Consider the following 138,790-nt stretch of genomic DNA (forward strand, 5'->3'; position numbering starts at 1 on the left):
GTCTTACGTCCCAATACTATTGTGAAAATACGTTTGGTTTTCTGGGTCCCCTGAAAGGGTCCTGGGGAAACTATTGACCATATTTTCAGAACCACTGTTTTAGGCGCCCCCCTTTACGATTTCAATTGGCCACCCTCCCTACCATGTATAGTTTTGGAGCAGGAGTTCTTGACCCGGAGTATATGAACTTTAAAAAACTCTTTTGACAATTCAATATAATTTTTTTTTTTGCAATCCTCTATTTTATGCATTTAAAAGCGACTTTTTTCATAGAAAAGGTACAGAGCAAAAAAAAAAAAAAAAAGATCCAGAGCTTTCACTAAACTGTCAAAGGGGCGGAGCCTGCTCAGACATGGCCTGTGAGAGGAGATTATTACCTTTTCTGAATGAGTATTACATCTAGGAAATGGACAAACCCAACAAATCAGGGATTGGTTTATTGTTTTGTTGCTTGTCTAGACTTAAGAAAGTGATGGAGAAAATATTAACATGAAAAAGTATTGTCTAGAGAGTCCATCGTTAAACATCCACAGACACACCCTTGGGGCCATGACACACACAAAGTCTAAGGATTTTTTAGGAGAATTGCCTAAAACCATAAGAGATTTAGTGACTGGCAACGGCTCACAGCACAGGTTCATGTCAGAGGCACACAATAGGTGCTTAATAAATTTTGCGATTATTATTATGGAAGTAACTGAAGCAGGATTCAAACTCAGACCTCTGGATTTCAGCTCCAGGGTCCTTCCCTGCCTGTAAAGCTATATTTCTGGAAGTCCTCTATTCTTGGGGGTGTTACTGGGGAAGAGTAGAAAAGGGGGATGATTGAGGTTAACAATGATGGCTTTCAAAATGGAGAAGAAAAGAATAAAAGCATAAAAGACAAGTCCACGTTAGGAACTTACATGGCTAGAGAAGATGGCCAGAGGGTTCAAACGGCCTTCCGACCCCCAAGATAATAAAAAGAAATAGAGGGAGGCCTCCAGTTTGGTGGGTAGACACTCTGGGGAGAATATAATGTATGACATGAGCAAGATTGATACTGGATAAAAAGGCCTAATGGGAAGAGAGGACTGTGCTGATGAAGATACACACTAAGGAGTTCCTAGATTCACCCCACTCTCTAAATGGGCACAGAGTGAGAGGAGAGCAACTTCTCTCACCCACTCTCCCCCGACATCTCACCCTACTTTTACTATATTACGTTTTTAGCCTAAGCCATTCTTATTAGGTACCTGAAAGTGTGGAAACCCAAAGTTTCCCTTTCCATTCCAGCTGCTGATTCTGCTCTTCTGCCACCAGGTAGTGATGTGTGTATATGTATAGAGTGAGGGAATATGTATTTGTATAACCTCTGGCTATGTAGACCAAAACTTCAGGGCTCCAGTTAGTAATTAAAGGCCTGAAGCACCGAATGACACATTTCCCAGCCTTCCCTGTTTGCCACCTCCCTTCCTGGGTTCCAAGACACCATGGCTACATCACATTTTCACGTCAGAAACTCTTATCTGTCCATTAACCAAACCCTTCAGCACTTTGGGTATCAGAATCCCCATCTGAAATGAAGAGGCTACGTCTCCTACCAGAGAGGTAAGATGTTTTTGGACATGGCCAATGTGGGAATTTCTTTTGCTTAACTTTTCGTGTTTTTTTTTTTTAACAAGAATTTTGTTTAAAAAAGGAAGAAAGAAAGAAAAGAAAAAAGAAAGAGAGAGAGGGAAGAAAGGAGGAAGGGAGGGAGCAAGGGAGAGAGATAGAGGAGAGAAAGAAAGACAGAGAGAGAAAAGAAGAAAAAGAAGAGAAGAGGAGAGGATGGAGGGAAGGAGAAAGGAAGGAAGGAAGGAAGAAAGAAAAGAAAAGAAAAAAAGAAACTTGGACAATCTATAAGTGCCATGACAGAAAACTGAACCATTTTCACTTGAATTGTTTCAGAAAGATCCTGAAGATTATCTGGTCTTTTCTTAAGTTGAACTGCCAAGCTTTCAAACTCTACTTCAGAGAGCTCAACTCCAATGGGTTCACCCACATAGTCTGAATGTCAAATGCAACCTTACTTAAAAAACAGAGAATTTGCACAAGGCAAACACTCACACGCTAGTCAGAAGTGGTACAAAGACACTCTCAAGGTCTTGCTGATGAATTTTAGTATCGACTGTGAGATAAAAGAGATGGGCACAGGACTGTCCAGCATGCCACGCTCACATCAAAGAAGGTACTGTACTCCATGAGCAAAGCAGAATCAAAGTAGCAAAAAGGAAATGTGAGCTGCATAAATCTAGAGACATTTTCATCCCAAATGTTCTAATGGATACTTGTTCTTGACCTATAGTAAAGCCTTCTGAACTCATATTATAGGACTGCCAGTCACACCCAAACACATTGTATCCTGATCCCTTCATTGTGATGTTATCAGCCCTTTTTGAAAATGAAGGATGAACAACAATATGTACACACACACACATGCACACCCAAAAGCCATTCCCAATAAATAAGTGATCAAAAGATATGAATAAATAGTTCTTAAAAGAACTGCTAAATATTCAAAACCACATGAAAAAAAAAAGCATTTCTAATAATAAGAGAAGTGTAAATGAAAACAATCCTGGATTTTACCTAATATCCTGAAAAATGGGAAAGATGTTAAAATGTGGGAAATAATGTTGGTAGGATTGTGGGAAGACAGGCACACATGCATTGGAAAGCAATCTGGGTTTGTTTAAATAAAGCGATCAAAATACTCATAAAATAAACAACTTGGGTCTTTCTCTTTTTTCCATTACGGGGGTGGGAGAGAGAGAAAAATAAATGTTTGTGAGGTAAAATGAAATAAAAAAATAAAAAAAACTCCTAAAAATGAAGGCATTGGACCCAGAAGTGTCTAAGGTCCTTTCTGGTGTGAGCATTCAAGGATTCTGTCATTTAGGTGTGAGATTTTGAGCCTCAAAGAAATGAGAGGTTTAGCTGCCTGCCTCACCTGTTTATGCTGCCTTCTCCTTCATTTCTTTTGAGTCCACCATGCTCAAGGCTTTCTATTATGCTTGTTTTCTCCTGCCTGTTCGCTCCCTCAACAGACAATTCACAATAACTCACATTTTAAATTATAAGAACATTACTAAGCGTTTACGCAGCCCTTTAAAGTTTTGCATCTCATTTGAGCCTCCCAGCAGTCCTATGAAATAAGTACTATCATCATCCCCATTTTATAGATGAAGAAATAGAGGTGCAGAAAAATTAAGCGAGGTTGATGTTATTATTCTCATTTTACAGTTGAGGAAACTGAGGCAGAGAGTAATTGTGACTTGCCCAGGGATAGACGGACAGTTAAATTATAAAGCAGGATTTGGATTCAGATCTTCCTGTCTCCAGTTCCCATATTCTATTCAATGTCTTGCCTGGCTGCTCATTTGAAAAAAACATACATATCTTTTTTCAATACAATCCTTGGAAATAAATAATGGCTTTTTTTTTCTTCTCCCAGTTTCTAAGGTAGCACTTAGAATTCAGTTACATAGCTATCACCCGTACTTGTATTGTGATCATTTTCATGTCCCAAAGGAAAGGATCCCGCAAACTCTGTAAGTAAGCCAATCCCCGACATGCACATATCAGGAAACTTTGTGTATAAGCAGCCATCATACCAAACAGCACCGAGCAAAGTCCTGGAGCAGATGATCTTTCTTCCTTGAACTACTTATTCAGCTTCTTTTATTCAATTGACAGATTTTTGGAGGGTTTTATTAATAGTCAGATTTTTGCTCTGATCACAATCAGGAACTATTTGGGGAGGGAGCCAGAGGTAGTAATCTTAGCCTAGAACAGGAAGGGTGATTAGAGAGATCTGATCCAATCTCTTTATAGATAATGAAACAGCTGTGAAAAAAAATGGCTTGAATTTGGAAGAATTCAGAGAAACATTGGAAAGTTTCTATGAATTCTACCATACAAAGAAAGCAGTACCAGATGAACTATAAATACAGGAAAGGGAAGTAATACAGATAGATTATCTAGTTCTAACCCAAGAACATAGAGAGTACCTAAAAGAACTAGGATTTGAACTCAGGTCTTGTGACCCTCAGAACCCATTCACTCCAGGTGACAGAAAAATGACAGTTAAAGAGAGAGAGAGGCAAAAGACCTGGAAGCATTTGAAGGGGTAAAAACTTTTTCTTTTTCTTTTTTTTTTTTAAATAGCAATGGGGACAATAGACTTGGTTCACATGTTAATTCTGCCAATTTTTCCCCTCCTTTTTATTCTTTGATTCCTGGTTTATTAGGAGGGAAATTATGAAAGAATATATTGGGAAATAAAGATAATATAAAAACAAAAGCTATCAATTTTTTTTTGAGAAAAAGATTATAAAGATTTTTCTCAAAAGCAAATAGAATTGTGAAATAGGAGATACAAAACTCTTCATATCCTTTGAGTTTTTGGAAGGCAAGGATTTGTCTATTTTTTATTTTTGTATCCTGATTCTTAGCACCTTGTAGATATCAAACTACATTATAAAGCAGTAAGCATTCAAAACATTTGGCATTGGTTAAAAAAATTAGAAAAGTTGATCTATGGGATGGATTAGATGAGAGAGAATCCGAAAAATGGAACTCAATAATCCTGTATTCAATGAACCAGAAAACACAATTACTTAATGAAAAAAATTCCCTACTTAAGAATAATTGCTGGGAAAATTGGAAAGCAGTTTGGCAGAAATTAGGCTTAGACTAAGACCTTATATCCTAGTTCCCAATACATCTAGAACAGTTAGATGATCTGCATATTAGCGATCAACTCATGAAAAATTTAGAGAAGAAACGAATCACGTTTCATTCAAGATCTAGGTAGAACATGAAGTCTCAGCCAAAGAATAGAAGCAATAGTTACAAAAGAAAGTAGATAGTTTTCATTATAGGAAATTGAAAAGCTTTGACTCCAACAAAATTTATGCCCCTAATATAGAAAGGGAAATGACTTATTAGAAACAAATATGTTTATTAAATTTCTTAGAGAAGGATTTTATTTCTAAGATATATAGACAACTAAAAGAAATATAAAACCAAAAGCTATTCCTCAATAGATAAATGTCAGATGACTAAAAAGGGAAACAAAACAAACCCCAATACTGAGGTTTTACTAGTAAACTGGCAAAAATGACAAAAGATGATAGTCAATATTATAGAATATATAATATAAATAATTGTATAATAATAATTAATAAAATAATAATTATGTAATAATTATTATATATAAACATAAAATAATTGTATAATAAATAATCTTGTGGAAAGATGGGGACCAGAAATGCAGAGATGGTTCAATCTTAGGCAAAGTATCAGCAGAATTGCCAATATCAATAACAAAATAAACAAAAATCATATAATATCTCAACTGTTGCAGAAAAAGCTTTTGAAAAAATACAATATTCATTTCTATTTAAAAAACTCTAGAAAATATAAGAATGAAGATTTTCTTAAAATAATAAGTTGTGTTTACCTAAAATGAACAGCAAGTATTATCTACGATGGAAATAACTAAGAAGACTTCCTAATAAGATTAAGGGTAAAGCAAGGATATTTATTGTCACCACTATTATTCAATATTTTGTAATAGAAATGCTCATTATAACAATAAGAGAAGAAAAAAGAAATGGAAGGAATTAGAATAGGCAAGGAGATAATAAAGCTTTCATTCTTTGCAGATAATATGATGTAATTAGAGAATCCCAGAGAAGCAACTAAAAAAAATTAGTTGAAATAATTAACAACTTTAGCAAAATTACAGGATAGAAAATAAATCCACACAAATCACTAGTATTTCTACATATTATCAACAAAACCCAGCAGCAAATATATATATGTATATAAATTCCATTTAAAATAACTGCAAGGAACAGGAAATTGAGAGGTGGCCATCAGTTGGGGAATGGCTGAATAAGTTATGGTGTATTAGTGTAATAGAATAAAATATGAATGTCATGGAATATTATTGTCCTATAAGAAATGATGAGCAGGCTGGCTTCAGAAAAGTCTGGAAAGTTTTATGTAAACTAAGGCTAAATGAAGTGAGTAGAACCAGGAGAACAAGATCAATAAGAAGATTATGTAGTGATCAAATGTGATGGAAGTGGCTCTTTTCAACAATGAGGAGATTCAAGGCAATTCCAATAGATTTGTGATGAAAAGAGCCATTGGAATCCAGAGAGAGAACTATGGGGATTTTATGTGGATCAAAGTGTACTATTTTCACCTTTTTTTGTGGTGGTTCTTGTTGTTTGCTTGTTGTCTTTTTTTCTGTTTTTTTTTTTTTCCTTTCACCTTTTGATCTGATTTTTCTTGCACAGAATGACAAATATGGAAATACGTTTAGAAGACCTACACATGTTTAATCTATATTGGATTACTTACCATCTAAGGGTAAAGGAAAAGGGAGGGAGAAAAATTTGGAATACAAAGTTTTGTAAAAGTAAATGCTAAAAATCATCTTTACATGTATTGGAAAAATAAAAAACTATTGGAAATAACTGCAGACTATAGAAAATATTTGGGAATCTATCTGCCAAGGCAAACTCAGAGGCTACATGAACACAATTACAAAACGCTTTCATGGAATATCAAAGTTAGATGGGGCTTCTGAGACCATCTAATCCTACCCATTTGTTTTACAGATGAGAAAACTGAGTGAAATGATTCTGTCCCAGAGCACACAAGGAGTACTAAGGAAGAATCAGAATTGGGATTCTGGTCTTTTCACTACAAAGTTGGTACTCTTTTTTTTTTTTTTTAATACTATATTTCTCATGCTGCTGACTGGTACTTCAGGGGAAACAATAGGGGAAAAGGGAAAATGGGAAAAAGAAGCATAATTGAAGAAAGAAATTTGATAACTGAGGCAACCAGCATGAAATGGATCCTCAGGTAAACAATCTAGAGTCTAAATTTCAATAGATGGATCCCAGTGGAGAAACCATCTGCACCCAGAGAGAGAACTATGAAAACTATGGATGGAAGCATAGTATTTTCACTTTTTATTTGTTTTCTTTTTCTTTTTTTTTCTTTTTGGACTGATTTTTCCTGCACAACATAACAAATATGGAAATATGTTGAAAGGAATTACACATATTTAATCTATATCAGATACTTGATATCTTGGGGAGGAGGAAGTAAGGGAGGGAGGGAGGAAAATTTAGAACACAAAGTCTTATAAAAACAAATGTTGAAAACTATCTTTACATGTATTTGCAAAATAAAATACTATTGAAAATTTAAAAAAAGACAAGAATCCAGTAATACCACTTCATAGGGGCAGAGACTTGATCCTGTGAAAGTAGAAGATCCAGAGTCTCTGGGACACTGTGAGACTAATGATCAGGAAGGAGTAGAGTGGATCAGCTGGAGGAGGAATCTATTTGCTTTGTTACCATGGGGCAAGAGTACCCTATTTGGTAGCATTCTAATTTAATTATCCTTGCTAACAATTTTCTATTAGTTAATTCAGCTAACTTAATTAGATGAAAACTTGAGAATGATGTCAGAATGTATATATAACAAATTTTAAGATTACATAGCTTGCAAAATCATTATTTTAAGTATCTTCACCCTTTGAATATTATCACCCTGAATCAGAGCTTCATTGTGCAACCTTAGTTTTAGCTCTTGTAGGAAGTCTAGCCACTTTCTCAGAAAAAAGAGCCTCCTTCTCTCCCCTCCCCCAAATTTTTGGGCATTTTAGTTCTTTTTCCTAGGTTATACTGATCTTTTTCTCTTCACTTCAGGTCTCTTTATATGCCATGCTATGGCATATACTCTCTATGAGTATCAGGAAGAAAGCAAAATCTACTTTGTAATTCCACTAAATTAAACAGACACTTATTAAGCACCTGACACTCTGGAGGGCTCCAGAGATGCTGAGAAAAAAAAAAGAATCATTTCCTGCTCTATGGAACTTAAATTATATTATGGTATTTATTAATTCATTTGGCAACTATTGGTTCAACGCCAAGGTGCCGTGGAATCAAGAATGGTGACCTCAGTGTCCTAACCTGGTTCAAGACGTGTCCCAGATATATCTAGGCTCTGTGTCTATCTAACCTGTGTCTCAGGAATAATTCACTAGGGCTATCTGATCTACATCAGTGGAGGAAACTTTGTTGCTGGGAGCTTCCTGACCTAATAACATGAACAACAAGATAGTGACCAGGACATCTTCCCCAAACCCCATGACTTCTCAAACATTTTCAGAACGGAAATTATGTGCCAGAGATAAAGCAACTTCATCTTTTCCTGGAATCTAAAGGAAGCTGAACAAAAATGAGTTCTAAAATACAAATGAGAGAAATTTTCAAGCGGTTTATTGGCTTGGAGAGGAGTGGACTCCAAAGTGGGGGCAGGTTCTTGAACCCAAAGCATATAGGATCAACCAATCAGAGGGTAGAATGGTGGTTTTTATCTCACTCTCCATTGACAGGCAATCATGGAGTCTGTCTCCAATATAATCATACTTACTCTTAGTCCCCAACTTTTCTTATTCCTCTATGGAAAGTCCTAACTGCCACCCTGCTGCCCCAGCCATATAGCCCTTAGAACAGGTACTTAGAGTGGCAGATGCTATGAGGAAATTCATTCCCATCTCTTCCTTCTATGCAGGTTATTTCAACTCTCTCTCCCCAGGTTATTTGTGGCTAAAGCAGATACCCTTGGCAGGACAGGCTCTGGATTCCAGGTACCTCAAAGAATCTAAGCAGGTACTCTGGCATGTACCCTTGGCATGACAGGCTCTGAGAAGCCCTAGAGACACCTAATACCAGCCCTAGGTACCCCTGATATGACAAGCTCTGAGCCCCAGGTACCCCAGATACCTCAAAGTGTCTAAGCAGGTACTGCTGACAGGTATCCTTGCTATGACAGACTCTGAGTATCAGGTACCCCTAAAACTTGCCCCAGGTAACTTCCCCAGGTCAGAGCTTCCCCCCTTCTTGGTTTTCCCGGAAACCCTGAGCCCTACAGGAAGGGGCAGACATCAGGGGTTTGTGCTCTGCATTGCAGATCATTCCTCCTCCCCAACCCCAAACTAATCACTCTCACAAACTTTCCCATTGTTGCTGAGGGCACCACCTCTATCCCAGGTTGCAACCTTGGGGTCATCCTCAATTGCCATTCTCCTCCCCCTCCATATGCAATCACTTAGCAAGTCTGGATTCTACCTCCACACCACCTTTCCCATCTGTCCCTTCTCTGTGAATACCCCCTAGTTCAGGTCCTCATTACCTGTTACCTGGATTGTTATAACAGCCTCCTAATTTGTCTCCCTGCCTCAAACCCCTACCTGTTCCAGGCACCTTCCACACATTAGCCATGATGGTTTTTCCAAAATGCGCAGGTCTGACTGTGTATACCTCCCTCCTCAATAAACTCTAGTGGTTTCCTATGGTTTCTAGGATCAGATGTTATTTTATCTTGAGTACATCCATTTCTAATTTCTCTCTATACCTATAACTATATATAGGGGTAGCTAAGAGGTGCAGTGAGTCTAGTGAATGGCCTGAAATCAGTAAAACTCATCTTTCTGAGTTCATATCTGGCCTCAGATATTTACTAGCTATGTGACCCTGGCCAAGTCATTTTACCCTGTTTGCCTCAGTTTCATCACCTATAAAATGAGTTGGAGAAGGAAATGGCCAACCGCTCCAGTGTCTTTGCCAAGAAAACTCCAAGTGGAGTCACAAAGAGTAAGAAAGGACTGAATTGAATCTGAATTGACTGAAATAATTCTATGTAAGTTATAAATATATACGTTATAAAGTTATAAATAAGTTTGTAAATAAATATAAACATATACAAATATAATATATATTATAAAGTTATAAATAAGTTTATAAATAAATATAAATATTTATATACATATATAAAGTATCTTTACTTATATTTCCTATAAGTATTTACATTTCTATTTACTTATGAAATAAGTAAATATAGGTATTTCTATTTACTTATGAATAAAAGAGGTATTTTGGTGATTGTTGGTACATGAAGATTGTTGTTATTCTATCTTCTAAAGATGATCATGACATTAGGGAGATGACACCATGACATGCAAGTGAATTGAATTTAAGTGAGAGAGGGCTGTGCAAGGTCACTACCCTCACTTTCTCCTCCAGATCCTTCTGGGTCCAGATGTAGCTCAAAATAAATGGACATGGCCCAGTGGGAGATTTTGGTCTTTTAAAATTTAGGTCTTTAATAAATCTTAGTTTGACTGAGGCAATACCCAATCAGTAGGTAAGGCTAGTTAAGAAATGAGACAGAAAACGGCCCTTTTTACTTAGTCAAAAAAAAAAAAAATCAACCTGGGAGGAAAACCCTCACAGTTTCTGGCCATAAGGAGACAATTGCTATTTACACTTACTCTGAATTGAATGTTAACAGCCTAAGAAACAATGACAGAAACCTTGGAAGACTTTTATGAACTGATAACAACTGAAAGAAGCACAATCTGGAAAACAGTATGTACACAGTAATTACAACAATGTAATTGGGAAGAATGTTAAATTAGATAATGAAAATAATAAAAATTCAATGTAATGGTGTTGACCATTCCAGACTTTGGAGAAGAGATGAGAAAATGGATCTCCTTCTTTTCATTAGAGAGATGGAGAATTGTGGATGTGAAATGGGGGATATTTAGTTAGACTCAGCTGATGCCTTGGTTGGTTTTTCTGAGTTGTTTAATTATTTAATTTTAGATATGTTTCAAGGAAAGGCTTAGTGGGAAGGAAAAGGAATGTTTTTTTTGACTATAGAACAATAAATGTATCTTGAAACTTCTGCTTAATTTTTTTGGGGAAAAAGAGAAGGCAGAGCTGATAGAAGGAAGGACAGATTGAGGGAGGAAGAAGTCAAAAGCAAAACATTGGTGAGGAGGAACAGGGTGAAAGGAGAAAAGTATAAACAGAAAAATAGAATGGAGGAAAATATACAGTAATCATAATTGTGAATGTGGATGGGATAAATTCTCACATAAAACAGAAGTGAATAGCAAAGTGGATTAAAAACCAGAATTGTACAATATGTTCTTTACAAGAAACATATTTAAAGTAGAGAGATATACACAGAATAAAATTAAAAGGCTGGAGCAGAATATATTATGTTTCAGCTGAAGTAAAAAAAAAACACAGACTTTTAAGCAAAAGCAAAAATAGATTTAATTAAAAGCAGTAACAAAGGAAACTACACCTTGCTAAAGATACCATAAACAATATCAATACTAAACATATGTGCACTGTGGTATAGCATCTAAATTTTTAAAGGAGAAATTAATTCCAGGAAGAAATAGACAGCAAAATTAGACTAGTGGGGGACCTCAACCTCCCTCTTTCAGGACTAGATAAAGCAAACCACAGAACAAGAAAAAAAGTTAAAAAGGTGAATGGAATTCTAGAAAAGTTAGATATGATATGATAAATCTCTGGAGACAATTGAATGAAGATAAAAAGAAATATATCTTTTTTCCCCCAGTGGTATGTAGCATCTACACAAAAAGTGACCATATATATTAGGGCATAAAACCTCATAATAAAAAAAAACAGAAAGGCAGAAATAATAAATTTATCCTTTTCAGATCATGATGCAATAAAAATTATGATAAAGAGTCATGGAAAATAAATAGACTAAAATTTTATTGGAAATTAAATAATCTAATCCTAAGAATGAGTAGGTCAAACCACAAATCCTATAAACAATCAATAATTTCATCAAAGAGAATAGCAATAATGAGACAATATACCAAAACTTATAGGATGCAACCAAAGCAGTTCTTAGGGGAAATTTTATATCTCTAAATGCTTGTATGAATAAAAATAGAGAAAGAGAAAATCAATGAATGAACATGCAACTAAGAAAAGTAGAAAAAGAACAAATTAAAAATTCCTAATTGAATACCAAATTAGAAATTTTGAAAAATCAAATGAAAGATTAATAAAATAGAAAGTAAGAAAACTTTTGAATTAATAAATAAAACTAAGGATTGGTTTTATGGGAAAAAACAACAAAATAGGCAAACTCTTAGTTAAATTTCATTAAGAAAAAGAAAGGTAAAAACCAAATTACCAATATTAAAAATGAAAAGGGTAAAGTTGAAATTAAGATGAAATTAAAGCAATAATTCAGTTATTTTGCCTAATTGTATGCCAATAAATCTGCCAATATAAGTGAAATGAATGAGTACTTATGAAAATATAAACTGCCCAGATTAACAGAAGAGGAAATTAAATACTTAAATAATCCCATTTAAGAAAAAGAAATTCAACAAGCCAGCAATGAACTTCCTAAGAAAAAATCTCCAGAGCCAGATAGATTTATAAGTGAATTCTACCAAACATTTAAAGAGCAATTAATTCCTATATATTATTTGGGAGTTATTATTATTATTATTATTATTATTATTATTATTATTATTATGTTCTATTAATTCTAAGCAATCAATTAAATTATTATTATTTTATATATAAATTATTTAGAAAAATAGAAGGATTCCCCCCCCCCCTTTTTTATGACATAGATATGGTGCCGATACCTAAACCATGAAGAACCAAAACAGAAAAAGAACATTATAGACCAATTTCCCTAAGGAATGTTGTTGTAAAATTTTAAAATAAAATATTAGCAAAGATATTTCAACAATTTATCACCAGTATAATACATTATGACCAGATGGGATTTATTCCATAGTTAGGCTGGTTCAATATTAGGAAAATTATCAGTATAATCAACCATATCAACAACAAAAATTCTATTTTTATCTCAAAAGATGCAGAAAAAACTTTTGAAAAAAATACAGCACCCATTCCTATTAAAAACACTAAAAAGAGTATAGGAATAAATGGTGTTTCCCTTAAAATGTCAAGCAGTATATATCTAAAACTATCAGCAAGTATTATAGGTAATGGGGATAAACTAGATGCATTCCCAATAAGATCAGGGGTTAAACAAGTTTGCCCATCATCACCACTGTTATTCAGTATCGTACTAGAAATGTTAACTTCAGCAATAAGAGAAGAAAAAGAAATTGAAGTAATTAGAATAGGCACTGAGGAAATAAAACTATCACTCTTTGAAGCTGCTTTGGTAGTATATTTAGAGAATTCTAGAAAATCAACTAAAAAATCTATTTAAAGTAGTAATTTTGAAGAAGTAACAACTTTAGCAAAGTTGTAGGATATAAAACAAACCCACACAAATTATCAGCATTTCTATATATTACCAATAAAGTTTAGCAGCAAGACACAGAAAGAAAAATTCCATTTAAAATAACTGTAGATAATATAAAATATTTGGGAGTCTACCTGCCAAAACAAATCCAGGAACAATATAAATACATTTACAAAACACTTTTCATACTAATAAAGTCAGATCTAGACAACTGAAAAAATATCTATAGCTCATGGATAACCCAAACTAATATGATAAGAATTATAGTTCTACTTAAGTTAATTTAACTATTCAGTGCCATAACAAATTATCAAAAAATTTATTTTATAGATTTAGGAAAAAAAACCAAAATTCATCTTGAAGAACAAAAAGTCAAGAATATCAAGGGAATTAATGAAAAACTTCAAAGGAAGATGATTTAGCTGAACCAGATTTAAAACTGTATTATAAAGTGGTAATCATCAAAACAATTTGTTACTGGCTAAGAAATGAGTGGTAAATCAAAGAAATAGGTTAGGTATATAAGACATAGTAGTAAATAACTGAAGTAATCAACTATTTGATAAACCCAAATACTCCAGCTTCTGGGATAAGAACTCATTATTTGAAAAAACTTCTGGGAAAACTGGAAAACAGTATGGCAAAGATTAGGTATAGATTAACTTATCATACCCTATACTAAGATAAGGTCAAAATAAGTACACGATTTATACATGAAAGGTGACAGTAGAAGCAAATTAGGAGAGCAAAGAATAGTTTAGCTGTCAGATTTTTGGAGAAGAGAAGAATTTATGACCAAACAAGAAATAGGGAACATTATGAAATACAAAATGGACAATTTTGATTACATTAAATTAAAATAGTTTTGCACAAACTATACTAATGCAACCAAAATTAAAAGGGAAGCAGAAAGCAAGGAAACAATTTTTATAGACAGTGTTTTTGATAAAGCTCTCATTTCTAAAATATATAGAGAACTGAGTCAGATTTTTAAGAATACAAAGTATTCCTCAATTAATAAATAGATAAATGGTATGAACAGGCAATTTTCAGATGAAGAAATTAAAGCTATCTAGAGTCAAATTTAAAAAATCCTCTGAATCACTATTAGAGAAATGCAAATTAAAACAATTCTGAGGTTTCCCCCTACCTAGAGACTGGCTAATATGACCAAAAAAGAAAATGATAAATATTGGAGGAGATGTGGGAAAACCAGAACATTAATGTGTACTTGGTAATTTGGTATAGTTGTGAACTGAACCTACCATGCTGGACTATAATTTGGAAATATGCTCAAATGGCTATAAAACTATGCATTGTAATCCAGTAATACCATGAATACCCACAGAGAGCATAAGAAAGGGAAAAGAACCCATATGCACAAAAAATATGTATAGCAGTTCTTTTTGTGGAGTAAAAAATTAGAAATTGAGGGAATGCCCATAAATTGAGGAATGGTTAAACAGGCTATAGTATATAATTTTAATAAAATACTATGGAGCTATAAGAAATGGTGAGTAGGATGATTTTAGAAAAACCTGGAAAGAATTACATGAATTGGTGCAAAGTGATCAGTCATGATAGACTTAACTCTTCCCAAGCAATCCAACAATCCAAGACAGTTCCAAAAGACTTGTGATAGAAAATGCCATCCACATTGAGAAGAGAACTATGGAGTCTGAATGCAGATCAAAGCATTCTATTTTCATTTAAATTTTCTTATCATGTTTTTTTTTTTTCCTTTTGTTCTGATTTTTCTTTCACAATGAGACTAATATGAAAATATGTTTAACATGATGGTACATTTATAGCCTATGTTGGATTGGGGAAGGGGGAATAAAAGGAAGGAGGGAGAAAAATTTGGAACTCAGAATCTTATAGAAATTAATGTTGAAAACTATCTTTACATATGATTGGGAAAAAATGCTGTTAAGTGAAAAAATAAGGGGGAGGGAGAATAGGAAATAGTGTAGGAAGAAAGATGGAGAATCACAGAATTTAAAACCGAAATGTCAGGTACGAAAGAGGGCTAATTCAACCCTAATGTTACATCATTTTTTTCTTTACAATCTCCCTGATAAGAGATAGTTCTGGGTGTAATTGAAAACTTCTAGTGATAGGAAACTCAACTATTGCCAAGATAGCCCATAGTTCATATAAGTTAGGAAGTATCACCCTTTGCCCTTGAAGTCCAAATGGAGGAAATGATTCTCAAAAAGATTAGTAGATTAATTAGTTAGCAAGAGCTAAGAGCACATATTCCATAGGAAGGGGCCAGAGAACCTCATAGAAGCTAGCAAGAGCTAAGAGCATATGCTATACAAATGGACCAGAGAACCCCAGAAGTTTTACAAAGAGTCAGAAATTTCTTTCTCAGAAACTTGTTCCCATTGTTTCTACCTCTGCCCATTAATTCCTAGAAAAACAAGTTGAATCTCTTTCTCATGGCAGTCCTTCAAAATATTGAGGATATGAGGGTGATTTAATATCAGCCCAAACTCTTTTTCTTGAAGCTAAACATTCCCATATCCTTCAGATGAAGCTCATAGAATATAATCTACATGCCCCTTATCATATTGGTCTTTCTTCTCTGACACTTTCAAATGTGCCTCCAAAAATGTGACCTCCAGAACCCCATTGTGCTTTGATGTATTCTGACCAGAGTTCTAGACAGCAGAATCACAATTTCCTCAATCCAACCTCTGTCTTAATGTAATCTAAGATTGCATAGTTTTCTAAGTTTTCAGAAAACACTGTTTAATTCAAAAGATTAAATTTAGCATATGTTTCCTGGTAAGATTAAATTATCCAATTCTAGCATTCAGTGATACTATGCTGTCTCCCACATAATTGCCTAATTTTGAGTTTGTAATCCAGTAAAACCCTCAGATCTTTTTAACACAAACGAGTCATATTTTTCCCATTTTGAATTTATGAAATTAATTTTTTGAACCCACAAGGAGTATTTTTACATTTATCTTTACTTAGACATTCAAAAAAGTAGATTAATTTTTTTCAATGAGCAGAAATTTAATTTTTTGTTATTCCTACCTCCTAATCCCCAATTTAAAAAAAACCCTCAAACTCTTGCAACAAATATGTAGAGTAAAGTAAAACAGATGCCTGAATTGGCCATGTCTTCATAATACACATCACAGGGCCATCACTTCTCTGTCAAGAAGTAGCATGCTTCATGATTAGTCCTTTGGAATCTTATTGGATTTTCAAGGATTGTTGAGTCTTTCAAAATTGTCTTATTCAGTACCTTCTGATTACATAGATCTCATAATTTTAACCTGCAAGGATCCCTTTGGATCCAGATTCTACCCATCAGCATGTTAGCCATCTCTCCAAGTTTTGTGTCATCTGCATAACTGACAATAAGAGAGGTAGGACCTCCTGAGAGAGAAGTGACAGACTAAGGATGCAAGCTGAAGCATATTGTTTGGTCATGGGCAGGATAGTAATATATATTGTTAAATTACACATATTTATTGCAAAGATTTTGTTTTCTTTCTTTTTTCAATAAGGGAGGAGATAAGAAACAAAAAATTTTGCATTTTATTTTTTCCCCAGTTACATGTCAAGAAAAATTTTTAAACATTCATTTTTACAAGATATTCAGCCCTGAATTTTTTTCCTCCTTCCCTTCCCTGTTTTTGAAGATGGTAGCTACGCATTTTGATATAGTTTATACATGTAATTTTTGCCAATTTTAAAAATAAGAGAGAATAGAGGAAGGAGGAAGAGATATGGAAAGAGAATAGGAAAAGAAATAGAGAAATAGTGAGGAAGGAGGTAAAAAAGTACTTGAAATATGTAAGCAGGCAATTCAGTGTAAGTGCAAGTCAGAATGGGCCAGTGTTGGGAGGGGATTGGAAGACATAGTGGGAAACAGAGTGAGGGGCAGGAACTTGAAGAAGGTTCAAGATGCCTCCCACATCTTGACTAAGAGGAGATGGACTTGAAGACTGAGACATTTTCAGATAAGACCAATGTTTGGGTTTGCGCTGAACAAAACTTATCTGTTATTAGAAAGGGTTTTTATTTTTATTGGGGAAGGGTTGAAGCTATGGGGGGACCCTAGTAATAGAGATCCCCTCAAAGAAAATAATTTCAAAGAGGAAAAAAATTCAAAAGAGAGCAAAGAGGAAGTCAAAAAGGCAAGAAGAGCAGTGTAGTTAAAGTTATCATATATCTTCTTAAAACTCTGTTATAAATATTAGAGACTCAGAGTTTCATATACAACCTTAATTTTCTGTTCTTTGTACATAGAAATATTCATATTGATTAAATTCATAATAGAAAAGAGAAGGTTGGTGACAGTCATATAGATAGAGAGGCTGACTGGAATGGCCACTTGAGTTTATTGGATATCTTGGACCAAACCCTTTCAGACAATCCTTTAGAGCAATCCTTTGCTCTTTTCCAAATCCTAGCTATGGGGATCAATTACTGTGATTAATTAATGGAATTAATTAATCAATTAAAGGATATTTCCAGAGCTAGAAAGGCCCTTAACAATCATCTGCTATCTACATTTAAGTTAAATTCAGAATATGATCATATTGTAAACATGCTGATTTGACTTGCAGCTCCCAGATGCTACAGTGAGAATTACTGCTGCTCAGGTGGCTTGCACTCTGGTCTGGGAGGCAATCAATCAATCAATCAGTTAAGTATTTGAGAAGTGCCTCCTTTCATCTTCACTCTAGTTCCTAGCTATTTTCTGTCCAGCTGCTGTTGCTATATCATACAACCTGCTCATTGGAGGACATGGCCCCATCCATTCCATCCCTTGTTTTAGAACGCTAATCCATACATGGAACCATTGTCTCTGGAAAATGTGAGACTCCATTTATCATCCCTAGAACTTCCCAGACCCAAATAATTTCCCTGACCACTCCCTCCTCCTCTTAGATATGTTGTCTCCTCTATTCAACTCGAAGTCCTTGAAGGACAATGACTTTCATCTTGTATTTTTGTCTCTGGCTTTTAGCGTGTAATGAATAATTAGCAAATGCTTTTTTCTTTCATTCATTCATTGATTCATTCATTCACCTCCTACAATATTTATAGCAGTTCTTTTCATGGTAGCTAAGAACTGGAAACCATTAATTGGGGAATGGTTAAACAAGCTGTGGTATATGATTGTGATGGAATATTATTGTGTAATGATTTTGCATAATTCTGCCTCACTTAAATCAAATTCAGTTTCAAGTCAAGGCATCACTTCCCTGCTGTCATTGATCCTCTTTGAGAATGAAGGACAAATAACATCTAGTTCTATGCTGGGTGCACAAGACAAATGCACTTAAAGGGCTTTTATCCTATCAATTGGAAACTCCGTTTCTCCATCCCACTTCCTTCAGTGACAAGCTTTATGTATTATCTTGTTTGGGTTATTTCTACCATGGGATCTCAGTTTTCCTACTTTCCACTGGGGAGAAAAGTGTTTGTTTCATAGTGATGTGGTGAATATGGGATTAATGTTAGTCAGGATAAAAGTAGAATCATAGAATTAAAAAAAGGAGATGGGATCCAAACCCCTCCTTTTAGATAAGAAGAAACTGAGTCACATAAGGGTTAAAATGACTTGCCTGGGGTCACAAAGTAAGGGGCTGAATTGGGATTTGAACCTCAGACTTTCTGAGAGCTCTTCTGTGCCTGGGTTTTTGATCCACATTGTGCAAAGTGTCTTCATTGTAAATCTCCACATTTAGGAAACCACTGGTGGATCAACCTTTCTCTTTTCCTATTTTCTTAGGCAACTAGGTGGCCCAGTAAGTAGAGCACCCACCCTATAGCCAGAAGATGTGGATTCAAACCCAGGCTCAGAGCCTTCCTAGTTGTGTGATGTTGGGCAAATCAATTAAACCTTTCTGTGCCTCAGTTTCCTTACCTGTAAAATAGGAAGAATAGCAGTGCCTATTTCATGGGATTGTGAGGATCAAGTGAGATTTTTTTAAAGTCTTAAACACAATTCCTGACAGTAGCAGCCCCTAAAACATAGAAATGGAGAGATGATTTTGTGGCAAAGTTGCCTGTTCTCCTAATTTCTTTTTTGAAATTATTATTATTATAGCTTTTTATTGACAAAACATATGCACAGGTAATTTTTCAACATTGACCCTTGCAAAACCTTCTGTTCCAACTTTTCCCCTCCTTTCCCCCACCCTCTCCCCTAGATGACAGGTAGTCCCATACATGTTAAATATGTTAAAGTATATGTTAAATCCAACATATGTATACATATTTATACAGTTCTCTTGCTGTGCAAGAAAAATTGGATGTAGAAAGAAAAAAAAATCTGAGAAGGAAAACAAAATGCAAGCAAATAACAACAGAGAGAGTGAGAATGCTATGTTGTGGTCCACACTCAGCTCCCATGGTCTTCTCTTTGGGTGTAGATGGCTCTCTTCATCACTGAATAAGTGGAACTGGTTTGAATCATCTCAGTGTTGAAGAGCTGCTCTCCTAACATCAAGGGGAATGGATAGGACAACTCTGTGCAGGTGTTAAGATGGAGACTAGTGCAGATGGGGGAAACTGAGACCTAGAGATCAATTGTGAATTTATCTAACCATTCTGGAGAGCAATTTGGAGCTGTGTCCAAATTGCTATAAAACTGTGCATAACCTTGATCCAGTAATTTCACTGCTAGGTCTGTATCCTAAAGGCATCCAAAAAAACTGGAAAAGGACCTATTTGTATCAAAATATTTATAGCAGCTTATAGTAGCTAAGAATTGGAAACCATTAATTGGGGAATGGTTAAACAAACTGTGGTATATGATTGTGATGGAATATTATTGTGTAAAAAATAACAAGCAAAATGATTTCAGAAAAACCTGGAAAAACTTATACGAACCGATGCATAGTGAAGTGAATAGAATCAGAAGAGTGTTGTACGTGGTAGAACAATATTTTTCTATGAAGAATTGTGAATGACTTAGTTGTTCTCAGCAATGCAATGATCCAGTTGAATTCAAAAAAACTCCTGATAAAGCATACTATCCATCTCCAGAACTGATAGTATTTCAATACAGATTGAAACATGCTATTTTCCCACTTTCTTTCTTTTTTCCTTTTTATTTGAGTCTTCTTGTGCAGAATAATTAATATAGAAATGTTTCACATAATTGCACATGTATAACTTATGCCTGATTGCTTACCATCTCAAGGAGGAGGGAGGGAAGGATACAATTTGGAACTGAAAACTTTATATAAAAATGTTAACAAATAAAAAAAAATTCTTGGCAACTTCCTGCTTACATAAGTTCAAACCTGGTCTCAGACACTTAACGGTGTGACCTTGCTTCCTCAGTTTCCTCATCTGTAAAATGAACTGGAAAAGGAAATGGCAAACCACTCCGGTATTTTTGCCAAGAAAACCCCAAATGGGGTCACAAAGAGTCAGACATGACTGAAATAATCCCAGTTTTACATCTTTTGCCTGTCCTACACCATCTTAGTTCATCACTGTTTCTCTTCCCCACAGGAGGGCCCTCCACCCCGACTCTTGAATTGGAAAATACAAGTGTTTGCACATAGAAGTTGTATTGATGTTATGGAAAAAAAACAACAGGGATGAGGAGCTCCAGTTTGGCACACAAACTTGTGTGAGGCTTGTTCTGCAGCCTGGCACAGTAGAAAGAGCCTTGGGCTAGAGGACCTTGACTTTTTTTTTTTTTTTTTGGCCTGGCTCCATTACTTGCTGAATGACCTTAGGCAAGTGACTTAGGGGCCTTAGTTTCCCCAAGTGTCAAATGAAGACACCATTGCTGGCCCTGCTGTTTTAAAAGGGGATGTATTGAAAGTCTAACAGGACAATGGATGAAATCTTGTTATGCAGATGATGGGGGTCATTACTGTGAGTGTCCCCACCATGGTTTGGTGGGAGGCAGGCAGATGCCTCATCTGAGAATGGTTTCTTCCCTCTCTAGCTCATTTGTCTTTGAGGTTGGCTCAGGGAAAGATGTCACTTATTTATTCCATTCTTATCAGTGCTATCTATTCAGGGAATGTTCTCTTCTGGGGCCAGGACCCTATTCCAAGGGGTTCCCTAGTACAAAAGTGAGGATTGAGGAGGGATTCAAAGCTGGGCTTAAGCTTTGCCTCTGAAACACGTAGGCTATATGATCTTGGGTAAGTCACTGACCTTAGCATTCCCTGCAACTGTCTAAAACTCTGGCAAATGACAATCAGCATCCCATGATGTTTTTGTCACTTATTCCATGTATGATGGGTTCCTCCTTCCTTCACATTCACAGATAGTTAATACCCTCATAGAATTGTAGACCCAGGTCAGGATAGGACATCAGAGGTCATCTAGATCCATCCCTTCATTTTATAGATGAGGAAAGGGAAGCCCAGGACAGGTTAAATAATTTACCCAAGATCACACAGACAGGAAATGGGAGAATTAAGATTTGAACTCATCTCCTATAACTTCAAGTTTCTTACTATTTCCAATGAATCACAAACAATAATCCCTCCCTGCTGTGCTGAGAAATACTATGGAAATCATGGGTAAAATTGGAGGGGAAAGTGATTTGGAAAAATATTAAATGCAATTTAGGTGTGTTATCAATGATAATGATTAACCTTGAATTATCGGTAAGCCATGTATGTTTCTTGGCTGAAGATACAGGAATGAGAAATTGCAGCTTACAGGACTATATATAGGCCATTTTATGACCCTCAATATCTTCCTACTTTCTACCAGCTTAAGCCTTGGTCACTCCAGATTTCTTGGGCCAGACAGTTTCTAGTTATTCTTTTTTATTCTCATCATCTTGGGGAGGTCTTTGAGTCAGCAGCTGAGGTTAATATCTCTGAATAGGGCAACATACCCTTTCTCATTCTGGCTTCAGGCAATACATAGAAGATGGGAGAAGTTTTTTGGATGGTTTTGTAGGTTGGCTATGGACAAGTTGAGTTAGGATAGAGGCAATAGAATGATCCAGGTGAAAGAGAGAAAAACCTGAATGGTTTTTCCTGCATGTCTCTGGATTGTACTGTGTTATGTATGTCCCTGGAGAAGTCTTGTATTCTGGATTATGCGAGGAGCCAGTTGCCCAAAGTTGGAGCACAAAGACCCTTGAAAGGTTTGTTTGTGATAAATCTGAGTCATAAAATTAGCAATAATTTCATCCTTGACACAACCCCTGAGTCCGTCTCTATTTTCTTAGGTGTGCCTATTTCAGAGGTCATAGACTTTGGCAGTCAGAGATCAAGGGACCCCGGCGGTCAAGAGTAATAGTACTCTTGAGATCAAAGAGGATCACAGCCTTAGAATTGAAAGAGATCTTAGAGGCCATATAGTCCAATCCTCTCATTTTACAGATGAGGAGAATGAAGTTCAGAGTAGCCAAGCAATTTACCTAAAGTCACATAAGCAGTAATTATGGGAGTATTATTAACTCTGAACCCAGTTGAGCCTAAACCTCTAGTTTTATTAGGTTCCAGAGAAGTAGGGGTACATGTCTCACCCTCACACTTGTGCATGTGCATTTGATGGGGGGATTGGACCATATACATACTTCTTCAGCCTGGCTTTGAATTTCAAGTTTCTGACCTCTTAGAACAAATGTCGGGATGGATCCAAGATAGTAGAGAATAGACAGGACTTTGTCTGAATTCTTGCTAGCTTCCTTCAGAATCAACACTAGATCAAATCTCAGAATGCATTTTGGAGTGATAGAATCCACAAATATTTGAAGTGTAACAAACTTCCAGCAAAAGATATCTTAGAAGGACTTCAGGAAAAGGCTGTCCCAATTGGGTAGGGAGGGGAGGGGAACCTGGCCCAATGAAGGTACAGGGAGGGGAAGCCCAGGCCAGAGAGTGGCCCTGTGCAGGGGATATGGTGGGAGGCTCTTAGCCAAAATATAGCAACATTGGTTACTCTATCCTGATTCAGAAGGCCAATGGATCGGCAGACTAGCTGTGAGACCTTCATTGCAACTACAGAAGGCAAATAGTGAGCCATGAATCCCAACATAACGAGAGGAGCTTGGCCAGGCTTAACTAACCCAGTGGGGAAGCCTGTAGCACTGGCTCCGGTTTAGCAAAGGAAACTCAGGACAATCTCTCCTGTGCCTTAGGAGCAGACCCCAACCTTTAAAAATGAACAAAAAGCAAAAAGAGCTCTGATCATAGATAACTATTATGGAGACAGGGAGATCAGAACCTAAATCCTAAAGGCAAAATATTTCCAAATGAAGCCTCAAACTGGAATATAAACTGGTCTCCAACTCAAAAGATTCTTTTGGAAGAATTCTAAATGGATCTTAAAAGCATTAGGAGAAAAATGAAGAAAGGAAATAAGAGCTTTGCAGGAGTTTGGAAAAGGAAACACAGAAAATGATTGAAGAAAACAACTCCTTGAAAAATAGAATTGATGAAATTGGAAAAAAATAACTAACAAATAAAATAATTCCTTTAAAAGTACAATTGTTCAAATGCAAAAGGATGTTTTTAAAAAAGCTAACTGAAAAAAATAATTCACTAAAAATTAGAATTGGACAATTGGAAGTGAATGACTCAACAAAACTTCAAGAATAAGTTAACCAAAGAAAAAAAGGAAAAAGAAAATTGGAAAGATAAATGACCTGGAAAATAGATCCAGGAGCGACAATCTAAGAATTATTGGACTATCTGAAAACACAATGAAGAAAAGAGCATGGACAACATCATTCAAAAAATCCTCAAGTAAAATTGCCCTGATAATCTAGAACCAGAGGGTAAAATAGCCTTTGAAAGAATCAAATGATCGCTACCTGAAAGAGACCCCAAAATGGAAACTCCAAGGAATATTGTAGCTAAATTCCAGAATTATCAGCTCAAGAACAAATGAGATCATATTCTATGGAGTCCTGTTCTGGTTCTAAAGCTGGAAGGAACTTGAAAGGGCATTGAGGTCAAACTCTTCATTTTCCAAATGCAAAAACAGCCCCAGAGAAGTTAAGTGACACTAGGATTATAGGACTCACCCCTAGACCTGGGCACAGATTCTCCTTTTTCCAGTGACTGATCCCTGATCATGGTTATAGGCTGAACCATTATCCTGAATCTGATCAATCTCTTTTGCTGGCCACAAAGTGCCTCTGATTTTAAGCTGTTCACTAATTCTGTTCACTACTGTTCACTACTGAGCCTTCAATTTAATTTAATTTGTAAGCATTTATTAAATCCATACCATAGGTAGCTAGGTGCCATAGCACCAAACTATCCTCAGACACTATCTAGCTCTGGGACCTTAACTTCTGTTTGCCTCAGTTTCCCCAACTTAAAAGGGTGATAATAATATAATTATTATAATACTAGAAATTGTAAAATGGGGATAGAGTTGTGATAGTAGCACCTGGGGTGATGGCAAGGCTCAAACAAGATGACATTTATAAAGCACTTAGCAGAGTGTTCTGGCACATAGTAGGTATTCTATAAATGCTAGCCATTATTATTAGTTATTGTGTTCTGGGTATTGTGCACAATGCTGAGAATAAGAAAGGAAAAAATGAAATTATCCTTGCTTTAAGAAGCTCATTTTCTACTTGAAAATAACAATAACATAATAATAATGACAATCGACATGTATATAGTTCTTTAAGTTTTGCAAAATTCTTTTGATGGAGGTTAAGGCACGAGCTCTGTATAAAGCTAGTAATTGACTGCCCTCCAAATCTAGGGTGCTATTTACTATGCCCCTTCCTCCCTCATATGTACACCTTTTGGGGTCTGCATAAAGTCATGGAGGCTAGAAATAAAATGTCATGTGCAGGAAATAAGGGGACAGTTTATCTAAAGCCTGAGTGAGATTTTAATTAGTCTTAACCCTAGACACAGACTAACCCCTCCATTGACAATAACCTTAACTGTAGTCACAGACTAACCTATATCACCTGTGATCTACTGATTCTTAACAGTCATAGACCATAGAGGGTAATTGAGATTATGGATGGTTCGATGCACCCCAGACCCACCAAGGAAAAACACCTGCTCTAAACCCACTTGTGGCTCCTTAGGGGGCAGGAATGCTCTCTTTCTGCCCAAGAGAAATTCAAATGTTTCATATATGGCAATGTGAAGATATCCCAGCTAAATGAACAAGAGCATTAGAACTAAAGGGCAAGGGAGAAATGGTCCCCCCTGAATAAGAGTTTCACTTAATAGTCTTTTGGATCTTTTCTCTTCAGGACCCTGATCTGAGCCCCAATCCTCTCCATATGTGGAAGTAAAAAAAGGTCTTTTGAAAGTCAGAAATCTGGGTTGAGGGAGGAAGGGGAAGCAAAGAAAACGTTTCAGGTCAGTCACGGAAGGATCTGAATCACCAGCTCCACCCAGTCTCATCTACACGTAGCACTACTGACTTACTACTTACTACTTACTACTAAGTTACTGACTTAGTAACTCCTACTTCTTCCTTCTATGATCAAACTGATGCTGGTCATGCCCTCTGTCTGACCCTCTTCCACAGGATTCTGAAACTCATGAAGGGACTGTAGTATAAAGAAGAACCTGTAGTTAGAGTGGAAAGGGAACTTGGAGGTCACCCAATGCAATTCCCTTATTTTATTACTTTTAAATTTAATTTTAAAAAAATCTGAACTTAAATACCAAAAGAGATCATTTCCATACATACAATAAAACATAAAAAGAGGATTCTCCATGAAACCAGATGTCCCCATTTCAGAACAATTGCTTTTAAAGAAGGTAACGTATACATTCTACAATGTGCTTTCAAAACTATCCTGCTTGTCTAGACTTCCTTATGAATTTCCTTCTATTTTCTGTGCATTTAAAAAAATGTTTCATTGGCTCTTTTTTAAAAATCACTATTGTCAATTCCCTTTCCTCCTCTGATAGCCTTTCCTTGAATTAACAGAGAGAAAGGAAAAAATTCAAATCAAATCCTTATAACAATAAACATGGTCAAAGCAAAAACAAACGCTCACAGTGGCTGTGTCCAGAAATGTCTCTCTTTGCATTTTGTGTCTATTATCTCCCTGTCAGGAGGTGGGTAACATCTCACCAGAGACTCTCCAGGAACATCAATTTCTCATTTTACAAATGAGCAAAGTGGAACCAGGAGGAAATGGGAAGTGATTTGTTTAAGATAGCTTAAACAAGTCACCTACTCAGTTGAGAACTCTGAGACTGCTAAATCTTAACCCAGACCCAGCCTTGAAGTTCTCTCTAAAAGGTAAGACAAGAGTAATCTTTTAGAGGAGGGAGAGGGATAAGGAGAACTCGGATTCCACTTCCCAGACAATAAGAATAACCCGGGTTAGTCTATTGACCAATAAGAAAGCTTCCATTACTTTCACTTATCCCAGGTGAAAAAGGGCTGGACTTCTTGAGGTCAGTTTCCCTCCTCCCTTCCTTCTCCTTTCCCACCAACTTGGCTGGACACCTGGTGGTTGTGCTGTTTGGGTAAATCAAAGCCCAGGATCCCCCATCCCCAAAATTCTATCCCCCTAGAAAAAGAATCTTGACCTCCTCTAACTTAGCCATGTGGGAGCTGGGGAACTCTGTTCTCCATTGCCAGAGCTCATACCTAACATTAGTCACTTGGAAGCTGATATTTCTCATGGAAAGGAAAATCTTAAAAGTGGGGGGCCTCTCTTGGTTTCCCAGAGCTCCCTCCCTCCAACCCACAGAACCCTTTAACTCCATAAGCCTTTTCTGTGATCCCAATTCTTAGATTTCTGTCTCAGTTTGACTTCTGAGAATTTAGTTAGCAAATTTAATAATGGACAAATGTAGATGTCTCCCACTGTCATCACCCCTCACACACACAAATATACAGACAAATAAATATGAATGTATATGTAGATATAGTAGATAAGGTCCTGGGGGCTCAAGTGCTTGGATCATTTCTTCTGTGCTCTCTCCCAAGGGCCTAAACTCATCTTTCCTAGGGGAGTTGAAGCTGAGTGTGCCCCATTGGCACTATAGGGGCCAGAAATTTCTGGCTCTTGGCTCCTACTGGGACTGGAGAACCACTCCTCCATACCTATTTAACAGACGGCAAGACTGAGGTCCAAGAGGCAGCTCCTTGTTTCTGACAACTCCTGGGCTCAATTATAGACTAGATAACCAGTGAGGAGATCATCTTGTGCTGAGCCCCCTGCTCCCTCCTTCATTAGCTCCCTCCCTCTCTCTACCACTTTTTCTTCCCTTTCCCAAATCAAAGGTTCCTCACCTGGTTTCCTTGAGAGATGTGGGTTGTAGCAGTGGCTACTCCTTCACTTGCCCCTTCTGGGGGAGCCCCAGGGGTGGCTCTGGATGCTCTGTCTCTCCTCCCTGCCCAGGCTGCCCAGGTCACTCTGCTCTGCTCAGGCACCAGAGGGCTCTGTGTGCTGCTCTGCCTGAGGCTCCGAGCCTTCTAGCATTTCCCCACACTCTGTCCCCTAGCTGCCTGTTGCCAGCCTCTCGAAGGTGTCCTTTGACCCTCTCTCTGGTGCCTCCTTCTCTCCTTAGCACGTGGGAGGCAGCCGATCAGCGGGCGAACAGCCTGTGGGGTAGCCATGCCCGGGAGCAGGAGCTGGGTGCTCCTGCCAATCGCAGCCCTGGGTTCTTCTCGTGCCTGCTTACCTTTCACCTCACTCCACCGCCTGAGTTTCTGGGTGCCCAGCCCCTAAGCTTTGGAGCCCAGGGAGGAGGAAGGAACCATTTGGGGTATCCTACCAACCAGTGGGAGGGAGGTGCTTCTATCCTCTCTCAGATTGCTTATAGCCTGGATTCTTGAGGTTCTAGCCCCTATGCCAGGACACAGAGCCATTCTCCTTTACCCTGAGCCCATGCCCCTCGAAGTTGGCTCCAGTACTAAAGTGCTATCACCACACTGAGCCTTTATTCCTAATCTTGGTCTCCCATCCTCGACAATGAACATCCATCCATCCGACCATCCATCCATCAGCTGAGACTTCTGTCCCCAGAAATGATCCTGCCATTCTCATCAATTAATAAACCAACCAATATTTATTAAGAGCTTGCTTTGTGCCAGCACCAGGCCACTATTCTTTTAAATATATTTTCATTTATAAGTTTTGTTTTTCTGTCACATCCATTATCCAGTATATTCCTTCTCTCTTCCACCCGCAGGGGCATTCTTTATGCCAAAGAATACAAAATAAAGAGGAAAGAAAAACAGCTCAGCAAGACCAACCAGCATATCACTCACATCTGACAGAATGAAGGATCATGGGAACATAGCTTTAAAACTCAAAAGCCCTTAGGGGCCAGTTTGTCATAACCTTTCACCTTACATAGGTGGGAACTGAAGTCTACCTAGAGAGACTAATTCACTTGCCCAAGGGGTGTAGTGTTCACACCCATAGTCCTTCACTTCTGCAAATAAGGGAGGAAAGTTAAATCCCTAATCGGTACAGTTTCATTGACTGATGATTTCATTACTGAGTCCCATCCCTGACAGGATCCAGCTTTCTCCCCAGCACTGGCCCTTCCTTGGTCAGCTCTTCCCTCCAGCATTGACCTCTCATCCTCATCTGACCCTAAATTCATTTACCCAATAGTAAATCCTTGTTTCCAACATGTTCCTCACACCCATCCCTGATACCGAACTACCATCCTCCCTACTAAGGCTGACCTTTCATCCTGCATATTGAGGGGATTTTGCTGCCTAACATCCAGGGACTTCCCACCTTTTCTGAACACCTATGGAGAGCTCAGGAGAAATCATATAATCTTGCAAATTATTGGCTCCATAACTAGTTCCTCCTACCTATTCTTGCATGCAGTTCTTGGCCATACTGGCCCAAATCCCAACTGAGCTTTGTCCCTTTTTCTCTCTCCTAATTGGGATCCAACATTGGGTCAATGGCCAGTTAATATAGGAGTTTGGGTTGGTCTATTCTGCAGGTGGATTCAGGACTTTCATAGAACCAGGGAGTCTTCTAGTTGACTGAAGAGACAAGACGGGGGCCAGTCTTGTGAGGTTTTCTAAGAGTCCATTCGTAGATCAGGAACTAGAAGGGAACTAGAAGATCATCTAGCTTAACTCTAAAGGTGAAGAAACATACTCAGAGAGATCGAGATCCTCTAACTCCAGTGTCCTACCATTCTGTTGTGACCTGCTCTCTCCTCTCTATACCATAGCTCATTTATTTCATATTAACAAACTTTTTTTAAAAAGCACCTACTGTGAGCAGAACGAATTCTGGGCTTGGGATCTCCGGGAGAACTACAAAGCTTCAATGGGACATAATCCCTGCTCTTATTGGACTCTTAAGACTCTTATTGGTCTAAGAGGGGAAAATAAGACACACACATATATGTAATTTTTAACACATGTTAATTACATGACAAGTACATTAGAAAGGCCCAAGGGCCAGATGTGAAGTCTGAAGAGTAAAGCCTTCCTGTGAGCTCTTCTCTGAACTGGGGAGAGTACTGACTTAGCCTGAAGGAGCATGGGTTTGCAGTTGGTCAAGGGGGCTCCTTTCCCCTGAAGAGGAAGCTGAGGGTCCCAGAGTGAAAGGACATACAGTTCTGAGGTTCCCTTAGGTTCCCTAGGGAGTATCCACTGGCCCTGAAGAACTTTCTGGAAATGATTCAGTTTAATTCAATCAACAAGCAGATATGAACCATTTTCTGTGCTCAAAGCATTGTGTTGGGCACACCGAGAGGGGCTTGAGATTCTTACAAACTAAAGGGCTGCACAGTTGCTCATTTTTCATTTCAAAGAGGACCAGTGACATTACAAGGTGAGGTCTTGATTCGCTTGGAAATGGGATTTAAATGAGACAGAATTGGCCAAAGTCATCAGTTTCACTCTCTCTTCCAGAATCACTGAAGTTGAGTGGCGAGACAAAAGTCAGGATACTGCAGGATGCAGTGGACTGGCATCTTCCACATCTGACCAGGTGCTAAGTCTTCCTTCCTCGGCCACCTTTGTGTCTCATCCGCTGATTCTGCTGGGGAAACTCTCCCCATGCTTGAAGCAGACATCATGGGGACCATTATATAGGAAGTGATCCATGAAAGAAAAGTTAGATGGGAACCTGACAAAGCAGAGTTTAGACTATGAGGTTTAGTCTAAACCTCAAGGAAGGAAGAAAAAAACTTAGTCTGAGGGAATATCATCCTTCTTCTAGCCTAGAATTAGTCAGGCAAGGACAGGGTTTGGGAGAGGAAAAAGAACAAAGAGGCAGAGCCAAGATGGCGGGGTGACGGTAGGGACTTGCCCAAGTTCTCCCCCAAACACTTAAAAAAAAATGGAAGAAGGGAGAGAGACATAGGAGTAACTGTTGGGCTCTTAGAGCCCTTTCCCATTGGGCTCCAGCCTCTCCTTCCAAGGCAATCAGCAGTGTTATTTCCCTCAGCACCCTTATGTTCCCAGCAAACTAACCACAACGATTCATGTCCCATCGCTGTCCCTGTGCACAATGCACCTTGTGCCTGTAGTGACCCCTCCCCCTTATTCTGCTTCCCAGAAACCTCAGCTTCCTTCAAGGCTTCACTCAAGCCATCTTCAGCAAGATGCTCTCCCCAATTTTCCCAGTTGTTAATAACTACCTCTCTTAATCCTGATTTTGACTCTCTTCTGGATGTGGTTAACTGTGAATTGTATTCACCTGGGAGAAAAAATAAGCGGCTTGAAGGCAGGGAGACTCTGTGTCTCTGGTGCCAAATCCAGTGTCTGACACACAGGAAATGTTGACTGATTGCTCTAGAAGGAGAAACAGCAGTAAGAACCCGAGGTGGGAACAGGGAAGGGGACAGAGACACAGAGGGATGGACAAGGACGTGGAGGTTGGGGGTATGGGTGGTGGGGTTGGAGACATGGAAGAAGGGACTGACAAACATGGAAAGGGAGGAATAAGGACAAGAGAGGTGGGGAAGGACAGACAGGGGCATGGGGACAGAACCACACCCACAAAAGGCATGGAAAGCCCACACCACTGTTTCCTGCCCTAACCAGAGATTTCCTTCTCTTTCCTCCTTTTCATCAATCTGACCTGAGAGCCACGGTTGTGTTCTGGACTGGATATTCTTTCCAGAAGATGACAGACACAGGCAGAGACTGGCCAGCCATAGAGATGAACGATGGCTGGAAGGGCAGCCCTTTGGGGATGGGGACGTGTTTCCATTACTTCCAAATTTAGGGGTGAGAGTGAGACTAAGAGTGGGTACTAACCCAAAATAAGCCAAGGAAGGAACACAGGGGCGAAGTAGCAGAGCCTTCCTTCTCCTAAACAATCCTCTTCCTACTGGCTTCCTGAAAGGGGAGCGTTACCTTGGAGGTTTTTTAGGGGGTGTCTCTGCTTTGATTTATCTTTTAGGCAGCTGGGTAGCCCAGTGGATAAAGTGCTAGGCCTGGAGTCAGGGAGATCTAAGTTCAAATCACACCACAGACATTGTGATTCTGGGCAAGTCACTTCATCTCTTTGTTTCAGTTTCCTCAACTGGAAAATCGTGAAGATCAAATAAAACATTTGTAAAATGCCTGGTACACAATAGGTGGTCAATAAGTACCTGTTTCCTTCCTGGTTTCTGACTTGGTATTTTGGTAGTTCGTATTTCTTTCAGGACATTCCCCTACCTGGGCTCAAGAGTCTGCTCTCTCTCCTCGGCAGATTGGGCTCCCAAGGGACAAGAGCTTTCCTTTTCTCCCCTCCCCCACTGTCTCTGAGCGCAGAGTTCTTGGAGCAGAGCGCTTAGCACAGTGTCTGGCATACAGGAGGTGCTCGATAAATGCTTATTGACTAACTGGGACTGACTCAAGTTCCCTTGATCAAAGGCTTCTGGGAGGCAGGCTTTTCGGCCATCAGAGCAGGAGCAGGGGCTCCCCAGGGAAAGGCGCTGGGCCGGATCTCTCCCCACTCTCTTCCTTGTCTCCCCCTCCCCCTCCCATCCCCCAGCTCCATTCCTGCCCTTCAGGCAGAGGGGCGTGTCCAGAAGCTCAGACCATCCTGGGGCGAAAATCTGCCACTCAGTTCAGGGACTCTCCGAGTGCAGGGTCGGGTCTCAGCTACTAGCCGGAGGTTTCCTCAGGGCCAGGGCAGTGCCTCCCCTAACAGACCAGAACTGGGTCTATCCCAGCTGACCAGACTAAGAGCTCCTTCCTCAGTTTCCCTTTCAGTCTTCAGGCCAGGGATTTGGTTGACGAAGGCAGGAAGTTGTGAAGCGGGATCAGGGTTGGATGCCGCTCGCCTGGCAGAGGCGACGCTTGCCGGGGACCACTGGGCCTCCGCGATTCGGGCCGTGGAGTGGGGGCTTCTAGGCCCCCGGGGTCGGGGCGGCCGGGGCGGCGGCTCCTTTAAGAGCGGCGGCAGCGCCCTCTGGCGGCCAGCCTGGGCTGCGGCCGATCCCGCGGCCGATCCCGGAGCCGGAGCCGAAGCCGGGGCCGGGCCTGGGGGCGGCGGCGGCGGTGGCGGCGGCATGTACCGGGCCCGGGCGGTGCGCGCGGGGCCGGACCCCGGGAGCCCCGGGGGCCGCTTCGGGATCCTCAGCACGGGCCAACTCCGCGACCTGCTGCAGGACGAGCCCAAGCTGGACCGGATTGTGAGGCTCAGCAGGAAGGTAGGTAGGAGCGGTGTAGACGGGGCGGGCCGTGTAGACGCGGCCGGCCCCGCCCCGCCCCGCCCTGCTCCGCCTCTGGGCCCGGGGCGGGGAGGGAGGCGCCCTGGGACCTGCCCCTGCTGGGGGGTCCCCCCGGGGCTTGGGGCTGGGGGGCCGGGACCAGGCCGGAGCTCGGGACTGGGGGAGGGGGCGCCGAGGACGGAGGCGCTGTGTCTGGGGGGACCCCCGGGGGGCGGCGGGCGGTGTGGTCGCGCCTAGTCGGGGCTCCCAGGCCGTGGGGGAGAGGACAGGTGTGCATCCATTCTCCCCGGGCTCGGGGGAGGGGCTGCTGGGCACTCGGCGGGGGGCGGGAGGGGGCCGACCGGGAAGGCCCCAGGAGTCTGTGGGGACCAGACGGGAGGGGCGGGTGGGGGCATTCTGTAGGTGACAGAGGGGGAGGGGCCGGGGGCTCTATACGGCAGCGCACGGAGGGGTGGGCTTGCCCTATAGAGGACAGAGGGGAAGGGGCGTGTGTGTGTGTGTGTGTGTGTGTGTGTGTGTGTGTGTGTTTTCTATAGGGGCCCAAGGAGGAGGCGGTGTGTACATTCACGGGGGACAAAAGGGGAGGGGTGGGTAGGTGGGTGTGCATTCTGAAGGGGACAGGCAGGGAGAATCTGTCTTATAGAGGACAGAAGGGAAGGTGTGTGTTCTATAGGAGGCTGGAGGAGGAGAGGGTCCAATCTGTAAGGAATAAGAGAGGGGTGGGTGTGCATTCTGCAGGGGGCAAAGGGAGGGCGCATCCTTGCAGGACTGGGGGGAAAGTGTATTGAGGGAGCTCCGAGAGGAAGAGGGGTGTGCTTTCTCTGAGGGACCCAAGGCTTATATCTTTCCATGGTTCAGAGAGAATATATAGTCCATAGGGGCCAGAAGGGAAGGTATGTGACCAGAGACAGAAGGATGATGTGTAGAAGGAATAGAAGGCAGGAGGGGAGGGAGGGCTGTGTGCATTTTACAGAGGGTAAAGGGCAGGATTGTTTTGCATCCTAAGGGAGAAGATATAAGTTGTCTATAGAAGTTAGAAGGAGAGGATGGGTGCATTCTGTTGGGATAGAAGGGGAGGCTATATAGCCTATAAAAGACAATGATATGAGAGGATATCTCTTCTGTAGGAGACAGACCTTTAGGGGGAAAGCTGGAGAAATGCATGCATGTTTATTCTAAAGAGGATAGAAGAGGGGTTATATGGTCTGTGGGGAACAGAAGGAATACATACATTACCTCACATGTTTTTTAGGGTAATGTTCAGGGCTGATGTATTCTACAGGGCATAGAGGGGAAGGGGGTGTGCATTTTTATGGACTAAAAGAGAAGGCTATGTATGGGGAATAGAAGGAAAAGGCATAGAATTAAAGCATTATATCCTAATAGGCTACAGAAAGGCATTTGAGAACAGAGGGAGAGGGTATGTATATTACAGGAGAGAAAGCACAGAAGAGATACATTGTATCAAGGCTTGATACTTACTAACAATATAGTCATGGGCCAGTCACTTAAACATTCGATTTCCTCACCTGTAATAATACTTGGGCTCTTGAGAGGGGTATGTATATTACAGGAGAGAAAGTACAAAAGAGATACATTGTATCAAGGCTCGATACTTACTAACAATGTAGTCATGGGCCAGTCATTTAAACTTTCGATTTCTTCACCTGTAACAGGGAAATAATAATACTTGGGCTCCTTGTATCACAGGGTTGCTAGGAGAAAAATCATTGTAAACCTCAGGGAAGCAAGTGTTTGTTATTAGGGGTTGAGAGAAAAGAGGTATATGTGCATTCTAGAAGGGACTTTAGAGTCCAAACCCTTTATTTGACAAATGAGGAAACTGAGGTTAAAGGAAGGTAAGAAGAGATTTGCTCAATATCATGCAGGAAGTGAGATTTGAACCCAGGTCCTCTGACCTTTTTTTTTTATGATATCATGTTGCCCCCTCATATATAGGGACAGCAAAAGGTGGGTGAATGTGGGCCCTGAGTGAATGTACAGATACTTCAGCTCTGAGTGGATGAAATTTTATAGAAGATAGAGAGGAGTGTCCTTCAGCATAAATAAAACCAAGCTGGTATCTTCAACCCTCCTGGTCCAAAAAATCTCTGTGATCAGAGACATCCCCTCCTGCTCTGGGATTGGGAGTCAAAAGATTTCTGTTCAATTCCAGTCTTTTGGGCAAGTGACTTTATCTGTGGCTGGTGCTTCTTCATCTGCAAGATGAAGGAGCTTGACTAGAATTTTTCCTAGGCCCCTTGCAATTGTAATGACAGAAGCAGAGGTGGGGGTCTCTGGGTGTGTAATGTGGTACCCTGTAGTTTCTGCCTAGTGATTTTTATTTTATTTTTGTTACAAGGAAAAGATCACCTCGGGAGCAGAGTTGGGAAAGGGTATATCTGGAAATGACTCCAGTAAGAGTACAGAAGGCACCAATAAAACAAACAAAATCCCCAAACAAACAATTCTGTGGTGCAAGTTTTAATTCAGAGGCCCACTGAACTAGGACTCACTCTCCCTAGCAAACTGTAAAATCTCTCAAAGCTCCTCCATTGTCCCATGGATAAAGGGAAGGACATGTATGTCAGAGGTCCTATGGAAAGTTGGGCATTGCTCCCTCTGACCTTTGACTCCTGCCCAGGCAGTTTCCCAGCATCCAGTTGGACACCCTTTATCAGTTTTCCCTTCCCATGTATTTGCTTTGTTGTTTAGGTTCTCATTGCTTTGGGGTTGAACCTTCCAGATCAGGTATTTTGAAAAGCCTTAGAAAACGCAGTGTCCTGCTTATAGTGCTTAAGGAATCAAACTCTGCTAACCACATGACCTTTTTCTAGTCTTCTATGAGTGGAGAACACTGGGTTCCATCTCTGAGATCTGTCTCAGCTTGACTGCTCCTTGGTGCTGATTGCTGTCCTGCCTGTGACTTAGTGACAAGACTCTAACTGGAGGCAGACTGTGTTGGGAGATGTGCCTGTTGGGGGCTGGGGCTCTAAAGGACCTTCCCCACCGTCTGCCCATCCCCCTCTTAGACATCTGTCAGGGCTGGCACTTCTAGAAAGAGTGTTCCTTTCTCCCAACTAGAGTGGGTGCACATGTAAAACAAGATGAATTCTGGGAGTATGGAATTGGCTAATTTCTGACCTCAGAGGTCATTTAGTTCAGCCCCCTCTCCCCCTTTTTTTTTTAAATAGAGGAGGAAGCTAGGGTCTGGAGAAGTAAAGTGTCTTGTGTGAAGTCCCATAGCAAATGAAAGACACAGCTTAGGTTTATATTGTGCTTTAAGGCTTACAAAGCCCTCTTACAATCATCCTGTGTCACCCACATCTTAACCCTGTGTAATTCTCCCCATTTGGAGGTAATTCCCCCCAAATTTGGGTATAATTTACCCCATTTAGTATACTGTTTCCCACATTTCTCCCCACTTGGGGTACAATTCTCCATTTGGAGGGTACCATTCCCCATATTTTAGGTATAATTCTCCCCCTTTGGAGTACAATTCTCCCATTTTGGGGGTGCAGTTCCCTAAATTTTGGCTGTAATTCTCCCCATTTTGGGGGGGAAAGAGAAGTTGAGAGCAGGGTCACAGAATACATAAATGTGGTGGGATTTGAACCCATCTTCCTGACTCCAAGTTAGGTGCCTTGCCCACTACATTGTATCTTTTTGTTTTGTTTTGTTTTTTGTTTTTGGTTTTTCCCCCCCCCCCCTCACTACATTGTACTTTAAACTGTGTCTTAGACTCCTAGATTTATAATAGAAAGAAACTTCCAAAATACTCCGGCTTCAAACCCAGTGCTCTTTTCCCTGTGCCACATTTGGGGGTCTCTGGTGCTCAGCCTGGTGTCTGGCACAGAGTGAAAGCGAAGAAATGTTTTTTGACTGATTGATTGCATAGTGGCCAAAGCAGTGAGGATGTCATTTGTCCGCTGACACCTGGGAGTACAGGTGCTTGGGTTTGTCCAGGCAAGGAAAGCCTCATCAGGGCAGGGACTGTGGCTTCTCCTCCCTTCTCTGAAGTATGTTGGGATACGGGTCTGGGCATACAGGAGAGGGGTACTTAATAAAAAAAGGGGCTGGATGGGTGGAGGGATAGATGAATGGATAGTTGAACAGATGGCTGGATAGACAGATAAATAAGCAGATGGACGATTATGAATGTATGTATATATGTATGGGCAGATCAATGGCTGGCTGGACAGATGGATGGATGGCTGGACAGACCACTTCTTTCTCTCTAGTTCCAGGGCCTGCAGCTGGAGCGGGAGGCTTGTTTGGCCTCTAACTACACCTTGGCCAAGGAGAACCTGGCCCTTCGGCCTCGGCTGGAGATGGGCAAAGCTGCTTTGGCCATTAAGTACCAAGAGCTCCGGGAGCTGGTGGAGAGCTGTTGGGACAAACAGCAGAGGCTGGGTAAGTGCAAGGAGCCTTCCCAAGCTGCTCTTCTGCAAAGATCCCCACGGTTTGCTCTCAGAAGCATCCCCTCCTGCCTCATTAAAGTTATCGATGGACCTGACCGTGAAGGCGGGAGCTTGGTCTGGTAACACACTGGCCCCCCGTGAGCGAAGGAGGGATTCGCTCAGTGTCATTTTAGAAAGGTTGGAACAAGGCCCTGAGAGGTCGGGCAGAATATGGGGGTGGGTAAAGATAAATATTGAAGGGAGGCAGATGAAGGTGAGTCCAGAGTTTTGAGTCCCAGAGGAAAGGGAAGGGCTTTATGGGGGATCCTGCATTTCCGGTGGGAAGAGGCAAGGTGCCTAGAGATACCTTTTTGGCTTTGGGTTGACCCTGGGCCACTGGCACTCTGCCCCCCTTCATTCTGGCCTGAGGCCGAGTAGGTGATCAGGAGGATGAGGGAGGGCAACCCCTAAAGGGAAGGGCTTTGGGAATGAAGTCACTCAGATTCTCAGCCCTGGCTCTTCGACACCCTCAAAATCCCCAAGTCATGCCACAGAACAACAGCCCTCCCCTTATTCTTTACTTTACAAGAAATGGGGTGGTACTGTATGGGCCTTGTAAGCAGGAAAAACTGCATCCAAGTCTTAACTCTGACCTATCCTGGCTCCATGATTCTCCCTTGGTAAGTTACCTCACCTTTCGGTGTCCCTGGGAAGTTCTCTGAGGTGCAAAAAAAGTTGCTACCTGCACTGGTGAAGGGAGTTTCTTTTTCTGGGGGATCTTATACCAGTCAAATCATACTCCCAGTCCCCATCCTTATCCCTAACTTAGGGACTAGGTGTTTGCCTTCTGATACTTATTAGAAGGGTTTGCAAAGGCAAAGAAACACTAAATAATAACTAACATTTATATATCATTTACTATGTGCTAGGCAGCGTGCTAAACAATCATTGTCTCATCTGATTTTTACAACTCAGGAAGATAGGTGTCATTATTATCCCCATTTTACAGATGAGGAAACTGAGGCAAACTGAGGTGAAAGGATTTGCCCAGTGTCACATAGCTAGTAAGTGTCTGAGGATTTAAATTTGGATCACTTCAATCCCAGAGGTCAGTGTACTTTGAGCCACCCTGGTTTCCCACTAGGAAGGGTGAAGTGACTCCAGGAAGATAAATTCCTGGGCTTAGGGGGCCTTGGTTCCATCCAGGAGAAGGAAGTGAGGCTAGTTTTATTTTGTTCCTGTGGTCCCCAGAGGTGAATGTGCAACGCTGGAACCCCCAGTGTGCCCTGAACGGGCTCCGGGCAGAACTGGAGGAAGCCGAGCAGGAGGCTGAGGTGAGGATGGAGAGGGATTGCTTTTCTTTTTCTTGTGATTATTATAAAATTTCTCTTCTTTTTACTACTGTTTTTCATTTTCACATCACATCCATTTCCAAATTATCTCCCCTTTCCTTCCCTGTTAGCCAATCCAGTCCTTGTACTGAAGATTAAAACATGAGGAGGGGAAAGAAGTTTATCAAAATTAAAACAAATGGTGATGTTTGACAGTGAAGGTTGTATTCCATCCCCATAGTCCACTCCTACAAGGAAGGAGGGAGATATATTTTTTTAAACACTTTTTCAGGCAAAACTTGCTCCTTATAATTACACAATTTTTCTGGACTTTTGGCTTAGGTCGTTACAGTCATTGTATTATAGCTATAATATTCTTTTATTGATTCTATTTACTTCACTCTGAATCCCTTTTGAAAAATCTTCCCATGCTTCTCTGAGATACTTTATTTCTTAGGTGCCGCTCTTGCTTTTGTTCATGCGCCATAATTTGTTTAGCCTTTTAGGGGGCTGTTTTGATGGGACTTAGGGGAGAGGAGAAGGGGAGGGAGACTTTGCTTGACTGCTCCAGTTATTCTAGAGCTCTCTCCCTGTCCCCGCAGATATGACTGCTCATTCTGCCAACAACCTGGCTGTTGGGGCGGCTCTGTTCTCCACTGCCATCTCTGGGTCTCTTCCCTTCCTCTTCTTTTTATCCAAATGCTTCCAAGCCCTTCTCATAGCTTTCCTCCTCCGAGGAGCCTTCCTTGACCACCGCAGATCTCTCTCCAATCTGTTAGTGGCTACATTTACAGGGGGCCCCTTTGAGCTAATCTTTAGCTGTTTATGCCCTAACTCCTCATGGGATCCCAAAGACCCCCTTGTCCAAGCTGCAGAGGCCCCTCAGTGGGGGACAGTGGCAGAAGCTAGGGTTGGTACCCTGGTATTGTGACTGCCTTCCAGCCCCGTGCTCTCCCTCCCAGGTAGCCAGGCTCTTCTGAGTGTTGAGGGGACACAGTGGTGGAGGGTACGAGATGGGCCCTGCGTTGAGGGGCTGAGGTCCCCAATCTCGATTTTTGTCTCTTGATTCTTCATCCTCCTTCCTCTCTCCCACAAAGCTCTTCTCTTGTTCCCTTGTGCCCCAGGAGCAGATGGAACAGCTGCTACTCGGAGAGCAGAGTCTAGAGGCCTTCCTGCCGGCCTTCCAGAGGGGCCGGGCCCTGGCCCATCTTCGCCGGACCCAGGCTGAGAAGCTTCAGGAACTGCTGCTGAAGCAGGGGCGGCCCCAGCCCCCCACCCCTCCCCCTCCCCCCTCGCCCCCTCCTGCCGCAGCACCCACCAAACTCTTCCAGCTGCGCTATGCCTTGGCCCCTGCCACAGCAGCTCTGCTGCCCTCAGGGGTTGCCCGGGGCCTGCCCGCAGCCCCCCGAAACCTCCCGCCTCTGGACTCCCGCCCTGTCCTCCCGCCAGGCCAGGGTTCCCCCCTGCGCCTGCTCGGCCAGGCCTCCTTGCTGAGCCCCCGGCCCCCGCAGTCCGAACCCCCCCATCGGTAGGGCTTAGGATGTGGCCCCCGCTAGGAGGGCCCCCAGACAGACTTGACACCAGGCTCCTACCACCACCATCCTTGAGGAGTGAGGTGTTGGAGGGGCAGGCTCCCCTTCCCCCAGGACTCCAGCAAGGTCCCTGCCCCTGGAGGCAGAGCCCAGGAAAAGGGGCTCCAGGAAGATGAGACAGTGGGTAGAACTGGGGGGGGCAGGGGATTTGGCCCCCCAGCTTTGAGGGAACTGCTATTTCTCTCTCCCTGGCTGGGGTGGGGGGAGGGTTTCCGGGCTGGCCAGAGCTTGCTTTTTCCTATGCCCCAAGAAGGGAGCATTCCCACATCTAGGCTTGCAGGGTGGGGGTGGGGGCATTTTCCATGATCCACCAGTAACCTGGGAAGGGGCCTCTCGCCGGGCATGACGCCAAGGCAGCTGGAGATGTCCTCAGATTTCTACCTGGTCTCTTCCTCTCCTCCAACCCCTGGTTCCATTCTTGTGGCTACCGGGAGGGCCTTCACCCAGGATGGCCAGGTAGCCCTTGGGACCACACACCGTCCCCCTCCCCCCATCAACCCATCCATACGCTCCAAGCCCTGGGCACCCCCGGCATGAAGGGGTGAGGGCACTGTGGCATCGGGGGGGAGGGGGCGCTTCTGTCCAGCAACAAGAGCGGGCGAACCAGAATGCCCGGCAACGAGAACACTCTGTCCTTTTCTGTCTTGTCTCTTTAGAATGGGACCTCCCAGAGGGCAGGGTCCTTGTCTTTGTGTGTTCTGTCTAGTGCCCTGCCCACCAGGCCCCTCAATAAATGTGATGGTGAAGATGATGATGAGACCGGCCTACTGAACACTGCATGCTCAGCTCATTCCCACCTTCTCTGCTTGCACTGTCCTTCCCCTTCCTCTGTGCCTCGCCAACTCCCGCCCGCCCGCCCGCCCGCCCTCCAGAGTCCTACCTCTGCCATGAAGCCCACCAGGCAATAAAGTCTTTTTTTGTGTGCACTGCTTGCCCAGTTGGAAACACAACAGAGAGGGGGTGTGTGCCAGCCGGCCCCGGGGCCCCTCGGACCTCATCGCCTTGTTCCCTGGGGGCCGCTGCCCCTCCATCTGTTCCAGGCCGGATCTCTGGCCACTCGGACTATCCTCTGCTGGGAGTGTGGAGGTCGGCCCGCAGACGGGGCCTTTCCCCCATGGGGAGACATGGCATAGAATCTGAAGCTTTAGAGCAGGAAGAGGTCCAAGAGACCATTTAGTCCAATCCCTTTAATTTACAGATGAGGAAACTGAGGCTGACAGAAGTGAGGGGGCTTTCCAGGGTCACACAGGTGTAAGGGACAGAGCTGGGGCTTGAATTCCCAATCCAGGATCACTCTCTTCACGGGATACCTTACTGGTATGGCCCTTCCTCCAATCAGCATCAAAGCCTGAGGCAGGCGGGGAGACCCCGCCTGGAGACCCAGCCTGGAGACCTGGTCCAGACCTCAGGCTAGCCCATACAACTGAATATGAGGATCGCTTCCCCCCCTTTTTTTGAGACAGGGTCTTCTAGGCAGGGTCCAGCTCTCCTCAGCACCCGACCTTTGACCCGAGCCTTCCTCAGACCATCTTAGACCCCATTCCCAAGGGCCAAACTTGGAGTAGGTCCCCAAATCAACATAGCTCCTTACAGCTCGGAACCTCGCTTCCCCAGCAATAGGGAGCATGAGCATGACCACATGCCCAACTGGGAGCATTAGAAACATTTTTGGATTACTTTATTTTGACGAAATTGGCTTCTTTCTAATGCTCTGGATTTTATGCATTTCTGAGAAGGGGTAGGGCACTTCACCAGGCAGACAAGGGGGCCGATGGCACAAAAGAGTTAATAACCCTTATTTTGCAAAGAAGTGAATTGCTTGAGGTCCTCGGGCACAAAGGGGCTAGAGCTGGGGTTTGAACCCAGGTCTTCTGACCCCTAAGCCCAGCGATCTAACCCCATTGGGGTTAAGAGACCGGGGCTGGGTTATTCTCCAGGAAGCCAAGTATCCTCCAGGACTTGGGGCATGAGCCTGGAGGCAGGTAATTGAGCCTACAGGGTCCTGAGTCAGCCTCCTTTCCCCCAGGACCTGGGAGGACCATCTGGTGGGCTGGAACAGGTTGGGGGAGGAGGCGGGATGTTCTCACCACAGGGATGGGCCCTTGGGAGGGGCCGATGGGCCTGCTAGGGAGAAGTGTTGCCATGGCAACTGGAAGGCCCTTGAAAAGCTTCATCATAGAAGGGCTCTGTGTGTGTGTGTGTGTGTGTGTGTGTGTGTGTGTGTGTGTGTGTATGGTGGGGGGCACTCTGTAGATCCCTCAGTGATCCCATTGTACTAAAGGGACTCTGCAGTTTCCTCGGGAGATGGTGGTGGCGGGAGGGGCGGGGCTTACCACCCAGTAGGCTTGCCTCCAGGGAAGAAGGGAGAGAACATTAGAGTTGGCTGGTTAATGAGAAACTTCATTAACCGAAGGCTTCAGGATGTGGCCCTGACTGGGCAGCAGAGGGGGAGGGGTAGCAGGTGACTGGCAGGCAGGAGGCAAGCTGGGCTAGGAAAATGGCTCTAGAGCTGGGAACAAAGGGAATGCTGGGGATGTGCTAGCCAGCAGACACCACACACACACACACACACACACACACACACACACACACACACACACACGCAGGTACCCATGCATAATGAGGCATAATAAGGAAGTGTTTGGTTATTGCAGACCGAACCACTTCCACTGGAACAAACCATTTCAGAAGGGGCTCGCTAGCACTTGCAGGATTAGGAGGTGGCCCACCCCAGCTAATTCTGATTTCTCATAAAGAATCACATGGTGGAGCCATCAACCTGCTTCGGCTCCTGCTGCAGACCCGGTTAGAGATCTGACCTTGTTCCATGAGGCTCCCTGGACCCCTTACAGATTTTAAGAAAACTCTTTCCAAACCCAAAGGTGCCAGTTATTTTCTAGGACTCTGCTTTACCTGAGTTCTAACCAATGGATTTCTTTAATAAGCATTTTCCTCCCCAGGACTATTCCTTTAAAATAATACTAACATCAGCCTTTTGGGAGTCCCTTTCTTGCATAAAACGAGGTGTGCTAATGGCACTGAAAAAGAAAGATCACAAGTAGGTTCCCAGCTTCTACAAGAGGCTAAATTTTAACTATTCCACAGCCTTGAAATGGGAGTCCTGTCTGAGTAGAGCTGGGAAGGGGATGTGGCTCCCCTCCCAGTTGGTGATGGAAAAGATAGCAGGGCAGCTTCAACTAAGTGACTTGGAGAGACTGGAGCTATTCAGGGTCCTGGCCAAGGACCCTTCCCAGAAAGCATTAGAGGATGCCGTCCTTAGGTGATCTGTGACATTAAGCATTAGTTCAGATATTGGGGTTGGCACACTTGCACACAGGCAGGGCAGGGCAAAAAAAGAGGCATTGTGACTGAGTCAGGATGGCAATGAATGCCCCATATTCAGCCAGGATGTGGCTGCTTGGTCTGGCTAGGCCAGACGGGAAGTTTCTGGACATCTTCCACTTTTCTGGACTCCAGAAGGAATTTTGGAGCTCCTGAATATTGTCATTCTCCGAGATCAGAAGGAATTTCCTGGGCCAAACCTTGGTTAGACCTCTCGTGGTTAGGGGTGAGGCAGCTTGGGAAGCTGCTTTTTTTTTTTTTTTTTTTTCAGGTCTAGGTTCTACCCTACTCAGTGGTACCCACTCAAAGAGGGTGAAGAGGATGGGGGGGAACAAGAATGAGTATGCTGGCCCTCCCCACCAAAACCAATCAATTCAGCTGTACGCTTCTACTCAGTTAATAGATATTTATTATGTGTCTAAGTATCAGGAACTATGCAAGACACCATGGCTACAAATACAGAAATAAGGCTATCTCCATAAGAAATATATATATCATGGGAAATAGACAGGAAGAACAGAACCTATCTTTCCGGGCTTTAAGCTCCATCACCCAACCCTTCTTTCTCCAATCTTTTCATATTAGTTTATCAGCACTTTCAATGACAGGTCACATTTATATAACACTTTATGGTTTAGAATTTTATTTCATTGCCACTTTAAGAAGTATCGTTGGCAATATTATCCCCATTGGATGAGGTTGGCTGAGCTGTCCAAGGCAGCTGGGACCCAACCTGGGGCTTATGCCCCTTGTCAGTAGGTGACTGAAGACCCCGGCATCTTCTGGCCGACACGAATGACTCTCTCTGAACTTGGTGTTCAAGCTATACTTGAAGCCTTTCTCACTTGGGAGGCAGAAGTCACCGGCTGTTTATGGTCGTCTCCTCCATGCCAAGCTGAGATACTGAGGAGAGCATTGGGAGAGAAGAGTACAGTGTCTGGAACACATTGAACTGAATTGAAATGTATTATTGGTCAGTGACATGGAAAGAAGAGCAAGGAGCTGAAATCTGATCTGCGGTAGGAAGGATGTTAGAGGGATGAACCATCAATCTTTAAAACTACAGGAAAGAATGTGGGGAATGAGCTCAGACTGGCTAGTCCTGAGGGCACAAAGTGGGAGGATTCAGCCAAAGATACCTAGTGAATCAGAGCGGAGCTTCCAAAGGAAATGGGAATCGGGCTTCCTTCTGACTCAGCCAGCTCCAAATACTCTGATCCTAATCAGGGGATGAGGTGGGAGGCAGGCTCCCCCAGAACACATACTCTCCTTGGGTGCTTGCCACCATGCTCCCCACTGCCCCCACCCATCCTTCCTTCTCTGCTCACGCCTCTTCCATGCACCACCACAATGGCCTCCCAAAGGGTCTCTGTGGACTCAGTCTCTCTCCCCACTCCGCTTGCCATCTGAACAGCTGCCAAAGTGACATCCCTAATTAGTGCACATCTGTCACTTCTTCACTCAAGAAACCTCAGTGTCTTCCCATTGCTTCTGGTATAAAATACAGACTCCTCGTTGGCATCTATGACCAGGTCTGGCACATCTGGCTCCCTCACACACTACCGCCAGCCAAATGAATCAACTGCCTGGTCTCACAACATTCTGCCTCCCACCTTGGCACTTTTACCCGGTGACGCCCCATCCCATGCTCCAAGCCAGGGCCCTTCGCTGATCTGTGCAAACATCACTTCCCTTGAGGTGCTCCCCAGTTGTCTCATCCCTCCCATCACTGCATTTCTTTTGCTTCCAGTCTGCACTGGCTTCCCTACATATGTATTATACGCGAGAGAATGGAAACTCTGAGGTCAGAGTACATCTACCACTTTTAGCCTTCATGGAACTATTGAATGACTGCAATTTTAACTAGGATGACAACACAAAGATTGCTGCTTCCCTCTTCCAAAATCTGTGTTCTGATTATGCAGCAGCCCAGGACCCTGTGAGGGAATGCACTTTTAGCTTCTGGCCTTCTTCCCAAGCCAATTGTTTCCTCCTATTGGGTAGAATTTGAGGCTAAAAGGGGCAGGGAGACACCCTGCTCTTCTTGGGAATGTTCAGTCTGCCGAGGCTGCTCTTAGGATCCTAGGGACAGGAAGGGCCCAGGCAACATCACTTAGAAACAGCGCCTGGATGGTGGCTTTGGGAAACGAGTCCATGGCTACAGCACTTTGGCAAAGGCCTCTGGGCTTCACAGAACAGAAAAGCAGAGAAGTGCTGTGCTCCCATTCTTAGGGGCACTCCTCTCTCACTCCATCAGTCCCAGGGAGTATTGGGAAGAACACCAGGAAATCTTTGGCTCACAAACTGTGATTCTGACACGTGTTGCTTGGGTGACTTCCTTTAGCCAGTCCAGCCCTTTACCTTCTGACTCTTATTTCTTTAGCTGTAAAATAAGGCAACTGTACTTCTGCTGCTCACTCCAGCGGGTTGTAGTGAAAGTGCTTCATAAACCTTAAGGTGAACGTTCTATGAACACCAGCTGCTGCTGTTACAAGTGACAATGAGCATTTAACAGAAGAAGCTGTTGATGTCACACCACACTCTTGATTTTAGGGTGGGAATCCAGTTTGAGAGAGCCAAGGTAAATGAGGGAGGGCAGCACCAAGGGATAGGGAAAACAGACTAGGTCAAGATGGACCTTATTTTTTCAAGTGTAGAGATTAGAGGAATGATCCTATCCTGGAGAAATGTTTAAAGCATTAAGATAATCCTTCTGGACTCAGAAATGCCTTCTAGAGGTGCCAGATATTCAAGTCCCACCTTGTCTCTGTCAGCTGAGTGACCCTGGCTGCCGAAGCTGATTCTAATGCCAGTTTTAACCTTCGCCATTCCAAATCTCAAGCTGTTTTAAGTGACTGTCATGTTCTCCCCAATCTCTACCACTCCACAGGACTGGAAAAGATGATGCTTATTTGCCTGGTCCTTGGGCTGGGGGACAGGCACATGACATAGGAAGGACTCATTCAAAGACACCCAGGAAAGGTAAGGCCAAAAACGAAGCAGTCTTGTCTGAGACACCTGGGATATTTAAAGGGACAGAGAAGTCTGACACACGAGAAAGGGCCCAAGGACACAGATTTGAACAGGGAATTGAAATACAACTACAAGGGAGCTAATCTCCTGACCAGGCAAACAGCTGTTTTGGATGAAGCCCTGCTGATTTTGGACCGACTCCATCTTTTCAGTGACAGATACTCCTTAACTCTTAACAGATACTGCCTTAACTCAGCTGCATTTGAGATCTGTCTCTCCCCCAAACCAGGCTGGAACAGGCTGGCTTAAGTAAGATCAGCAAAGGCCTCCATTTCCTTTTCCTAGGGGACAAAGAAGACTTCCTTCTGAATACTTCTTCCTTCTATCACACTTATCAATTTCAGGAGAGGTGGTCCTGGACCTCCAGCTTTTGGTGATTTTGCAGGGCTTCAATCACATGGTTAAGCAGATGGTTTCTAAATCTTTCTCTTGACCTTTCTCCCAAGTTCCAAACCCATCACTTAAGCTACCCTCATCCCCCACTGAATGCCCAAACTCAGTTAAGTCTAAAACAGAGCTGCCTACTCATCATTCCCCTTAAACTTGCTTCTTTTGACTCCACAATTTGTCAGGGGCATAAACGCCATTCAGTCCTCCCTGTTGATAAACTTGGTTTATCTGAGTTTCTTTTCCTTCTCCAGCACCATTACTGAACAGACGGCACTCACCTGCTTGGGCTGATGCAGTAATTTCCCTACCTTTTCAGTGTCCCACTTAAACCCAAACACCACATCTCACAATGTCTGAGGTACCTTTGCAGGGAACTGTGGAGCCTGACATTTGAGCCACCATTTACAGAAGAGGTGCTTTGGGTGTTTAATACCTGGCTCATCCTTTGCCCGTCCCATCCCCCTGTTCCCCATCCCTTCTGCATTTTAGTGGGACCCGAATTTTGTGCCATTTCTCCAGCCGTGGGCACTGCCTGCACAGCATCAAACCTGCATAGTCAACTAGTGAGCAGTACAGTCGGTGCTCGAGAATACTTTTTTATTGTGTAAAGTGGCTAGGAGAGAAAGCACCCACGGCTTCCTTGGCACCATCCGCTCCAATAAAATCTCAGAAACACAAAGGGCCCCAGAGGGTCTTCCGATTCAGCCACTGCTTCCGTGCAGGCGCTGGGCAAAGACATCTACAACTGGTGCGAGGCCACACAGACCCAGGGATGGCAGCAGAGGCCGCTGCCATTTCTTATGGTGACGGACCGGCCGGAGGCTGCAGCCAGTGACTGATAACAAAGACAGAAGCTCGAGGATGCATTGAGACATGGTTCATTTGGCTTTGGGGACCCCGCCCCCCACGTCCTGCTCCAGGCCGCAGGGCTGGACTGAAGCCCCGGGTCACGTCCAGCTACTTGAGGTGCGACAAGCCCACGAAGCCCAGCAGCACTATCAGGCCTAGGAGCATGCTCTCATCCCAGCGCAGGCCCGAGCGTTCGCGCAGTTCGCGGGCTTTACGCATGGCCTCGCGCCGCGCCCGCAGCCGCTGCTCGCGCTCCAGCTGCTCCCCGTAGTGCGCACGGTAGAAGGCGTCGAAATCAAACATGTGCTGGCCGCCGGGGGCGGGCCGTGCGCGCTGGGGGCCGTAGGCGGAGTGCACAGACGCGGGACGCTGGGCCCGAGGCGATGGGGGCGCGTGCGTGACGACTTGCGCGTGCTCGGCGCCCAGCAGGCCGCGGTCGTACTGGCGACGCAGCGCGATGCTGCTCAGCACCATGTAGGCCTGGCCGATGCGCGTGAAACGCTCCGCCGCCTCCGCGCTGCCCGAGTTGCGGTCAGGGTGATAGAGGAAGCTCTGCCGGTAGTAGGCTGCCTTGATCTGCGCCTGCGTAGCCGTGACCGGGACGTCCAGCAGGTCGTACAACGCCGTGCGAGAGTACCGGGAGGAGCCAGCGCTTACTTGTTCCTTCCCGGTCCATGAGCCGCCTCTACCAGCGGAGCTGGCCCGGACCGCCTTCCGCCCAGCGGGCCACCACAGCGAGGGACACCGCCGGCCCACTAGGGCCGCCATCTTGCGCGGGGCGGGGTGGAGGCGGAAGGGTCGGCCAATCAGACGGGGCGGGTTACCTGACGAGCTCTTCTAAGGGCCAATCGCGTAGAGGAGGAAGACGGTTCAGGAAGGGGCGGTGCTAGGAGGGCTCCAGTGCGCTTGCGCTTGCGTGGAGAGATGACGCAATTCATGGCCCCAAGGCGGCGGTTGGGTCCTAAAGGCGACGCTGGGAGATGACGCGAATGCCGCGCTGAAGGGAGTCGTGGAGTGTAGCCATGGCGTGCGGCGGCCGAAGGCCGGAGCACCGCGGGCCCCCTGAACTGGTGAGCCCCTCCCGTTCCCGCGAACCCCGGCCCGCTGCCTCCGACCCCCCTCTTACTGCCGCTCTCTCTCTCTCTGTCTCCCCCGCAGTTTTACAACGAGGACGAAGCCCGGAAGTACACTCACAAGTAAGAGCCCGGCCTGGCGGAAGTTTGGGGAGCCGGGAGGGGGCGGGGCCTGGAGTCTGCTCGTTCCCCGCGACCTGCCTTAGTTTCCTTAGCTGTAAAATGGGAATAACAGCAGCACACCCCCTCCGGGTGGATGTGAGGTCGGCAGAATCCCAGCGATTAAGTTCTCGTTAGTAGCGATGAGCGTGGGGAGAGGTTCGTGGAGATCTCCCGATGGCCCGTGGGATGTCTGGGGCATAAGGAATTGGAGGCGGGGGCCCCTGGCCTGGGGCTTTTCGGGATCTCCAAGCTCTGTGCAGGACTTGATGAGCTGCTCCGGGCCTGGGGGGGGGGGGGGAGAAGGGATACGGCCTGGTGACTTCGGAGGCCCCGCCCACGCTCACGCCGGCCTGGGGGGGGGGGGGAGGGATGCGGCCTGGTGACTTCGGAGGCCCCGCCCACGCTCACGCCGGGCCTCAGAGGGGGGGGGATGCGGCCTGGTGACTTTGGAGGCCCCGCCCACGCTCACGCCGGGCCTGGGGGGGGGGAATGCGGCCCGGTGACTTCGGAGGCCCCGCCCACGCTCACGCCGGGCCTCAGAGGGGGGGGGATGCGGCCTGGTGACTTCGGAGGCCCCGCGCACGCTCACGCCGGGCCTCTTAGCCTCGGGTTCTGAGGATGAACGTGGACTCGGCCTGGGGGCCCGGGGTCCGTGACCTCGCTGTTTGTGCGCCCCACCGAGGGCTGGGAGATCCTGTGACAAGGGAATGGCGGCCTTTGTGTAGCACGAGGGCACTGATGGACCCCTCGGCTGAGGGCGCCTGACCCTGGCAAGGGGCTCCCTGCTCAGGAGTGGGAGCCGGTGGGGGAGCGTGGGGGATGGGCGCGGGCCCGCGTAGGAGTATCTGGGGGGAGGGGCACAGGCAGAGCCGCCAGGGGGCGGGAGGCTCCTGGGGAGGGACTAGACTAAGTACGAGGTGATGACCTCGGATCACCTAGAAGGTCTGTTAGGGGGTGACCAGGGTGGTCTGGCCCGGCCTTCTTTGCTTCTTGACTTTGCTGCAGCCGGAGCCAGGAGCCGTGGTTAGCCCGGCTGGGGTCCCTTATCCCCCTCCTTCCTCTCCAGCTCACGCATGATTGAGATCCAGACCCAGATGTCCGAGCGGGCAGTGGAGCTGCTGAGTCTGCCCGAGGACCAGCCCTGCTTCCTGTTGGACGTTGGGTAAGATGGCGGCTTTCTTGGGAGGGCTCAGGGCGCCCTCATCATGGCTCTTGGTTCCCTGACCTCTGGTCCCATCTTGCCTTCCAGCTGTGGCTCGGGGCTCAGCGGCGACTTCATCTCGGAGCAGGGGCACTACTGGGTGGGCATTGACATCAGCTCCGCCATGCTGGGTGAGTGCGGCCTTCCGGTGTGGTGGGGGCTGGGCAGCCGCAGGTGCCGCGCGAACCCCTGATGGGATGGTCTCTCCTGCAGACGTGGCTGTGGATCGAGAAGTGGAGGGAGACCTGCTGAAGGGGGACATGGGGCAGGGCATTCCCTTCCGGCCAGGCTCATTCGATGGCTGCATTAGGTAAGGGGGGAGTGCCCACGGTGAGCACTGTGGGGAGAGCTCCGGGCCCAGAGGCAGGAAGGCCTGGGGCTCGCAGTAGCTTCTGGATCTCCGGCCGGAGACTCCTTGATCCTCGAGGGATTTGGAAAGATCTCACACCTGCCTGTGGTTGGAGGCAATGTGTATGGTGTCTGTGGTGCCGTGTTAGCAGAACTTCAAGGCCGACCATCTTAGCTTCTAGAAAAGGACCAGTGAAGGTCATCCTGCCATGGGGGAGGGGGTGGGGGGAAGGAGGGGAAAAATTGGAACAAAAGGTTTGACAATTGTCAGTGCTGTAAAATTACCCATACATATGACTTGTAAATAAAAAGCTATTAAAAAAAAGAAGAAAAGAGAAGGACCAGTGAATAGATGCTCTGTGTCCTATTTAGTATTTCAGCAGCGGGATTTTGGGGAGATGAGTGTGGAGGGAGGGACAAAAATCGTTACAAGATGAGCATGAGCTGAATGGGTAACCGCATTCTTTCACCGTGGATTGGGACGAGAGATGGGGAGAAAGCTGAGGGGGAAGTTCAGAGGGGACTTGTCAGGGATGCTGAGCCCTCCTCCCCGCTAGGGATGACTTCTTGGAGAAGGAGATTAGACGAGATGAGGGGATGCTTGTTTAAAAGTTCAAGTGTATCCTTATCTAATCATGAGTTTCTGAGTTAATTGGAGAAACAATCCAGGCAAAGACCCGTAGAGAGCCTCGAGCAAAAAGCAGCTTGCAAAAGCAGTTGGAAAGTTGGCTAGAATGGGGGCTGAGAAAAAGCATCTTGTTGTGCCTTCAGGGATTAACCTTTGGGGACATTCTTGGGTTAAATGGTAGGAACTGAACAGGTCCAAGGAGAGGTGGCAGGAGCACTGAGCCAGGCTCAGATTCTAGGAGAAGGTCATTGAATGGGAGCAGGGGATGGAGAGGCCACGCCCTCTTGGAGCCAGGGGGTGAGCTGAGGGGGGGAGGGGGCTGGCGTGCTGGGCTTGGCCGTGCTCCCAAAGACGCCTTTTGTCCTTCCGGCAGCATCTCCGCTGTGCAGTGGCTCTGCAACGCCGACCAGAGAACACACAACCCCGCCAAGCGCCTGCACCGCTTCTTTTCGTCCCTTTATTCTGTGCTGGTGAGTAGACGCTCCCCTGGCTTTTTGGCGCGGCCCCAGGGCTCTCCGCTGTCCTCGGCAGCCTCTTGGCTGGCCAGAAACCCATCATGTCCATTCTCCCGCAGGCCCGAGGAGCTCGAGCGGTCTTGCAGCTGTATCCGGAGAATGCCGAGCAGGTGAGTCCGCTGGCGTGGAACGAGCTAGGGAGCCGGGGTCCAAACTGCGAGGGGATGGCCGGCATTGGAGAGGTGGAAGAGGACCTTAGAGGCTGTCTTGTCCATTTATACCTGAAAGGAATATTCTCCATCTCGCACCTCTTTATTTTAACTAAGCCTATGGATTTTATTTCATGAACTTAAAAATCTCATTATTCTAAGGAACCCATAGACTTCTTTGGTTCCTGACATTGAAAAGGCTGAAAACCTTTTTCTAAGACTTAGCGAATTTTCCCTTTCCTTCATGCCTCAGTTTTGAGTGTTGGTGAAAGGCTTAGGGTTGGGGACCTGGAGACACTTCTGTCCACCAGTGATTGGTTAGAAAGGTGGAGAGCGCTTCTTTTGTTAGTCCCGGATCTCTGCATATTCCGAGTCTGATGAGAAGACAGTGCCCCCTTTCCTAGTCCAGACGGGGGCCTGAACACTTGTTGACCCTAATTTTGTAAGAGTTTCCTTGCCTAGAGGGGACGTGGATCCCAAAGGCCTTCAGAGGAAGGCAGCAACTCCAGGGGACTTTGGGACTTTTCCCCTATGCGGGGCCATGGACCTGACTTCTTGTGGGGTGGGGAAGTTTGGTCTTACTGTGAGGTCCGAGCCTGAACCTCAGGCTGGGGACGGCTCCCATGGAGCTCAGGGGCAGCTTGTGGGAAGTTGAGGTTCTTTTTGTGGTCTGGACACAGGATGTCCTGGGGAGACTCGGCTCCTGCGCAGCTCGGTGAATCCCGAGAGCCTTGGGAGGCGCCCGGGTCATCTTCCCGCAGGGGAAGCAAGCACACCTTTGTTATACACCTTTGTTATGTGTTTCCTATGTGGTGGACGTGGTCCTTAGTGCGGAGAGTACGAGACAGGCAAGGAAACTGCCCCATTGTGAAAGGCTCACTCCCGTCTGCGGCTCCTCCAGCGCTCCGGGCTGGGGCGGCTCAGGGAAGGGACCTTTCTCTCTGTTCCTACTACTCGGGTTCGGCGAGGGCCAGCTGGGGCCAGGGCAGTTGGGCCCTTCCTGAAACCTGCTCCCGGGGGGCTTTCTCTGCCCGCAGCTGGAGCTGATCACAACCCAGGCGATGAAGGCCGGCTTCACTGGAGGAATGGTGGTGGACTTCCCCAACAGCACGAAAGCTAAGAAGTGAGTCTGGGGCCATCATCCTGTCTCTGGGGAGGTGGGGGTGGAGAGAGAGGCCATCCAGGGGGTGGAGAGAGAGGCCATCCAGATGGGCACGCGCTGCTGGTCTGTTTGATGCAGTGGGGGCGGCGCCAGCTTAAGGGAGCATCGGGGGAAATGAGGGCACTTACTTCATCAAGACTGGCTCCTTGATGTGCTTTTTCTTCAGGTTCTTCCTCTGTCTGTTTGTTGGGCCTTCGGGTGTGCTGCCCACGGTAAGGAAGAGCTTCTTGTTCAGAGAACATGGCGTCTGAGGAAAGGGGACAGGGCGGGCGGGAAGTCGGGGAATGCTCACTGGGCGCCCACGACGTCCAGCATGGCCAGAGCCGGGTCCTTTGGGTCACTCATGAGGAGGTTTTATACTTTGTTTTGTCAGACTTGTCTCTGGGTACCCTAGAGGGGCCCAAATCTGTAAAGTTCAGGTGATTTAGCTCTGAGAAACTCCTGGATATGTGTGTATGGGGGGGTGGGGGTTGCTTTCTTCACACCCTCAGAAGTAGAGGCCCACCCACAGAGGGGGATGACTTGCCTGGGGCTGGACAGTTGGCAGAGGCCGGCCTCAAACCCAGGGCTGGGGCAGTGTTGGTGTGCTTGGTGCCCTTCCCACCACCAGGCAGTCCCTGCCTTCTGACCTTGACTCTTTGCAGGGCCTGGGCACTGAGTGTGGAGATGAACAAGAGAGGAAAGAGACCAAGTTCTCCAAGGAAAGGTAGACTTCTGATGCAGCCTCTTTCCTGGCTGATTTGGGCAATACCCAGGGAGGAGGGAGATGGGGTTTGAATGACTGTATGGTCAGGTAGAGGAAGTCCCCTTGGGGCAGGAAGCTTGGAGAGACAGTCGGCTTTCCCTGTCCTCCCCATGTTTTACTTTAAACAGTGAGATCATGTTGGGAAAAGTCAGTGGACTCTGGTCTCCCCTCATGCCCTTTATGGCCGGGAGTAGCTGAAAACAATTAGGAATCACTAATTGTAACAGTTGGGCCTAAAGAAGGCCCAAAGAGAAGAGACTTGGAACAAGTGAAGGGAGTGAAACTGGATTGTGCGGCTCATTCCCCAAAACATTCTGACCCTGTCTTGATGGGCGGCCACCCAGACCCAGGCTGCCCGTCATCTTGAGTGTCTTGAGCCATGGGGCTGCTGGGATGCTTGCCCCCGGCAGCCAGGGCAAGGGACCAAGAGCATCCCTGGAGGACTCTCGTCGGGGCCGCCCTTAGTCACGGCGGCCGCGTTTTCCTGCCTCAGACACTCAAGTGCCTGCGTGCTGTTCAGTGGGTACTGCCTGGCCCATCTGGGGGTTTTGGGGGTGCCGTGGCCCTGGCCTGAGGGCAAGAGCTCCACCAGCCCTCCTGTCTGTCCTAGGTTGTCAGAACAGAGCCCTGTCATGTTACAGGTGGTGAAACTGAGGCCCAAGGAGGGTGGGGCGTGCTCAGGTGACAGGTCTGGGGCAGTTCAGACCGAGCCTGGCCTCTTGGCTCCTATTCAGGTATAACTTTCTCTTGCTCCCAACTTTTAACAGCTTTTCTAGAGTCTAGGGTATTTTCTTAAAATTTAAAAAACAGCCTTTTCTGGATAATTATTTTAACTTCACTTGAAGTGAATCGCTGGCCGCCTGCTGGAGTGCTGCCTTGGACTTTTTTGGGGTGGGGGGTCCCAGCACTTGGCCCCTTTTTGCCCTTCTGGGACTCCCTCCACCCCAGACTGCTTTACTGGAACAAGTAGTTGCCTACTAGTCACTGATGTCCATGGGTCCAGAGTGGCTGGAACGCTGGACGACTGTCTGATGACACTGAACAAGGACACAGTAGCTAATGAACGAGGGTCTGAGGAGACAGTAAGACGTGGCTCCTGCTCTCAGACTTAAAATTTTGCAGTGGAGATAAGACTGGGTAAAGATAAATAGAATAAAATTGAAAATAGCGAGTCACAGATCTCTGAGGTCAGAGGAGAGGGAAGAATCATTCCTGGCTGAGAGACAAAGGCAGCTTCATGGAGAGGCGGCCTTGGAGTTGGGAAGCTAGGAGAGGGGCAGGAGGCAGCTTGGGGATCGAGGAGGGCTGGCAGGGGAGCAGGCCCTTCCCAGGAGAGGACGCCTTGGGGGAGTGGGGCTCCTCCTGGCCCACGATGCATTGTGTGCTGTTCGCCGCTGGCACCTAGAGAAGAGAGAAGGAATGATCATTGCCGAGGTGGTAGCTCACAAGTCCTCCTCCCTCCAGGATGCGGTATAAGACGGCGAAGGGGAAGTCGCTGAAGAAGAGCCGGGACTGGATACTGGAGAAGAAGGAGCGGCGGCGGCGGCAGGGCAAGTGAGTGTGCGGAAGGTCTGGCTGTGCGTTCAGGGCCGAAGGCAGAGAGGCAGGACAGCCCCCTTTAGTGAGTCTTGGAGTACGCCGAGGCCAGGTGGGGAGTTCAGGGACGCCGTCCATGTCCTCCCCCAGCCTTGGAGGGAGCAGGATGTGGGCAACAGAGATGCCCAGGGACGTTCTCCATCTGGCTCAGGAGACGGCCTCCCCCATCCTGGACCTTGGATCTCCCCCTGGGTCTCGTATTCTCAGTGGGTTAGGGTGTAAGCCGTGGTCTCCCGTGGGTTCCTCTCTTCATTTCCCTTCTAAGGCCCTGTTCCCTTGTAGGGAGGTGCGAGCTGACACACGTTACACGGGCCGCAAGCGGAGGCCCCACTTCTGAGCAGCTGCTCTCGTCCTCTGGACCCGGCCCCGAGCTCGGCCCCGTTGCCCTTTGGGACGCTCGTCTGCTGCTTGTCTGCCACGGTCCGGCGGCTGTGGCCCCCAGGAGCCCCCCATTGGTTCCCCAAGGCTTGTGGCTCTCCATTTGTGCCTTAACTTTGCTGACCCAGGAGATGGTGACTGGCTCTACCTTCTGTCAAGGGGCGCGTGGGGCTGGAGGCCTGGGACAGGCCGGCTCCTGGTCCGAGGCTTGTGTTTGCAAGAGCCTGCCCCGCCCTGAAATGGCATCCTGGGCACGGGGTGGGGGGCTTGGGGAGAGCAAGGTTCCTGCAAGAAAAGACTCAGATCGTTTCATCTTATTTTTGAATAAAATACAGCTTTGCAAAAGTGAGACATTCTTGAAAGTGGACGTCGTGTTTCCTGTCCGCGCTGGGGCAGCTGTAGGAGACTGACCACTTCCCATGTCACTGACCTGACTTCCAGCTCATGGAGCCCGGAGACAGTCACTTTGGGTCAGTGGGGGAGTGGGAGCATTGACCCAGCTTCCCAGCTCTTCCCACTGAGCCATCCTTCTTGGTAAGCAGTGAGGGCCGAGGAAACCAGGGAGAAAAGGGAAGAGGCCGTGGCAGGAGGCCCACAGGAGGAGCGAAAATGCCGGCCCGCCTGGAGCAGTTGTTTTGGCCTGTGCCTGCTGCTGGTGGGTAGCTTGGGAGTTTGGATGGGTGGACCCCTTGAGGGGAGTGGGGCGCAGAGAGCCCAGCTTGCTGCCCCGGAGGGGCTAACGACACCAAGGGAGCAGTGGACTGTTCTAGTGAGGGACCAGGATTCCAAGTTGTGCCATTTATCAGGCCTTGTGCTAGGTCCGGGGATAAGGAAGCAAAAACGAGACTGGTGCTGGAGTCATTCTTTGGAGTGTTTGGGGGAGAATCACAGGAGAGGAGAGTTCTCCCCATTGCTTTTGGAATGAGGGTGCAGTGAGGTGGAGAAATTTAGAAATGAGACGGGCGCTGATTGGTTTCTTGCCCCTTTCATTCCTCATTTGGGGAAGGTCCCGTGTCTGATGTCACCCACGCTCTTTCCTTTTCAGGGGTCCCGGAAAGCAAAAACCAGGGGAAAATCAATCCCGGGTAAATGTCAGTTAATTGGCGAGTGTCAGGAGATGGGCCGGGGTTTATTCGCCAGTGAGGAGCCAAAGACTCCATTTCTCCCCACCCTTTGCTCCCCGCCCCACACCTCCCCGCCTCCACTGGGGAGGGGCATAAACTTCCAAACAGTCTGGTAAGGGTCTTTGCTGTCAGTGAGTGCGCGTGTGTGGACATATTTCACGGGAGCTGGAGTTCTTAGATTTGATCCAGACTCCAGAGCGCCCGCATTTACAGGATCCTAAAAAGCAAAACCGAATCCTTGGGATACAGAACTGCAGGGACCAGAAGTTAGAACATGTGAGTAATAACTGGGCGAGGGGGGCAGTGACAGGAGTCCCTCGGAGGAGCCCAGCATCCTGCACGGCAGCTCGGGGAGGGGCGGCCTTCCAGACCGGAGCCGGGAGGTGGTGTGAGAACTGGGGAAGTCGGTCTGGCTAGAACGGGGCCGAGGGACAGGGTGGGGCCAGATGGCGAGCCGGGAGCTAGCGAAGGTTCTTGGGCAGAGTGCTCCCAGAATGTCAGCGTAGCAGGCATGGGGCAGCTGGGCCGGTGCAGGCCGGAGATGATGGTTAGGGAGGCGCTGCCAGAGTTAAGGTGAACCCAGGGGGGGGGGGGGGAGGAACCACAGCCGAAGAAGCTCCCTCCGCCTCCCGCCATGGTTTGCCAGTTCTGCTCTCAACAAAGGGTCGGTGGCTTCCCCCCGACGTCAGAGCCTAGGATTTGGAGCAGGAAGGAGCTGGGGAGCCCCTGCCCCGGTGCCCGGGCCCCTTCCAGGCCATCGCCAGCCCCTTGCCCAGGCCCCGTTCCCCCAGGCAGCCGCCGGTCTGCCAGGGCAGTGTGGGGAGCCCAGCTCTCCCAGCACCTCGACGCCCATCGGCGAGCTCCCTCAGCCGCCCTAGGCCGGAGGGGACGCAGGCCACGGACTCGGGGGGCCCGAGGGGCCAGCGCCCAGCAACGGAATAAAGGCGCCGGAGCCTTCCGCCCGGTACAGATACAAATGTTTATTCTACATAAAAATTTCACAAAATGGGCAGCTGGTTGCACCAAGAGCTTTGGTGAGAAGGGAGGGGGAGGGGCAGCGCAGGACAGTGGTCAGTCACTGGGCTGGAGCGAAGCCTTGGGGGGCAGGGGCGCGGGGAGCCTGGGCGGGCCCTGGCGAGGGCACCGGACACACGGACAACACACGGACACACTCACACCCACACGCGGCTGCCCCCGAGAGCCCGCGCCCGCCCGGGCACCCACAGGAAGGAGGAGGAATGGGGCAGGGGCAGCTCCGAGTGGGGATTTTGTTTCTGGACTCCCCCAAAGTCCCAAGCAGCGGGAGGAGGGCCCCCTGCTGGCTGATGAATACTGCGACGACGTCACCCCCGTCAGACCTGGCACAAGGCACATCAAGCGAGGGAGAAGGCAGAGGACGGGTGCGGGAGGGCACAGTGAAGCTCAGGGAGCATGCCCTGTACATGCAACATCCACGGGCGCAGGGACCCCATCCCGGAGCCGGGAGCGAGGGCCGGACGGGCGGCCGGGGGCGACTGGGGGCTCCATCCCCGAGGGCCAGGCCGGCTGCCCACGGCCTCCCCGGCACAGGAACTCAAGGGAGGGGAGGCCCCGGGGAGGGGGGTAGGGGGGTTTGCCCTGCAGGCCTGGGGGCTGGACGGGGATGTTCTCCGTCTTTCTCTGGGGTCTCACGGACATGGGCGAGAGGCTGGGAGAGCTGGAAAGGGTCGGAGGTCGAACCCTGGGCAGTGCCAGCCTGGCAGTGATCAGCAGTGTCACCTCGCTGGTCCCTCCCTGAGAAGTGGGCAGCAGCACCAAGGGGCCCCGGCCCGGTTCCGGCCGTCGCGGGACTCGATCCGGGCGGGGGCGGTCCGAGGTCAGGGGCCTGGGGCTTGTGGGAGGGGGGCACACGGGCCTGGCTAAGGGTGCCTGGGCGGGGTCAGAGCGGGGCCCTGGGCGTTCTGGGAGGCCTCGGGGGCCTGGGCCCGCTGGCCGCCCCTTCCCTTTTCCACTTCCCCCGGCTGGTTTTCCTCCCGCAGCCCCTTCCACCCCAGGATCCCGGCCCGCCCCCACACAGACACACACAGGGTACAATGAGATCATGCACATGACATGGCTCAGCTGCTCCGGGAGGGGCCGGCCCTTGTGGCCTGGTGGGGGAGGGGCGCACGAGCACGAGGGGGGCCCCGGGCCCGGTGAGGGGGGCGTCCCAGGGGCCCGTGTTAGCAGCAGCCGTTGGCACCTCCTTGTCGCGGGTGGTCCGAAGGGGGGCGGGGAGGGGCGGGGTCTACCCGAAGATGCCCCCGAACGTGGAGGCGATGATGATGCCCAGGATCACGCAGCAGATGATGATCATGATCTTCTTCTACAGAGGAAGGGAGATGGTGGGTGAGGGGCGGGGGGCAGGGGAGGAGGCTCAGGGGCGGGGGAGGAGGGGGAGCAGGGGGAGGAGGCTCAGGGGTGGGGGAGGAGGGGGAGCAGGAGGAGGAGCCTCAGGGGCAGGGGAGGGGGAGCAGGGGGAGGAGGCCCGGGGGGCTGAGTGCTTGGGAGGGAGGAAAGGGCTGGCCTGGCTCCCCGGGCCAAGGTTCTGAGCCTGCAGGGGCTTCCGGAAGAAGCCAGGGCTCCCGAGGGCCCCCTCACCCTTCGGGCCCCCTCACCCTTCGGGCCCCCTCACCCTTCGGGCCTTGCTCTGGTACTTGACGGCCTTCTTGGTGTCCGACACGGCGCGCTCCACGTAGTCCACGGAGTGCTCCACGTTGTACTCGATGCGGTCGATCATTTCACCCTAGGAGGCCAAGGGCCGGGCTGGAGGGGCGCCCCCTTCCCGGCTCGGCCCCGAGCCCACGGCGCCCTGGGGCAGAGGGAGAGAGGCCGTGAGGGGAGAGCCGGGGCCGGGCTTCGGGCCCACAAGCGGCCGGGGCGGGTCCGGCTCCTGCTCAGGGAGGCCGGGAGCGGACACTGCCCCTCCTCCCCCCCCCCCCCCCCCCCGACAGTTTGTGCAGAAGCGGCCCCAGCGGGAGCGGGAGGAGGAAGCGGAGGCAGGAGGACCGCGCCTGGAGGAGTGAGGGGAGGACTGGGACCAGTCAGTCAGTCAACAAGCAGCTGCTGAAGGCGCCCCTCGCGGCCCCGGGATACAAAGCGAAGCTAAAAAGGCCACTCCCTGCCCCGAGAGCGGCCTCTGGGAGTCTTTGGTTGCAAGAAGGCGGGAGACCGAGGCCCAAAGTCCCCAGGTCACTTTTCTCATCTGGAAAATGGGCATAAAGCCCTCGCCCCCTTCTCTGCCCCGGTTACTGTGGGAGGTTGTAAACCCAAACTGCCGCGGGGCTTGTTCTCCCCTTGCCCTGTCCGCGCTGCCTCAGTTTCCCCATCTGTACAAAGGGGTGGCGGGGACGGTCCGAGCTGCTGCCTTGGGGAGTGAGCACGTGACCGGGGGAGCCGCTCCTGGGGGCGGGGCTGGGGAAGCCCCCGCGGGGGGGGGGGTCCGGCCGTGCAGGGTCATGCAGAGGACTGGGGGGGCGGCCATGCGGGGGGCACATGCAGCACTTGTTACCTGAGGGCTCCATCCAGGGCAGCGTGTTGGACAGAAAGGGCGGGGGAGGTTAGAGACCCCCTCCCACAGTGCAGGGGCTCGCTGAGCCCCCCCAGCCACAGAGCCACCCCTGGTCTCAGCCCTAACGGAGGCCGGCGAGGAGACGAGCCCCTGGAGGCCCGGGGCGGGGCGGGGAGAGTGCGGGGGCTCGGCCCCACCCCCGCCGCAGGGCGGAGCTCACCTGGCTCTCCACCAGCATGGCCATGTCCGTGAACATGTCGTGCAGCTCCCGGATGCTGTTCTCCAGCTTGATGATCTCGCTGTGCCTGGTCTCAATCTCGCTCAGGGCCTGCTTGGTGATGTTGGAGTCCATGATGATCTGTGGGAGGCAGGAAGGCAGCGGGGTGGAGACCGGCCCGGCACTGGGCCCTCCCGGAGGGGTCAATACACAGGGCGGAGGCCGGGGGGAGGCCGGCCTCCCTGCTCCCTCCTCCCTCCTCCCTCTCTGTGGCTACTTTCCTCCTGTTATTTTTATTTTGAACCTAATGAAGTCAAGGAAGGCTGTGTACACACTCACACACACTCACAAACTCACACTTACACACTCACACACACTCACAAACTCACACTCACACACATACACACACATTCACACACACACATACACACACTCACACACTTACACACACTCACACACTCACACACTTACACTCACACTCACACTCACAAACACACACTCAAACACACTCACACACATACACACTTACACACACACACATACACACTCACACACTCACACTCACTCACACACATACTCACACTTACACACACACTCACACTCACAAACACACACACACACACACACACACAATGCATATTGTACACAAAAGTGCAAACATTGCATCATTTGTTTTTCCTTTTAAACATAGACCTCATTTGTCTTAATAATCAAATAAAAAGGTTGTCCGCACGTAACATGAAACACAGTGACTATTACATGGTTTGCTTTTCCTTTTAAACACATGATAAATCCAAAATGGAACCTTAAAAATTGTGTCTCTCTGGTCTCTCTCTTGTTTTTGTCTCTACAACTATTTTCTCTACAACTGTCTCTACAACACCGAGACTATTTTCTTTCTTTCTCCCTTTCCCTTTTCCCCTTCTCTCTTCTCCCTCTTCATTTCCCTTCCTTTTCTCCCTTTGCTTCCCTTCTCTCTCCTTTTCTCCCTTCCTTCCTTTGTTCCTTCCCCCCTTCTCTACCTCTTCCTCCTCCTCTTCCTCTCGGCTCTTTCTCCCAACCCCTCTCTTCCTTTCCATCTCTTTCCTTGTCTTCCTTTAGGGAGCCCTCTCCACAGTTCTCTCTCCTTGAAGAGAGTCCTCACGGCCCGATTTTCTTTCTGTTAAGTATCCTTGTTCCTTCCCCTGAGCTTCGCGCACTGAGATCCGGGGGGCCGCTCGCCCCCGATGGCTTTCCTACAGGGGCCCGCTACCTGCTCGATGTCCTTCCCGAGCTCGCGGGCCCAGCGCTGAAGGAGGCGCCCCCCGGGACGCCCTCTGGAGACTGGGCCCGAATCGGGTTAGCCCAGGCTCGGAATCTCTTTCTTGGCTGTTTTATCGGACTTGGGGGCTTGTGGTCCACTAAAGTCTCTTCCCTTTTCCAGAGGAACTCCTTTTCGCACCCAAATCTAAGATTTCCGTTGGTCTTGCTGGAAAGTCCCAGAATCCCAGGCTGGGGATCCCGTGGGGTCCCCCCGGGAGTCACCGACCTCTCCCCCCAGCTTTGGGCCATCTGCGGATCTGACTGGCCCGGCCCTCCCCGGACATCAGGGCTTGGATTGCCATCGAAGCCCCCTGCCTGCTGGTGCCCCCGTGGGAGACCGGGCTTCGGGCTCCCAGGAAGGGCTTGAGGGGTGTCAGAGGGACCGAGCCCCTCCTTGAAGGAAGAGGAAGAAGCGAAGGTGACACGGCCGAGTCGAGAACCGAACCCGGCCCTCGGCCCCCAAATCCACTGCTTTACTGCCTGTTTGTGACTTACCCCTGAAGCAAAGATGGCGGGGTTCCCGCTCTCCAACATGTTCTCCAGCTCCTCGCTCGTGGTGGTTCTGCCAGCTGCAGGGAGGACGGAACCCAGAGCAGGTGAGCCGGCCCTTCCCAGCGCCAGCCCCCGGGCCTGCCCGCCCCCGGCCCCCGGCCTGGCTCCCACGGCACTCACTGATCTCCAGCTGCCTTTGGATTCGGCCCTTGCAGCGCTCCCTGTAGTCAGACTGGGTGGCGTTGTATTCGGACATGACCTCCACGAACTTTCGGGACAATGTGGAGTGCTGGGAGGGAGCAGGCGGGCGTCAGCCGGGCCCTGCGGGGTGGCCGCCCTCAGCCCCCGGGCACGCCCCCCGCCCAGGGCCACTCACCTGGGTCTTCCGAATCCTCAGGTCCGCCGATGACCTGTTCAGTCCCTCCTCCTGCTCAATACTCTGCTCGATACCTGTGGAGGAGCAAGGCTGGCAGCTCCCACCCCGAGGTCTGCTCTGACCCCCTCCCAGGCAGCAGGGGGGGTCCCCCACCATCCCCCGCTTCTGGAAGGGATGCGGACTCACGGCTTAGAGACAAGGGACCCTAGCTTTACACATGAGGGGAGGGCACAGCTTAGTCAATAAATTAAAAAGGCAGGGAAGCTCCGAAGTCAGAGGAGCTGGGTTCAACTCATTCCAGAGAGAAAGAATTACCACTTGTGTGCCCTTGGCAACTCAACTTCTTGGGGTCTCAGTTACCTCATCTGTAAAATGGAAGGTTGGTCTAGATGACCTTTGAAGCCCCTCCCAGCTGTAGATCTGTGACCTTACAATCTAAACCTTCAAATCTCTGGGCCTGAACTAGCTGGCCTCTGAGGTGCACTTCTGGGCCTAGGTTGGACCGAGCCCAGGGGCCCACGGCTCCAAGACTGGTGCTCCTGTGACCCCAACAAAATCAGGATATCAGCGAGAATTTGTTGTTCGGCCATTTCGATCGTGTCCAATTCTCATTTGGGGTTTTCTTGGCAGAGATACTGCAGGCTGGCCATTTCCTTCTCCAGTTCATCTGACAGATGAGGAAACCGAGGCAAGCAGGGTGAGTGACTTGCTCAGAGTCACGGAGCCAATAAGTGTCTGAGGCTGGATTTGAATTGAGGTCTTTTTGACTCCAAGGCTGGTGTTCTATGGCACCTAGTTGTCCCAAGTCAATTGGAAAAGGGCCCTAAAATCTCACCTGACCTGAGCCCCTCATCTTATAGGTGAGGACACCGAGGGGGACATACCTAGGAGTCAGTGATGGACCCAGGACTCGAATTCAGGTCTCAAGCTCTTCCCATTCATTTGACCGACATGAAGAGGAATCGGAGCACAAAACCAAACAATAACATCCCCATTTGTACCACGCTTTAGGATTTTAAAAGCACTTTCTTACATTATTGGTTCTTGGGTCTAGAACCCGAAGGGACCTCTGAGGTCACGGAGTCCAGGCCTTCATTTTTCAGATGAGGAAACTGAGGCTCACAGAAGTTGAGCGTTTCCCCGGTTACCTTCCTCTACTCTCTCGGTATCTTAGGGGCAGTGAGGTGGGAGCGGCGAGAGCTCTGACCGTTGTCAGGAAAGCCTGAGTTCAAAGGTGGTTTCAGACATTTCCTAGCTGTGTGACCCTGGGTCACCCTGTCTGCCTCAGTTTTCCCGTCTGCTAAATGAGCTGGAGAAAGAAAATGGCGAACCGCTCTAGTATCTTTGCCAAGAAAACCCCAAATGGGGTCACGAAGAGTTGGACGTGACTAAACAATCTATTAACAGATAATCTCCCTTATTAATATTTAAGCCCATTTTTGTCTTTTTTTTTAATCTCCAGCACTTTGCACAGGGCTTGAGGTACAGAAAACAACTAATAAATGTTTACTGATTGTGCAAAACCACACAAGGAGTGATGGGGGGATTCAAATCCAGGACCCCTGCTTCCAAATCCAAGGGCCTTTCTATTAAGCCGTACTGCCTCCTCTCCTCACCCACTGTGCCAACCTGCCCCAAGTTTGGGAAAGATTTCCCAAAAGGTTTCTATTTGCCAAACTGTGGAAAGGGAACAGAAGCTGAGGCTGCATCCAGAGAGCCTGAGAGGCTCGTCTCTGTGGGGTGGGTCCAACCTCGAAACTTAAAAAGGGGTGAGAAGGGGTAAAATTTATAAAAGCAAAGCTTTTTTTTTACACAAGGGGCTTCCCCCCTGGCCTTTCCTCCCCACAGTAAAAATAGAATCGGATCCTCTCAGGTTCCGGGGCATAAAATGAGGTAGCCCTCCCCGGAAGCTGCCCAGGGCTCCCCAGCCCCCCCCCCCCCCCGCGCCCACACACTTACTCTTGAGTTTGGATCGGACTTTGTTGGCAGTCTTTTTTATATCTGACATGAGTTCTTCCAGCTCCTCTTTTGTCTCTGGTGGGGGGGGGGGGAAGAAGAGGAGATATAATCCTTAGGGCCCTCCCAGCCGGTGGGGCGAGGGGGGGGGCGGGAAGCAGAGCTCTGGAATGCCCTCCAGTGCTCCCCCTCCCCCATTCACCCTGCCAGCCGGAGGGATTTGGTTGGGGAGCGATTTAAATGGCTCTTAACCAAAAAGTGAATCCTCCACCCAGGTTTGTGAGGCTCCAGCCCCTTCAGCACCAGGGACAGGGACCCAGGCCGCTGGCTGGGCTAGCCTTTCAGAGAGCAGGAGACTCCTTAAGAGAGGGGAGGGGCTGACGCTTCCACTCCAGTCTCCCCCACCTCACTCCCCCCAGTTTCTATCCTCTCAGAAACACTCACCCCTTCCTCCCCCGGCCCTTCAAGTAACAAATGAGTGGGGTCTAAATTTAAGGCAGGAACAATTGCAGAGCAGCTGGCTTTGTAGTGAATGGAACATTTAATGGAGGCCTGGGGAAGAGAGGGGTGGGACAGGTGGGGTGGAGCGGGCCCCCTGTGGCCCCTGGATAGGAGGGGTCCCCTTTTCACCTCTCTGTGTCTCAGAAGTTCCAGCAGAGGGTACAAGGGGGGGTCTGCTCACGGTGGTGGGGGAGTATTTTCCGTGTGTGTGTGTGTGTGTGTGTGTGTGTGTGTGTGTGTGTGTGTGTGTAAGGAACATGGAGGGCAATAGAGCAGTTCCAGAGATGGGATTTAGGGAGTCAGGGAGCAGAAGCTTCCCAAACACAGAGCCACGGAGAAGGAAGTTTCCAGGAGGACGGGGGAAGTGGAAAACTGTCCATAGAGGTTGGGATAAGGATCAAAGAGGAGGAAAAAATAGCTAAGCAAGATCCTCATTAGCCCTTACTGAGGTAATAAGGGGAAAATTCATTTATTAGCTACACTGTCAACTAGGTCTTCCTGTTCAAATTAAAAAAAAAATACCGGCTGACGTCCCAGTCCCTAGAGAAAGGGGATGAGTTCATTTTGCAGAGGAGGGAACTGAGGCCCAGAGAGATGAAGTGATTTCTCCCAGGTGTTGCCATAGCACATTATCAAATGTGGGCTTCAGCTCCCCTCCCTGTCCCCACTGGTCCTTCTCCTCTCCCACTTTCTTCCCTCTTCCTGCTCCTTACACCAGCGCGGGCTCCTTCCTCTCAGCTTTGCTAAGTCCCCAAACGCTTAGCTCTTTCTCCTTTACTAGTGAGTGGGGGAAACTGAGGCATGAAGCCCCCTCAAAGGCTGGAAGGCTTTTGCTCTTGGCTGCATTTTCCCCAGCCCTCCCCCTGCAGGACCCTTCCACCTTGGTGACAGGGGGAGGGAGACTGGCTTCTGTTCCCACAGGATCAGCAGTTTCTGTTCTGAGACCTGCTCACACTTTGTCTGGGGAAGGGGAGGTCTGTGCCTGTGAGGGTGAGGGGGTGTCGGGGATGGGCTCCTCCCTCCCCCTCGAGATGCTTCCGAGAGGAAGGAGAGTTAGAATATTCCTCTAAGCCACAGACTCACACTTCTAACTGAATCCTGCTCTTCCTTCTCCTCCGGGAGTGTCTGTGGCACACGTGCACTTGTGAGCTCTTACTGTAGCCCTCCCCCTGCCCCGGAGACACACGCGCATGTGCGCACACAGAATACACCGTACGGGGGCGCAGCCCTCTCCGGCCTGGCCCTGTGATAAAGCTCTCTGAGGAGCCTCTGAACGGGAGCTGGACGGCTCCCCCCCTCCCACTTTCCCAAGGTCACGTCTGAGGAATCTTCGTTCACTTCAGACCAATCCCTCCTCTCTCCATCCCTCTCCTTGTCCCGCCATCGACGGGACGCCAGTGACACTCCTCGCTTGCTGGAAGGATTGTCCTCCCTCCTCCTCCCAGGAAAAGGTTTCCCAATCATTAGTTACCCCAAAGCTTTAAATAATATTTAGAGGAACCAGGTAATCAATGAAATATTGCAGAAGGGCTGAAGGCTGGAAATGGAGGCTGTTGTTCGTGCCCCTAACACACACACACACACACACACACACACACACACACACACACACGCCCCTCTACAAGCTGGCCAATGGACACCATCCTGGTCCCCTCTCGGAGCTGACCCGGCTGATGGCGGTGGCAGCAGAAGCACAGGGAGCTCTGGCCTCCACTGCCATCTGCTCCTCTTGGGAAAGAGCATGTGTGTGTGTGTGTGTGTGTGTGTAGCTACCTCATCAGCCTCCTCCCAGACAACCCAGCTGCTCCCCTGACTCCCGGACAGGCAGACAGGGCGCTGCCTGCCAACAGGGCAGGAAGGGCGGGCAGGCTGGGAGTTTGGTTGCCAGGAGAGAAGGGGCACAGGTCGGGGAGCTTGCTTCTCTGGGGCAAGAGATCCAGCAAAGGGGAAGAGGGCCTGAGCACAGGGACATCTGAGTCTTCTTCCACCTCCCAACCCTGCTCAAGGAAGCTCAAGGAAGGCAAAGGAAAGAAACTGACTTCGGAGTAGGAGGATCTGAGTTCAAATCCTATCTTTGACACTGCCCGTGTGCCTCAGGTTGCTTGAGCTTTTCAGGTCTCAGCTTTCTTATCTGTAAATGAGGGGTCCTCTGAGCCCCCTCCCAGCTTTGCTTCTTCACCCTCAGCCCTGGGCCCCCTCACCCCTTCTCCAGAGCCAGAGACCTTGACGTCTGCTCTCTCAGGAGAGGGAGAGACTCTCACCCTCATGTCCCAAGGGCCCATCCCACTCACTCTCATCGGGGTTGGGGGCGGCGAGGATGGCGCTGTGCTTCCTCTTCACCTCTTCCACGTTCTCTGAGATCTTGTCAATGAAACCCCGGATCTCTTCCACCTGGGGAGGTAATTATCAAGAAATCTGGGGAGGGGACAAGTCAGGGCGGGAAGCATAGCTGGGCCCAGTGCCCGTTCTGGATGGATCCAGGGGGAAGCATTAGTCGGGAACGACGCAGCAAGCTGGGCCTGGCCCCTTCCACGGGCCAAAGGGACGATGGGCACACTGGCTCACAAGTCCAGAGACCTGGAACCTCGTCCATCTCATGCTGTGGGACTTTGGGAGAACCATTTCTCTGGGACGCAGAAAAGTCTCTGCTAGATAAGCAGCTGTCAATCTATCCCACTTGTCGGGGTTGTTATAAGGATCCCAATGGATCACAGATTTAGAAGCAGAAGTGACTTCAGAGCACAAATCCAGGCCAGAGGGAATGGGTGACTTGCCCCGTGTCACACAGAAAGTAAGCATCAGAGGGGAGAAGCCTCCCTCACTCCCAAATACAAAACAGTATTTAAAGTGCTTTTAAATTAGAAAGCAGTAGCCAGATTTCAGGGGGGATTTTGATTCCTTTTCCCTTCAGGATCCCCTTTGATGTCTCACCGAGGATCTCCGGATAGACCTTAGCTCAGCAATTTCTCCCAACATTTGCATACATGTGAGCCCTCAGCTCTGTGGCCCCCCTCCTCACCCCGTCTTCAGAGCCAGAGGCCTTGAAGGCCTCAAGAGGAATTTTCATGCAGATTTTCCCAATCACCCTTTACTCTCATCACTTGGGAGCAGTGAGGAGGAAAGCTGTTTCCTCTTCATCTCTTCCATGTTCTCTGAGATCTCGTTAGGATGTGTAGACATACAGGGCACACGTGTTTATGCACATATATGTATCTTCACATAATATCTACATATATCGATACATACATGTACTGCCTTCCCCGGGAAAATGTAAAGCCCTATAAGGGTACAGGGTTGTTTTGTTATGTCATTTTCTTCCCCATGTGCACTGTACCTGGTACATAGTAGGTACCTAATAATTGCTGGTTGCCTTAATGATGTAAAGGAAAGGAAGGGTGTCAGAACTAGGGTACTGCTGTGCAGGAGCTGACTTGGGATCCCTTGGTGGGGCTGAGGGACAACACACTGGGCTCCCACCTGCTCGAAGAACTCATCCATGAAACGGTCCCGGTCCACGGTAACGGTGACCTCATCGTCGTCGTCACTGTCCTTTGCCTGTACACAAACACACGTGGATGTTCATGGATGTGAAAGCATAAAAAGCCCCTACCAATAGACCCAAGGCAGGTCTACCCTTGAGTCCCGTGGCGCCATCTATTGGGAGATTCAGCTTGGTGCTCTCAGTGTCAGGCCATGGGAAGATTACTTGAGTTTTCTAAAGGCTGTGTGTAGATGGGGGACGGGTGGCTCGGCTGCTCCGAGCTTGACCCTCTCTGGACTTCCCTCACCCTCCAGTGCTAATGAGCCCTGCAAAGCAGGGTCGTCTGCAGCATGAGGGTCCATTCCTACCTCTTAGGGTTTCTTGGCAAAGATCCTGGAGCAGCTCATTATTTCCATCTCCAGCTCATTTTACAGATGAGGAAACTGAGGCAGCAAGCAGGGCGAAGTGACTTGGCCAGGGTCACACAGCTAATAAATGTCTGTAGCCAGATTTGAACTCAGGAAAATGAGTGTTCTTGACTCCAGACCTGGTGCTCTTTCCACTGTGCCACCTCGCTGCACAGTCTATCAGTTATCATCTATTATTTGATAGAGTAGAAACCCTTGGAAGGCAGAGACTGTCTTTGTATTGAATATTTATAGAATTTAGTGTAAGTGCTTAGTACACAGTAGGCACTTAATAAATCTGTTTTCCCCTTCTCTCGTCTTATATCCCTAGCACCTTGGATAGTGCCTGACATACAGAAGGCGCTTAATAATAACATTTCCATAACATTTTAAGGTTTGCAAAGTACTTTACATATATGATTTTACTTACTCTTCAAAATAACTCTGGAAGGTAGGTACAATTATTATCCCCATTTTATAGATGAGAAACTGAAGCCCAGAGGAGCTTAATAAATGCTAGTTGATTTGTCTTTACTTATATATACATACCTATTAATATACTTGATAGAATATAAATTCCTGAAGGGCACAGACTGTTTTATTATTGTCTTTGTATTCCTGGGGTTTAAGACGGTACCAGGCACATATCAGGTGCTTAATAAATGCTTGCTGATTGATCATTGTCATCATTAAAGTTACGACAGTGTCACAACAACGTGGTCGGAGCCACGTAAAGTTTGCAAGGCACTCGACATCCATTATCATACCTGGGCCTCGGAAACAAGCCTGGGAAGGAGGAATCGTGGGGGTTTTCATCTCATCTTCCACATGAGCAAACTGAGACTGATAAATGGCCTCCCCGAGGGACTATTGCAAAGATCGCATCAGAGAGGATCCTAACCCAGCTTTCCTTGACTCCAACTTTTAACACTCTCCCCTCACCTTTCTCCTCCAATAATCCTTCACTGGTTCTATCATCCCATGGCTCCATCTTTGTAGGCCCTATTTTGTGTCATGGACCCAGACTCCAGCAGGCTGGTGAACCCTTCGGACCCCTTGGGGAAATGTTTTTAAATGCATGAAATAAAATACATAGCAATCTAAATGTATAGTTTTTCCCCATTCAGTTTCGAGTCCTTCAACTATCCATGGGGCCCAGTGCTTGTAGAGATCCAGTTCTACATAAGGATTCTTGCAGGCGGCACACGGACTGTTTTAAAATGTAAGGTTGTGTATTTTCAATTATTTTTATATGTAATTTAAGTGTAATTTCTTTATTATATCTGAATCTGGCTCAGGCTCCATTATGATCAGTGGGCTGGGTGCTTGACCTTCTCTAGGAAAGGTGGCCACAGTCATGGATTTGTCCTCCTAGGATTGCTGCCACCCAGCTGTTTGAAAGCACAAGGGTATGGAGAGAGGTGACCTGGGAGTCACAAGGACCTGGCAGTGGGACCATTCACCTTCTATTGCAGAGAGGACTCAGATCTGCCAGAGAGGAGAGAGAGAGAGAGAGAGAGAGAGAGAGAGAGAGAGAGAGAGAGAGAGAGAGAGAGAGATGGAGAGACAAAGAGAGAGACAGAAACAGAGAGAGAGAGAGAGGAGAGAGAGAGAGAGACAGAGAGAGAGAGACAGAGAGAGACAGAGAGAGACAGAGACAGACAGACAGACAGAAACAGGAAGGCAGAGAAACACAGAGAAAGGCAGAGAGAACAAGAGTCAAAGAGAGACAGAGACAAAGACCAAGCTAGAGGCAGATGCAGAGACAGAGAGACAGAGAGACAGAGAGACAGAGAGACAGAGAGACAGAAAGAGAGAGAGAGAGAGAGACAGACAGACAGACAGAAAGAGAGAGAGACAGAGAGAGACAATCAGAGAAAGAGAAACAGTCAGAGAGAGAGACCTCCTTTCCAGAAAGAAGTAAGCAGTAATTGGGTTTAAAAAATGGTAAAAAAGAAAAAAAATAAAACCTGAGGGGTTGGGTGTGGGTGGGTGGAGTACTGGAGAAGGTAGAAGAAGCCCAGGGCGTGGGGGTCCCTTCCTACTCTGCCCAGGCAGGGCCCCTTAGCTGGGCCTATTTCAGGCAGCTGCCCTGGGAAGTCACATGCTCTGGGGCTCCAGGCACTGGTGCTTTAATTAAGGCTGATTCCAGGCTCCCTTTCCGGGGAGGTCCCTCCGGGAGGAGGCCGACAGCTGGCCCTGCTCTTCTGGATTTCTCTGGCTGGGGCTGGGTGGGGCCGCCATGAAAGGCCTGGCTGAGGCCGAGGAGAGGGGGAGGTGGGGAAGGAGAGGGGCCAGGGCTGCCTCCTCGCCCTGGGGACGAGCTGGGGAAATAAACATTGGGGCAAGCTCCCCGTAAGACTGCTAGTCTGGGGCAACCCTGCCCCTGCCCGATGTCTGAGCCGGCACAGAGGGAAGCGGGCCGCCAGAGGGGAGAAAGGAAGTCAGAGGGCACTTGGAGGGAGAAGCCACAGCTGCTTCCCCTCCCTCATATTCTGCGAGCGTGCCTGTGTGTGTGTGTGTGTGTAAGTGTGTGAGTGTGTATGTGAGAGTGAGTGTGAGTGTGTGAGAATGTGAATATGAGTGTGATAGTGTGTGTATGTGTGAGTGTGTGAGAGGGTGTGTATGTGTGTGAGAGAGTGTGCATGTGTGAGAGTGTGTGTGAGTGTGAGAATGTGAATATGAGTGTGTGTGTGTGAGTGTGTGTGTAAGTGTGTATATGAGAGTGAGTGTGTGAGAGTGTGAGTGTGTGAGAATGTGAATATGAGTGTGAGAGTGTGTGTATGTGTGAGTGTGTGTATGTGTGTGAGAGTGTGTGTGAGTGTGTGAGAGTGTGTATGCGTGAGTGTGTGTGTGTATTGTGAGTGTGTGAGTGTGTGTGTGAGTGTGTATGTGAGTGTGAGAGAGAGTGTGTGAGTGTGAGTGTGTGTGTATTGTGAATGTGAGTGTGTGTGAGTGTGTATGTGAGTGTGAGAGAGAGTGTGTGAGTGTGAGTGTGTGTGAGTGTGAGAGTGTGTGTAAGTGTGTGTGAGTGTGTGAATGTGTGTGTGTGTGTAAGTGTGTATGTGAGAGTGAGTGTGTGTGAGTGTGTGAGAGAGTGTGAGTGTGTGCACACACGCGCTTGCACGGCCCCGGGGACAGCAGGAAAGCATCTTTCTCAGGCAGGTGCCCGGGAGCTCCCCTCCCCCAGCCTCCCAGACTAGGAGAGGGAGCAGGTGCTGTGCCCGCCCAGAAGCGGCGGAACAACAGTCGCCCCATCAGGAGTAATTACATCTTTGGCTTCCCTGTCTCCAGACGATGCAGCCCACCCACCCAGAACTGTCATTCCCGGGCCCTTCCTCAGTCTTGGGCTTTGTTACCGGCTGCCCTCCTGTTCCTCCCATGGCAGCGCGCCTGCCCACCCTGCGGATGGACAAAGTGAGGTGGGCTTGGGGGGAGGAGCTGCCCACAGAGGCCTGAGATGGGGATGGCCCCCTCCCCCCTCTGGTTAACAGCTCCAGGGGATGGGGACTGTGGCTTCCCTTCCCTTAGCTGTCTCTCCCTCCAGCCAGCCCAAGGTTCCCCACACGGCACGGCTAAGTCTGGGGTAGGGGGGGAGAGACCACACAGATGGGCTTCTGGCTAGGGAAGGCTATAGCAAGAAAACAAAGCCCTGGATCTGACTCTCGGCTCTTCACCTATAACGCGTGGCCTTGGACAAGCCCCTTTTCTGAGCATCACCTTCCCCATCCAGGAAATGGGAAGTTTGAGGCCTCTTTCTTGCTTCTTACCTGCACAGTGACCGTGAAGGTCAAGGATATCTCAGTCTTAGGCCTAGTGAGGGGTGGGCACAGCTGGCACGGGGAAGCATCAGACCCTGGCACTGGAGGCCCCTGCCCATGACTGGCTGTTCAAGGGTCCCACTGGGTCCCTTGAGTTTGAGGAGACTTTGAACTTCCACTCTTTCCACCCTCCCCATGAGGGTCATGGGGAGTCATCCCAGTTTTCAGAAGACAGGGAGCAATGACCGGGGGAGGGACTCGTTCTGTAAGGATCCCTGACAGTTGCCCCTTCATCTTCCAGCAGGATCTTGAGCCACTCCCTCGCTCGAAGGGATGGAGCTGAGGGGCTGAAACCCCATTTTCTTTTCTCTTGGGCCAGGCCCAAGTGTCAGGGGAGGCAGAAGGGAATATATCCCAGACCCCACCGGATTTCTAATTGTATCATTCATCGTTCTGAATGGGGTCGTTTCTGATTGGCAGGTGAGTCACAGGAATCATAGGGAGGATTCTGCTCTGGAGCTGCAGAATAGGGAAACTGAATCCTGCCTCTGACACTGTGACCTTAGCAGTCGCCTCATCCGTTAAGTGGAGGTAATAATGCCTGTGGACTGGCATGAGACTCAGGAGAGAACACTGGCAGTGCTCTTGCTCGTTCTTGGGTTCGGCGGAGGAAGGGGGAGGCAGCGATGGCTCTCTCACAGTCCAGGGTATCTCTGCCCCTCCCCGCAAGGGATGGCTGCCAGACTCCTCTGGCAGGGGCCAGGGCTAACTGGAACTCCTGGTCCAAGCTGCTGAGGAGGAGGGCTGAGGGATGAGGGAGGTGGGAGGTGGGAAGTTGAAGTTGGTGAAGGAAGCGGGTGTGAAACAACTCCAAGCCTTCTGCTGCTGGGCTGTCACGGCTCCTCCCACGGCAGCTAAAATAAACCCCTCACTCAGCCCTGCTGCTGCTATGTGGCACCCCACAGACTGAGAAGCTGGGGGGATCTCCAAGCACTGAACCTAGTTCTCCCGGGGCTGATCTGGCCCAATAGAGGTCAGCTAATCTCTTCCTGGGGAAACTGAGGCAAGAAGGTAAGAGCAGACCCTCCTTGGTCAGGATCAAAGAGAGGCCCAGAGAGGACCCGGCCTGGTCTCCTCTGTACCTACTTTTCCTTTCTCTGTTCCAAGGGAGGGAGAGAGCGACTAGATCAGGACAAAGGAGTGGCGAGGACCTTTGACAGGAAACAGGCAGCTCTGTTCTCCAGAATGAATAATGATAGTCTGGGGCCGAGGTAGACAAAGCAGGGCTGGGCAGCTGCGTCACAGGGGACAATGGGACCCCTACGCAGCTGGCCCTGGTCCTGCCACAGGAATAGATCAGGCATCGGGGTGGCGGGCAGGTTTTCCTTCCCATGGTGCTTCCCTAAGGCTGCCCAGCTGAATCCCAGCCTCCCAAAGAGGGAAAGAGCACAGGTGTGTCGGATTCTTCCCATCTCCTCCTCCCTCCTCCACACCGTTGGGAAGACGTGAGCTGAATTGTTTCTCGAGCAGTGGGAGGGGTTTCACTGAGCTGTTCACACCTTCTGGTTTCTCCCTCCTGCCTCATGCTTAGGAGATAACTGGGGAGGTGAGCAAGGTTTGGGAGAGGATTAGTGCTCAGTCTGGGATCAGGATTTGGGATTAGGATTGGGAAGGCAGGGCTAAGGAGTCTGGGCTCAATCTGTGGTCAGTGTCTGGGATCGCTGGCCAATTTGTTAGGTAAAAGTAACTGACTCACAGAAGGACTGACCCACGACTTACATCCTTCTTGACTCTGTTTCTCTAACTCCTGAAATTTAATGAGAAAGATGGCCTTGCCTCTTTCTTCTGCCCCAAATAAAGCAAGTTCCTCAAGATCACTGGATCATCCATTCAAAGAAGGGATATGAGTCACCATGCTGCCCAACTCCCTTGTTTTACAGATGAGCAAACTGAGGCTCAGAAAAATGAGTGACTTGTCCAAAGTCACATGGATAGTAAGTGAAAGTGCTAGATTTAAGTTGAGTTCTGTGACTAAATTTGGCTCTTTCTCTCATTTCAAGGAGTTAGAAGCTCATGTTTTTTTTTTTTAAATCTTCCAATAAAAATTTATAGAAAAGAAACATTATTGAGAAAGTATAAAAAATTGAAAATGTCATATAACTGGGGAAGGATTGATCAAATTAGGGAAATCAATGCAGCTGACTTGAGGATGTAGCTAAGAGGCACAAAGCCAAGGAGGAGAAAAAGATGGTGCTACTTATAAAGGGATGGTGCCCAATGGAAGAAAAGTTTCTTATGCCCCCAGGGACCCTGACTCTATGAGAGGAAAACAGACATGAGTTGTGGTGGGTGGGGAAATGGAGCTAAGAGATGGGGGATATAAAGGAGGAATTCATAGCCAAGCTAATGGCTCTAGATGGGAAGGAGAGACAGCATGGAGTGATGGGCAGAAGGCTGATCTGGTGTTAGAAAGCCAGATTTTAGCCCTGGATCTGCCCCTTACAAATCATTTGCCCTCATGAGGTCTCATTTGTAGAAGGGGAAGTTTGGCTGAGATGAAATCTAAGGTCCCTTTTAGCTATGAATCTCTGCTCCAAAATATGTATTGGATACTTATCCTGAAGGTCATTTAAAACATTTATGAATATATATTCAATTGGTTCCGTCATTGTTTAAGATGCTTCAAGTGGCATTCGTGATAAATGACTTATTTTAAAAAGATGTCTGCTGGGAGCAAAGGATCTGGCCCAGGAGCGTTCTATTCTAGAAGTCTGGAGCCTCCCTCTGCACCCTTGGCAATTAGTCCTCTGTCCGTGGTACTGAACTCTCATCCAGAATGTTTAGTGCTCTGTACCAGCTGCTAAGCTCCCATCTCTGAAGCTGGTCTCTTGTCCCTGACTCTGAGCCCCTGTCTCTGGTGCTGAGCCCCTGAATCCGGGGCTGAGCCCCTGTCTCTGGCACTGAGCCCCTGACTCTGGTGCTGAGCCCCTGCATCTGGTGCTGAGCCTCTGCATCTGGTGCTGAGCCCCTGTCTCTCGTGCTGAGCCTCTGTCTCTCGTGCTGAGCCCCTGAATCTCGTGCTGAGTCCCCTGTCTCTGGTGCTGAGCTCCTGCATCTGGTGCTGAGCCCCTGTCTCTGGTGCTGAGCCTCTGTTTCTGGTATAAAGCCATACTCTGCTCCCCGAGTCTTACATTAAACCAGTAAAGGCTCTAGAAAAACTATCACACACAATTAGCCCCAGATGTCAGCACCAAGGGCTTCTGCCATGTCTTGGTCTCCCATGCCTTTCGGATGATGTTTGAGAAGATCTGCTCCTACATCTCCCGGGGAAGACTGATTTGCCCAGTGGCTCTAGTATTCCTTGGGTCCTGCTGGGGCAGGGCTGGTGGGGGAGGGAACCCCACTGTTGCCCTAAGCAGAGCCCCCAGCCCTAGACTGACCTCTAGACCTGCTCACAAATTGAGCTCTAATTAACCCCCCACACACACATGACCTATGACCACAGTCCTCTGCTTAATTTGTACCCTCTCTACAGAATCACCCCCAGAGAAGCCTCTGGCCTTTGGTTCATTCTAGGTAGAGAGCTTCAGTCTAACATTGCAGGCAGGCTGCCCGGGAGTGCTGTTGACTGGTGCCAAAATTAATCTAACCCCATGCCTGCTGCTCTTCCTCTCTGTACCATGGCTATTTTGGGACCACACGACACAGACAGAGAAGATGGAGATGGCGAGGGGTTGAGGGGAGGAATGACATACCGAGAGCAACAAGACAGGACAGTTCCATGTGTAGGCAGAGTAGGCGGCCACCCACATGTGAAGCTGTGAGAGGCCTGAGAAAAGCTTCCCCTGTCCTCAAAATATCTACCCCACCATCTGCCACGAGCCCGAAATTCCACCATTAGAAAGTCACTCCTTTGGGAATGCTGCCCCCAGACTCCCCTTTTAGAATGCATGAGGAAAACAATATTTTGTGGCCGCCTGATATAATCAGAAAGGAAATAATTGGGAGTCAGGAGCCCTGGCTCCTAGCCTTAGCTCTAGCTCTCAGTGTGGACTTGGGTAAGCCCCTTCCTTTCTCCAGACTTGAGCTGACTCTTCTGTAGGGGGAAGAAGTTGACCTAGATTCTATTTCCTGTCTTTTTCAGATCTAGACAGTCTAGAATGCCACCCCCCCACCCCCTCCACACTCCTGTTGGAATATGTTTATCAGCTCACTGGAGAGATGGCCAGTGAGATCATGGGACACTTGGGGGAAACGAAGCGCTGCATGGAGGGACGGGACCCAGAAAGGAGGGGGGGTGGGCACTGGACAATGAAAAGAACACTGACTTGCCCAAGTTCCTTCAGTCAGGATGAGACTGAGGTGAGACCCAGGATAGCTTTAGATCTATCCCAAATCCAAAGATGGCTCTCTGTCCATCAAACCAGGCTGTCTCTCATATGTTTTATACACACATAATGCTTTAGGGATTTCAGTTTTGATCATGACACTTAAAAAAGGAGCACAAAAGCTGGACATGGGGAGGCAAGGGAAGTGCTGGTGCTCACAGATAAGATCAGAAGCAAAGAGGCTAGAAAATCAGCTCAAGAAGACAGGGTGAAAGGGTCTGAGAGTTCTTTAGAGAAGACCTGGAGCCAGAGCACATCTTGGAAAGGGGAGTTTAGGAGGGAGAGTCAGACAAAGGATCAGGATCACAACTTTAGAGTGGGAAAGGAATATTAGAGGCCAGCTAGTACCCATTTTATAGATGAGAAAACTGAGGCACAGAGAAATTAAGTGACTTGCCAAAGCTAATGAGTGTCTTAGGTGAAATCTGAATCCAGGTCTTCATATTCCAATCTCACTATCCTTAATCAAATCCCTTCATTTTATAGATGAGGAAACTGATATTCAGAGAGGCTCATGAAACCAAGATCACACGGGTAAAAATGGCAGTGCTTGGATTTGAATCCAGTCCTTTAACTCCAAAGCCAGCCCTTTTTTCTTTCTGCCTCCTTAGAGAGGGTCGAGAGATGACCCAATTATGGTTTTGAGGCATTTTTGAGGAAGATGCTTAGCTATCATTTTCGCTGTGAAAGAAACAGGCCCCGGAATATTTGGGTCAGACATACGGAGGGGCTTTTTGACCACCGGGGTCCAAACTCCAGAATGGGGGATGGCTGGAGAAAAAAAAAGAGGCCCATTCCTTGTGGGCGGGACTCGGCAGCTAGGGAGCGGTCCCGGTGACTGCTGTGATTCCTTCCGGCTCTGGGCATGGAGGATTCTAAGAATCCGGGCTCAGAGAGGCTGTGATTCTTGCAGGAGGCAGGAAGGAAGTTGCCAGCACTCCAGGGATGATTCCCTTTGGGTGATGTCAGTCCTGGACAGATTGATTCATCCCAGCTGATGGTGCTGAGCCCAGAGCTTCTGTCACCAGGCAGTCCTCCCCCACCCTTTTTAATGACTAATCAAAGTCCCAATTAAAAAAAGCACAGAAGGCAAATAGATGGGTCAGGACTGTGGGAAGGTGGAGCTGAGCTCAAAGAGAAGGTGCCGAGGGATTCCAGAACGTTCGCTCACACTTTTTTGACCTCCCCCTCAAAACCCCAGGGCTAGGAGTAGTTCATACTGACTTCCTGGATGGGGGGAGGGCTCCAGAGAAATCAGGAGGCAGTGGGTGTGGTGATATGGTGTAAAGACAGCTGAGATGGGGGCAGCTAAATGTGTACAGTGGATAGAGTGCTAGCCCTGAAGTCAGGAGGAGATGAGTTCAAATCTGGCCTCAGACACTTAACACTTCCTAGCTGTGTGACCCCAGGCGAGTCACTTAGCCCCAATTGCAAAAAAAAAAGCTGACTTTGGTGTTAAAGACATGTTTGAATCCTGATTTTGATGCTACCTGTGTGACTTTGGACAAGTTACATCATCTTTGTGGGCCTCAATTTCCTCATCTGTAAAATGAAGAAATTGGGCTGGATGATCTCTAAGGTCCCTTCTAGCTCTAGAGTCTCTCTGAGCCTAAAGTCCAATCTTAGATCTATGATCCCATGACTAATTCCATTTCCAACGACCATCCCTCCCAATGGAGACCTATCTTTGCTTGCTTGTTTCTCAATCTTGCTCATTTGAAGTCCTGGTGACAGAAGACACCAGGGAACTATCAATAAATCAATCAACAAGCATTTATTGAGAGCTTTCTGGGTACTAGACTTCCCAGCCCCTGCCTAATCCACAAGGAGCCACCATCTAGTTGGGAGACAGAACATGGAAATATATCTTTCCACAAGGGATACAAAGCAAATTTGAGAAGGTGCTGGTAGGGCTGGGCAAGGCTTCAGCTGGAAGGAAAAACTAGAACTGAGCTTAAAAAAAAGTCTAATTTCAGTTCTAAAAAGGGGGAAACTGAGGCTCAGAGAAGGGAATACAGATGGTTAAGTACCAGAGCCAGGATTTGAATTCAAATCTCCTGAGTCATTGGAGGAGAAGGCATGAGGGAAGGAAATGAGGATATCATGGAGGAACAGCATCTACTCTTCTCTCTCACTGATGGCCAACCTGGGCATCCCAGCTCAGATCTCCCATCCCATAGGTGAGTCTTCTCTTTGTTCTGGTAAATCCCTTGCAGTGACAGAAGCCTTAGCCTCTCTACTCCCTCCTAATTTTATGGAGAAGCATCATGGTCTGGGACCAAAGGCTGAGAAGACCTGGGGGGAAGTCCCACCCTCTCGCCTGTCAGCTGGGCAAAGGTACTTCATCTCTCAGCACTATAGGCCGCTCAGCAAGGTGCCAACCTGCATTAATGGAGGGCATTGCCTCAGAGGTGACTCCGATGAAATCTCAAGTTCTATTCTTAGCCTGTCTCATTTCTGAGGTTCATGGAAGTCTGGGACCACACACCTGAGGAGATACAGTAATAGAACAGATGGGAAACCCAACAGGTTTTGTCTCTCTCGCTCTGTCTCTCTTTCTCTCTCTCTCTGTCTCTCTCTCTCCCTCTTTCTCCTCTCTCTCTCTCTCTCTCTCTCTCTCCTCTCTCTCTCTCTCTCTCTCTCTGTTTCTCTGTCTCTCTCTGTTTCTCTCTGTCTCTCTCTGTTTCTCTCTCTCTCTCTCTCTCTCTCTCTCTCTCTCTCTCCATCTTTCTCTGTCTTTCCATCTTTCTGTCTCCCTCTAAGAGATGGGACCATGCTGAGGAAGGAAACTGGATAAAGACTATCTGAAGACAAATAATGGGTCTCCGACTTTTTTTATTTTATTTTGTTTTAAAATTCTTGAATCCTAGAGTTGGACGGGACCTCGGAGGCTGTTGGGACCCACCTGCTCCTCTTCCTGCATCTCCCTAAGTGACAAGCACTTTGGAGACCTCTAGTGAGGGGGACTTCCTCCTTCCCCAGGCAAACCATTTCCCATTTGGGGCAGCTCTAATTATTAGGAAGTTTTCCCTATATGAAATCTAAATTTGCTTCCTCATAACTTTCACTCACTGTCCTTAGTTCTGGCCCTTGGGGCCAAGCAGAGAGCATCCCATGACTCTTCCATAAGACAATGGTGCATGTTTGAAAGCAGAAATCTCATCTGTCCTTTCCCCTCCCCCATTCCACCTGCAGGCTAAACATCCCCAGTTCTTTCAATGAAAGGAAGCCGGTTCTCCAGGTCTTTTTCTATTGTGACCACTGAATGGTCTTGTCTATGGGCTTCCCAAACATGGCACCCAGGATAGTCAGGAAAGCTAACGTTTAGAAAACTGTGGTGAAGGTTACTCTGCACTATTATCTCATTTTATTCTGTCACCAAAGTTGGGAAGTAGGTTCTATTGCTATCCCCATTTTACACAGAAGGAAAACGAGGCAGACGAGCTATATGACTCATCCAGGAGCACGGAGCTGACAGGTGTCTGAGATAGGATTCCAATCCAGGTCTTCCTGACTCCACATCCAGAACTCTATCCACTAGACTACCTAGATACCTCTAGATTTGAATATAATACTCCAGATGTGTTCTGATCAGGGCAAAAACAATTCAGCCACCCTATTTTGCAGATGGGAAAACTGAGGCCCAGAGAGGGGAAGTCAATTTCCACAGCAAGGCCATAAGTGGACTATAAATTGAACTCTATTTTCGATGCACTGGGGAGCTGATTATGTAGGGTTTAATCAACATGGAAATGTGAGTCAAGAAACACTTCTTAAACACTTCTTTTGCCAGGCACTATGCTAGGGATACAAAAAGAGGCAAAAGACAGTCCCTGGTTTCAAGGAATTTGCAATCTAAAAGAGGGAGAATAAGGGGAGAATCCAGAGAGGGTATGTTGGGGAAGAGGTAGCAGGATGGAACACCCCATTCTAGACTCTAAGGAGGGGGAACTGAGCCATCTTTTCACTCCCATTTGTTTTCTAAATCTGGCTAAAAAGTAGGAGCCAATCCTATCAGGTCAGCCTTGGCCAGACCCTGACCACAGGCCACTGATGCAATCATGGAAGTCTAGGTTAAGCCCTGTTTGGAAGCAGATTTCTCAGCTCCCCTTCACACATCTCCTCCTCCTCCTCTTCCAAAATTCTAGGAACCACTAAGAGTTGGGGGATCACAGCCATACTCTCTGCATGGCGCTCGAGGGTACCCTGCATGCAATAACATGGGGTGAAGGGGAGAGAGACAAGGGCTCGGGGAGCCCTTCACTGCCTTCTTTATTTAGGACCACTCATTTTGATCACTTAGTGGGGGAGCAGATTTGTTTTAGGGCCAGTACTAGGTTGGGGGCCACCAGAGAGCCTCTGTTTAAAACATGGCATAGAGTTCATTCCTTCAATCATATTAATAAAAATCAGAAAAGTGGAAAGAAAATGGCGCCAAAGGGACCTCGCCTCTGACACATCCTGGCTGTGTGACTTGAATTGCTTAGGACTCCAGGCATCTCTTAAGAGCACAAAATGCATCAAAAATGCTGATCTGCTTTGGGATCAAATTTCATTAAGAAATTTCATTAAGAAAAACTCAGTCTAGCCCCTATCTCCTCATAAGAGAGGCTGCATACTTACTAGCTGTACAGCAAAACCTCTCTGAGCCTCAATTTCTCGATTTGTAAACTTAGGATAAATTCACCTGTGCCGTGAAGTTCCAGTAAGATAACAGAAATAAAGCATTTTGCTAATTTCAAAATATGAACTAAATGTCAAATAAGGGCCGAAAGAGAGCTTAGAGGCCAGCGAGTCTATCCTCCTTATGTTGGTAGGACTTGCTCTCCTGCCTTTTTGCCTTCCCTCATGAAGTGACCTCCTACTCTTTCCCATCAATCATATCAATTATGAAGCACCTAAACTCATAGGATCCTAGATCTAGAGCTGGAAAGGACTTCAAAGGTTGCCCAGCTCAACCCCGCATTTTACTGAAAGGAAAACTGAACTACAAAAAAATTAAATGACTGCTTAAGATCTTACAAGAATAAGTGGCAAAAAGAGGACAAAAATTCCTATATTCTGGCTCCAAAATGCGCGTCTCTTTTCATTATTTGTGATTGCTCAGCCATTCTGATTCGTTGTGACCTTAATTGAGGTTTTCTTGTCAAAGATACTGGAGGGGTTTGCCATTTCCTTTTCCAGCTTATTTTATAACTCTTCAGATGAGGGTTAAGGCACACAGCTACTAGGTATCCAAGGTCAGATTTAAACTCAGGAATATGAGTCTTCCCGCTTTCAGATCTGGTCCTCTGTGCACTATCGTGTCACTTAGACTCCATCTTTTCATCACCTTACATCGCCTATCTAAAAGGTAGAAAGTGCTAAGTGCTGGGAATATGAAGACAAAAATGACACAGTCCTTGTTCTGTTGGAGCTGACCTTCTCTCAGAAGTCCCAGCCACTGGTCAGATTTTGTCCTGATTGGCTGTTCCTAAAATTTTAGGATATACCCCACACTTTGTGGATCACTTATGTGGCATTTCAGATGTACCTAATTTCATAATTTTGAAAAAAAATTCTGTTTAAGGTACCTGTTTACATCAGAAAATAAGAAAATGTAATTGTGTAATGCTCAGATATACACAAAAAATGTAAATAAATTGACTAAATCTGGAAAAACAAAACAAAACAAACAAACAAAAAGAAGTCCCATGCTCTACATCCTCAAGCACCTGTTCAAATTTGACCTTTTATTCAATATTGAGTTGTCTCATCTTGTCCAGGCAGCCTTTCTTGGATGCCCTGGCCCTCTCCTTTGTCTGACCTTCACAATGCTCCTTTAGCCCTTAGCTCTTTACTTCTCTATTGCACGTGTGTGTGTGTGTGTGTGTGTGTGTGTGTGTGTGTGTATGTGTGTGTGTGCGTGCGTGCGCACCTCATCTTATGCCAAGGGCCCTAGTCCCTCAAGGATTTATCCTTATCTCTGGTGGTGACGATGGAAAGTTACTTTTGTGGCAGCTGAATGGCCCGGAAATTTTCTATCTGGGGAGGTGCCCTGGCTGAGTTCTGCTAGAGAATCGGTCTAATTGGCTTTGAGTTGGGGTGGGGAAGAGCTATGATTTCAACTCCTCCTAAATAAGTGTTCTGGTGTTATTGAAATGCTGAATTTGGAGTCAGAGGACCTGGGTTCAAATCCTAGCTCTTTCTCTTACTTTCTTGGCTAAATCACATCTTGTTGACTCCCATTTTCCTCTTGTGTAAAAAGAGGAGGTTGACAGCTACACCCAGAGAAAGAACACTGGGAAATGAGTATGGACCACAACATAACATTTGCACTCTTTCTGTTATTGTTTGCCTGAATTTTTGGTTTTTTCTTCCCAGGTTATTTTTACCTTCTTTCTAAATCCCATTTTTCCTGTGTAGCAAGACAACTATATAAATATGTATACGTATATTGTATTTAACAGATACTTTAACATGTTTAACATGTATGGGACTACCTGCCATCTAGGGGAGGGGGGAGGGGGAAGGAGGAAAAAAGTTGAAACAGAAAAGTTGAAAGGTCAACGCTGAAAAATTACCCATACATATGTTTTGTATATAAAAAGCTATAATAAAAATTGTAAAAAAAAAAAAAGAAAAAAAAGAGGGGTTTGAAATAGATGGCCTTTAAGGTCTACTCTCACCCTAAGTCTATAAACATGTACTCCCCTATATTATGGGCTTCTTCTATTGGATAGGATGTACTGCTACACGAGCCTTAGCTTCCACTCAACCTAGGGTCCAATGGGAAGCCTTCTTGCCTCACCTGTAAAACAGGAAAAGTAACCTTTGCTCTCAAGTCTCTAGCTGAGGATAGTGTAGGAGGAAGAAAAGGGTGAAAAAGAAGGAATTTGTGACAAAAGAACGAAACTGGGTCCATGGCTGTGGAACACTGAGAGAATGTGCCAGCTCCTTCTCAAAGTGTGACTTTTATAAATAAGCTTTCCATCTCCTTCCAAATCTGGCAAAGGAAAAGGGGGTGGCGGAAGAGAGGGAAAAGGAGATGAGCGAACTGCACATCCAAGCCTTCCTCGGGCTGCTGCATTCAGTGCTTGTCCTCAAACAGGATCTGTCTGTCATGGAAGGAACTCAAGTCCTTCCATTCTCTCCATCCAGATCAAGTACTTCCTTCTGAGAACATGACACTCCTCAGCTCTGAACTGTTTCTAGATCTAGAATTGGGGGATCTGAGCTCACCATGGGATGATAAATTGGAACTAGGAAAGAGCTTGCGGAGCATCATGGGATCAGAGATTTGCAATCATAATCAAATCAATATGTCTTTCTTTGCTATGTTATATTAATTCCATTCACCATCCCTGTAACTTTTCAAACTAAAAAAGTCTTTTTTAGTCACCGCTTCCCTTTGTGTGTTGTGGATAATCTATGTTCATTCTTAGCTAGAAAGGACCTTACATGTCATTCAATCCATTTTCCTCAATTTACCAAAGAAGAAACTGAGGTCAAGTTAAGTGGCTTGTTCAAGACCAGATAGATGGGAAGAATTTAGGTTGGAGGAAAAATTTTGAACTCAGGTCCTCAGGTCCTTCAGGGATGGCTTGCCATCCATTAGTGGTGTTAAACTCAAATATAAACAGATGGCTCCCCTGCTACTGACTTAGAAAACCACACATTAACATTATCTATGTTTTGTTGTATTTTTGTTTATTCCCAATTACATTTTAATCTGGCTCAGGCTGCATTGAGTTTTGCAGAGTTTGACACCTCTCCATTACATCATACTGTCTTTCTCGCTCTTTTTTTCATTTCTAAAACAGGGAGAATATTAATCTCATTACCTTCTTCATAGCAATATTTCCAGGATAGCGGCTCTAGAAAACTGAAAGGGTTAAATGAACCGGTATATTTTTAATATTGTATTCCTCACAATACTGAGCATGATCAATAACTACTTATTGATTGATTGACTAAGTAATGGCGGCTGGAGACTGGCTCCTTGTCAGGAAACAAACTACAAGTGGGAGAGTAGAGATGGCTCCCGCCTTTGGCCCAGAACCAACGGTCCCTCATTATGATGAAGGATGTAGCTTCTCTATCGTGTTTTCTTTTTCAAAGAACTACCACTATTTCTAGTCATTCTTTAATTTATTCATCCATTCATTCAACATTTATTAGCGCACATTATGCACAGCCTCTTATATAACTCAAGGGAGGGAAGTATGGCGGGGATTATTCTCCCTGAGGTATAGTAGTATGGTTTTATTCATTGATTCCAACTCTTGTCAGCAACACAGCATTGGAAGGGCTGTTAGAGAAAGTTGAGTCCAACCCAGATCCAAACAAAAATAGCCTCTCTTGAATTCTCCCCAAGAGGTCCTCTAGCTTTTGGGCTCAAAGGCTTCCATGAAGGGAAACCCATCTCCCTAGTGTTCATTTCATTTTAGATAGAGCTAATTGTTAGAGAGTTCTTTACATTAGGCCCAAATCCACTGTTCCCAGTTCTACCTCTTGGGACCAAATCAAATATTTCTTCCCTATGATAATCCTTCAAATACTTGACGACAGCTCTCACATCCTTCCCCCAAGACTACTCTTTTCCAGGCTAAACACCCTCATTTCCTAAAACCGATTTCCAGGTCATTCACCATCCTGGTAGCTCTCATTTGTATATTCTTCCACTTAACCACCTAGAACTGAATGTGGTGATCAAGATGTAGTCTGACCAAGGCAGAATATGAGAGCATCACTTCCCTAGGCCCCTGAATACTCAGCCTTCTGTGATCAACCATATTATTTTTATTTTTTTCTGCCATTATATCCCAAACTGATTCATACTAGATTTGATGCCTACTAAAACCCCAATATTTTTCAGATAAACTGCCGCCTAAACCACGTCTTCCTCCTCTTGTGATTGTGACATTGATTTTTTGAACCAAAGTATGAGATTTTACATTTATCACTGTAAAATTCCATTTCAAAGAACTATCACTATTTCTAGACATTTGCTTTTCTTGTGTGTGTGGGGGGGAGGGGAGGTCCTGCTCCTGTTTCCTTAATCAATCCTGGCAAGTTCTTTCAGGGTACTTCCTGAGGATGAAGATCTGGATTCATCTTAGACAGCTGGTCCTTCTTTTCCTATCTCCTTATTTATCTTGGTTTCATCTCCTTATTAATCATTTTCCAGTTCAAAGGCCATTCTTCCTGGTAGAGAAAATGGATGCAATGTAAGAGTTAGCCTTTCTACGTTCTCTCCTTTGTGGGTTATCATCTCTCCATCCACCCTGGTCTAGATTTTCTCAGATCCTTCCCCACTCCAATTTCCTGTTGCTTCTGAGATTCCCCCGCTCTGGGGAACGAGAAGAGGATGTTTAATCTATCTTGTTCACAACAATCCTTCTAATACTTGTAGACAGACATCACGACTTGCCTTCCCCTTCATCGTATGCTCATATTTTGTGAAATGGGGGAAAAAACTATAAAATACCAGATTAATATGCTCTGGGAAGTCATAATCTTGTGAGGAGATAAAATATACCCACAAACAATTAATTTGTTACGTAAGGCAATCTATACTAAGTGTTAAATGTGAAGATCAGACAGTAATTGCTGAAGAGGTCATTGTAGGAAGAGATCATTGATCACTGGAAGTAATCAATGAAGGCTTCATGGTGGTGGTGGGACTTGAATGGTGAGTGGGATGTGGATTGGTGCATAAAAAGAGATGTAGGTCTTTTCTATTAGAGTGAGGTATAATAAAAAGAAAAGGCAAGAGTTCTGGGAGTAAGAAGAATGGAGTACAGCAAGAGATAAGGTTGACAGAATTCAGCTTATGGAGGGTCAAGTACTTGTGAAAGGATTTTGAACTTTATTCATTACCCGTTAGAGATGGTGGAACCTCATAGGTAATCTAGTCCAACATTTTTCCTGTCCCCCATTTTACAGATGAAGAAACTGAGGCTTAGACAGATTAATTATGTTGTTCAAGGTTGCTACATTTTATAGTTTATAGTTTTATAGTTCCAGAATTAGATCTGGAAGGGACTTTAGAGGTCATTTTGTTCTAACTTCTTATTTTACAGACAAGGCAACTGAGACCCAGATAGGTTCATTATCTTGTTCAAAACTTACATTTTATGAATCACAGGTAACAGATTTTACATCTAGAATCAGAAGGGACTTTAGAGGGCATTTAGTTTCCCCCTCGGATTTTACAGATGAGAAAACTGAGGCCCAAAGAAGTTCTCAGAAGAAAAGTTTCAGAGCTGGGATTCAAATCCAGGTCCTCTAAATCCACATGTAGTTCTGCCTCCCCTAGATCTAGAGTTGGAAGGAACTTCAGAGGCCTCTGAGTCCAGAACCTCATTTACAGATTAGGAAATTGTGGCCCACAAAGATTAAGAATTTTGTCCAAGGTTACAGAAGTAAGATTTGAATCCAGATTACCAGCCTCCAAAGTCGCCCTCTTCTCACCCTTTAGACAACAGACAGAAAGGTGGCTTGCTGGAGGTTACTCAGAAAATCTGTGGCCGGCCAGCTTGGAACCTCTGCCTCTTGGCAGCAGCTACTCAGAGGCTCTTTTTCCCCGAATAAGCTCCCATTGCTTTTGACCCCTTGGTTTCTGGCTCTTGGCTTCCCAGGCTGAGGATGGCAATACTCGGCATAAACCACTGAGGATGCTGGAAGAAGGCAGGGACCAGAGAAGATTCTGCATGACCCAAATGAACTAGAAAGCCAAGATGGCAAGATGGCCAGGGGCTCCTGCCCATAGCCAGGGCTCTGGGATCTCAGCTATTCAGGCCCGTGTCCCTTAAATGAGGCCTTAGGATTCCTGAGTCCACTTAGTAACAGTAAGATAAGGCCAGGGAGAGAGAGGTGTTGGTCATGGTGAGGGGCAGGATTTGAGGCTGGAAGGGACTCTGTAGTCCAACCCAGAAAGATAGACAGTAAGTAGCTGAGCTGAGATCTGAACCTGGGGCCTCTGCTTGTAAACCTATTGTTCTTCCCACTGTACCACATTTAGTTATTTTTTGTTGATTTTATTTATTTTTCAATTAACAAACATTTTCTCCCATTCCTTCTTTCCTTTGAAAAGAGGGATTATCTGCATGTTTTCTATGATTTTGCCAAAACCAAGGATTACACACCAAGAAAATAAAAAATGAACAAGTGGAGACTTTCCATGGGAAGATGATGCTCCAAACTCCTGCTCAGACTCTCCCTCTTCCCCTCTCCTAAATCATTTCTCCAGCAGCAGTGATGGGCTGCCCTAAAACATTCACCTTCTATGATCAACAGGGAACACAACACACAAGGTACAATGCTACCAAACAAATCCCCAAATTGTCCTTGTCCAAAAAGTATGTCTCATCCTGTCCCTTGAATCTCATAATGCCTTCTTTTTAAAAAAAAAATTATCCATTTATTTATTTTTTATTGTTATAGCTTTTTATTTACAAGATATATGCATGAGTAATTTTTCAGCATTGACAATTGCAAAACCTTTTGTTCCAATTTTTCCTCTCCTTTCCCCCATCCCCTCCCCGAGATGGCAGGTAAACCAATACCTCACAATGCCTTCTCAAGGACTCTGGCAAATGATTTGGACCACTGAGTCAGAATGGAGCATAGTGGTAACTGAATCCTACCCCTTTGTTTTCATTTTTTGTCCTTGCATACTCACTGACTAGCATAATGTCGGGCACATAGTAGGTGCTTAATAAATGCCAGTTGCTTGCTTAGTTGATTTCACAGAGCTCCAATCTGTCTAGGACTTAGTGGGTGTGCTTAGGAAGAACAACCAGGGAAGGTTCTGTTACCTCTCTCTGTTGACTTCACTGTATAATCCTGGGCAACTCACTTAACCTCTGTGCCCCAGTTTTTCAGTCACAAATAAGAGGTTCTTTGTTTTCTCTGACCTACCTATGTCACCCATAGGGACGTACAAAATAATGGATGTGAAAGGTATTGGGAGGCTGGAGAGTGCAGAATGGATGCCCATCATCTAGCCATGGATTCTGGGGCACAGAGATATAGAGGCTGGTTATTATTATGTCCAAGAATTCTTCCTCTTAACTTCTCCATTGACTTTTTTTTCCTCCTCCCCCTCAATGTGTAAGCTGTGTAAGCACAATCTCTTTCTGTGAAGGGTCAAAGGACTTGCCTAAAAATAAGCCCATTATACATTTACTCATCCATGAGCTAATGCTGTCTACCTCCTCTCAGGAATTACCACTGAACAGACAAATAGGAAACTCCTGGACAACCACAAACCCAGGCTGGGGAAGTATTTAGAGAATTAACAACATAAGAGACCACATCTTTTTCCTCTGAAATCCCAAGCCACTTAGAACAGGCCCCTGGCACAGATAAAGGGCCAATGCTTGAGGGCGGCTTCTCCATCCCTTCCCAGACACGGGTACTACCATTTAGAGAGCCCTGAGCCGGGCAAGGGGTACCAGAGGGAAGAGCCAGGTTCCTCGACTTTGGGAGTCCTGGATTTGATAGCAGAGAGTCCTTAGTTGATTTCGGATGAAGGGAGGCAAAGTCCTTATACTCAAAGCTAATGGAGAAGACATATTCCTTTGTATTCTCTAGGATCTTGTCAAGACCAGGAATTACACCAAAAAAATAAAAACATGGACAAATGAAGATTTCCTGGGGTTCCTAATAACACTCCCCCTCTTCTCCATCAGCTAAATGTGAAAACTAAGTTGTTCCTACAGCAGCAGTGATGGACTGGACTGGAACATCCACACTCTTGACTAATCTCACCTGTTGTCAATGGGGAAGGATTGGTGAGATTATTTGGGAGACAGCAGGTAAGCCTGTGGTCAATGATAGGGGGTCGATCAATTCCCAGGATTAAGAGTCAGTCTGTGCCCAGGGTTTAATGGGGGTTCTGGGGTTAGGGGTTAATCTGTGGCTTAAACGATGGCTTAATCTATAGATCGGGTCAGAGATACAGTTTACAAGATATCAGGGTTTATTTTTTCTTTCTTTACCATAAGGATAGGACTTTAACAGGATATTCTATGAGAAGCCATTCCTAAAGCCAATGTCAAGATGAAGGATAAAGAGCTCCACTTCTCCCTAAATCCTTGGCTTTCAGAGTTGAGAGTACAATCTTCTAGCCATGAGCTTCCTTCTGGCCTGAACTGGTATTAAGCAGAGTGACTCTGAGGTAGGGTGGAGGAGGGGAAGCACTTAGACTCTCAAATCAGTACAAATAAAATCTCTTTGGACGCAGAAAAATGAATGTCTCCAACTTGGTTCATGATTCCAAGCTGCAAGCTAGCAGCCTCTGAAAGAAAGGGGATGGAGGCAATAGAGCTAGAAACCAATTACGGCAGAAGCCTGAATCCTCAACAATGCCTTCTGGTCTGGTTTTCTGGGCATGAGTCTACTCTTAAGGGTAAAGGCTTCCTGTCCTAATTATGGCTTCAAGGGCTTGAAATTGGGAGTGGCAATACATGCATGATGATTCCCATACCATATTTCAGTACAATGTGCTAACTGCCAGAGACAGATGAACAGAGAAGTTTCATTATTCTGGATTTATTGCTAGGATGCCTTCCCTGAAGACCCAAATTCAGAGAAATTGAGTCCCATCTAACCCCCATATTCAGGCAAGTCATTCAACACAATGTGAACAGACATTACCATGTGAATAGACATTCCTTTCTACATTTCTTTGGTATCCCCAGTACATCCATCTCTGTCTTCCTTCCCCCTTCTCTCTCTCTCTTTCCCTCCCTCCCTCTTTTCTTCCTTCCCTTCTTCCATCTCTTTCTCTTTCTCCCTCTCATTCTCTCTCTCTCTCTCTCTCTCTCTCTCTCTCTCTCTCTCTCTCTCTCTCTCTCTCACACACACACACACACACACACACACACACACACACACACACACACACACACACAGAGTTACGAACACTCAAAGAAATGAACAAAAAGGCCAAGAGGCCGGAGGTGGGGAAAACAAGGGGGTACAATTAACCAGGCCCTGGATAATGGAGCACCGGGTGATTATTTCTCCAATGTGGTTCAGGTGCACACCTCCCTGACTCTCCCTGCTCTAGAGCTTTGAGCAGTTGGGGTTGCTCTGAAGGCAGAAGCCCTGTCTTAGTCATCCTTTTATTTTCCTCAGCACCTGGTCCAGGGCCTGGCACACAGTAGGCATGCCATAAATATTTGCCAAATTGAATTAGGGATTGAAGGGCTGCACTCTGGAAAATTTCCCAACCTACAAAGCTTTTCCTTCCACCCTCTTCTGATTTCGAGAGAGCCAGAAGCCTTGGAATAGGGCAAGATGTCACTACCAGGACCTGGACAAATGTACTAGGGAACCTCAGAGCCCCAGAAACACAGCTTGGAAATCAGATTGAATTTGGGGGAAAAAGAAAAAAAGAATCTGCCCAGGGACAATGAAATAAGACGAATGTTAGTACAGAGGGGGAAAGATTGGGCAGGTGGCTGTCCCTGTCCCCTATTAATGGCAGCGATGAGGGAATTTCTCTTTCCTTTTCCCTCCACCCCCTCAGGATGGGGCCTGCTCAGAAGAAGGCTCAAGACCCCAGGCACTGCTGCAGGAGAGAAGAGGCTGTGGGAACTGGTGACAATCAGGGGGTGGTGGGGCGGAGAGGCACGTATAATCGCTAATCAGAAGTAGGGGGAGGTCCCAGGAGCCCCTGCACACGGTGGTGGGAGGTGACCAAGGGGGAAGACAGTAAGGGACGTGTCCCCCTTTACTGCAAGGGGGCGAGAATCCAATTCACAGAAAGCAGGCAGAGGATGTGAGGGAGAAGGAACCAGCAGCCACAAGTGTCTCAGCCCGAGTGAGATCCAAGCCGAAGAGAACGGAAGCAAGGGGTCTGCGAGGAGGGGGTCTGCTCTCCCCGAGTTTTTCCTCCCCCTTCTCTTTTAATGATACAAAGTAGCAAGACCGATGAGGGAGTCCAGGTGGTTCCCCCTCTCTCCCCCTCCCCCTCCTCCTCAATCCAGGGACAGTCGCTCCCTGCAGACAGCCCCGTTTCCGGAGCTCGCCCTGGGCTGGCACATACATCTTGTCTGCCCTCCCCCAGGCCCGAAGAGCTGAGTCTGGTCCTCCCTTCTCCCAATCCCTCCCCCATCCCCCAGCCCCAGAGGGCAGCACCTCGGACAGCTCCGGGAGCCTGAACTCGGCAGGGAAGTGGGGGAAGAGGAAGGCTCGAGGAGAACACCCCTCTTTAGGCAATCTAAGAAGACTGGGCGCCCTCGGAGTCTGGGGGCTAAAGTCCTAGGCGTCACTCCCAGAATCCTCTCCCCGCAATAAAAAGAGAAAAGAAAAGTTTCTTCGGGTCTCTAGGGAGGTTGAGGCAGCCACCCCCCGTTCGAGGGTAAATGGGGAGCGAAGACCAAAGTCTCGGGAAGGTCAGCAGGGGCTGGGGGGGCTTCCCGGAGCTCCCCCACCCTTTCGGGGGAAAGGCAGGGGGGCGCGTCCGCCCTCGGAGCTCCCGCCCTGGGCGTGTCCCGCAGCGAAGCCCCGGCGGCTGGGCTTCCGCGCTCCGCCCCGTCTGGGCTCGAGGAGCCGGGCTCGGGGAGCGTACTCACCGTGCGGAGCTCCTGGGTCCGGTCCTTCATGCTCCCGGGAGTGGAGGCGGCAGCTTCGGCGGCAGGGGCGGCAGCAGCGGCGGCAGCGGTGGCGGCGGCTCCAGCCGTCTGGGCTTCGTTCGCATGCGCGACCGCGGCCCTGCAGATGCGCAGCGCCTCCCCCGGCCCCGCCCCGGCCCCCGGGACCCTCTCTCGGGGACCCAGGCCCCGAGCACCCCGCCCTGGCCCCGCCCCTCCCGGGAGCGGCCCAGAGCTTGGGCCCGCCCACGCCCCCTCCGAGAGCCGTTCTGCTCCCGGGAATCCCCGCCCGGGCACTCCCTTCGCGGGGCCCCTGCGCCCGGGGGCTCCAGCCTAGCTCCCACCCCTTATTTTGCCGGCCTCGACCCCGCCCCATCTCCTGTTCCGTCCACCTTCCCCAGCCCCAGTGCCCAGCAGCCTCTCCTTGGGACCCATCTCACTTTACTCGTGTCCGCCCTGGGGACCCTTGCCTTACTTTCCCCCCTTCAAGTCCTCCCTGTCCCACGGACCCCACCTCGTCCCTTCACCTTTCCTACAACCGGACCCCACAGACAGGATACAGTACCTGCCTTCTCCTTGTATTGGGCTGGGTCCTGGAAAGAGCTATTCAGGGGCTGGGGTTCAGCTGACCTGGAATCCACATGACCTTGAGCAAATTACTTGGACGTCTCCGAACCTCAGTTTCCCCACCTGTAAAACTAAGTGATGCTTTCGATGACTCTACAGGTCCTTTCTGGGGCTTAGATCCTATGGTTCGTCCCTTCCCGGCGACGTTTCCTTCTCCAGGCTCCCTGGTCCTGGTAGCAGGGAGTCTAGAGGCCCCATCCCGGTGGTGAGGCTGCCCCAGGCGCCGGCGACATTTTGGACCAACCCCGGAGTCTTCTTCAGCTCTTTCAATCAGTCTATTTCTTGAGAAAGCACTACGGGACAAACATTATACAGAGAGTTTTAAAAGCTCTGTCCGCGGTACCAGTTCTTCCCCTTTCCCTGCTTACGGAATGGAGTCGAGACCATCTGTTTTCAGGGCCAGCTCCTCATTCAGGCCTTACCCTCCCCAGGGGCGTGAGCTTTTAGCTTTGTTCTCTGGACCCAGTCTCGACTTCAAGCCCCAAAGACATTTATTCCCCGGCCAAATGGCCTCCCTCACCCAGGGCAGACAAGGTGTTGCTTTGGCTCTGTGCCCCTTCCCTGTATCCCTACGTGTCCGGTCCTGGCTCTCTTCCCAGAGGCCGATGGCAGCCTTGGGGCCGTGCCCATTTTTTCTCGTCCTCCCTCTAAGCCCTGGCATGAGGCACACAAAGACGTCTCATCATTTGTTTAAGCAGAGAGGCGCATTAAAACAATTCATGGCATTGGGCATTCTGGCCCTTCTCCGTCCCAGCCTCCGGTTCCCTGCCCAGCATTGCCCGGGCAGGCAGAGAGGAATAGGGGACCCACTTCCCACCCTCCTAAAATCTTCTGGTCAGAGAAGGACGTGGCCCTTACCCAAGAGATCCTCCCACCTAATGGGAGTAGGCAGACTAATGATCAATAGACTTTAGAATCAGACAGATTAATATTCCACACAAAATGTGTGTGCAGTATTGGAGGGAAGTAAGTCTTTCCTGCTGCATCTTGCGGTCTAGATGTGGCCTAGCAGGTAGGAAATTCAGGTGGCCCAGAAATGTATCAAATGGTCAATCCCAAAGAGCAGCTGGATTGTACGATGGCTAGAGAGCCGGGCCTGGAGTCCCAAAGACCTCGTTGGGTTCAAATTCTTCCTCAGACGCTTGGCAGCTGTGTAGTTACTATTGTTATTATTGCAATTTTATTAATGACTGATTCTTCATGACCTCACCAGTGGTTTTCTTGGCAAAGACACTAGAATGATTTCCTTCTTTATTTCATTTTTACAGATGAAGAAACTGAGGCAAACAGGATTAAGTGACTTGCACAACTAGTATCTGAGGCTGGATTTGAACTCAGATCATCCTGGCTACAGGTTCAGTGCTCTATCTATTGTGCCACCTAAGCTGCCCAGTCTAACTCTGGGCAAGTCATTTAATTTCTCAGCCTCAGCTTCTTCATCTGTAAAAAATGGACATAATAAAAAGCAGCTTCCTTACAGCTTTGTTATAAGGACCAACTTTTATTTTAATATGGTCCACAAACCTTAACATGCCTTATAGATATGAGCTATTATTAATGCTCTATTATTAATTTAATTAATAAATATTATTATCAACGATTGCTATTATTAACCACATTGGAGAGGTTATTTATTATTAACTATTTGTTAACTTCCACATTGGAAGAAGGTCTCTAGGGGAGTCGCTCTAAGATCTCTGCTTGAGTTTATGCTGCTCAGCATTTTCACTTGAATAAAGGCATAGATGGTCTGCTAATCAGAACTTATGGATAGCATCAAACTGGGAGGGTTAGCTAGCAAAATGAATGACAGAGCCAGGCTTCAAAAAGATCTAAAGTGACTAGACCAGAGCTTCTCAAATTGAGTGGGTTGAGATCTCAAATGGGAAAACATCATAGAATGTGGGGATCGTGAAGTTATGATTTATTATCAATAAATGTTTGATTTGTGTTTCTATTTTATATATCTATATATCTGGGGTCATGTAAAAATTTCTTGGACAAAAAGAGCTCGAGAGTGGAAAAAGTTGAAGTTCTAGAGTAGACCATTGATTGAAATTGAAGATTAAATTAATCAGGATAAATGAAAAAATTCTAGTTAGTTTCAAAAGATCAATTTTCCAAGTTCAAGATGAAGGAGGCAAGACTTGACAGCAGTTTGTTAAAAGACTAGAGAGCAAGCGCAATATAAGTTAACAGTGCCCCAGGATAGCCATATAAGTGAACACTATTTTATTATTTTTTTAAAGGATGCATTAGGGTTGTCCTAATGCACAGGACCAGAGAGATCAGGGTTCTATTATGCTTTGACATTGGCAGGTGCTGAATTATAGTCTTGGATTCACTTTTAGGTGCTAGGTTTGAAGGATATTGAAAGCAAGGATTGTTCAGTGGAGGAAAACTCCTGGAGATCATGCTCCATGAGGACTCATGAAGGGACTGGGACATTTAGTCTGGAAAAAAAAAATAGAGAGACTTAAGGGAGATCTAATAATGGCTTCCCAGTGTTTGAGAGGCTGCCATATGCATGGGAATTTGGTTGTTTTGTTCACTTCTAGAAGGTAGAATGAGGAATAGTAGATGAAATGGCAGAAAGGCAGAGTTGGGTTTGTGTGAAGAACTTCCTAAGAGTTAGTGCTACTTTATCCCAAAATGGAATAAACCAAGGGTCCTCAAACTTTTTAAATAGGGAGCCAGCTCACTGTCCCTCAGACTGTTGGAGGGCAGGACTATAGTAAAAACAAAAACTTTGTTTTGTGGGCCTTTAAATAAAGAAACTTCATAGCCCTGAGTGAAGGGGATAATCGCCCTCAAGTGCTGCTGGTCCACGGGCCATAGTTTGAGGACCCCTGGAATAAACTGTCTGGGGCAGGGTTGGGAGGGGGAGAGATGTGTGGGAGATAGAGACTTTACTGGAAATCTTCAAAGAAGCTGGGGGTCAGATTGTCTTGAATGTTGGTGGAAGGGACTCCTCTTCAGATGGGCCTTGGACTGACTACCTCAGATGTGTCCTGTTTGTGTGGCAGGGATAATTAGGAAGATTTCCTGGAGGAGATGATCTCTGTTTCCTGGGCTTGGAGGAGGTAAAAAGACATGGCTTAGGGGGAAAGGGATGTGTGTGTTTGAGTTCACCTAAGAACTTCCCTTTGATCATGTCAAAGCCTTCTGTGGGTGCCATACCTTTAGGCATGATCTTTGACTCCATGTGTTTCGCTGTCTCTATCCTGTACACCGATATTTTATGAGAAAGGAATAAAACTGCATCGAAAGGTTATTCAGCAGCTGAGAGAGAAACTCCCTGTGGTGTGTTATTTGCAACAAAGCTATCACCTGGCAAACTGGCCACGCTCATTTTCTGGGCCCATGTAGGGGACCTGGAGCTGAGCCTAGGGATTCCCAAGCCTGGGAAAAGACAATATTTCTGATCTCCTAAGCGCTGATCCCTTTCCCACACCCTAATCCCTGGTACTTATCCTTTCTCCCCTCTGTCCTGAAGTTGAAACAATTTTAAATTTCATCGCATCAGGCAACCAAGAATTCAGGCAAATCCTTATCTACCTTTTCATAACTCTGGACTTAGCCCAACTACTCTGGCTGATTGTTATCCACATGATATTTCTAATTGCCAAAATTCAAGGTATCTAAAGTTAAATGTGTTCTTTCTTCTCATTCTCACTGCATCAAAGAAAAAAAAAAGCAAAACTCAAACCTTCTGCCTTTTCCTCTCTATCTGATCAGACGCCAGACTAAACCATGCCAGAAACCATCCCATCCAGTCTCCCAATCATCTACCTCAGCTTTCCAACCTTTGCTCTTGGCTCTTAATTACATTAAGTGGACCATTGCTTCTGGAAATGTTAATCCCCACACAATGTCTGTCACTCTAGATTAAAGCAGCCTTCCCTGACCATCAGTGCCTTCTATGAGTTGTTTCCTTCAAATATTAGCTTTTTAAAGGTAAAGACTCTCATTTTTATAATTGTATCCTTTATCTGGCACATGGTAAGTACTTAATAAATGCTCATTCATTCATCTGTTCACTAGCTAAACTTCCTTGTCTATCAATAGTATTATTCTATTAGTCATGGAATCATACTCTCTCAGAGCTGGAAGAAACTTGGACAAGAATCCTTTCTTTCATATACCTGTCAAGTGGTTATCCGGACTTGCAGATCTCCAGTTGGGCAGAACCGTTGCCTCCTCACTAGGAAGCTACTTTTGGAAAGCTTTCATTGTAAAGTTTTTCCTCTTCCATCAAAGCCAGAATCTGACTCAAATTTCCACCTATTACTCATTCATTCTGCAAACATTCATTAAGTGCTCACTATGTCCAAAGATTCTCACTCTGGGGCCAAGCAGTACAAAGCTTCCTTATTATGATCACACGTATATTACTACTAAGTAGATTATCAACTCCTGGGCCACAGGGACAGTATGTAATGATAATTTGTATAAAACAGATTAATATCATATCATTGGATCATAGACTTAGAGCTGAAGGGACCTCAGAGAACTTTTGATCTGACTGCTTGAAGCTAAAGGAAGCGAAGTAGAAGTAGATGGGCAGTGAGTGCTAGAAATCAGACTTGGACCCAATTTTTCTGTCCCCAGAGTCAGTTTTCTTTCCACTGTACCATATCACATATAATAGATATCCAATACATATTTGGTGATTGCTGAATGACTTTATCCTTTAGGCAACAGGGAGCCCTTGTAGGTTTTTGAGTAAAAAGTAACCTGATAAAAACAGTATTTTAGGAAGATTGACTTGACTTCGATGCATTGGACAGATCGACAAAGGGAGAGACTAGCAGCAGTTAGGATCCTGCTGCAATAATTCGAGAGATAATTTCCCATTTATTCTCTATTTCTCTCTCTCTCTCTCTCTCTCTCTCTCTCTCTCTCTCTCTCTCTCTCTCTCTCTCTCTCTCGCTTTCGCTGTCTTCTCTTTCTCTCCTTCTTTCTCTCCTTCCTTTCTTCTATCTCTCCATCCCATTCTTCTTGGCTCTGCTCTCCAGGGTCTAATCCTTCTTCCACAGAATTGCTTAAATCCTTGGAGACTGTCATCAGGTATCCCCAAAATCCTCTCTCCTCCAGGCAAGACTCCTTTGATTTATCCTTCTTTAGAGTTTCTCCCAACCATGATATTTTATGATTGCCCATTTCTAGATGATCAGCTTGTCAATATCCAACATGTCAAAATTGGGGGCTTAGAACACAATGTTCCAACTGGTCCGGCCAAATCAGCACAGCAGAGATTTAACCTCCTCTCTTTTTGGAAAGTAAACTATTTCTGATTTCTAGAAGGATACTCTAGACATCTTAATGTTTAATAGCTTAAAACTTAACTAAGACATTTGGAGTATTTGTAGATATCTCTATCTTGTATGTAAGTTGTTTTCATAGTGTGAATAGAATTGAGCTCCTTTAGAACAAGAACTGGTTATTACTTTTTTTTTGGCTGGGGGTGGGGGGCAATCTCCAGAGGTTAACATAGTGCCTGGCACAGAGTAAACACTTAATAATTGCTTGTTGCCTGTTTGACTGAATGAGGTAATGAGGGTTTGGTCTCTATTGATTGAAGTAGAAATGGAAAGGAGAGGACAGATATGAGAGATATTTCCAAGAAAGCCTCGACCACACTTCAGGATTGATTATCTATGGAAGGCAGGAAAGAGAGATGACTCCTAGAATTTGAGCTTGCCTAACTGGTCAATAATGTGACAGGGCAGTCAAAAAGGTCAGCACTATATTAGGAAGCACTGGAAGGTCTAGTTTCCAGGAAGAGAGGAGGTTAAATCTCTGTTGTGCTCTGCTTTGGCCAGTGTTCGGTTCCAGGTCCTCAGTTCTGACATTTAAAATCGACAGGTTAAACATTCATAAGTGGGTAACAATGATGTTAGATAGAAGATTGGGAGAAACTCTAAAAGGAGGATGAATCAAAGGAGCCTTGTCTGGAGTTGAGAAGATTTAGGTGATACCTCATGGCTATCTTCTCAAATTGAAGCAGTTCTATGGAAGAAAGATTAGAACCTGAAGAGCAGAGCCAAGAACAATGGGGAAAAGTTGTAAAAAATAAGTGAATTTAGGCTCATTGACAGGAAGTTTTTTAATAAATAGGAGTGTCCAAAATTGGATAAAACTGGTTTTCTGGAGAGCCTCTTGGTAGTCTTTGAGCAGAGGATGGACTATCACTTGTTGAGTATGTTACAATAGGGGTTTCCTTCAAGTATGAGCTGGGTGGTGATGGGTCTTACAATTCTGACACTGTAATTCTGGGTTTGCTCTCACTGGATGTGTTGAAGTAGACACTGGGTGGCTGCTTTTTGGGAATACTGTAGGGGATTCATTGCAGGAGCTGAGAAAAGTAGAGAATAAAATCCTCTTCTTTTGATCGGTAATCCTAACCCTCTGCCATCTTGCTGCAATTTTATCTTCCATTACTGCTCTATACTAATTCCAATCAGATTGTTCAGTCTACCCTCCACGTACTTCTTTTTTGAGACCTGCTGGATCCTCATCTTTTCCAGGTACCCATAAGAAGGTATTTTGCCTCACCAAGCCAATCCATTCTCTATATTCTCTCCATCGTACACTCGACTTGTTCAATCTTTGCCTGAGGGATGTTCTCACCTTTAAGTCAATGTGTAATGTTTGAAGAGTGTTGAATTTAGAACCAGAGAACCAGATTTCAAATGCCAACTTTGGAACTGACTATGTGGGTGATGTTGGGCACTTCACTTCCCCAGGATCTACTTTCTTCCTAGGTAAAATAAAGGGGTTGGATCAGCTGACCTCAGAGACTCCTTGCCAATCTAAATCGGTAATCCTGTGCTTTACCCATTAGGCAGTTTTGTGGAACAGCAGAAGTGACTGTTTCAAGTCTGTCTCCTGAGTGAGTACAGATGTGAGTCTGGGCTTTAGAAGACGGCCAGCCTTTCCTTCTGAAATTTCCTATCTACTTAGCATGTTATCTTACGGATATCTGTATTTGTTCCTATTGTCTCTCCTATGAATGGAAGAGCCTTGAGGGAAGCGGCCATTTCTGCTTTTTCCTTGTAACTTAGCACTGAGCTTGCTATTTAATCATTTGTTTAACCACAAATAGAAGGATTTATTAAATTCTTAGATGTATTGATGATGTGGACTTTTGAGCTTACTCTTTCTTTGTCATGAAGAAATCCCAACTGGCTCCTATCACACATAACCAAGTCTCAGGCTACCCTGTTTGTATAGAGTGATTATAAGACTGGAACCCTTTATCAGCCTCCAGTGTCTATCCCTCCAATCTCTGGGCATCTTTAAACAACCTTTGAGATATCGACTAGCATATCTATAGACAGGTCAGGGACCTGGTCAGCCAAGTGCTTTCCATCTGGCTCTTTCTCGATCCCTCCCTTTGAACTACCAAATTCTTCCCTGCTACTCCCCCTTTCCCTCTGAGAAACCCCCAAGATTGTGTTTCCTCTACAAAAGATGTGCTCATGATGAAGATCTTTGCTAAGTCCTTTTTAGATTAATCCCTCTATGAGGTACTCTCCTTCCCTCCCCTTTAATGACTTCTTTCTCCTCACTCTAGCTAACTCTGGTCAATCTGCTAAACTCCTCTATGGATTTAACCTGCCAGTCAATGGCGTAGTCAGACCTCATGGTATATTCCTTTATTGGATTCTTCCAAAACTCCTTTCCTTGGTAACCCTTTTGCTCTGCTAAATCTATCTCCTATTTGCCACTTCTGTTCATTTGTTCTGTAACCTCTTCTCCTAAATAAATGGGCCTTTTGGAAAGAGAATGACCATGGTGAATTTGTCACATGTTTATCTCGAGCTAGGAATTGCTACCTTGGCCTCCTTATTAAGTGCTAGGGATACAAATTCAAAGCATGAAATAATCCCGACAACAAGAACATGCATAAATAAATATTAACAAAATCAACACGAGCCCGGATAGTTGGGGAAGGAGGGCACCCCTCCCAGGGCAGATCAACAAAGGTAGAACAAGGCTTCTTCAGCTCTCTCCACTTGCGACCCTTTTTTGGCCAGAGTAATTTTTATGGGACCCCAGGGGTATAGTACATAAAACAGACATACAAAACAAACATTTACCGATAACAAATCATAATTCCACAACCCACACATTCAGGGACGAGACCCCAATGGGTAGAGAACCACAGTTGAAGAAGCTGGGAAGATGGTGTTTGAAATTGAGGAAGGGGACTTTTAAGAGGTGAAGATAAGGAGAAAAAGCTGTCCAGAGATTGTTAGTCGACTGATTGAATAACTGAAAGTCAGAAGACCTGGGTTTTCATTTCAGATCTGCCAGTCACTGGCAGATTAGGTGACCCTGGGTCAGTCAATTTCCCCTTCTGAGCTTCAGATTTCTTCTCTGTAAAATGAGAATGTTAAATTAGAGTGTTCTCCGAGGTCTCTTCCAGCTCTCTACCAGATCGGCAGCTCGAGCCCTGAGGGGAGGTTCTCCATGGCAGAGAGTAGCTCGCAGTGGCTTGTTTTGCTGGCTAAAATCTGATCAGCAGGTTTCAGAGATGGAATTAGCTTTTATTTCACCCCCTTCTCTGGAGACTTCCCAGCAGCTGCTTCCAGAAGGAAAAGGACAGATCTGGGCAGAGAATCAATCATCCTGAGGGCACCCTCCCTCTCCAGCCCCACTCCCCTTAGTCTCGAGTCCCATTCATCTTGGCTTCCTCTAATTGGAAGTACAAGGCGCTGGAGGAGGACGTAGTGCTGAAACAGCTTCTTGAGGGTCATGGGGCTGGGTAATACAACGCTCCTGCCTTTCTCCTAGGAGGCAGGAGCACAAATAGCAAACAGCCAGTTGATTAACCCTTTGACTCCTGCATTTTCCACCAGATCCCTTGGGGCAAGGTCAGGGCAGAGTGAAGGACGATGGGGTGAGAAAGCACTGGCCTGTGAATTAGGGATACTTAACCTGGACAGATGATAAGGGAATCTAGGGTCTTGGATGAGGAAAAAAAAAAAACAAAACACCAAACAACTACAGCTTTATTTTTCATGCTCTAACTGAAATCTAGCATTTCCTTTCATTATTTAAAAACATTCTTCTGAGAAGGGGGGAACCAGATTGCCAAAGGAGTAGGAGGCACAAAGATGAAGAATTCTTGTTCTTGGGGGACCTGGCAGCTCCTACACATCCCCCTCCACCAGAGACCTAGTCCCCAGCCCAAGTTCTCTCTTCCCTCCCCCATTCTCCAGCCCGTTATCCCTTCCCTCCCCCTTTCCCCAGTCCAATTTATCTCTTCCCTCCCCCAGTCCCTTACCCAATTTATCTCTCCCCTCCCCCACTAGCTCCATCCCCAGCTTCTCAGGGGCTATTTTCTCACTCCCCGATGGGGATGAATGCATCACCTCCTTAGAAAGAAATAATTTCCTGGAAAACTTGCAGGGAAAGGTTGCCCTGACTGTTACATCACTTCTTCCGGGGGCCTAGCCGTGATTCCCTGTAGTCTCTTGGATACAGCACAATCCCTCGAACCTGAGGTTAGAAAACCCCATGTTCTGGCTCCATTTCCCAGGATGCCCAAAGGCTCAAAGCAGAAAAAAGCTGTATTGGTTTAAGATGCACGAAGACATTTGGGACATCTTATGTAAGTGTAAACTAGGGGGCATTATAGTATGGAGAGTGCAGGGCCTGGAATCAGGAAAAATCATTTTCCTCAGTTCAAATCTGTCCTCAGGCTAGTTGTGTGACCCTGGGTGAGTCACTTCACCCTGTAGGTCTCAGTTTCCTCATCTGTCAAATGGGCTGGAGGAGGAAATGGCCAACCACTTCTGTATCTCTGCCAAGAAAACCCCAGATGGAGTCATGGAAGTCGGTCACAACTGAACAACAGCAACCTATTATGCATGAGATGTCTCAGTCAATCAAAACTACTGACTGGTCCCCGACCCAGACGTTGCATCCACACCTCTGTGGATTTGCATGAATTGTTCCCTTTTCCTGAAATATAATCCCTGTTCATCTCTTTTCAGAAGCCTTAATTAAGCCTCCAAGGCTTTATTCAAATGTGAGCTACAGCAGACACAACACACAAGGTATACACAGTGCTGGGCTGAGGAAGAGCTGGGTTCAAATGCTGCCCATGACTCTTACTAGCTGTGTGACCCTGGGCAAGTCACAGAAGTTACCCCTGTGAGCCTAAAAGGTTTCCCATCTGTGAAGCTGAACTGACTGGGATGTTCTCTTTCAGTTGGATCTGTGATATTCTGAATCATTCTGCTGGTGGTGATGGGGTGAAGGAGTGTGTGTGTGTGTGTGTGTGTGTGACAGAGACAGAGAGAGAGAGACAGGAGAGAGACAGAGAGAGAGACAGAGACAGAGAGAGACAGGAGAGACAAAGAGAGCGACAGAGAGAGAGACAGAGACAGAGAGACAGAGAGAGAGACAGAGAGAGAGAGAGAGAGAGAGACAGACAGACAGACAGACAGAGAGACAGAGAGACAGAGAGAGAGAGAGGAGAGACAGAGAGAGAGACAAAGGGAGGGAGAGAGGGCGAGCAAGACAGAGGGAGGGGGAGACAGTAGACAGAGAGGGAGAAGTCAGAGAGAGATGGCAGAGACAAAGACATAAAGAGAAAAGGGGAAAGGATAACAGAGACAAAGATAGAGGAAGAAGGAGAGAAAGAGAGAGGGGGAAAGGAAGGAGGGAAAGAAGAAGACAGAAAGAAAGACAAAGAGAGAAATGAGAGAGAGAGAAACAGAGAGAGAGGAGGAGGGAGAGAGGGAGAGAGACAGAGAGAGAGAAAAGGAAGGAAGGAGGGAGGAAGAGGAAAAGAAGGAGGGAGAGAGGGAAGGAGAGACAGAAAGAGATGGCAGAGACACAGAGAGAAACAGAGGGAAGGAGACAGAGAGAGGGAAAGAGTGGGGGGGAGGAAGGAGGAAGATAAAGGGAAAGAGGGAGAGAGAGAAACAGAGACAGAGACAGAGAGACAGAAATCTTATACCATACTCCTCTGCTTTTAAAAGGGAAACTGCAAGTCTCAGAGGGGTTCCAGGATGGTCTCAGCTAAAGCATCCTCCAACCCAACCTAGTGCTAGAGGAAGCAATGGGGTGGCTAAGTGGAGAGAGGCAGATGGAAAATCAATGGTGGGAGAGACCATACAAGGACATGAAATGGGGAGGGGAATATATCAGGCCAGAGGAGCACATCCAATGGAGAGGAAGGTAGGGGATAAGGCTCCTAGCTGATATGTCAGGGAAGTGGGTTTGGGGCTCTGTTGCCCGGGGGTGAAGGGGTACAGAAGAGAAAGAAACACCTAGAATGCTAGCTGTGCCTTTCCCTTCTGTCTCCACTCAGGCTCAGCCTCCTTCCTGAAGCCCACTGCTGGGTTATTTCCCCTCCTCCAAGGAAAATATACTTCAAGCTGGTCATTTGCTCATCCCCCTGGAGCTTGGGGAGAATCCTCTGTGCCCACCTTTCTTACAGAGACCTTCCCGGCTAATCTTAAAAAATCTGTGACTTTTAGTTTCCATAGAAATAAGGGGAACTCTCTCCTTCTCCCTGCCCCGAGAGAGTGGAGTTATTCTCCATGCATCCTGGAAACAGAAGATTATAGATTTAGACCGGGAAGGGACCTTGAATCAGTTTTTATGTAATCATTGCATATTCCCCAAGCAGTTATTTGATTAATAGTTTATCAGCTGTAAGTCTCACGATTTTGAAAATAGTCACATGGAAATGAACCGATGGCCCATGAAGCATTGCAACCCCCTTTAACCCAATGTTCTTCTAAGAGATCCTCTTAGTTCATGTGTGTGAGGCCGTTTTCTCTCAGTCCTTAGAATCTCTCCTCAAGCAATTTTAGCTGAGGGGACGTTTTTCCTCAAGCTGATTTTTTTTTAATCATTGTTCCTTACACCAGTGTTCCTTTTCTGTTCCTTTCAGCAAGCACATAATTAAGGGGCAGGATCGTTGAGCTAGAGGTGGAAGGGATGTCACAGACCATTTAGTTCAGGTCCTTCATTTTACAGAGGAGGAAACCGAGGTCCTGGGTTGTGATTTTCCAGGACTGTATAGATAGTATCTGAGAAAGGATTTCCACTTGTCTGGTGAATCCATCAATTTCATCGTTTTCTCCCTGCCCTTTCTCGTTTCACCGCATGGGAACATCCTTCTTTATGTCCATGATTCAAGGTCCAGTTCAGGTCCGATCACCTCTTCCATGGGCCATTTCCCCCCTGAAGTCCCACAGGACTTTCTCTTATCCCAAACTTCTGGAGGCGGTGGCCAGGAAAGCGGGGCTTGCCTTGGGAAGCTACCGGGACGGTGAGTGGCGATATAAAGCAACTGATTGGCAATCCACTCCAGGAATTATATTGTTGATTTGATTATAGTTTCTAGAGCTGGGGCAGGACAGCAGGAAGATGGGCCGAGGGGGTATCAGGGATTTGGGCTGGGTTGGTTGTTAAACTTTCTCCCATCATAAACTCAGGGCTCCAGGGCTAGAGCTGGGAGGCTGGTCCAGGTTTCAGGTAGTAAGTGGAGTGTGGTAGCCTGGCCTGCCTGGAAGGGGAGGAGGGCTCTCTCCAGAAGGAGAAAAGGAGCATCCCCAGGGCTACAGGAAGACACTCATCCCTGTTTTGCTGAAGCTTGGGCAGAATTGGGCCAAACTTACCTAGAGGCCACAGGTGACAAGTTAACTCAGCTCGGGGACATCAGTGGCAGCCAACTGAGTTCACAAAAATTATGCCTGGCTTTGTCCTGTCCCTTAGAAAAACCCTGGGATTCAGCAAGTGAGCTGAGTGGATATTCTTTTCAAATTTGACCATCATATCAGACCAGAGGGGAGTGATTTTCTGCCTAAGATCTCTGAAGCACATGCAGTGGAGAGGAAGGTAGGGGATAGGGCTCCAAGCTGATATGTCAGGGAAGTGTGTTTGGGGCTTTGTTGCCTGGGGTGAAGGGCGTCAACTATTCTTTTTAGACATTTAAGAGGAAAGAGAAGGAAAATCAGGATAGTGACTTGAGGATAACCAGGTTAAGGGAAGTTTTTTATTTGGGGATTGTTGGGCCAATGACCTATCTCCCCAGGGTTTTGGATATCACTAGGGGTGAGACTTTCCCTCCTCCCTCTCCCTTTCTCCCTCTCCTCTCTCTCTCTCTCTCTCTCTCTCTCTCTCTCTCTCTCTCTCTCTCTGTCTGTCTTTCTCTGTCTCTCTGTCTCTCTCTGTCTCTGTCTCTGTCTCTGTCTCTCTCTCTCTCTTTCACACACACACACACACACACACACACACACACACACACACACATGCAGAGAGAAAGAAGCGGCAGACAGGGAGACAGAGAAAGATGGAAAGATAGAGATAGAAACAAAGACACACAGAGATATAGAAAGAAACAGATTAAGATAGAGAACAAGATAGAGAGAGACAGAGAGAAACAGACAGAAAGAGACAAAGAAAGGAAAACAGAGAAAGGAGGGGAGGAGGGAGAGGGAAAGAGAGAGAGAGCAGTTTTAGTAGAATGAATGGAGCTTTTATGGGGCTCATCAGGTAACAAGGGTGAAGGACAAGAGCAGGTAGCTGTAGGATTGCACTGGAGCCCATGTTCTGATAGTAGGGTTCAAGGGAGGACGTGACAAGATTCCTGAGGGACGAAGGCTGAGCTTGGTTTGTATTACTGGAGGAAATGCTCACATCTCTGAGATCAAAGCTCCATTAAAGCGTCAATGGGGATAGAAACCAGATGCCAGGGGGCTGTGAAGTGAGTGGGTGGTGAAGTGGGTGGGCAGAGTTAGGGAATATAGACTATTCTTTCTAGAAGTTTAAGAGTGAAGAGAAGGAAAACCAGGACAGTGACTTGAGGGTAAGCAGGATATGGGGAGGTTTTTATTGGGGGGGTATCGGGCCAGTGCCCTGTCTCCCCAGGGCTTTGGCTGTCACCTCTGTGCAGAAAAAACCTTATTGTCCAGCAGGAACATTTGTGGGATGATGGGAAGGAGTCAGTATGTGGAGAGCCCGAAGATGTGTGAGAAGGGATGATAAATGGAGCAAGGTCACAGAGCAGAGCTGCTACGGAAGCCCTAAGTGAAGCAGTTAATTCCAGCAGAAGGGCCCCTTCATCCTCTGAGTCTGGAGGGAAGAGGCAGCTGAGAGAAGGCAGAGAGCTGGGAGCTTTGCTAGAGGGGACGGGAGGGCTCCAGACAGATGGCCTCAATCATCTCCAAGAAGTAGAAAAGGAACTCAGCTGCTGGTAGGAGGAGGGTGGGGGTGAGCTTGGGAGCTGGGGAGTGTGATAGTTAATCAGAGCTGAAGGAAGGGATTGCCATGGAGCTGTGCTTAGGTGAGGGGAGATCACCCACAGTTTGCGGCGTCCATTTTAGGACAGTGTTGTGATCTCTTCCAGCTGCATCCAATGATTAGGATTCGGAGCAGAAAAAGGGAATGATGGAAGTGAGCCAAGATTGGAACAATGGAAGGACAAGGGGCAAGGTTTCCAAGCATAACCGAGCTTTCCAGCCAAGCTTGGGACATCTTGCAAACCGCTGCTTAGGCAAGACTTTCGATTGCTGGAGAGAATGCTGACCCAGAACTGAGAAGCTATAGGAGAGATACTGTCTTTACCTGCCTGAAGCTTCCCAAGTTCCAACTCCTTCCTGGAGTTGGATCCAAAGAAAGAATGTCTTTTCTGGAATGGAAAACGCTATCCACATTCAGAAATGGAACTATGGAAATTAAATGCAGATCAAAGTATACTATTTTCATCTCTTTTTTTGTTTTGTTTTGTTTTTCTTTCTCACGATTTTCCCCTTTTGTTCTGATTTTTCTTTCACAACATGACTGATATGGAAATATAGTTAAAAGTATTGCATATATATAACCTATATAGAATTGCTTACTGTTTTGGGAGGGGGGTAGCAATGGAAGGAGGGAGAAAAAATTGGAACTCAAAATTTTATCAAGATGAATGTTGAGAACTATCTTTACAGGTAATTGGAAAAAGAAAATACTATTGAGAATATCTTCTCTTTCCAAACCTTTTGCACCAAATCTGCCCCTCTCTCTGCATTGTCATCCTCTATACCAATGGGCTGTTGTGCATAAGGAGCAACGTGCAAAATGTCCTGGCCTTGGCTGGAAACCTGTGTTACATAAACATGGAGGGTTGAAAAAGGAATGATGACGTGGAGGAAATGAAAGAGAGTTAAAAATTGGAGATCCTGAGGAGAACAAAAACAGGTCCAGAGGCAGGTGAAGTCCCTAGAGAGGATGGGAGATTATGATCCATAAGGGGATTTTCAGGAGATGGAACACTGGTTCTGGAGTGAGAAGGTCTTGCTCAAATCCCATCTGCAACATTTTCTTTCCGGCCCTGAGCAAATCCATTAAATTTTCTGAACCTCAGTTTCCTATTTGTAAAAATAGGGGTTTAGATGACATGGCCTCGAAGGTCCTTTCCAGCTCTAGAGTTATGAGCTATTAAATGTCAAAGAGATGGCAGGGAATGTCTCCTCCATAAAGAAGGGAATTTCTCAGGCCAGTCTCTGGTTCTATTTTACAGGTTATTTCTTTTCTGGGATGGGGACTGACCAAGAAGGAGCAGGCTGAGCTCCTGGGAGCTGCTGAGAACCCCGGGTGGATGGTTGTTTCCACTGGCTGGTAGACACAGTTACTGAGACATTCTGGATGTAACCCTGGGCAAGTCAAGTCACTTCACTGTTTGCCTCAGTTTCCTCATCTGCAAAATGAACTCGAGAAGGAAATAACAAAGCACTTTAGTATCTTCCAAGATGGATTCACAGAGACTCAGAAACCATTAAAATGATTGAAGAACAGTAATGGTGACATCTCACAATGCCTTGTATACAGCAGATGCTCAGCAAAGATTTGTAGAATGAATGAATGATTTCATGAGAGCGTGAATCCAGAGAGCAAAGGGGATGGGAGTAAAGTGCCAGTAAAGGAGTACTTCCCTCCCCAGGCCCACAGCTGTGCAGCCATCCTCCTCAGTTCCCTTCAGCTTTTCCCCAAAGACAAGGGCTTTGTGTGATTCACACACACACACACACACACACACACACACACACACACACACAGAGCTGAGTGGGTGCTTTTGTCACAGAACCCAGGAGTCTTTCCTGAGGGGGAGGCCTGAAGGCGGGAGCCATCCTTTCCCAGTTCCTTTGTGTTCTTACAGCCTTCTCTTCCCAGCTGTGAGAATACAGAGGCAGTCCAGGCAGAGCAGACCCCTTTGAGTCCCCCAGACAGGATAATGAAATCTGGCTCCCCATAGGGCTCTGGCTTCTCTGGTTTCCCTTGTCAAAAGTCACAGTTTGGGGAGTGGATTTCTCTTGAAACAAATTGATTTTGATTGGCTCCTAAACCTAAGGCATCAGAATATGGGACTGAATTTTCAATTTGGGGTTTTCTTCCCATTATGAAAATGGTGACCTTTGTCCTTCTCCAGGCTTGTGGGGTCTCTCCCACTTTTGATGCTCTTCCAAAGATCACTGATGGGGGCTCATTAATCACATGGATCGGCTCTTTCAGTACCTGAGATATAATTCACAGGGCTGAGTGATTTGCATTTATCAAAGGAAGCCAGTTTCTCTTATTTCCTTAAAACGGCTATCGACTCCTTATTAGCCATTTTTGTTCTGCTATCTCCAGGATGAGGTTCCTTTTCCTCGGTAGAAAAAAACAGAAGCAGAAAAATAATCCAGCAGCTCTTTTGTTAGTTATCATTGACTCCTCTACCCCAAGCTAAGTCCTGATTCTTTTTCTTGAGCTTCCTTTCCACCCAATATAGCTCTCCTCCCTTTTTTGTTCTTCGCTTCCCTTGGCAGCTTCAAGTCATTATGAGCTTTAACATTCTTCACACTTCTTACAGGATTATACCATCCTTTATATTTATCCTCCATTAACTGGTCTTCCTTTCTTTTCCTTTTAAAAACGGAATTGGTTGATGAGTTTCCTGGGCACCCACATCACTGAATCATTTCCCTTTGTATCTTCAGAATTTCAGTCTTGAACTTCGGTCATATCTCTTACATTTGCTTCCCTTGTAGCACTTTAGTCTTTGAGATCCTATCCAGATTTCTCCTTAAAGCCTTAGAAAACTGTTTTTCTAAAATCTAGGCTCCATATCAGTCTAAACCTGGGTTTCTTCTCCTCTACCACAAACTCTAAGAGTGAGTGGTCCCTTCCTCCCAGGATTCCCATTATTTCCACCTCAGCAATCAGTTCCACCCTGTTAGAAATGGACATAGAACAGAATTTCCCCTCACTGGCTCCTTCACTTTTCAAAGGATTCGATTATCATTAGATTAAGGCAAAATCAATAAATCAATAACTGTTCTGCTTTTGACATAGAAAGTTCTGGAAGATGTCTGAATAACTGAAACTCCCAACTCTGTTAAATCATGTCTTTATATCAGGTTAATGATCTGTTTCCAAACTTCTCATCTATTTCCTCTTTCTGTCCAGATGATCTTTAGTATACTACGGTGGAAAATCATTTCTATTCTTCCTCCATTGACTTTGACCTAATATTCTCTATCCTATTTCTTCTTTGATTCCTGAAATCCTTACATGAATATATCATCTTAATATACAATGCTCCCCTCCCCAGCATTCCCCCCTTCAAACCTATTTATTCAAATAAGCTTCTTTTTCTTATTTTTATTTTTATTCTTATTCAAGAAATGCCTATTCACAGCTATGGATCCTTCATAAGTTTTATCCCATAAAATCTGAGAAGTCAAATATACCTCCTTACAATAAGATCCCTAATTCTCCCTTTTGGCCTGACGTGGGCACTTGTGCATAGATATAAGAAGCCATGTTTTTTTGCTACTGACTCCTGTCTGAGATGTCATCTTCTGTGAGTATCTCAACTGTTATTATTTTCCCTTCTTTATAGCTACTTGATATGTTATCTAATTTCAAGGATCTCTCTCTCTCATATATACATATATATGTGTGAGTGTGTGTTTCTATTATTCTATCTACCAAGAAAGAGTAGGGAAGAGACAGAGAGAGACAGATTGAAAGAGTGGGTCAGAGAGAGGCAGAGAGAAGCAGTATTCTCCCTTCCCTATCTTTTTTAACTTAAAGCCCTTTTGATTAGATTTCCAAGATGCTCACAAATACATCCTTCCCAGGCTTTGTTAGGTGTATTCCATCTTTGGCCAAGAATCTGTCATCCCTATATTTCAGGCCATGGTCCAGAAATCCAAAACCTATTTTCACACACCACCTTCTTAGTCAGCTGTTCACTTCCCAAATTAATCTTTCTCTTTTGTGTCCCTTGTCTCCTATGGGCGACAGTGAGGAAAACACAACCTGTACCCCTATGGTCTCCAGTTTCTTGCCAAATTCTTCCTAATCTTTGCAATATTTCTTAGGTTCCTTCTCTCAGTGACATTTATGCCCATGTGAATGAACAGAAGTAGGTAATTGTCATCTCCTTGGATAAATCCTGGGAGGTTTGATGTTGTATCTTGAATACTTGTCCCAGGAAGACAGTGAACCTCTGTATTGTTGTTACCAGGTCAACGAACAACTGCTTTGCTTTCCCCTGAATGGGGAGTCACAAGCTCCTCCTCCCCATTTCTTTCTCTTATCTTTATTTGACAATTTCTGTGGCTTTACCTAATTATCTGGAGAACCAGGAACTTCCTCCTCCTCAGAGATGCTCTTCAAGAGGTCTTCCAAAACCAAATCTTTATTTAGAGTAGGGATTCCCAACCTGAAATCTGTGAACTTAAAACATTAACAACAACACCACAACTTTTGTTAACCATATTTCAATTCAATTGGTTTCTTTTGTAAACTTATGCATTTTATTATATAAAAATATTTTTATATATTTAAAAATATTATTCTGTAGGAAATTGAGGGGATATCCATCAATTAGGGAATGGCCGAACATGTGGTACATGATTGTAATGGAATACTGATGAACAGAGTTTCAGTGGTCTTGTGTAGAGAGAGCCATCTGCACCCAGAGAGAAGCCTATAGGGACGGAATGTGGATCACAACATAGCATTTTTATTCTTTTTGTTGTTGTTTCCTTGCATTTTGTTTTCTTTCTCATTTTTTCTTTTTTGATCTGATTTTTCTTGTGCAACATGATAATTGTGAAAATATGTACAGAAGAATTGTGCATGTTTAATATATTAGATTATTTGCCATCTAGGGGAGAGAGTGGGGGAAAGGGAGGGAGAAAAAAATTTGGAACACAAGGTTTTGCAAAGATGAATGCTGAAAATTATTTATGCATGTGTTTTAAAAAGAAAAAGCTTAAAAAAAGAAATAATGAGCAGGATGACCTCAGAAAACCTGGAAAGACTTACATGAACTGATGATGCAAAGTGAAGTGAGCAGAACCAGGAGAACACTGGACACAGTAACAACAAGATTGCATGATGATCAACTGTGAATGACTTAGCTATTCTCAGCAATACTATGGTCTAAGATAACTCCAAAAGACTCTTGAAAAATGCTACCAGAGTAGATTCTGATGGAGTCTGAGGGTAGATTGAAGCATATTATTTTTTACTTTCTTTTTTTTTTTTTTTGCCTTTTTTTCTTCCAACATAGGTAACATGGAAATATGTTTTTCATGACTTCATGTGCTTGATTGATAATATATTGTTTGCCTTTTTAATAGGTGGGGAAGGGAAGGTGGAGGAAGAGAGAATTGGGAATTCAAAATTAAAAAAAAAGTTAAAATAAATAAGGTATAGTTATTAAAAAAAATAAAAACATGATTTTGAAAAGGGGAGCCATAGTTTTCCCTATCTTGTCAAAAGGGTCTGTGATACAAAAAAAAAAAAAGTGAAAAAGGCCTGTTTTAAAGGCTATAAAAACATTTTCTTCAAATGTCTCTCCCAACGAGACTGGCACATACTTCTCATTTAGGTTTCATTGACCCAAACAGTAATCCAGTCTCTATCTTTGGTTTTTATTACATTTTTATATAGAGTTCCATGAACCCAAATGGAAAAGACACATTAGGAGTTGGATAAGTTGTTGGGTAACTTGCTCAGTATTTGGGTGGAAGTGTTGGCTGATCTGATGAGATCCTGAGTAACTCGGTGGGGTTGGCAGAAAAAGGCTGAAGTGCTGATAAAATTTCTACATTTACTCCATGAGGGAAGCAGCCTTATAGTCCCGGCCTTTGTGGAGGTCATGGATAGTCCCACCTTGCTATGTCTGGTCAGAAATCCAAGTGATGTCAACCCCCTTCCCCTTTGAGGTTAAATTTCCCCTATAAATCTATCCATGGCCTATGCCATCTTTGCTGAATCCCTTTTGGGGTTATCCTAGTCTGCCTCATGGTATCTTTCTCTTCTCTTCTCCCCCATGCCTTATGGTGTCTTTCTCTTTCTTATAGCTAACTAAATCTTTTAGGGTGCTAAATCTCTTTTAGGATTTAGCCTGCTAGTCAATGGTATACTCCCACCTCATGGAGCATTTCCTTTCTCCTGGTTAATTGTTAGTTCCACTAGCGAACTTGTCTTTTCTATTGTTAATTGTTAAAACCCCTTTTTTTTTTTCCTTTTTTTGTATTTATAACTGGATTTTATATATAATAGCCTTTTACTTTTCAAAATACATGCAAAGATAGTTTTTATTTAACATTCACTCTTGCAAAACCTTGTGTTCCAAATTTTTCTCTCTCCAACCCTAGATAGCAAGTAATCGAATCTAGGTTAAATGTGCAATTCTTCTAAATACTTTCCCACATTTATCACGCTACACAAGAAAAATCAAATCAAAAGGGAAAAAAATGAAAAAAAAAAACAAGCAAGCAAACAACAACATGTGTTATGATCCACATTCAGTCCCCAGTCCTCTCTCCGGATGCAGATGGCTCTCTCTATCCCAAGTCTATTGGAATTGGCCCATATCACTAAAGCTCCTTTTCTTACCAAGTGCTGTGTGGGACAGGAAGACCTCTACCCAGAATGACTACTCAGAGATCACTCAAAGTAGAAAGCAGAAAATTGTTTATTATAGCATCTCATGAGAGGTGGGCAGTCCAGCCAAGAGAGATTAAGGGAAGGGAAAGTACTCATAGCAGGAGGGCCGAAGAATTAGTGAATATACACGGCTTTTACAGATTTTGTTACAAGAGATTACATGACAACTAAGAGGGCATAGGTGGGGGTGGGGAGCATCTAATTGGTTGTTGCTATCCGGAGAGATTGGAATAGAAGGTTTCTGGTTTAGGCCTTCAGGCTTTTCAGGGTTCCTCAAACTATGGCCCTCGGGCCAGATGTAGCAGCTGAGGACATTTATCCCTCTCACCCAGGGCTATGAAGTTTCTTTATTTAAAAGCCCACAAAATAAAGTTTTTGTTTTTACTATAGTCCAGCCCTCCACCAGTCTGAGGGACAGTGAACTGGCCCCTATTTAAAAAGTTTGAGGACCCCTGCGAGATAATCGAGGCAACAGTGGTCAAGTTAATAGACTAAATACCGACAAATGTCAAATATTGATAAATGTCACATACTGATAAATGTTAATTTTAATTAATATTAAATAAATATGTCTGCATATGTAGGATACAGGGAAATAACAAAAAGGGGGGGAATTCATACAATACTTATCTTGGAAGTTCTTCATCTTTCTCTCTCATATTCTTTCATATTTTCTATTCCTGATGATGTGGGGTTCAGCACATAAATGATGTGGATGATAGCAGAAGGTGGTGGGTACCAAAAAGTGGGGTTCAGTCATGTGACAAATTCACAATGGCCATTCTCTGGCAAAGGGTAGATTTTATTTAGGGAAGAGCTTATAGACAAAATGAAAGGATACAGTGGGAATTGTAAATATGAAATTGAGTAGGAGAGCATAGGAAAGCCAAGTTCCTCAGTGAAACTCACAGTTACCCAATAGAAAGGAAGTGCCCCATGAGATTGGGGAGTGCCCTTAGTTGGCAGGCTAAATCCTTGAAAGGGACTTAGACCCCTAAAAGAGTTAGGTAGTTATAAGGAGGAGAAGGGGATTGGGAAGCATTAGGAGTTAGGAGAGATTCCACATGGAATGGGGGAAGAGGAAAGGAAAAGGGAAGGAGAAAGACATTATGAGGTGGAGTGCCATGGCGGACTAACCCAAAAGTGGGCAGCAGCCATGGGATGGCCCATAAGTAGTTTTTATAGGGAATATCCAACCTCAGGGACATGGGATTTTTGACAGGACATGGCAAGGTGAGACTGCTTAAGACCCCTACAGGTGAGTCTCAAGGGGTTGACATAACTTGGATTTCAGACCTCTCCAGAGAGTGAGATCATAGAGTTAAATGGGTCTCTAATAGTTTCTTCTCCCTGCTTGCCTCAGGAATCATTTCTTTAGTTTCTCTCTGTTCAACACATTATCCAGGACCTCATCACTGGTGTTTATTGTTTCTCTTCATTTTGTTTGTAACTTCTCCTAAATCAACCTTTTTGCTTTTGTGAAGAATTCTTCACATGACCGAACCCCAACCTTTGGCGCCTACATTAATTTCAATATTTGTTGCCTGAACACCAAACATATATCACTTCCATGACTATCTCTCCTTTCCCCCATTAGATTCAGGGATTTCTGGGATCTCCTGTACCTTCTATGGGCTCCACACCAAAGGACCATCGTTGCAGTTCTAACAGAAGATAATTCCAACCCTCTGACTTTCTCCCATGGGCAGTACTTGTCTCTTACCTGCTATCTACTTATCTTGGGGTTTACTGGCTAGATGTCTTAAGGATTGGATTTGTCAAAACCAACTGATCCTTATTCATTGGCCACCAATAGGTCCTAGATCAAGCTAGATCAAGCCCCATTTGGTCATTGTTTGGGTCCTGATTGATTCAGATGGAATGTAAATAGCAATCTTTTCTGCTTTGACCAGAAATCCTGAAGGTCTTATTCTTCCAGGTTCATTCATTCATTTTTAAAATTTATTTAGATTTTTTTGAACTACGTGAAAGGGGAGATTCTTTATCTCAATTGCTACCTCGCCTTAATCACTGAATGGGTGCTACCTCAGACAAAGTGGGACCTTTTGAAGACTTTAGTTTTAAAAGGCCAGCATCCATCAGTCATCCTGAACTATATCTGGTCACTGGACCTAGATGGTTCTGGAGGGGAAAGTGAGGCAGATGACCTTGCACAGTCCCATCTTGCTTAAATCCAAGCCACTTGCCTGTCATGGCATCACTTCCCTGTCACGGCATCACTTCCCTGATGCGATGGGCTTCTGTCCATCTCTCTTATGCCTTTCTGACAGGACCAGCCTTGTCCATGATACCTTCCTTCAAAAGGTTTCTTGAGGTTCTGAATCTAACCAACTCTGAATCCCTAGAGGCTTTTTGGTTTTTTTTTTTTTTTTTTTTTTTAGTCCATGTACTTACTAGCTGATGCTCCCCAAATGATTTTTAAGTGAGGTTTTCCAATGGAGATTTTTCTTCATATCTTTGAAATCCCCCCCCCCCACACACACATTTTGTGCCCTGATTTCAATAATTCTTCAATGCCTGGTGGGCTCTACACAAGATCCTAGCATTTTACCCCTAAAATGCTTCTCAGATTTTGGTAAATGAATCTGCTCTGTGTTGTTCTAGGTTAAATAGAGCTCTCCATAAGTCTCAAAGTCATCCAAGTTTCACCATTACTCTGTTCCTCTATTATATGTTAGATGCTTTCCAATTCCATAAATCCTTTGGTACAAGTGTAATGCAGATTTCCCATCAGGGACATTCTCCAGGTCAGGAGTCCTCTTCTGAGAAAATTCCTAATTTGGGCCTGTGGTTGCCTGATGTACAATATTGTTCCTCTGTAGGACTCAGGGGAATGAACCTGTATGAAAGCTTTCTTGAGATTCTGAATCTAACTTCAGCTCTGAATCTTTTCTTTCTTTCTTTCTTTTTTCTTTCTTTCTTTTTTTTTTTTAGCCCATACACTGGCTGAGGCTCCCAAATGATTTTAAAGTGAGGTTTCCCAAGGGAGATTTTTCTTCATATCTTTGAGAGTCCCCCACCCCCATTTTTGGGGTCCCAATTTCAATCATTCTTCAATGCCTGATGGGCTCTACATAAGATCTTAGTATTTCTAATACGGAGAAAACAATATAGACTCCGACTTGCTCACATACCTGGCGTCTGATGAGATGATTGATTCTGATGGAAAGAATTTTACTTCAGCTTCCTGTCTTGGTGAGAATCCTAGTGTATCTCCTAAAATTTACATTCTCTATGGCTGATATTGCTATGATACACACACACACACACACACACACACACACACACACACACACACACAATGCCTGATTGTAAACCAACTTGTAGGTATGATTCTCTCTTTGGATTTTGTCAAGTGTGGTTGAATGATCGTTTGAGTCTGGTTAACGTACAAATGAAACAGTGACTTGTCTTAATCTTATCTCAGAAAAGGTTATTCTGCAATTTCACATTTCCTGTATTTTGTCTTTCAAAACTTTATAAACAGCCTTAGTTCTAAAACAAGATCTACTTCAAATATCAGTAATACTGTATGAATTTTGATGTTCATTAAAAGATCAATACTATTTATTTTGTATTTAATTTATACTTTAATATATTTAACATGTATTAGTCATCCTGCCATCTAGGGGAAGGAGTGGGGGGAAGGAGGGGAAAAATTGGAACAAAAGGTTTGGCAGTTGTCAATGCTGAAAAATTACCGATGCATATAACTCGTAAATAAAAAGCTGTTTAAAAAAAAGATCAATACTAAAATTTAGTGAATCACTAAAAGATTATACAGCACATCTAGGTAGCACAGTGGTTAGAATGCTGGACCTGGAATCAGAAGAATCCAAATCTAAACTCAGCCTCAGACATTTAGTAGTTGTATGACCTTGAGCAAATCAAGTAATCCTGCTTGCCTCAGTTTCCTCATCTGTAAAATGATCTGGAGGAGGAAATGTCCAACCACTTCAGTATCTTTGCCAAGAAAACTCCAGATGAGATGATGAAAAGTAGGTCATAAATGAACAACAACAAAAAAAGTTATCCATTAATTGACCAAAAAACTGACCAAGTTTCAAAACAATGAATATTCAGTGAATATTAGCAATAAGTTATAAAAATTAGCAGCAATAACAGTAAGTATATACAAAGGGGAACATGCAGATAAACAGTTATAATAACAACAATATTCTATTTGCCTGTCACCATGCAATTATATACCAACTAGAGTTCTCTGTGGCCACATCTGATGATAAGCATTAATGTACAGATGCAACAAAGGGGTATAGTAGACAGAGCTCAGTGAAAACTGGTACACCTATAAGAACTGAAAAAAACTCCAACACAATCCGAATAAAACATCATCCAAAATAAGATTTAATGGATAACTTCAGTTAAAGGGGAGGAAATTAAAATATCAAAAGAGAAAATAATGAAATAGCCAATAAGCAAAACTGCACAAACTATTTAAACAATTATATAACAAAATTGAAAGAAAAACATTTAGTAAATATAAAGTGAATGAAAAAGTTCTAACATATAATATCATTCTTTAAAAGGAGCCAAAATCATGCTAATTTTAATTTTAAACTCTAGTTATAATAAAAAAAAATTTATATAAAATATTTTAAAAGTGACAATTCAGGAAAAAATTGATACTAAAATGTGCATGCAAACAATAATGCAGGAAATCCTGCTTTAAAAAACCCAATAATATCGAAAATCCCAAAGAAGAAAAACAAAAACAAAAACAAATCCCCCCCAAAAAATCATGGTTGGTTATTTACTTGTAACCAGCAGATGGTGTTGTGACTTCATGCTATCTGAACTTGGCTTACTCATAACTAGTAAGGGGTACAATATCCAGACTGATATGGTTCATCTTTGCTTTTTAGGAACTTATTTAGGTTATTTATATACGTAATTTAGGTTATTAACAAAATCAAATCTTCGCAATCTCTTTTATTTTTTTATTGAGGGGAATCTTTAAGGGATATGCCTCTGACCTGATTATCTCTGTGTATATCAAGCTAGTCACTGGCTTCCTCCATTCCAATTCTTCCTGTGTGCAATTTGCTAACAGATTTCAATCACGAAGCATTTATGATTAATAATTTATACTAAACCAAAAAAAAAAAAAAGCAGGAATTAGAAACAGCTTAGAGAAAAAGAAAAAAAAAGCATATAAAAATACCTGTCAGCTATAGGTAAAAGGGGATAAGAATAGATAGCTCAATATGGCTCAACAGAGAGCTAGAATTGAAATAAGAAAGACTTGAATTCAAATCTGGACTCAGACTGCACCCATCTGCCTCAGTTTCCCCATGGAAATGGAGGTGATAAGAACACCTATTTTTGAGGGTCAAATATTACATAAATGCTAGCTATAATTATCGGATGGAGGAATGGAAATTGTCTTCTTTGTCCTATTTTTACTCTTAAAAGGGCAACAATAGGTGGGGGACAATATCATCCAGAAAAACAATCAGAGACTCTTAGTGTAAGAAAAAACAAAAAGGGGTTTATCACTATCTCATAAGAAAGGACATCTCCCATCTGACAAAGTGTTCTTCAGTGAGGAAGTGCAAAGCATAAACTGCAAAACACCAGATTAGTCTGAACTCAGGAGCTCCTGAAGCCCCTTCCTGGCCTTTTCTCCCATTGTTTGGGGGAGTTTGGACTTACATTGTAAAGAGGAAATCTAACCCAGAAACAAAAAAAATACCAGTCAACAATAATAAATTTTTACTTAAACTTCCCTAGACAACCGCTATACAAACAGATATCCTTGGATAAGAGAATCCAAAGCCATCATCACATTTAAAAGAAGTACTTAAATGCTAATTAAGAGGTGATGGGAAACTGGAGGGGACAAACACCTGCGACTTTTAGCTATAGCTCTATTTGTTAGTATAAAGGAAGGAGGAAAAGAAGGAAGGAAAGAGGGAAGGAAAGAAGGAAGAAAGAGCTAGTACAGTTAATTCATTTCAGCAATGGGAAGTGATTGACCCAAAGTTTTATGTGAATGCTTTGATGGCTCTGTGACTTACCCAGTGATATGATTACGTGAAATAGATATAAGTAGACTTGGAAGAGGATCATGGGTTCCTTTGACATGAAGAAATCATGTCCCAGGCATCTATCGTAAAACAAAAAGTTACCATTACATGAAATAGTTCACAGGCTTAATCAAACAGGACAAGGTGATTAAGCCACTCATTCATGGGAGGGAGGGAGGAAGGAAGGAAGAACTAAGAAGGAAGGAAAGAAGGAAGAAAGGAAGGAAGGAAGGAGGAAAAGAACTCAGGAACCTTTTAGTCTCAGGAAAGAGGACTTAGGGAGGGACAAACTTGAGTAAATGACATGGTTAAGTCTTAAGTATGTTAAGAAGACACTCTGAAAAACTGACTTCCATTTGTAGGTGATTATGATTGATAGAATTCACAACAGACCCTAAAAGGGATTTAGCAAAGATCTACGTCATGGGCATAGAGGAAATATAGCCTGGGGCGGGGCCCAGAGTCAATCCCAGGTTGACATTTGATTGGATAAGTGAAGGAGGGTTCCCCTATGTGGAATGGAATTGTAATTGAAAGTCAACTTAAACAAAAAATTCACTTAAGAATAAGAGGCTCATTTAAACCTGAGACTTCTTGTTTGCCCCCCAGGGATAATTATAAACCTATCAGTGCTTCAAGCTTTCTCTGCTAATGTCCGAGTAGCTACCCAGGATCTCTTCAATCATTTTAGCATTTCCTGACAAGAGGACGGAATAAGCTTGCTTAGAGTTCCCATCACCAGGATCACTAAGCTAGCAAGTGCTTGGGGTAGGATTCTAACTTACGACTTCCTGACTCCAGCTCTATTCATTGTTCATTCAATAAACATTTATTAAGCACCTACTATGTGTCTGGCACTGTGCTAAGCACTGGGGATACAAAAAAAAAAAAAAAAGGGCAAAAGACAGTTCCTTCTCTAAAAGAGTCTCTTTCAAAAAGCACACGGTGCACTTCCTAGCTGTGTGACCCTAGGCAAGTCACTTAACCTCAATTGCCTAAGCAAAAAAAAAAAAAACAAAAAACAAACAAAAAAAAACACACTGAGGAGGTAAAGATGTTGATGAAGGGATAGAAATCCAAGATTCAGAATTCTTGATGGTTTCTTCTGGTGGTTTTTCTATGTGACTTTGTGAGGTGTCTTCCTTTCTTAGCCTTGGCGAGAGGAGTCTGGGAAGGGAGGCTCCTGGGCTTTTCCCAGGAGCTTTCTGGGTTTGGGCCAGCTACGGAGGCAGAGCCAGGTTTAAGAGGGCACCTTCGGACAAAGGTGATCCTGTACGATCATGGATTGCAAGGCAGCTGACTTTGCAATGACTTAGAATGTCACTCAGATACCATAAGAATGAGGAGGAGATAAGAACTGAATCTGACCTTCAAATGTAATTCTGGCTACCCATGGAAGGGAATTTTCTGGACCCAGTGTCAGTCAATTAACAAGGATCTATGTTTCAGGCTTGGTGTTGGTGCTAACAAGGTGGATAGGTGCTCAGTGGGGCTAGGAGAGGAAAGATGGAAGTCAGGAGGACCTGAGTTCAAATCTGGTCTCAGACACTTAACACTTCTAGTTGGGTGGGTAAGTCACTTAACCCCAATTGCCTCAGGGAAAAAAAAAAAAAAAGGAAGGGGAGAGTTGAAGAAAGGAGAGCTGGGAAAGGGAGGGAAGAACAGTCAAGAAAAGAGAGGAGGAGGAAAGAAAGAGGAGAAAAAGTGAGATGGATAAAGAAACAGGATAAAGACACAGAGCAATTCCCTAAGTATGGTCCAGAAGCCACTTCCAGGAAGCCACAAGGTTGACATTATTTTTATGATAATTCTAAAATGATTTATTTCCAAACATGGTAAAAATGGAGAGATATAAACAAAAGCTCTTTGACACATCCTTAATGATTGTTAAATTGTCAAAGATCCAGAGGCTAAAATGTTTGAGAATTGTTGGTCTACAGGTTCTCTGAGGATCTTTTTTTTTTTTTGGAACTTTGCCTATAATGGGGGATGTGTTTATTGAACTGAGTTCCAAGGCTCCGATTTGTTTCTTTGAGGCTTTTTTCGATCTTCTAAAGGTCTCTTGTATTGAGCAAATATTCCCTGGAAGAGAGAACACCTTAAGTTCTTATCAGTTAATACAGCGTGTGGAGTCGTGATGGAGGTGGGGGAGCAAAGCTCTCTGGGAGCGAGGTGAGAGTGCCAGGAGAGGACTGAAGGGACAAAGTCCTGCTTTGATTATTTCACAGCTTGGGGATAAGTTCTGTCCATCAGTACAAGTTGATAGGCAGGATTATGTTGGTAAATGTTTAACAACCTGTTCCTTGGGGGGAAAAAAGTACAAGGGACACAATTTTAAGTGGAATTCACATCATTAACATTTTCTACCTAATTTTCACAAGTCGAGAAATCAACAAAATGACAAATCAAGCCCTGATTTGTAGTAGCATTTTCCCGTTTCTGAAATATAAATGCTCACACAAAAATTTAACAACCAGCTCTCTTCTGAGCTGCTCAAGCATACCATTCACTTCTGTATAGGTTTAAAAACACATTTTTTTTTTCCACCAAAGAATATACTTTATTGTAGAAAAAACTGAAAAATCGCTGCTGATATTTTTCACTTTTATATTGTTGATATTTCTTAATCTTAATTTCCCTCTCCCTCTCCAGAACAGCCTCCATTTCTTGAAGTAGAGGTTTCTAATCTAGGGGTCTATGAACTTAAATTTTTTTTTTTTTTTTTTTTTTTGCTCATTGTTCTGTCGTATCTGACTCTTCATGACCCTTTTTGGGGTTATCTTGCAGAGATACTGGAGTGCTTTGCTATTTCTTCCTCCAGATGAAAAAACTGAGGCATCCAGGAAGGGACTCGTTCAGGGTTACACAGCTAGTGTCTAAAGCCAGTGAATTTCTGAAAAAGATTCCTCACCCATCCAATATGTATTTCAATATAATTGGTTTCCTTTAGAATCCAATGTATTTTATTTTATTTAAGAACAACATGTTGAGAAAGGGTCTATGACTTTTTCTTTCCCTGAGGCAATTGGGGTTAAGTGACTTGCCCAGGGTCACACAGCTAGGCAGTATTAAGTGTCTGAGGTCAAATTTGAACTCAGGTCCTCCTGACTTCAGGGCTGGTGCTCTATCCACTTGTGGTCTATGACTTTTAAAAAGGATAAAAATCTCTGCCTTGGGGTGAAGAATTTGAAAAAGAGGAAAATCTTAGTAAAACTAAGACATGGTATGCAGTATTCTATATCCATAGTACCCCACCTCAATAAGAAAGGACAGGAGTTGCATCTGCTTGCACTCTTTTTTTCTTTAGAGCCTTGTTTGACCAATAGAATTTCATGACATTCAAGCTTAATTGTTTTGTTGTTATTCTTTCTATTTACTTTTTCATAGTAGTCGTTGTGTATGTTGTTTTCCTGGCTTTATTTAATAGTAAGGATGTGCCAGGCACTGTGCTAAGCACTTTACAAACATTACCTCATCTTATATTTACAACAGCCCTGGGAGGAAGGTGCTATTATTATCACTGCCATCTTACAGATGAGGAAACTGAGGCAAACAGAGGTTAAGTGTCTTGTCCAGACTTATAAGCAAATAAATGTCTGAGGCTGGATTTAAAAAAAAATTTTTTTTATTATAGCTTTTTATTGACAAAAATATGCCTGGGAAATTTTTCCACATTGATCCTTGCAAAAACTTCTGTCCCAACTTTTACCCTCCTTCCCTCCACCCCTTTCCAATACATGTTAAATATGTTAAAGTATATGTTAAATACAATATATGTATTACAGTTATCTTATTGCACAGGAAATATGGAATTTCGAAAGAAGGTTAAAAACCACCTGGGAAGAAAAACAAAAAAGCAAGCAAACATTAACAGAAAGAGTGGAAATATATGTTGTGGTCCACACTCATTTCCCAGTGTTCTTTCACTGGGTGTGAAATGGACATAAGACTGGCCTCCCCTCCCCTCCCTCAGTCTTAGGTCAAAGGTCCTCGGGGCTTGCAGAGAAATGTCTGCTCAGCTAGATTAAAGGAGGTATTTTGCACTTCAAAGTGCCTGATCAACAATGAGGGGTATCTATGATGTTCGATAACCCTGATCTCTCTCAAAATAATCTATGTCATGTATACTTATTTTGCATTTAATTTATAAATTAATATATTTAACATGTATTGGTCAACCTGTCATCTAGGGGAGGGGGTGGGGGGAAGGAGGGGAAAAATTGGAACAAAAGGTTCGGCAATTGTCAATGCTGTAAAATTACCCATGCATATAACCTGTAAATAAAAAGCTATTTAAAAAAAATAATCTATGTCAAACATCTGCCATTGTAAGCCCCCTATCGAGTCACTGTTTAACGTCCAACGTAACCACAAGGCTGAATGCTTATAAGGCTGAGTCTACTTCGATTTGACAGGGAACTCTACCAGAGCTCTACCGGAGGTCCATCCAGGCCTTCGCTGGCTGGTCAAAACTCTCTCTAAATTACCATATCTGGGCTGTCTTGAATTTTATTGCCTGGGCTATTTTAGACATAGCTGGTTCTGTTCATCACTGATCAATTGGAATTGATTTGGATCTGAGGCTGGATTTGAACCGAGTTCTTCTTGACTCTAGAGGGGAATCTCTCTTGGCTGAAGCAGAAATCCTGCTGGGAACATTAGGACTTTCCTCTGTTGGGATCCCAGTGTGGGTAGCTAGCCACGGTTTCCGCAGAGACTTGAGCTGATGGGGAGATGGGATCCCTGCTGACAGGTGATTGGCTGCAGTTCCTGAGGTAAGTGGGGCACACCCAGCTGCTGGTATGGGTTTGAATGAATACTTCTCAGTTATCTAAACCTGGGCAACTCCCTTCTGGGTCACAGTTTTCTCATCTGTAAAATGGGGATACTAATCCCTGCTCCATCTATATCACAGAATTATGGGAAGAACATGGAAACTCTCAAAGAACAGCTCCAAGAAGCAGCTTAAGTGTGCCGCATATTGTTAGAAGCAGTCCTGACTCGGGTGGGTATCCCATGGGTTTAGACTCAATATAGGAATAAATGCTTACTCAGCCTTAGCATAGAAAGGATATTCAACAAGGATGTTCCAGTATTTAGTCAGGGTAGAGTAACCAGAAGGGCATCTGGTCGGCTGGGCAGGAGGTGGTGACTCACATGATCTTGAGGCATCTTCCAAGTCTCAACACACTCTTTATGGCTTGACATTACACGGAAGGGCCTTTTTATGAACTTAGGTGACCAGGAAGCCTCATCAGGGTGCCCAGAGGCTACCAGGAATCTGCCAACTGGGGCACAACTCAAGACATTGTCCTTCGGGGTCAATCAAGTCCTCGGGAGAACTTTGTCGCCTTTCAGGGAAAATGGAGCCCAAACTGTGTTGTAAAAGGAAGGAGGGAATTCTACTAGATAATGTCCCCATTACATGGATTGACCACATCTGCACATCATCCCCTTACAAGTAATATCATTCTGGTTTAAAACACATCTGCATGGCACTGGCCAATTCCAGGTCATTCTCAGATAGGTTTCCAGAAAACAGGAAGAGTTCTCATGGTTTCCATAGCTCTGAAATCAGTGGTGATTTTTTCCCTTGGTAGATATTTAAGCGGTGATTTGGACATCTGGCTTGGAGTATCTCAGGCAAGTTGGCCAGGAATTGTTCTTGTAGCAGCATTCCCACAATTGACTACTTGGTTCAAACCTCTTCGTTGCTTGTAGGAGAGGACCTGTGAAAGAGCACTTGCCTTTTGGGACAAAGAGCAGGGACCTGACCCGCTGGATACACGGCGCACAAACTTTCAAGTTCATCCTCTCTTGCTTCCATCACTGCATAAATCATCAAGATCAAATATATGTAGACTAAATGAGACGTGCCCATCTAGCCACGTGTGACACGGGTAGATATGTGATCTGGGATCTGGCTTGTCCCGTTTCTGAGAGAAACCGAAATTTCTACTTTTGTGGAGAATAGGAGAGAATGAAAAGGCATCATCCCTCCTGTCAGTTTGGGGAATGACAAGCAAGATACTGCATCACTGAGGCTGGATGGTCTCTCCTCTATTCTCCTAAATCCAAAAGGGGTCCCAGGCCATATCTACTGAACAACAGATATCCAGAGTTTAGGGGGATGATAAGGAATTCAGAATAAAAGCCACTTTCTCTGATTGTTCTTAAAGGGAAGAAGAACAGCTTGCTCTCATCAGCTTGCCTTTTTCCCACTAAATACTGGTTAAATAGTAGGTGAAAGAATACACAATAGTAAATGAGCTCTTTCACTGAGAGTTAAGAACTTAACTCAATCAAGAGGGATAGAATGAGTAAATCAGGTTGATGGCCTGTTGTTTTTTTTTTCCTAGTTCTAACACTTTAAAATTTTTTTTAAAATATAAAACTTTCTATTTTCAAAACATATGCATAGCTAGTTTTCAGCATTTACTGTTGCAAAATGTTGTGTTTTGATTTTCCCCCTCCTCTTCCCCCTTCCTTAGATGACAAGTAATTCAATATATGTCCGATTCTTTTTTAATTTTTCATGGAAAAACCATGACAGAAGAAAAAAAAAAAACAGAAAAAAAAAGCCAATATATCTGCTTTTAGCGGGTACTCAAGGGAAATACTTGAGACTAGTATCCCTACTTATCTGGGATACCAGGGAGTTCACAGTTGCTTTTATCCATCAGTTGCCTCCCTCCATCACTTCCTAAGCATTTGTCCCCTTTCCTACCCAGAGATCTCTGCTAACTCAGATCTCTTAGCCAATCAGAAGTCCTATGTCTCATCCTCAATAGAGTTGTCCCTTAGAAAATCCACTCAGACTTGGAATAAAAGGATCTGATAGGTGACTTTTCTACTTTTCTACCTTCTGGAACCAGCTATAGCTTTAGCCTTCTTCTCTTTCTCTTTCGCCAGTGTAGTTTTTTCCTCCAAACAGATGGCCATCCTCTTCCCTTCTCACTACCCTAGACCACTGTTCATTGGGTAAGAAAAATTTTACTCTCAGGTCTCTCCTGGAAGGTCAGGTCACCGGGTCACAAAGATGCTGGACTAGGGCCATAGCCAATCTAGCTTGGGTCAGCTCCAGAGGGCACACAGGGCAAAACTTTCATTGCTATTTTGGGCCAGTTTTGCTACTGTCTTCCCATGGCCTGAGGTGACAGTACTGAGGGTTAGAGAAAGGGCTGAAGGGAAGTAAGCCAATGGGGTGAGGTAGAAACAGCAGTAGACTTGGGGTTCAGTCCTGACTTTTCTGCTTCCTGGAACTCTATGCTCTAAGATAGACTTCTAGAATCTCTTCCAGCCCTAAATCTCCTCTTTCTAACTCCAGCTCTTAATTCCAAAAGGCTGGGAAGAGACTATAGGATTGAAGGCTCTTCAGTGACCATCTTCTTCAACGGCCTCATTTTAGATTGTGCACTTTGAGGCCCAAAGAAGTCTGGTGATTTAGGGTTATAGATGTGATTTATAGGAAAATAGGCCATAGGCCCCAGCCAGACCTTTAGTTCCCTGAGCTAGGGGCAAGGGATTTGGGGGGGAGGGGAGGAAATAAGTAAAATTTAGGCGCAGACACAATTCTAGGGTCAGGGGATGGGGAGGCTGGTCTTACTCCCAGGGTCCTGACCAGGGGCCCCGCTTGATGACTAACAACCTGGGTCTTGTTGCTTCCTCACAATGTTCCCTTCCTCCCATCAACCTGAATTCGTTAGCAATCCCTTTGCTTGGGCTTTCTGGTTTCCAAGGGCCTCGGGTTACAGCACCTGTAGGACACCCGGAGAGCTGAGGGCCCCTGGCTGTGTGTGTAAGGGCTTGGGAGCTGTGACAGGCAGGGGTGGAGTAGAGCCGGGGGAGAGGGCAGGGGTGGGGCCCGAGTGACTCTATCAGGAAGGTCAAAGGACCAGGTCTTTCCTCAGCCCCACCCTGGGAACTGGAACCTCAGTCCGGGGCCATCTCCTCCTAAGGTAACCTTGACTCAGAGGGTAAGTAGCCTTCCTCTGGGGGTGAGATTCCAAGCCATGGGGAGTGGAAGATAGTTTGAGGAAGTCTCCCCCTCCCCTTAGGGTGAGCAAAGCTGGAATGGGAGGGACAGGGTCATGATGACAACACCCCTTCTCCTAGAAACCAGCTGGCAGCAGGAGACAGCAGGCAGCCGGAGCACGAGGGCCCGCAGGAAGGCGGGAAGACCCCAGAGCAGAGGCAGGTAAGAAGCTTCCCCCCTTCCTGATTCGCTCCCTCCCTCCGCAGGAACCCGATTACACCTCTCTCCTAACCCCACCCCCCTCGTTCCCTTGCAGCAGAGCAGAGGGCTGCTGGTGGCCAGAGCCCTGGGGGAGGCCGAGGCAAAGACTGCTTTGCAACAGGTCACCAAGGAACGAGATGACGCCATAGCCAAGTAAGGCAGGGAGCCCTGGCGGGCTTGGGCGGGAGGGCAGCTGAAAAACCCAGCACTGGGAAGACCAAAAACGTCCCGGAGCTCCTCGATTGTCTCCCAGCGTTGCTAAGACAGGGGGTGTTCTCAACTGCCTGCCAGGGAGGCCTTGGAAGTCCTTTTTCTCTTCCCGTGTTTTCAAAGTTCCTTTTTCCAGATAAAATATGACTATAAATGGTTTACATTCCCTCCACTCCCTTCCCATTTAGAGGAAAGTGAAAAAATCCAAATGTTTGGGCTTGGATTTTTGAAAGTTGTGTCCAGATGTTCTGTAGAAAATTCAGCTTGAAACTCACTCAGGAAACTTAAAGATTGGTAGGGAAATACCCCCTTCCCCCCTCCTCCCTCCCACGTCTAGTTCCCTCTCTGGAAAATAAAGAGGTTGGATTAGGTCACCTCCAAGGCTGGGCCTCTTGTCGAGTCTGTGGTACCCCCCTCCCTCCCCCAGCCCAGCCTCCCCTGTCCCTGCTGCCCCCAGACCAAAGTCCTAAGATCCAGGATGGGGCTGAGGCCGAGCCTTCTCCCCCTCCCCAAAGGAAGCTGGCCGTGGAAGCTGAACTGGGCATCTGCAGGGCCAAACTCCAAGCCATGGAGAAGCAGCTGCTGGATGTGGTGAAGGAGAAACTGGTGCTGATGGAGGAGGTGGAGGCCTGGAAGGTAGGAGAGGGGAGGCTGAGGGCCTCTGTGTGTGTGTTTGTATGTGTAACTGAGTTTGTTTATGTGTGTAACTGTTTGTATATGTAATTGTATGTGTGTGTATTGGTATTGGTATTTGTATATGTAAGTAACTGTATGTGTGTGTGTGTGACTGTGTTTGTGTATGTGTAACTTTGTGTGTATATAACTGTAACTGTATGGATGTAATTGTTTATATGGATGTGTAACTGTGTGTGTATAAAACAAGTGTATGTGTGTGTGTGTAACTGTGTGTATGTGTAACTTGTGTGTATATAACTATGTGTAACTGTATAGATGTGTAACTGTGTGTATGTGTAACTTGTATGTATATAACTATGTGTAACTGTATAGATGTGTAACTGTGTGTGTAAAACAGTGTATGTATGTGTGTGTAACTGTGTAACTATATATAACTGTTTGTATTTGTATATGTAACTGTATATTTGTATTGGCATATGTAACTGTGTATGCAACTGTATGTGTGTGTATGACTATATATGTAACCATGTGTATATAACTATGTGTAACTGTAACAATATCTGTGTAACTGTATAATTTTTGTAACTTATGTGTGTGTAACTATATGTAACTGTTTATGTATGTGTATAACTGTGTTTGTATTTGTATGTGTAACTGTATGCATTTGTATTTATATATGTAACTGTATATGTATGTAACTATGTGTGTGACTATATATGTAACTTTGTGTGTATATAACTATGTGCAACTGTTTATATGTATGTAATTGCGTTTGTATGGATGTGTAACTGTGTATATGTAAAACTGTATGTGTGTGTAACTGTAAGTATGTAACTATGTAACTGTGTATAACTATATATTACTATGTATGAATATAAATATGTTTATGTGTGTATGTGTTTGTACATGTATAACTATGTGTGTGACTGTGTATATGTGTGTAACTTTGTGTGTATATAACTATGTGTAACTGTGTATGTATATAATGTTTGTATGTATGTATAACTGTGTGTGTGTGTGTGTGTGTGTGTTTGCCAGGAGAGGGGTACAACCTTCATCCCAGAGCATCCATAGCCAGGACTTTCTGCTTCCACCCCGGGCAGACCCTCTCTATTCAATCAGTTGTGTCCCTTTCCTCCCCAGGATGATATCCAGGAGCTGGTCAGCAGACAGATTCAGAGCCAGATGGAGAGAGAAAGGAGTGGCTCTGAGGGGGACAGAACCCCTGCCTCAGAGTCCAGACCCCAGCTTGGCCTAATCACCCACTTCTCCCAGAGGCAGTGGAGATGGCGGAGGTGAGAGAGCTCAGCTAATGCTGGTGGAGGGGCTGGAAGTAGCTTTATTCATAAATAAAATCTGAAACCCTGGTTACCGTGTCCATTCTGAATCAAAGGAAAGACCATCTAGAAAGAGCTTGTGATCTGAGGGCTCTTGGGTCTGCATTTCCATCTTTGCTCACTGTGGAGCACCCTCTCCCTTCCTTTCTTCCAGTAACTGGCCTTTCAGACTCTTATTGCAGAGGCTGAAGCCGGCTCGGCCTCCCCGTGGGAAAGGTCACTGAGATCCTGAGGGAGAGGGAACAGACATTTCAGATCCCGCCTGTGGAATCTTGGGGTTGTTCCGTGATCCATCGGGACAGATAGGGTCTAAGTTAGAAGGAATAGGTACTTGTTCTTGAGATGGTGACAAGGCCTTTGGGGATGGGAAGAGCGACTCAGAGGAAGATGTAGCCAGAAGGAGCTCAAGAATAAAGTAGAAGTGGAAATGAGTGAGGATGGAGCATTAGAGCTGGAAAGCTGAGGGAGGCACTCCATGGGAGCTGAGGTATCTAGTCTCCCTTCAGAGCTGAGGAGACCCTGCTCTCCCAAACTCCGGAATAACTTGAACCCCAATTGCTCCAAACCTTGTTGGTGGAAATTCCACCTGGGACCAAGAGCTGTGAGGTATGGGCCGGCCTCACTGGATGCAGGTGAAGGTAGCTCCTCAGAGGATGAAGGAGAAGATTCTGGAGCCAGAGGAAGTCCTTCATTTTATCTCCTTGCTGGGACAGGACTTCCATGTCAACTGTTACGCATTCTCCCTGTTGGTCTCTGTCGCATTGGTGAGAAGGAACAGCTGGGTCCCGGAGAGTTAGGTGGGTTGGTTGGAGCTGATACCCTGGCTCAGCTGCTGCACTCACCCGGACCCTGGGCTTGAATCCTTCATTCTCTCTGGCCCAGGTCCAGCCTTCCCAAGCTCTGGTCTAGTCTAATAGAACTCTGAATTCCTTCCCTGGCCCTCTTCCTGCTCTGTTCTGGTTCATTCTCTGCACTTGTGGTTATGTGTCCCCCCTTCACTCCTCCCACTTTTCGTATCCTCCACCTTTCTTCTACTGGCCTTCTCATGACCTCAAACTCAAACATTTGTGTCATGTACCCCATTTCTCCACACTTGTGCTTTACCTAAGAATCTTGAACTTTACTAAATGAACACGAGCTGGATCAGATACAAATCTTGCCCATATTTACTTCTGAAAGGGCAAGCTGGGTATGGGATCATACCCAGCTTAGATATTAAGAGATGCCTTTTTTTGGGGGGGGGATTGCTAAGGCAATTGGGGTCAAGTGACTTGCCCAGGGTCACACAGCTAGGAAGTGTTAAGTGTCTGAGGCCATATTTAAACTAAGGTCCTCCTGACTTCAGGGCTAGTGCTCTGTTCACTTTGCCACCTACCTGTCCAAGGGATGCCCTTTTGAAGCCTTTTAAGATTTTAAGATGTTCTATGTTGAGGTGAGGGTGAAAAAGTGAGGCCATTCAGGAGGCAGTTCCTCAAACTTAACCTTAAATCCAGAAATCCCCTACTGCTCGATTTCCAATTGGACCAAATAGGGTGATGGGACTTGGAAAATCCTCTGTTTCTACAGGACCACATTTTCTGTTTCCCACTCCACTGTAGACTCGTAGCCCTACGCCACTTTTGACACCATGACTTATTTTCAGGAAATGATGGATCCCTGACACTGCAGGAACATGGGATGCTTCTGACTGTGGAGAAAGTTGGTGTTCTAGTCTCCAGGCCTGAACCCCATCTGCTACAACACCAGGATTAAGGCTGTGTGGCCTTCTCTGACTGTGTTTCTGAGGAAGATGCAGAACACTAGTCCAAATTGAGGCAGGAAAGCTTGCGGTCGCGCTCATGGCCGGGAAGCAGATGGAATTGTGTGCTCTCTCTGGGTCTCTGGGCATCCACCATGAGCTTCTGGGGACTGGGACTTGGAGCTCTCATTCTCCCCCAACTCCTCCTTTTTGGCTCTTCTTCCATCCTGGGGGTGCTAACCTACTGTGTTGGTGTTGGGCCAAGAGTCAAGCCAATATTAAGGGCTTAGCATGTATAAGATATGTGTTGGACATAAAAGGAAAATAAAAAGCATTTCCTTTCTTTAAGGAGTGTACACTGTAAGGATGGAGGGGCAGGGCTTACACTTTACCCATGTAAACAAATACAGGGTCCAGAAAATGGATTTTACAAAGTGTAATCAAAGTTATTTCAAAATATAATGACCATGTTGGGCCCTAAATAAGAAATACAAGAAGATAAACCCTTCTACCACTTTGCAGAAGAAAGGGATTAAGGGTGTGGACTATTGCATAATATGTCAGGGTTTTATTTTTTTTTACTCTATTGATATGAATTTTTTTTCCTCCTTTTAAAAAATATTCTTTGTTTTAAAGGCCAACCCTCTAGATGGAGGGAACAGGAAGGATACAGGGGAAAATGTAGGTGACATTTAAAAAATCAACAAAAGTCAATTTAAAGAATAATTTCAAGGAGAAGGGAATGCTAATAAGTCTAATAATTGGGAGAGGCCTTGGTACATGGCCGCCAGGTTATGTCCAAAGGAAGCTTGGGATTCCACATCATGGAGGTAAGGAATGGCAGATCGAGGGGGATCTTTGGGGCAGAGTTGTTGGATGGGAGAGCCAGTGTCACATTAGGGGAGCAGCTGGCAGGACAGGTTGACCGAAATAGGTTGACTGAAGGGAAGTCATTTGAAATCAGATTGAAAAGGTAGGTAGCAACCAGACTGGACAGGGTTTCAAATGTCAGCCTTTTTTGGATATTTTAGCTATTTAGGATGCGACTTCTCGAACAGAGAAGGGGAGGGAATGTCATCATTTTGAGCAGGGATCTTCAAACTTTTTAAATAGGGGGCCAGTTCACTGGCCCTCAGACTGTTGGAGGGCCAGACTAGAGTAAAAACAAAAACTTTGTTTTGTGGGCCTTTAAATAAAGAAACTTCATAACCCTGGGTGAGAGGGATAATCGTCCTCAGCTGCCCCTGATTTTGAGAATAGAAATTTGGTAACTTTGTGAAGGATTGAACAGCAAAGAGAATGGAGGTAGGAAGAACTATCGGGAAGGTATTGGAATAAACTAGGGGAGAGGGTTATAGACCCAAGGTATTGTAAGAGACAGTGTAAATGGGAAGAAAAGGAAGGTATGGAGGGACAGCTACTTGGTGTAGTGGATAGAGCACCAGCCCTGAAGTCTGCGGGCCTCAGATACTTAACACTTCCTGGTTGTGTGATCCTGAGCATGTTACTTCTCAATTACCTCAGCAAAAAAAGAAAAAAAACATGGGAAGGAGGTTGTGATGTTAGAATAGGCGAGCCTTGGCAACGGATTGGATGCGTGAGCCTGTGACTGAAAGGATGGCTCTTGATGAAAATGGGGAAATTTGGAAGATAGCTGGCCCAAGAAGGTGGAAGATGATAGGTAAATTCAGGGACCATCATGGCAGAACAAGAACATCACAGAGTCTGGCCCTGAGAAAACCACTTCTGGGGTCACTAACTTCCTCTCTTAGAGTTAGTTAGAAGGGACCCCTAAGGGCCTGATCTGATCCCAGGTTCTACCCAGACCTCCTTGCTGCACCATTTCCCATGAACCTGCAACAATTTGGCTCCTGGATCACTCTTGGATGCCGAGTTCCCTGGTTCAGTGATGTAAACCCTAAAGAGCTTTGGGGAAAGCACAAGGACAAGAGCAAAATCTTTGGACAGCTTGCTGCCTATGTGGTATCAAAGAAAGGATGGGAAGGACATGAGAAATGGTCTAAACCAAGGTTGAGGCAGCTTTACCTTTGACTAATTCCTAGGCAAGTCACCTAATCTCTATCCATTTCCTTGTCTTTGAAATGGGTACAACAATGCTTTTGCTCTATGGTTCGTTCATAGAGTAGAACCAATAACCTATTTGTAAACGTCTTTAAAATAAATTATTAAGCTCAAGAGGCTTGGGGATCACGAGTGTTTTGTAAAAGCAGTGTGTGTGTCTTGGTTGGAGTGTATGCAGTAGAAATCACTTTGTGTTTACTCTGCGTATATTTCCTAGGAGACACAGTGGACTGAAGCAGATGGAGAACTGGACTTCCAGGCAGGAGGAAATGGGTTCCTATTTTGCAAATTAGCCATATGACTCTGGGCAAGTCAATCCCTCAGTGTCCCCAGAAAATTGCCGAAGATGAAATGTAGCAGAACAGGCTCAGATGCACATTGGCAGAAAGAATTTCTTCCTGGAAACCTCTCCAGGCTAATGAAGTCACAGAACTGGTCTCCCCAGAATAAGCTTAGGCAATGCAAAACCACCACCTCAGGCCAAGAGATCCTGGGATCCTAGACAGCTGAAAGGGCCCTCGGGAGCCTCTGCTTAAATCCAATTCCCCATTCAAATCGAGATACCTCCTGGTGATGTCATTGCTCCTCTTGGAAAACAGGATGAACAGCAACAACTTCAGCCTCTTTGTTCAGTCACCCGATAGGAAACATCATGGCAGGATTTGAATCTAGGTCAATCAATCACTTGACTAACTAACTAAACACCTGTTATGAGTCCCTGGCAAGCCCACGGAGGAACGAAGACAGGAATGAAACAATCCCTTTACAAGGAGGGTTTGCATTCCATATAATGAGATCATAAATTTAGAACCTGGAGGAACTTTAGAAATCAACTCCACCTCTTCCCCTTTTATGGATGAGGAAACTGAGGCTGGGTCATAAAAGTCCGAGGTGTCAGAGGTGAGATGCAAATCCAAATCTTCCTGTCATCCACTCAGATGTGAGAAAACTCCCCAGAGCATCAGAACTAGATTAAAATGGAACTGGGAAATGTAAAACAAAAGAAATAAAAATACAACAAAACTTAGATAGTATTAACTTGAGGTTTTCTAAATAACATGGAGCTTTCTATTTTGACTCTATTGTATTAAACTGCCAGGATCAGGGTTCTTCCCAATGCACCATACTATCTTCAGGAAGGCAAGTAAGAAAACTGGGTGGATTCCCTGTGGGGGATTTAGGGGAGGGCACAGGTAAGAGTTGTTGAATGAGAAGGCATAGATGAGTGCTTTCTTCTCTTCTTCCTCCCTCCTTTGCTTCCTCTTTCTTTCTTTCTTCCTCCCTCCCTTGCTTCCTCTTTTTTCCTTCCTCCCTCCCTTGCTTCCTCTTTTTTCCTCCCTCCCTCCCTCTCTTCTCTTCCTTCCTTCTTCTCTTCTTCCTTCCTTCCTTCCTTCCTTCCTTCCTTCCTTCCTTCCTTCCTTCCTTCCTTCCTTCCTTCCTTCCTTCCTTCCTTCCTTCTTTTCCTCCTTCCATCCTTCCTCCTTTCCTCCCTCTTTTTTCCCCTCCCTTCCTTCTTCCCTCCCTTCCTCCTTCTCTCTCTCTTTCTTCGATGGTGGTGGTGGTGGTGGTGGTGTATGTGTGTGTGTGTGTGTGTGTGTGTGTGTGTGTGTGTGTGTATGTGGTGTCCAAACTATCACTCCAACTACCTGAAACATTCTCTCCACTAAAACAAATCTGTGACTCCTTAGAGAGCCTCCTGGGTGTGATGAGAGGCTAAGTAATTTGCCCACGGCCATGCTGCTAGCAGGCCTTAGAGTTAAGACTTTCTGCTTTCTATCCACTCTCCCAGGCTGCCTCTTTTACATCACATGCCCCCACTTTGTTATCTTACATAAGTGTATGCTTATATGTATCTATATACATGAACCTACTGCCTCTCTTATTAGAAAATAAGCTGCTTGGAAGCGGAGACTGTTTAATTTTAATTTTTTATTCCCACTTTATTTTTTTAATCATAGTGCCCGGTAACAGAAAGTCCTTGATAAAAGCTGGTTGCTTGATTAGTTGTATGAGCTGGGGATATATCGGTTGTCGTCCAGCCATTTTTCACTTGTGTCTAGTTTTAAATGATCCTATTTGGAGTTTTCTTGGCCAAGATACTGGAGTGGTCTGCCATTTCCTTCTCCAGCTCATTTTACAGATGAGGAAACTGAGGCAAACAGGAGTCAGTGACTTGCTCAGAATCAACCGAGTCGGCTGGGATTTGAACTCAGGAAAAGGAGTCTTCCTAACTTCAGGCCTAGCACTATGATGCCACCTAGTGGCCATTACAGGCATATAACCTAAGCTTCCTCTTGTGGAAATTTGCAGAGGAGCTCCTATGTTCCGGTTTCCTCCCGGCTCTCAAGTCCTATTCCAGGGCATGACCACATGCAGGCAGTGGGGCAGTCTGCCAGAAAGCCAGAGAGAGGAAGGAGGGACAGTACTTGGTGGGGGTCCTCCTGGCTCCCCAGCAAGCTTCCTAATGGAGCCGGGCACGATCCACTCTTGCCCCAGCCACTTTATGAAAGTCCTACTCACCTCTCGATCACCAGGTGGGGGTTGGATTTCACGACTCCCACAAAAAAATTGCTTCTGTTCTCTTCTGCCAAATCATTCTTGGGATCCCCTGTTTTCTGACATGGCAGAAACAGTCATTTCCCAATACCTCCCCTGATGGGGCACAAGTAGGATTAGGAAAGATGCCAGGCTGAGGATTAGGGGAAGAAGGACTGCGTTTTAGCTGCTGATCCAACACTGAGTGACTGTGTGAGCTTGGACAGCTCCTCTCCCTTCTCTGGGTCTCAGTTTCCCACTCTGTAAAACGAGGGAGTTGGACTAGCTGGCTTTTGAGGTCCCTTCTAACTCTGTACCATATGACGGATCTAAGGTAGGGGCTTATGGGGCTTTTATTTGTGACAAGAACCTCTTTGGCAGCTGACTTCTGAAGCCTATGAACCGCTACTCAGAAAAATACTTTTAAAAGCACAAACCAAAATATATAACATTATAAAGAAAATGAATTCTATCAAAAATGTAAATTTTTTCCACCCGAGTTCAGGATTTTTCTGAAATCTATCCATGGGCTTGCTAGTTGAACCCCAACTTAAGAATCTCTCCTCTATGGCTAGATAGGCTGCCCAGCCCTTGGGAAAGGTTGTCAGTAGCAGAGAGAGCCTGGCTGACTTTTGTTGCCTAAAGTCTGCTCACCAAGTCTTGGAAATGGAATAAGCTCTCAGATCCTGTTCAGGAGGCTTCCCAGAAGCTTTAGAAGGAAAGAGGACAGATGTAGGAGGAGAATTAATTACCCTGAGGCTTTTCTCGGTAAGCCCTTCTCCCCTTTGTCCTGAGTCTTATTCATCTTTGTTTTGTCTTGTTGGAAGTCGAAGGTACTCTGATGTAGGAGGGATGGGAGTGATGAAATAGCTTCCAGGAGGTCAAGGAAATGAGCATTGTAGAGCTTCTAGTTTTGTTACTGGACTTTCATCCAGGAGTGTGAGTGTGGAGAGCTCCGAAAGATGGAGTTATGTAAGATGATTTTTTTTTACGCTTGAGATCCTTCCTTCCCTCCCTTCCTCCTTCCCTCCTTTTATCCTTCCCTTCCTCCCTCCATCCCTTCCTCTCTTCTTTCCTTTTCTCCCTCCCTCCCTCTCTCCTTTTATCCCTCCTTCCCTCCCTGCTTCCCCTCTTTCTTCCTCTCTCCTTTCCTTTCTCCCTTTTCCCCCTAGATCCCTTGGGGATACACCATTACATTTCCCTCTTTTGCCTCTTTTCATTCCTCCAGCACAAATGAATGAAAAGCTTTTATCAAGGGCTTACTATGAGATGAGCACTGTGCTAAATCCCAAGATGCAAATATCAAAGTGAAACAGCTTCTTCTCAGAGGGAATTTTGGTCTAGGGAATCACAAACATAGCAAGTACACTCAACCAGAGGCAGGCTGTTACATCTCCCCATCAGGGGTTCTAAGGGGATCCTGAGTGGTTTGGACTATCTCTTCTTGAATACTGTCTTTCTGAGTCCTTACTGATTTTGCTCTACCCAGTGTCCACCAATTGTGACTGACTAGCACTCTTATTCCAGTCAATAAATATTAAGTAAATGCTTTGTGTTAAGCATTTCTTCCCTCC

The 138,790-nt window shown here is 45.8% G+C and overlaps 4 protein-coding genes and 1 non-coding gene across 7 annotated transcripts; 3 read left to right on the forward strand and 2 right to left on the reverse strand.

The window, feature by feature from the left end:
* The first annotated feature begins 32,589 nt into the window (after positions 1–32,589).
* VPS37D (VPS37D subunit of ESCRT-I) lies at positions 32,590–41,017 on the forward strand. Its single transcript, XM_051991916.1, has 4 exons — positions 32,590–32,747; positions 37,010–37,181; positions 38,420–38,502; positions 39,624–41,017. The coding sequence occupies exons 1-4, from the start codon at positions 32,607–32,609 to the stop codon at positions 40,029–40,031; spliced, it is 804 nt and encodes a 267-aa protein (XP_051847876.1). The 5' UTR covers positions 32,590–32,606; the 3' UTR covers positions 40,032–41,017.
* A 2,808-nt stretch (positions 41,018–43,825) lies between these two features.
* Positions 43,826–48,473, reverse strand: DNAJC30 (DnaJ heat shock protein family (Hsp40) member C30). The gene has a single exon (XM_051991920.1). It carries the CDS (start codon positions 48,471–48,473, stop codon positions 47,814–47,816), a length of 660 nt encoding a protein of 219 aa, XP_051847880.1. The 3' UTR covers positions 43,826–47,813.
* A 205-nt stretch (positions 48,474–48,678) lies between these two features.
* Positions 48,679–56,011, forward strand: BUD23 (BUD23 rRNA methyltransferase and ribosome maturation factor). Of its 3 annotated transcripts, XR_007952961.1 has the most exons (13): positions 48,679–48,775; positions 48,864–48,901; positions 50,007–50,102; positions 50,190–50,272; positions 50,355–50,451; positions 51,491–51,587; positions 51,692–51,742; positions 52,819–52,904; positions 53,110–53,155; positions 53,588–53,649; positions 54,299–54,422; positions 55,153–55,242; positions 55,567–56,011. XR_007952961.1 is itself a non-coding variant. In XM_051991918.1 (12 exons), exons 1-12 carry the CDS (start codon positions 48,728–48,730, stop codon positions 55,619–55,621), a joined length of 849 nt encoding a protein of 282 aa, XP_051847878.1. In that variant the 5' UTR covers positions 48,679–48,727; the 3' UTR covers positions 55,622–56,011. The 3 variants fall into 3 exon arrangements, 2 of the variants coding, with proteins under 2 accessions (XP_051847878.1, XP_051847879.1); XM_051991918.1 differs by lacking the exon at positions 54,299–54,422; XM_051991919.1 differs by lacking the exons at positions 48,679–48,775; positions 48,864–48,901; positions 54,299–54,422 and adding an exon at positions 48,911–49,096.
* LOC127563671 (small Cajal body-specific RNA 20) lies at positions 54,057–54,187 on the forward strand. Its single transcript, XR_007954109.1, has one exon. It is a non-coding gene; the product is annotated as a small Cajal body-specific RNA 20 (non-coding RNA).
* A 1,735-nt stretch (positions 56,012–57,746) lies between the features above and the next one.
* Positions 57,747–93,100, reverse strand: STX1A (syntaxin 1A). Its single transcript, XM_051991921.1, has 10 exons — positions 92,766–93,100; positions 68,637–68,714; positions 67,451–67,550; positions 64,662–64,736; positions 62,703–62,776; positions 62,507–62,615; positions 62,330–62,403; positions 60,536–60,673; positions 59,440–59,550; positions 57,747–59,130 (listed from the first exon to the last, which is right to left on the reverse strand). The coding sequence occupies exons 1-10, from the start codon at positions 92,793–92,795 to the stop codon at positions 59,053–59,055; spliced, it is 867 nt and encodes a 288-aa protein (XP_051847881.1). The 5' UTR covers positions 92,796–93,100; the 3' UTR covers positions 57,747–59,052.
* Positions 93,101–138,790: the final 45,690 nt, after the last annotated feature.

This window comes from Antechinus flavipes, chromosome 4 (assembly GCF_016432865.1).
Source record: "Antechinus flavipes isolate AdamAnt ecotype Samford, QLD, Australia chromosome 4, AdamAnt_v2, whole genome shotgun sequence".
NCBI classification, from domain to species: domain Eukaryota; kingdom Metazoa; phylum Chordata; class Mammalia; order Dasyuromorphia; family Dasyuridae; genus Antechinus; species Antechinus flavipes.

What these genes read in the sequence shown, in the direction of transcription:
- VPS37D (XM_051991916.1), top strand. Translation starts at nt 32,607, where the DNA reads ATGTACCGGGCCCGGGCGGTGCGCGCGGGGCCGGACCCCGGGAGCCCC. An exon ending in TTGTGAGGCTCAGCAGGAAG is followed by an intron (nt 32,748 to 37,009) that starts GTAGGTAGGAGC and finishes CTTTCTCTCTAG; the next exon opens with TTCCAGGGCCTGCAGCTGGA. An exon ending in GGACAAACAGCAGAGGCTGG is followed by an intron (nt 37,182 to 38,419) that starts GTAAGTGCAAGG and finishes TGTGGTCCCCAG; the next exon opens with AGGTGAATGTGCAACGCTGG.
- BUD23 (XM_051991918.1), top strand. Translation starts at nt 48,728, where the DNA reads ATGGCGTGCGGCGGCCGAAGGCCGGAGCACCGCGGGCCCCCTGAACTG. An exon ending in ACCAAGTTCTCCAAGGAAAG is followed by an intron (nt 53,650 to 55,152) that starts GTAGACTTCTGA and finishes TCCTCCCTCCAG; the next exon opens with GATGCGGTATAAGACGGCGA. An exon ending in CGGCGGCGGCGGCAGGGCAA is followed by an intron (nt 55,243 to 55,566) that starts GTGAGTGTGCGG and finishes GTTCCCTTGTAG; the next exon opens with GGAGGTGCGAGCTGACACAC.
- DNAJC30 (XM_051991920.1), bottom strand. Translation starts at nt 48,473, where the DNA reads ATGGCGGCCCTAGTGGGCCGGCGGTGTCCCTCGCTGTGGTGGCCCGCT.
- STX1A (XM_051991921.1), bottom strand. Translation starts at nt 92,795, where the DNA reads ATGAAGGACCGGACCCAGGAGCTCCGCACG. An exon ending in GGACCCAGGAGCTCCGCACG is followed by an intron (nt 68,715 to 92,765) that starts GTGAGTACGCTC and finishes GTTTGTGTACAG; the next exon opens with GCAAAGGACAGTGACGACGA. An exon ending in TGGATGAGTTCTTCGAGCAG is followed by an intron (nt 67,551 to 68,636) that starts GTGGGAGCCCAG and finishes TTACCTCCCCAG; the next exon opens with GTGGAAGAGATCCGGGGTTT.